This window comes from Oncorhynchus mykiss, chromosome 12 (genome assembly GCF_013265735.2).
Source record: "Oncorhynchus mykiss isolate Arlee chromosome 12, USDA_OmykA_1.1, whole genome shotgun sequence".
NCBI lineage: Eukaryota > Metazoa > Chordata > Actinopteri > Salmoniformes > Salmonidae > Oncorhynchus > Oncorhynchus mykiss.
Window position 1 is genome coordinate 4,114,692 of NC_048576.1, and position 144,179 is coordinate 4,258,870.

Consider the following 144,179-nt stretch of genomic DNA (forward strand, 5'->3'; position numbering starts at 1 on the left):
GTTTTATTCTGCTCTGTTCTACTCTGTCCTGCTCTGTTCTGTTCGGCTTTGTTCTGTTCTGTTCTGTTCTGCTCTGTTCTGCTCTGCTCTGTTCTGCTCTGTTCTGTTCTGTTCTGCTCTGCTCTGCTCAGTTCTGCTCTGTTCTGTTCTACTCTGTTTTTATCTGCTCTGTTCTGCTCTGCTCTGCTCTGCTCTGTTCTGCTCTGTTCTTTTCTGCTCTGTTCTGCTCTGTCCTGCTCTGCTCTGTCCTGCTCTGCTCTGTCCTGCTCTGTTCTGTTCTGTTCTGCTCTGCTCTGCTCTGTTCTGCTCTGTTCTGTTCTGCTCTGCTCTGCTCTGTTCTGCTCTGTTCTGTTCTGCTCTGTCCTGCTCTGTTTTATTCTGCTCTGTTCTTGTCTTTCCTGCTCTGTTCTGCTCTGTCCTGCTCTGTTTTATTCTGCTCTGTTCTGCTCTGTTCTGCTCTGTCCTGCTCTGTTCTGTTCTGCTCTGTTCTGCTCTGCTCTGTTCTGCTCTGTCCTGCTCTGTTCTGCTCTGTTCTGTTCTGTTCTGCTCTGCTCAGTTCTGCTCTGTTCTGTTCTACTCTGTTTTTATCTGCTCTGTTCTGCTCTGCTCTGCTCTGCTCTGTTCTGCTCTGTTCTTTTCTGCTCTGTTCTGCTCTGTCCTGCTCTGCTCTGTCCTGCTCTGTTCTGTTCTGTTCTGCTCTGCTCTGCTCTGTTCTGCTCTGTTCTGTTCTGCTCTCCTCTGCTCTGTTCTGCTCTGTTCTGTTCTGCTCTGTCCTGCTCTGTTTTATTCTGCTCTGTTCTTGTCTTTCCTGCTCTGTTCTGCTCTGTCCTGCTCTGTTTTATTCTGCTCTGTTCTGCTCTGTTCTGCTCTGTCCTGCTCTGTTCTGTTCTGCTCTGTTCTGCTCTGCTCTGTTCTGCTCTGTCCTGCTCTGTTTTATTCTGCTCTGTTCTACTCTGTCCTGCTCTGCTCTGTTCTGCTCTGTCCTGCTATGTTTTATTCTGCTCTGTTCTGCTCTGTCCTGCTCTGTTCTGTTCTGCTCTGTTCTGCTCTGTCCTGCTCTGCTCTGTCCTGCTCTGTTTTATTCTGCTCTGTTCTGCTCTGTTCTGCTCTGTCCTGCTCTGTTCTGTTCTGCTCTGTTCTGCTCTGTTTTATTCTGCTCTGCTCTGTTCTGTTCTGCTCTGTCCTGCACTGTTTTATTCTGCTCTGTTCTACTCTGTTCTGCTTTGTTCTGTTCTGCTCTGTTCTGTTCTGTTCTGCTCTGTTCTGCTCTGTTCTGCTCTGTTCTGCTCTGTCCTGCTCTGTTCTGCTCTGTTCTGCTTTGCTCTGTTCTGCTCTGCTCTGCTCTGTTCTGCTCTGTCCTGCTCTGTTTTATTCTGCTCTGCTCTGCTCTGTTCTGCTCTGCTCTGTTCTGCTCTACTCTGCTCTGCTCTGTTCTGTTCTGTTCTGTTCTGCTCTGCTCTGCTATGCTTTATTTAGCTCTATTCTGTACAAGCAGAAATATATATAGTTGTGGTGTGCCAAATAATAAACAGAGATCATAATCTGATGAGACATTCTCATAAAGGAGATTTGAACTGAATTTCATTTTTTATTTATATTCTGAAAAATGTAACATAATATAATCTCTATTATTCTCAATATGTCAATGCTTGAGAAAATTATGATATTAATATGATTAGATACTGGGCAAAATTATACTCTCTATACATTTGTATTGTAGTGCAGATTGATGGTTCTATGCTGTTGTATTGTAGTACAGATTTATGGTTCTATGCTGTTGTATTGTAGAACAGATTGATGGTTCTATGCTGTTGTATTGTAGTGCAGATTGATGGTTCTATACTGTTGTATTGTAGTGCAGATTGATGGTTCTGTACTGTTTGTATTGTAGTGCAGATTGATGGTTCTATACTGTTTGTATTGTAGTACAGATTGATGGTTCTATACTGTTGTATTGTAGTACAGATTGATGGTTCTATGCTGTTGTATTGTAGTGCAGATTGATGGTTCTATACTGTTGTATTGTAGTGCAGATTGGTGGTTCTGTACTGTTTGTATTGTAGTACAGATTGATGGTTCTTTAGTGTTGTATTGTAGTGCAGATTGATGGTTCTGTACTGTTTGTATTGTAGTGCAGATTGATGGTTCTATACTGTTTGTATTGTAGTGCAGATTGATGGTTCTGTACTGTTTGTATTGTAGTACAGATTGATGGTTCTATACTGTTGTATTGTAGTGCAGATTGATGGTTCTTTAGTGTTGTATTGTAGTACAGATTGATGGTTCTATACTGTTGTATTGTAGTACAGATTGATGGTTCTATACTGTTTGTATTGTAGTACAGATTGATGGTTCTATACTGTTGTATTGTAGTGCAGATTGATGGTTCTTTAGTGTTGTATTGTAGTGCAGATTGATGGTTCTGTACTGTTTGTATTGTAGTGCAGATTGATGGTTCTGTACTGTTTGTATTGTGGTACAGATTGATGGTTGGCTAAGTTACTTTTAAATGTAATCCATTACAGTAACTTGTTACATGTCCAAAATAGTAATCAGTAATGTAACTTTTGGATTACCCAAACTTAGTAATGTAATCTGATTACATTCAGTTACTTTTAGATTACTTTCCCTTTAACAGGCATTAGAAGAATACAAAACATGTATCAAATCAAATCAAATCGTAATGTATTGGTCACATACACCTGGTTAGAAGACGTTATTGCGAGTGTAACTAAATGCTTGTGCTTCTAGTTCCCAACAGTGCAGCAATATCTAAGAATTCCACAACAAATTCATAATAACACAAATTTAAGTAAAGGAATGGGATAAGAATATATAAATATAACATTTTTGGACGAGCAGAGTCAGAGAATGGCTGAGATCAAATCAAATCAAATGTATTTGTCACATATACATGGTTAGCAGATGTTAATGCGAGTGTAGCCAAATGCTTGTGCTTCTAGTTCCGACAATGCAGTAATAACCAACGAGTAATCTAACCTAACAATTCCACAACTACTACCTTATACACACAAGTGTAAAGGGATGAAGAATATGTACATAAAGATATATGAATGAGTGATGATACAGAGCGGCATATGCAAGATGCAGTAGATGGTATCGAGTACAGTATGTACATATGAGATGAGTAATGTAGGGTATGTAAACAAAGTGGCATAGTTTAAAGTGGCTAGTGATACATGTATTACATAAAGATGGAGTAGATGGTATAGAGTACAGTATATACATATACATATGAGATGAGTAATGTAGGGTATGTAAACATTATATTAAGTAGCATTGTTTAAAGTGGCTAGTGATATATTTTACATCAATTTCCATCAATTCCCATTATTAAAGTTGCAATAGATAGTATATTATAGAGTATATACATATGAGATGAGTAATGCAAGATATGTAAACATCATTATTAAAGTGGCATTTTTTAAGTTACAGTGATCCATTTATTAAAGTGGCCAATGATTTCAAGTCTGTATGTAGGCAGCAGCCTCTCTGTGTTAGTGGTGGCTGTTTAACAGTCTGATGGCCTTGAGATAGAAGCTGTTTTTCAGTCTCTCGGTCCCAGCTTTGATGCACCTGTACTGATCTCGCCTTCTGGCGAGGTTACCAATTGAACGACATCTATTGCAGGATAAATCAAAGTTTACACAGCTGGCCATATATGGATGTTAACAGAACCAGAACAAGAACCAGAACCAAGACCAGAACCAGACCCAGTACCAGACCCAGAACCAAGACCAGAACCAGAACCAAGACCAGAACCAGAACCAAGAACAGAACCAGACCCAGAACCAGAACCAGAACCAAGACCAGAACCAGACCCAGAACCAGTACCAAGACCCAGAACCCAGAACCAAGACCCAGAATCAGAACCAGAGCCAGAACCAAGACCAGAACCAAGACCAGACCCAGAACCAGACCCAGAACCAGACCCAGAACCATTAAATTGTACTTTAGGGGTTGGTTATGTAGGCCTCTTCTAACTCATCGCTTTTTACTATGTATAATAATACCATTCAATTATATCTTTACAATAAAAACCAACGTTATCAGAATTCCAGTCATTGTAATACCCCTTGATCTTCAGGAATTAGACGTGGAAATATGGAATTACAGATCAGCCGAATTGTTTTACCTGAGCATGACCCCAGAATTAAGGACTTATTAGCCAGCCCCGCTCTGTTGTTTATGATGTAGTTGTCATGGACGACTGATTGGGCTCATTGATTTCTGTTGGAATATAAATGCTGCGCTCATGGAATGGCTTTGAGCACTACTGAAAAGGGCTATTTACATGGGAAACATGAATGCCGTATGCTGCATTTACTATAGGCCTATTGTTTACCTTTTTGTTGGTGACACTCTGATATCTTCATAATATGCAGCTGTTTAAAGGGCAAATCCACAGATGAAACAATAACAGAATGGCTGCCCCACCTCTGTTTTGGTAAAAAGATGAAGGATGGCCTGGAGAAATGTAACCACTCTCAGATTAATAGACAGAGCTATGGATGCAAGAACTGACCATCCATGATATCAAAAGTATTTTATATTTGAGATTCTTCAAAATAGCCACCCTTTGCCTTGATGACAGCTTTGCACATTATTGGCATTCTCTCAACCAGTCACCTGGAATGCATTTCAAGTAACAGATGTGCCTTTATTTAACAGGTGTGGAATTTATTTCATTCTTAATGTGTTTGATCCAATCAGTTGTATTGTGTCAAGGTAGGGGTGGTAAAAGACCAAGAACAGCTCAAATAAGCAAAGAGAAACAAAAGTCCATCATTACTTTAAGACATGAAGGTCAGTCAATCCGGATAATTTCAAAAACTTTGAAAGTTTCTTCAAGTGCAGTCGCAAAAAAACCATCAAGCTCTATGATGAAACTGGCTCTCATGAGGACCACCACAGGAAAGGAAGACCCAGAGTTACCTCTGCTGCAGAGGATCAGTTCATTAGAGTTAACTGGCTCTCATGAGGACCGCCACAGGAAAGGAAGACCCAGAGTTACCTCTGCTGCAGAGGATCAGTTCATTAGAGTTAACTGGCTCTCATGAGGACCACCACAGGAAAGGAAGACCCAGAGTTACCTCTGCTGCAGAGGATCAGTTCATTAGAGTTAACTGGCTCTCATGAGGACCGCCACAGGAAAGGAAGACCCAGAGTTACCTCTGCTGCAGAGGATAAGTTCATTAGAGTTAACTGCACCTCAGATTGCGACTTAAATAAATGCTTCACAGAGTTAAAATAACAGACACATCTCATATTCAACTGTTCAGAGGAGACTGAGTGAATCAGGCTTCATGGTTGAATTGCCGCAAAGAAACCACTACTAAAGGACACCAATAAGAAGAAGAGACTTAATTGGGCCAAGAAACACGAGCAATGGACATTAGACCTTTGGAAATCTGTACTTTGGTCTCATGAGTCTAAGTTGGAGATTTTTTGTTCCAACCGCCATGTCTTTGTGAGACGCAGAGTAGGTGAACGGGATAATCTCTGCATGTGTGGTTCCCATCGTGAAGCATGGAGGAGGTGTGGGGGTGCTTTGCTGGTGACAATAATTAATTTAGAATTCAAGGCACAGTTAACCAGCATGATTACCACAGCATTCTGCAGGGATACACCTTCCCATCTGGTTCACCCTTAGTCTGACTATCATTTGTTTTTCAACAGGACAATGACCCAACACACCTCCAGGCTGTGTAAGGGCTATTTGACTAAGGACAGTGATGAGTGCTGCATCAGATGACCTGGCCTCCACAAATCACCCGACCTCAACCCAAATGAGATGGTTTGGGATGAGTTGGACCTCATAGAGAAAGGAAAAGCAGTCAACATGTGCTCAGCATATGTGGGGGTTCCTTCAAGACTGTTGGAAAAGCATTCCTCATGCAGCTGGTTGAGAAAATGCCAAGAGTTTCCAAAGCTGTCATCAAGGTAAAGGGTGGCTACTTTGAAGAATCTCAAATATAACATGTATTTTGATTTGTTTAACATTTTTTTGGTTACTACATGATTCCATGTGTGTTATTTCATAGTTTCGATGTCTTCACTACTTTTATACAATGCAGAAAATAGTAAAAATAAAGAAAAAAACCCTTGAATGTGTAGGTGTGTCCAAACTCTTGACATGTACTGTATATATGCTGTATATATGTATAACTTGTAAGTCCAAAAATGGGCATAGCAAATACAGACTGCCACTTTAAAACCTTTCAAAGGGGTGCAAGTTTGAGCATGTGTCCATTAGGCCAACATTTTTTGTTGTTGTCATCAGCATGAATTAGATTGAGCAATAAAAGCCCCACTTTAATTCCATCGGCTGGGATCCACACTATGCAGCTGTTATTCTATAGGCTGGGATCCACACTATGCAGCTGTTATTCTATAGGCTGGGATCCACACTATGCAGATGTTATTCTATAGGCTGGGATCCTCACTATGCAGCTGTTATTCTATAGGCTGGGATCCTCACTATGCAGCTGCATATTCTATAGGCTGGGATCCACACTATGCAGCTGCATATTCTATAGGCTGGGATCCACACTATGCAGCTGTTATTCTATAGGCTGGGATCCTCACTATGCAGCTGTTATTCTATAGGCTGGGATCCACACTATGTAGCTGTTATTCTATAGGCTGGGATCCACACTATGCAGCTGTTATTCTATAGGCTGGGATCCACACTATGCAGCTGTTATTCTATAGGCTGGGATCCTCACTATGCAGCTGCATATTCTATAGGCTGGGATCCACACTATGCAGCTGTTATTCTATAGGCTGGGATCCTCACTATGCAGCTGTTATTCTATAGGCTGGGATCCACACTATGCAGCTGTTATTCTATAGGCTGGGATCCACACTATGTAGCTGTTATTCTATAGGCTGGGATCCACACTATGCAGCTGTTATTCTATTGGCTGGGATCCTCACTATGCAGCTGCATATTCTATAGGCTGGGATCCACACTATGCAGCTGTTATTCTATAGGCTGGGATCCACACTATGCAGCTGCTATTCTATAGGCTGGGATCCACACTATGCAGCTGTTATTCAATAGGCTGGGATCCACACTATGTAGCTGTTATTCTATAGGCTGGGATCCACACTATGCAGCTGTTATTCTATAGGCTGGGATCCACACTATGCAGCTGTTATTCTATAGGCTGGTATCCACACTATGCAGCTGTTATTCAATAGGCTGGGATCCTCACTATGCAGCTGCATATTCTATAGGCTGGGATCCACACTATGCAGCTGCATATTCTATAGGCTGGGATCCACACTATGCAGCTGTTATTCAATAGGCTGGGATCCACACTATGTAGCTGTTATTCTATAGGCTGGGATCCGCACCGTGCAGCTTTTCACTGGCTTTCCACTGGTTTCAAAAACAATGATTGATACGCAGCTTAAAATTCTTGAATTCAACTAATATTGTGATCAAATATACATTTATATTTGTAAACAGCCATCCGCAACAACCACAATCAGTAAGATACACCACTACTGTCATCCTTACCTCCATGCGTTTATTCAAATTGGATAATCTTTGGATGCCGACAGCAGTCGCACCAATGGAAGAGAAAGCTTGGACTGTAGCCTACAAAACACTTTTTCCTTCTCTTTTCCCAATGTTGTATTGTAGTACAGATGGATGGTTCTATGCTGTTGTATTGTAGTGCAGATTGGTGGTTCTATGCTGTTGTATTGTAGTACAGATGGATGGTTCTATGCTGTTGTATTGTAGTGCAGATTGGTGGTTCTATGCTGTTGTATTGTAGTACAGATTGTAGTGGACAGTTGTTGTGCTCTCCCCTTTTGTTGATCCGATGAGCCAATCAGACATTGCATGTTAGGATGCACTGCTCCACAGAAGAAGACACAGTTTAGGCATAACTATTTTCCCCAAGAGGATATCCTCAATTCCAGGCAAAGTAATGTTCTCCCCTAGCCGCTACAGCGCCTGAGTTAGTTCACTGAAACACGTGGTTCATAAATGAGATTGTTTAGTGACAGTGCCGTGATGCGATGTACCATGATACAGTAGCCGTCGCTGGGTTTCTGATCAAACTCACTTACACAGCACACTACTATTGACCAGAGCCCTATGAAACAGGGAGTCATTTTACACTCAGACAAAGTCTCTTCTGAAATTGAAGCTGCGAAGGAGCATTTTAAATGTAATTCAACTCAGCACCTATTCTATCTCACATCAGGGATGTCTGGTTGAAAGAGTTGAAATTGTATAGTGGAAAAATCCAATACAAAATTGCATACTGAAACAGCCGAGTGAGTGAGTGGACAGGCAGGCAGACTATTGAACAAGAAGATAAATGTATCCAAGAAGTCAATATGACACGTTGTGAATGTTGTTGTGATGGAAAGAAAATAAACAAATAATGTGAGAGAGAGAGAGAGAGAGAGAGAGAGAGAGAGAGAGAGAGAGAGAGAGAGAGAGAGAGAGCGAGAGAGACAGAGAGACAGAGAGACAGAGACAGAGAGAGAGAGACAGAGAGAGAGAGACAGAGAAAGAGAGAAAGAGAGAAAGAAAGTGTGGAATACGATAGAGATAATGTCATCTGTGGTTCTGTTGGGATGGTTCTGTTGGGACGGTAAGTGGAGTGGATCCAGGATGATGGTGTCGAAAGCTGGTCATGGCTCACATCTATAGCCATGAAATGCTTTGAAAAGGCTGTTCATGGCTCACATCTATAGCCATGAAATGCTTTGAAAAGGCTGGTCATGGCTCACATCTATAGCCATGAAATGCTTTGAAAAGGCTGTTCATGGCTCACATCTATAGCCATGAAATGCTTTGAAAAGGCTGTTCATGGCTCACATCTATAGCCATGAAATGCTTTGAAAAGGCTGGTCATGGCTCACATCTATAGCCATGAAATGCTTTGAAAAGGCTGTTCATGGCTCACATCTATAGCCATGAAATGCTTTGAAAAGGCTGTTCATGGCTCACATCTATAGCCATGAAATGCTTTGAAAAGGCTGGTCATGGCTCACATCTATAGCCATGAAATGCTTTGAAAAAGCTGGTCATGGCTCACATCGACACCATCATCCTGGATCCACTCCACTTACCGTCCCAACAGAACCATCCCAACAGAACCACAGATTACATTATCTCTATCGTATTCCACACTGGCCCTTACACACCTGGATAAAAGGAATAGCTACTGGAGGTCAACCGAGTAATTAGGGCCGATTTCAAGTTTTCATAACAATCGGAAATAGGTATTTTTGGACACCAAATGTTTTATTGTTTTTTTTACACCTTTTTTTAATCTTTATTTAACTAGGCAAGTCAGTTAAGAACACATTCTTATTTTCAATGACGGCCTAGGAACAGTGGGTTAACTGCCTCGTTCATGGGCAGAACGACAGATTTTCACCTTGTCAGCTCAGGGGATCCAATCTTGCAACATTACAGTAAACTAGTCCAACGCTATAACCACCTGCCTCTCGTTGCACTCGACAAGGAGCCTGTTACGCGAATGCAGTAAGCCAAGGTAAGTTGCTAGCTATCATTTAAACTTATCTTATAAAAAACAATCAATCAATCATAATCACTAGTTAACTAAACATGGTTGATGATATTACTAGTTTATCTACCGTGTCCTGCGTTGCATATAATCTGACTGAGCATACAAGCATACAAGTATCTGACTGAGCGGTGGTAGGCAGAAACAGGCTCGTAAGCATTCATTCAAACAGCACTGTCGTGTGTTTTGCCAGCAGCTCTTCATTGTGCGTCAGGCACTGCGCTGTTTATGTCCTCAAGCCTATCAACTCCCGAGATGAGGCTGGTGTAACCGAAATGAAATGGCTAGCTAGTTAGCAGGGTGCGCACTAATAGCGTTTCAAACGTCACTCGCTCTGAGACTTGGAGTGTTTTTCCCCCTTGCTCTGCACAGGTAACGCTGCTTTGAGGGTGGCTGTTGTCGATGTGTTCCTGGTTCGAGCCCAGGGAGGAGCGAGGAGAGGGACGGAAGCTGTACTGTTACACTGGCAATACTAAAGTGCCTATAAGAACGTCCAATAGTCAAAGGCATATGAAATACAAATGGTATAGAGTGAAATAGTCCTATAATTCCTATAATAACTACAACCTAAAACTTCTTAACTGGGAATATTGAAGACTCATGTTAAAAGGAACCACCAGCTTTCATATGTTCTCATGTTCTGAGCAAGGAACTGAAACGTTGGCTTTCTTACATGGCACATATTGCACTTTTATTTTCTTCTCCAACACTTTGTTTTTGCATTATTTAAACCAAATTGAACATGTTTCATTATTTTTTTGAGGCTAAATTGATTTTATTTATGTATCATATTAAGTTCAAACAAGTGTTCATTCAGTATTGTTGTAATTGTCATAATTACAAATAAATTTAAAGAGAGGAACCAGGCTATGAGGGTTTGAAGGGTGGCCAGTCTTCTTCTGGCTGTGCCGGGTGGAGATTATAACAGAACATGGCCAATATGTTGAAATGTTCATAGATGACCAGCAGGGTCAAATAATAAGAATAATCACAGTGGTTGTAGAAGGTGCAACAGGTCAGCACCTCAGGAGTACATGACAGGTGGCATTTCTTAGCCAAGCATTAATAGTTCGAGACAGCATAGAGAGAGAGAGAGAGAGTTGAAAACAACAGGTCTGGGAAAAAGTAGCACGTCCGGTGAACAGGTCAGGGTTCCATAGCCGCAGGCAGAACAGTTGAAACTGGAGCAGCAGCACAACTGGGGAAAGCAGGGAGTCATCAAGCTAGGTAGTCCTGAGGCAAGGTCCCAGGGTTCAGGTCCTCCGAGAGGGGAGGGAGAGAGATTAGAAGGAGCATACTAAAATTCACACAGGACACCGGATAAGACAGTCGAAATACTCCGGGTATAACAGACTGACCCTAGCCCCCCTAGCCCCCCTCCCCGACATAAAATAAATATTGCAGCATAAATACTGGAGGCTGGGAAAGGAGGGGTCGGGAGACACTGTGGCCCTGTCCGACGATACCCCCGGACGGGGCCAACCAGGCAGGATATAACACCACCCACTTTGCCAAAGCACAGCCCCCACACCACTAGAGGGATATCTTCAACCACCAACCTCCTACCCTGAGACAAGGCCGAGTATAGCACATGAAGATCACCCCTACAGCACAAACCCGTGGAGGGCGCCAGCCTAGACAGGAAGATCACGACAGAGACTCAATCCACTCAACAGACGCACTCCTCCTAGGGACGACATGGAAGTGCACCAGTAATCCAGTGCCTCAGCCACCATAATAGGGTTAGAGGCAGAGAATCCCAGTGGAGAGAGGGGAACCGGCCAGGCAGAGACAGCAAGGGCGGTTCGTCGCTCCAGTGCCTTTCCGTTCACCTTCACACCCCTGGGCCAGATAACACTCAATCATTGGCCCTACTGCCCTACTGCGGCAGGGTAGCCTAGTGGTTAGAGCGTTGGACTAGTAACCGGAAGGTTGTGAGTTCAAACCCCCGAGCTGACAAGGTACAAATCTGTCGTTCTGCCCCTGAACAGGCAGTTAACCCACTGTTCCCAGGCCGTCATTGAAAATAAGAATTTGTTCTTAACTGACTTGCCTGGTTAAATAAAGGAAAAATTAAAATTAAAAATAAAGACTTAAGGTCGAGACCGAGTCTGTGTCTATCTCATTGATAGGCAGACCATTGCATAAAATAGAGCTCTATAGGAGAAAACCCTCCCTCCAGCTACTGAACATCACTGGCCATGCCATCCAGGACCTCGATACAAGTCAGTGTCAGAGGAAACACTGTCAAGGACTAAATCCACCCAAGCCATAGATGGTTCTCTCTGCTACAGCACAGAAAGTTGCACAAGTGCATCAAGTCTGGATCCAAAATGACCCTGAACAGCTTCTACCCCAAAGTCATGAGAGTGCTAAACAAGACTGTAAAAATAGCAAATCACATGTTGATTGTATCTCTCTTGCACTGAGTCTATGCACACACCCTGAACTCTACCCACACCCTGAACTCTACCCACACCCTGAACTCTACCCACACCCTGAACTCTACCCACACCCTGAACTCTACCCACACCCTGAACTCTACCTACACCCTGAACTCTACCCACACGCTAAACTCTACCCACACCCTAAACTCTACCCACACGCTGGACTCTACCCACATGCTGAACTCTACCCACACTGGACTCTACCCACACACTAGACTCTACCCAACACACTGGATTCTACCCACACACTGGACTATACCCCCACCCTTGACTCTACCCTCACACTGAACTCTACTTACACGCTGAACTCTACCAACACTGGACTCTACCCACACACTGGAGACTACCCACTCACTGGACTCTACCCACACCCTGAACTCTACCCACACGCTGGTGTCTACCCACACCCTGAACACTACCCACAGCCTGAACTCTACCCACCCCCTGAACTCTACACACACCCTGAACTCTACCCAACACCCTGAACTCTACCCACAAGCTGGACTCTACCCACACATTGGACTCTACCCACAAGTTGGACACTACCGACATGCTGAACTCTACCCACACTGGACGCTACCCACACACTGCACTCTACCCACACACTGAACTCTACACACACACACTGGACTCTACCCAACACACTGAACTCTACCCAACACAATGAACTCTACCCAACACATTGGACTCTACCCAACACACCGAACTCTATCCAACACATTGGAATCTACCCAACACACTGGTCTCAACCCCCCCCCCCCCCCCCCCCCACACACACATACTGGACTCTATCCCCCCACACACTTGACTCTACCCAACACACTGGACTCTAGCAAACACACTGGACTCTACCCCCCAACACACTGGACTCTACCAACACACTGGATTCTACCAAAATTCTGGACTCTACCCCCCCCCCCCCCACACACTGGACTCTACCCCCCCACACACTGGACTCTACCCAACAAACTGGACTCTACCCAACACACTGGACTCTACCCACACATTGGACTCTACCCCCCCCCACACACTGGACTCTATCCCCCCACGCACTGGACTCTATCCCCCCTTCAAACTGGACTCTACCCACACACTGAACTCTACCCACACACTGGACTGTACCCACACCCTGAACTCTACCCACACCCTGAACTCTACCCACACGCTGGTGTCTACCCACACCCTGAACTCTACCCACAGCCTGAACTCTACCCACACCCTGAACTCTACACACACCCTGAACTCTACCCAACACCCTGAACTCTACCCACAAGCTGGACTCTACCCACACCGTGAACTCTACCCACACCCTGAACTCTACCCACACCCTGAACTCTACCCACACACTAGACTCTACCCAACACACTGGACTGTACACAACACACTGGACTCTACCCCCCACACACTGGACTCTACCCACACACTGGACTCTACCCACACACTGGACTCTACACCCACCCTTGACTCTACCCACACCCTGAACTCGACCCACACTCTGGACTCTACCCACACTCTGGACTCTACCCACACCCTGAACTCTACCCACACCCTGAACTCTACCCACACCCTGAACTCTACCCACACCCTGAACTCTACCTACCCCCTGAACTCTACCAACACGCTAAACTCTACCAACACCCTAAACTCTACCCACACGCTGAACTCTACCCACACTGGACTCTACCCACACATTGGACTCTACCCACAAGTTGGACACTACCGACATGCTGAACTCTACCCACACTGGACGCTACCCACACACTGCACTCTACCCACACACTGAACTCTACACACACACACTGGACTCTACCCAACACACTGAACTCTACCCAACACAATGAACTCTACCCAACACATTGGACTCTACCCAACACACCGAACTCTATCCAACACATTGGAATCTACCCAACACACTGGTCTCAACCCCCCCCCCCCCCCCCCCCCCCCACACACACATACTGGACTCTATCCCCCCACACACTTGACTCTACCCAACACACTGGACTCTAGCAAACACACTGGACTCTACCCCCCAACACACTGGACTCTACCAACACACTGGATTCTACCAAAATTCTGGACTCTACCCCCCCCCCCCCCCCACACACTGGACTCTACCCAACAAACTGGACTCTACCCAACACACTGGACTCTACCCACACATTGGACTCTACCCCCCCACACACTGGACTCTATCCCCCCACGCACTGGACTCTATCCCCCCTTCAAACTGGACTCTACCCACACACTGAACTCTACCCACACACTGGACTGTACCCACACCCTGAACTCTACCCACACCCTGAACTCTACCCACACGCTGGTGTCTACCCACACCCTGAACTCTACCCACAGCCTGAACTCTACCCACACCCTGAACTCTACACACACCCTGAACTCTACCCAACACCCTGAACTCTACCCACAAGCTGGACTCTACCCACACCGTGAACTCTATCCACACCCTGAACTCTACCCACACCCTGAACTCTACCCACACACTAGACTCTACCCAACACACTGGACTGTACACAACACACTGGACTCTACCCCCCACACACTGGACTCTACCCACACACTGGACTCTACCCACACACTGGACTCTACCCACACTCTGGACTCTACCCACACCCTGAACTCTACCCACACCCTGAACTCTACCCACACCCTGAACTCTACCTACCCCCTGAACTCTACCAACACGCTAAACTCTACCAACACCCTAAACTCTACCCACACGCTGGACTCTACCCACACGCTGAACTCTACCCACACTGGACTCTACCCAACACACTGGACTATACCCACACACTGGAGACTACCCACACACTGGACTCTACCCAAACTGGACTCTGCCCACACACTGGACTCTACCAACAAACTAGACTCTACCCAACACACTGGACTCTACCCACACACTGGACTGGACCCAACACACTGGACTCTACCCCCCCACACACTGGATACTACCCAACACACTGGACTAGACCCAACACATTGGAATCTACCCAACACACTGGTCTCTACCCCCCCCCCCCCCCCCCCACCCCACCACACACTGGACTCTACCCAAAACACTGGACTCTAGCCAACACACTGGACTCTACCCCCCAACACACTGGACTCTACCAACACACGTTATTCTACCAAAACACTGGACTATACCCCCCCACACACTGGACTCTACCGCCCCCCCCCCCCACACACACACTGGACTCTACCCAACAAACTGGACTCTACCCCCCACACACAGGACTCTACCCACACATTGGACTCTATCCCCCCACACACTGGACTCTACCCACACACTGGACTCTACCCACACACTGGACTCTACACACACCCTGAACTCTACCCACACCCTGAACTCTACCCACACGCTGGTGTCTACCCACACCCTGAACTCTACCCACAGCCTGAACTCTACCCACAGCCTGAACTCTACCCAACACCCTGAACTCTACCCACAAGCTGGACTCTACCAACACACTGGACTGTACACAACACACTGGACTCTACCCACACACTGGACTCTACCCCCACCCTTGACTCTAACACACCCTGAACTCTACTTACACGCTGAACTCTACCAACACTGGACTCTACCCACAAACTGGAGACAACCCACCCACTGGACTCTACCCACACACTGGACTCTACCCAAACTGGACTCTACCCACACACTGGACTCTTAACAACACACTGCACTCTACCCACACACTGAACTCTACACACACACTGGACTCTACCCACACACTGGACTCTAAACAACACACTGGACTCTACCCACACACTGGACCTTACCCAACACACTAAACTCTACCCAACACAATGAACTCTACCCAACACATTGGACTCTACCCAACACACCGAACTCTACCCAACACATTGGAATCTACCCAACACACTGGATTCTACCAAAACACTGGACTCTACCCCCCCACACAATGGACTCTACCCCCTCCCCCACACACTGGACTCTACCCAACAAACTGGACTCTAACCAACACACTGGACTCTACCCCCAACACACTGGACCCTACCAACACACTGGATTCTACCAAAACACTGGACTCTACCCCCCCACACACTTGACTCTACCCAACACACTGGACTCTAACCAACACACTGGACTCTACCCCCAACACACTGGACCCTACCAACACACTGGATTCTACCAAAACACTGGACTCTACCCCCCCACACAATGGACTCTACCCCCTCCCCCACACACTGGACTCTACCCAACAAACTGGACTCTACCAAACACACTGGACTCTACCCCCCCCACACTGGACTCTACCCACACATTGGGCTCTACCCCCCCACACACTGGACTCTATCCCCCCACACACTGGACTCTATCCCCCCACACACTGTACTCTACACACACACTGGACTCTACCCACACACTGGACTCTACCCACACCCTGAACTCAATCCATACCCTGAACTCTACCCATGCCCTGGTGTCTACCCACACCCTGAACTCGACCCACAGCCTGAACTCTACCCACACCCTGAACTCTACACACACCCTGAACTCTACCCAACACCCTGAACTCTACCCACAAGCTGGACTCTACCCGTAACCTGAACTCTACCCACAACATGAATTCTACCCACACCCTGAACTCTACAAACACACTAGACTCTACCCCACATACTGGACTCTACCCACACACTGGACTCTACCCACACACTGGACTCTACCCCCACCCTTGACTCTACCCACACCCTGAACTCTACCCACACCCTGAACTCTACGCACACTCTGGACTCTACCCACACACTGAACTCTACCCACACCCTGAACTCTACCCACACCCTAAACTCTATCCACACCCTGAACTCTACCTACACCCTAAACTCTACCCACACACTGGAGACTACCCACTCACTGGACTCTACCCACTCACTGGACTCTACCCACACACTGGACTCTAACCAAACTGGACTCTACCCACACACTGGACTCTACCCACACTGGACTCTACCAACACACTAGACTCTACCCAACACACTGGACTCTACCCACACACTGGACTGTACCCAACACACTGGACTCTACCCCCCCCCACACACTGGACTCTACCCAACACACTGGACTAGACCCAACACATTGGAATCTACTCAACACACTGGTCTCTACCCCCACCCCCCCCCCCCCACACACACACTGAACTCTACCCAACACATTGGAATCTACCCAACACACTGGTCTCTACCCCCCCCCCCCCCCCCCCCCCCCAACACACTGGACTCTACCTACACACTGAACACTGCCCACACACAGGACACTACCCACACACTGGACACTGACCACACACTTAACTCTACCAACACACTTGACTCTACCCACACACTGGACTCTACCCACACACTGGACTCTACCCACACACTGGACTCTATCCACACACTGGATTCTACCCAACAAACTGCACTCCACCAACACACTGCACTCTATCCACACATTGGACTCTACCTAACACACTGGGCTCTACCCCCCCACACACTGGACTCTACCCAACACACTGTACTCTACCAACACACTGCACTCCACCAACACACTGGACTCTACCCAACACACTGGACTCTACCCAACACACTGGACTCTACCCAACACACTGGACTCTACCAACACACTGCACACTACCAACACACTGGACTCTACCCAACACACTGGACTCTACCCACAAACTACACTCTACCCACATGCTGAACTCTACAACCATACTGTAATCTACCCCCACAGTGTACTCTACCCACACTGGATACTACCCAAACTGGACAATACCCAGACACTGAACTGCATCCACACACTGAACTCCACCCTCACACCGGACTCTAACCAACACAGTGGTCACGTCCCACACTTTGAATTCTACCCACACACCGCACCCTAACCACACACTGGACTATACCCTCACGTTGGACTCTACCAACACACTGGGCTCTACCCACACAATGGACACTACCCAAATACAGTGCTAAGTCCACACACAGGACTCTACCCAACAAACTGGACTCTACCCAACAAACTGGACTCTACCCAACACACTGGACTCTACCCCCCCCCCCCCCCACACACACACACACACACACACACACTGGACACTGCCCACACACTTGACTCTACCCACACACTGCACTCTACCCGCACACTGGACTCTAGCACACACTGGACTCTACCCACCACACTGGACTCTTCCCACACTATGAACTTTACCCGCACACTTGACTCTACCCCACACATTGGACACTACTCACACACTGGACTCTACCGAGCACGGTGGACTTTACACACAGACTGGACTCTACCCAACACACTGAACTCTACCCACACACTGGACTCTACCCACACACTGAACTCTACCCACACACTGAACTCTATCCACACACTGGACTCTACCCACACACTGAACTCTACCCACACACTGAACTCTACCCACACACTGAACTCTACCCAACACCCTGGACTCTACCCAACACACTAGACTTTACCCAACACACTGGACACTACCCACACACTGGACTCTACCCAACACACTGAACTCTACCCAACACACTGAACTCTACCCACATGCTGAACTCTACAACCATACTGGGCTCTACCCACCACACTGGGCTCTACCCACACACTGTGTTCCACATATTCTGCTGCTACTGCTCACTGCATTCTCCTGTATATAACCAAGTTATTACCTGGTACTTTACATTGACTCAGTACTGGTACTCCCTGTGTACAGACATGTTATTACCTGGTACTCCCTGTATATAACCATGTTATTAGCTGGTACTCCCTGTATATAACCATGTTATTTCCTGGTACACCCTGTATATAGCCATGTTATTACCTGGTACTCCCTGTATATAGCCATGTTATTACCTGGTACTCCCTGTGTACAGACATGTTATTACCTGGTACTCCCTGTATATAACCATGTTATTAGCTGGTACTCCCTGTATATAACCATGTTATTACCTGGTACTCCCTGTCTATAGCCATGTTATTACCTGGTACTCCCTGTATATAGCCATGTTATTACCTGGTACTCCCTGTATATAGCCATGTTATTATTATTATTTGATTTGATCTTTACATACTCTGCATTGTTAGTCTACACCTGTTGTTTACCAAGCAAGTGGCAAATAAATTGATTTGATTCTGTCCTCACTTCTCCTCTGCTGTCCTCTCTCCTCTAATCTCCTCTAATCTCTTCTCTTCTCCCCTACTTTTGCTTTCCCCTGTCCTCTCTCCTCTCCTCTCTTCTCCTGTCCTCTCTCTTCTCTTCTTTAATCCTGTCCTCTCTCCTCTCCTCTCTTCTCATATCCTCGCTTCTCTCCTCTCCTCTCTTCTCCTCTCCTCTCTTCTCATGTCCTCTCTCCTCTCCTCTCTTCTCCTGTCCTCTCTCTTCTCTTCTTTAATCCTTTCCTCCCTCCTCTCCTGTCTTCTCCTCTCCTCTCTTCTGTTGTCCTCTCGCCTCTCCTCTCTCTCTTCACTCCTCTCCTCTCCTCTCTCTCCTCTCTTCTCCTGTCCCCTCTCCTCTCTTATCTCCTCTCCTCTCTCCCTATCCTCTCTCTCTCTCTCTCTCTCTCTCTCCTCTCCTCTCCTCTCCTCTCGACTCTCCTCTCCTCTCTCCTCTCTTCTCTTCTCTCTCTCTTCTCTCTCCTCTCTCTTTTCTCTCTCCTCTCCATTCTCCTCTCTCTCCCTATCCTCTCCTCTCTTCTCTCCTCTCAATCTTCTCTCCTCTCTTTCTCTTCTCCTGTCCGCTCTCTCCCTCTCCTCTCCTCTCCTCTCCTCTCCTCTCCTCTCCTCTCCTCTCCTCTCCTCTCCTCTCCTCTCCTCTCCTCTCCTCTCTCTCTCTCTCTCTCTCTCTCTTCTCTCCTCTCCTCTCCTCACTCCTCTCCTCTCCTCTCGCCTCTCTTCTCTCTCTCTTCTCTCTCCTCTCTCTCTTCTCTCTCCTCTTCATTCTCCTCTCTCTCCCTTTCCTCTCTCTTCTCTCCTCTTCTCTCTCTTCTCGCCTCTCTCTCCCTATCATCTCCTCTCTTCTCGCCTCTCTCTCTTCTCTCCTCTCTTTCTCTTCTCCTGTCCGCTCTCTCCCTCTCCTCTGCTCTGCTCTGCTCTCCTCTCCTCTCCTCTCCTCTCCTCTCCTCTCCTCTCCTCTCCTCTCCTCTCCTCTCCTCTCCTCTCCTCTCCTCTCCTCTCTTCTCTTATGTCATCATTTGTAATGTATCACCATCACCGTCACCACAACTCCTCGTATTCATTTTTCTCTTTGTTTAATAGATTGCCTGGCCGGTCACTATTTTACATATTTTTCTCTGCATATTACTAGTCAGCTTTTCACCTCATGGTTCTAAATGTGAGATCGATTAGAGCAATCAATCATCTGATATCTCCTTCCTTGGATTGTCCATCTGTCCTTACTGAGATGAGCATTAAAAAGTAGCCTTGTCCGGGCCAAATGGGCCCATAGGGCAGGAGCTGTTTCTGCATGAGGCAGCTTGATGTAGAAGTATACCCCTGGGCAGGATGTTAAGAGGAACATTAGGCATACCATGTATCTGAATAACCATTCAGACTAAGCAGGTTCTTCACTTACTCTACTAGACCTCTTGGCAGACCATCACAAATATCACATTACTTGACTTCAAGAGGACCAACAGATGATGTATCATAATTTGACCCAGATTTACACAGCAGAAAAATAATCCTGCAACAGCAGAAAAATAATCCTGCAGCAACATGATGTGTGAATTATTATGTGGATTAAAGTCTGAATTGTAAAAATGGAAATTACAAACTTTAGAAGCCTTTTTAAATCTCGAATACACTACAAGTTTGCATTTCCTACTGTGCACGAAAAATGCTACAACAGCAGGATGAACTAATTAAGAACTGGCATCTGTAGCTTTGCTATCATATCCACTATAATTAGCCTTAATAGTGAACTATTTCGTTTTTACAAACACCTTAAAAACTCTAGGAGAAAATAAACACACACACACACGAATGCAGAGTGTAATGTAATGTGTTAGGATCCTTGAAACATACTCATGATGAGGGAGAGTGACTGTAGTTTTTATTTTTTCAGCTGCAGTATGCCCGGAAATTACGGTTTCCATTTTTACCGTAAAGCGCATGGTCTCAGGGTTAAGAGCGCGGATATTCGGAGAGTGACGGAGGGACAGAGGAGAACGGAGAGAGACAGAGGAGAAAGGGAATACCAGATGTTTTTTTTCTCAAGATCAAATAGATGATATTGCAATACATTTTGGGAAGTATATTTATTTTACAAACGGAAGGTGAGAGAGAACAAGTCATGGATATGAATAATAACATAACTATAATCATGTGCAGTAGCTTGTGTCCATCATTCACAAATGTTTTTTTTTTGACCTACATTGGGATGGATATGTGAAACCAAACGGAATACTCGATATGTTCTATAATTCGATTTTTTATATATATAAAATGAAAAGCTTTGAACATGAAAAGCCGCATTTGTGGTGTAGATTTCTGTGTCTGTGCACGAGTTGTGTCCGCACTCGCGCCTGTTGGTGAAAAAGCGCACAACTTCGCTCTGTCCGGGATATTTATTAGAAGGGAGCGGATATCTAACTGGCGCTGCGCGGGGACATAACAGGGGGGCAGGGGAACGAGTGGAACTCAGTGTTTCGGTGTGGTTGGAAGGCTCTGGTCTGAGTAATGACGGGTCTCGGGATCTGGAGTACGTTCGGTCGGTTTGCGCGGCTTCCTTTTCTCGCACCATGCACGGTGCTGCTCTGCTTTCTTATTCCAGAATCTCTCTCCCACCCGCAGCCCTGTCAGATTCTCAAACGGATTGGACACACGGTGCGCGTCGGGGCTCTGCACCTACAGCCACGGCTCTTCAGTCACGATCCCACCTTCAGGGGCAAGAAAGAACCCCTTGTCCCCGTGGATGAATGGGACACGGACGGAGGCTCGAGGGAGGCAGCGGAGAGACAGTTGGAAAAGATTACCAAAAGTGTTAATGACCACGGTTTACGCAGCCTAAGGACTAAAGGCACGGGGAACAACCAACAAAGGGACAGGGGGTCAAAAAGTAAAAATATGTACAAACAGGTGGAGAGTGGGAGTCGTGTGTTTATGCCAAGAGATTCTATCATATTAGCCATGGAGACGTTAAACCGCATGGTCGGTTTGTTACCATATAATCTCTCACTGGAGTTGGTGATGGCTGTGGAAGCGGGGCTCGGGGAATTACCCGCTTTCTCCTTCTCATCTTCCCCTACCCCTGTGTGTGAAGACCCAATGTCGTTTCTGCAGAGTGTTTGTCATACTGTTATAGTCCAAGGAGTTTCTGCTATGATGGCTTTCCCTCAGACCAGGGACGAGCTGGTGAAGTTGGAATTCATCGCGTCAGCTCTTCAGATTCCTGTCATCAGTGTTGTCCAGAACGAATTCAAACGGCAGAGTAAGGTAAGGCGACTATCTCTGTACAAACACAATACACCTGTGCATAAACACGAGTGTCAATGTTGTCTTACCTATTGCTGGGGCATGAACGGAACAGAGCGCTTGGAAACTAGATGCTAGAACAACTAAGAGTTGAGGAAGGAATGCTGTGTGTGTTCAGCATCACGGGGACAGCGCAGCCCGCTGCTTTAGGGATTTACAATACAACCTAAATGTTGAAATGTTTCTTTCCATGTCCCTCCTGTGTAAGGTAATGAGCTAAATTCACAATCACACTCCATGAACAATCTGTCAACGAATATAACAATATCTGCCTAAACAAAAAATATCTGCATAAACAAATAAGGAAATTGTCAGTCATTCATTCAAATTAGCATAAATGGGTAGGCTATATTATTAGAAGATTAAATTATATGTTATACCCAATGTTGTAAATTCGACCTATGCATGTAGCTATCTCTCAGACGAAAAATATCCTATCGAACATCCGCATAGCTCCACGTTGCGGCAGCAGCACATAGCACCACATCATCACATCTGGCGGCTATTGATTAAAACACTAACGAACGTCAACCCTTCAACAGGTGCATTTATCTCCAAAAGTCAATATGCATTAAACAGATGGCGTCATTTCCTGTAATGTCTCATAAGTTCTAATGTTACATGTGGGTGTACATGTCAAAGTGAACAACCAATCATCTGGTAAATAATATGAATAAACCTTCCCCTCATCATCAGACACATGCACGAACGCACACGCACTCACACACACGCGCACATGCACACACAAGCACACACACAGAGAGAGACCTCACCTCGCTCCCCTTGTACCTCCCTCAGCATGAAATAACTAGAGACTAGAGAACTATAAAATATGCCAAGTAGGCCTTTTGAGAGGTTGACTGTTGTAATACAAAACCAATGCCAACTGAAATATTACTTAGGCCTAAAAATGAATGTAATTGCAAGCTTTCCATTCACAATGCATTAGAGACGGACGTCGGAGCTGGAAAACAAGGTGATTAAAAAGGGAGGAATATAGAGTGAGTAAAGGAAATTACATTTATTCAACTGTTAAAGACGAACATAGGAATTAAAAACTGCTAATTTAGCGAAATTGATGATGAAACATCAGTGGGTGAAGATCACGTCACTGAGGAAAATATTGCCGTGGCAGAACAACACGTTGCAGTGGTTGAGGACAAAACCGAGTGACAATCAGGAGCCTTTTGAGAAACGTAAAATGGCTGAAATTGTTGGAAACATTGGACAGTTTGATGGAAGTATTGAGCAGTGGCGCTCATACAGAACGGTCTGAACTGTGAATACATTTGATTTTTTATATATATATATATTTTTGCAACCTGCTACAGTCAAGACAGAACAGATGAGAATAAAACGTTTCACTTCGTAGTTTACTAATTTACTAGTTTAGCCCAAATACTAGTCTGTCTGTAAAGGTGTAATAAAGAACAGCGTTAAACTCACAGTGCTCTGGTAGTTAATACAGCAGCCAAGCATTGTCACTGATTCTCCCTCTTCCTGATTTCTTCTCTTGAACCTAAACATTTTAGCAATGACTAGTGGTGTTGGTGAACTGTGTCCTTTCAGTATTTCCACAGTGCAGTAAAGTAGAGTACAGTAGAATAGGACTCCAAGTGGCGCAGTGGTAAAGGCACTGCATCTCGGTGCTAGAGGCATCACTACAGACCCCAGGTTTGATTCCAGGCTGTATCACATCCAGCTGTGATTTGGAGTCCCATAGGAGCGCCGCACAGTTGGCCCAGCGTCGTCCAGGATTGGCCGGTGTAGGCCGTCACTGTAAGTAAGAATTTGTTATTAACTGACTTGCCTAGTTAAATAAAATAATAAAAAATGGTGTGTCCATTGAACTGGACGAGGAAGTCACACTGACCTGCTGGGGGGACAGCACGGCTACTATGTCACTTCCTTACTATAGGGTAAGCCGGTGCGTATGGAGATCGACACCAGAGTGCATTCGGAAAGTATTCAGTCCCTTTTTCCACATTTTGTTACGTTCTAACTTTATTCTATTTTTTTTCTTAACTTAAAACAAAAAAGTGTTTTTAGACATTTTTGAAAATGTATTAAAAATAAAAATCTGAAATACCTTACATAATTATTCAGACCCTTTGCTATGAGACTCGAAAATTGAGCTCCGGTGCATCCTGTTTCCATTGATCATCTGTGAGATGTTTCTACAACTTGATTGGAGTCCATCTGTGGTAAATTCAATTGATTGGACTTGCCTTGGAAAGGCACACGCCTGTCTATATAAGGTCCCACAGCTGACAGTGCATGTCAGACCAAAAACCAAGCCATGAGGTCGAAGGCACAGAACTGGGGAAGGGTACCAAAAAATGTCTGCAGCATTGAAGGTCCCCAAGAACACAGTGGCCTCCATCATTCTAAAATGGAAGACGTTTGGAACCACCAACACTCTTCCTAGAGCTGGCCGCCCCGCCAAACTGAGCAATCAGGGGAAAAGGGCCTTGGTCAAGGAGGTGACCAAGAACACAATGGTCACTCTGACAGAGCTCCACATTTCCTCCGTGGAGAAGGGAGAACCTTCCAGAAGGACACGTCGCCAGACAGAAGACACTACTCAGTAAAGCCCACATGACAGCCCGCTTGAACGCCATCGATCCCGATCAAACATCTCTGTGGAGACCAGAAAATAGCTCCCCATCCAACCTGACAGAGCTTGAGAGGATCTACAGAGAAAAATGGGAGAAACTCCCCAAATACAGGTGTGCAAAGCTTGTAGCGTCATACCCAAGAAGACTCGAGCAGAGAGGAGCTGGAGCGGAGTGAGCTTTCTTTGCCCACTCCAATTTTGCTCAAGTAACACTCCAAGTAGTGCTCACTTCACGAGCTCAGGGCATGCTCTATTTGTGTGTTCCTATATCCACTTGCTTTAGCTACTGTCATGGAGTTCACTAAATATTTTCAATAAAGAAACTGATAAAAACACACAGGTGCAAAATGAAGGTGACTTACAAAAGATGAGGACTAAGAGCTAGAGAGGGAGTGCGGTGATGTAGTGTACACAACTAAAGAATCACTGTGGATATCTGAAAAGACACGTATCCTGGAAGCATGTGATGGTGTACTTACTGTGTGCACATGCTAACAAAAAGGAACAAGGTAGGTAGCTAGCTAAGTGTGTCATTGTAGCAAAGTATTTATAGACCAAAAAAATCCTATCACTTAAAAGTTTAGTTCATTTTCGTTCTATCATTTATACAATAGGCTATCATTGATTTTGGTCCAATAGGCCTGACATATTACCTCTTTCAAGGAGCTTTCCATTTTGATTAGGTTATTATGCCTAGAAACCTGTAGGGAAACCTATATAAAGACAGTTAAACAAATCGGTATCCCTTCCTAGCCTGGCGAAAGTGGCCTAAAGGGTGTTATCCCCAATGGTGATGCAAGCACAGAGAGGGTGTTCTTCACTGCTGGTCGGCTCTCCAGGGACCATCACATGGGCCTGAAGCCACAGACTCTGCCCAAACTTCTGTTTCAAAAAATGTCAACAAACTTAACAAAACAAATATGTATTGCATTTTTTTATTAATTTGTATTTAATTCTAAGTCACAGCCTATATGCACAACTTATATATAGTATAATGATTTAATACAACAACAACACAAAATTAAATGATGAGCGCTTAATGTCCCTGCCAGCCAAGTGTATCACACTCACAAATGCTTCACAAGTTCTTTATTTGTAAGCTATAGCCTTCAAATAATCTAAATAATACAGCCTAAATAATTCATTTTCTCTCTTAGTCTCCCTGTTTGTCTCCTGACCTATTTAGAGTGTTTATATGCTGTTTAATACGACATGCAGACTATTTGAAATGATGAACGCTTCTTACAGTCAGCTCTTCATGTTGGTTATGTAAATACTTTTCATTTAAATCATATGGTTTCAATACTTCAAAACCAAGTAGTCACAAAAATAGATGGGTGTTGGTTAAATCGAGATTTTGATGTTGCATTTTTTCCCCCTGTAAGGACGTTGAGTGCCGGAGCGTACCCTGTGAGCGTACCCCGTGAGCGTACCCCGTGAGCGATGAGTTGGATTTCAGACCACATACTCTGATCGACACAGGGGCAGCTGTATCTTGTGTCAGACACAGTCTACAGAAAGACACTGAAACACCTTCCACTTCAGCCAGCATACTAGACATCGTGTTAATTAAAGACTTCCACTTCATCCAGCATACTAGACATCGTGTTAAAGACTTCCACTTCAGCCAGCATACTAGACATCGTGTTAATTAAAGACTTCCACTTCATCCATACTAGACATTGTGTTAATTAAAGACTTCCACTTCATCCATACTAGACATCGTGTTAATTAAAGACTTCCACTTCATCCATACTAGACATCGTGTTAATTAAAGACTTCCACTTCATCCATCATACTAGACATTGTGTTAATGACTTCCACTTCATCCAGCATACTAGACATCGTGTTAATTAAAGACTTCCACTTCATCCATACTAGACATCGTGTTAATTAAAGACTTCCACTTCATCCATCATACTAGACATTGTGTTAAAGACTTCCACTTCATCCAGCATACTAGACATCGTGTTAAAGACTTACACAGGTGAATCTGTCACCGTGAAATAGGCATCATTGATGTCACAGTTCAGTTAAATGTACAAACTGAAAAAGCTGACACTATACGTCGTGAAAGGAGACTATCCATCCCTACTGTGGCATTCGTGGCTGGAGACAATCACACTGGGCTGGTCATCATTGCATACAACGACACATGGAGACTAAGGCTATACCCGTCATCTTAAAGAAACATGGAGGATTATGTATTGGAGAGCATGAAAGACATTTCAGTGAAGCTTAGCATTAAGCCTGACAGCAAACTAACATTTCTGAAAGGACAACCCTGTACCTTATGCTATCAGACCAAAAGTTGAGGCTGACTTGGACGCTTTAGTCAAGAACAAAGTACTGGGAGCCAGTCAGCTTGAGTGGATGGGCTACACCCATCGTACCAATCCTTAAGAAGGATGGCGGAATCTGGATACAAGGAGACTAACACACATCGACATCCTTGTTGCGGGCTCATCTGTGGGGGGGGGGGGAGTTTAGCAAAATCGAACTCTGTCTACTTGCAGATGCACGTGGATGAAGCAAGGGGCTCTTCAGGTACTGGCATCTACTGTTAAGAATCACAAGTGCACCAGCACTGTTCCAAAGGGCAGATCTTGAGTAGAGGAATACTTGGATGACATCCTCGTTACTGGGAAAGATGAAGAGGACCATCTCCAGAACTTGCATGAAACTTTACAGCGATTGACGGACTGCGAGTTCGTAAGGACAAATTCTTCCATTCTTCCAATCATCAGTTGAATACCTTGGACACATCATCGACGACACATACCTTCACCAGGCTCCATCTAAGGTAATGGCTATCTTGGATGCCCCAGCCCCTGAGAATGTGAGTCAATTCAATTATTTCCTGGGGTTACGGAATTATACAGACACTTAATTCTGGGATTAGCAGTGAAGCTGAAGCCACTGCATCAGTTGCTTTGTCAGGACAAATCATGGAAATGGACAAAACAAACATACTTCGACCTGTCAGTGCACAACTAGCTTGACATGCTAGTCCCTACGGTGTGGGAACAGTTTTGTCCCATATCATGCCTTCTGGTGAAAAGAAGCCGATCGCTATCGCATCGGACATTGAACAAAGCAGAAATGAACTACGTACAGATAGAACGAGGAGGCCTAGGCATCGTTGTTTGGAGTGCATATGTTTCACCAGTATCTGTACAGGAGGACGTTTACCCTTACAGATCATCATCCGCTGATGAACCACATACTAGGATTCCGTCACTGCTGCCAGCAGAATGCAAAGGTGGCTTTGTTGTTGTCAGCACACAACTACAACATCAAGTACCACAAGTCAGAGTCGGCAATGCAACGCCTGTGGTCAAACCAGAGTCTTCTACTTCAGACAAATGTGGAGAAACACCAGAAAAAACCTGGTGTTGTCTGAAGTGATGGACATCAACGCAGGAGATGCTCAGAAGCTGAAACCTTTTCAAGAGAACTGAGCTGTACAGTCCAGTTGTCTTCTGTGGGGGAGGAGAGTTACTACTCTGGCCTTCGCTGAGGAAACCAGTGTTGAAACTGCTGCACTCAGGTCAAAGCTACTTCTGGTGGCCTGGATTGGATGGAAGCATTGAGGAGAAAGCAAAAATATGTTCCTCATGTCAGAAGGTTTGCAATGAAACTCAACTTGCACCTCTTCATCCGTGGGATTGACCAGAGGAGGCGTGGCAACACATCGACTTCACAGGTACATTTGAAGACATAATGTTTCTCGTGGTCATTGATCCTCATAACAAGTGGCCATCGTGAGGTCTACTACTGCAGATGTCTACCTTCCTACAGGTGAATAGCATATAACACTTCAGGTCCTCAGGTCCTATCATCAACGGGCCGGCCGGAGAGGTTTGTACAGACCATGAAACATGCTTTGAAAGCGTTTCAGGGTCAAGGGACACTGCACCAACGCTTGCACAACTTCCTGCCATCCAGCAACACGCCACACACAACCACAAAATCTTTGCCTACACATGAAAAGAGAAGCTTGTAAATATGTTTATTTATTGGAGATCTACAAAGCTGTTTATTTATTTCATGTGTCTTATTTTGTATTTTGTTAGGATCCCCATTAGCTGTTTATAAAGTAGCAACTACTCCGGAGTCCACACAAAACATAACATATTACATAATACAGAGCATTAATAAACAACAGCTCAAGGACAGAACTACATACATTACAATTTATCAATACATATCAATATATATCAATACATCAATACATACACACAAACTACCTAGGTCAAATAGGGGAGAGGCGTTGTGCCGTAAGGTGTTGCTTTATCTGTTTTTTGAAACCAGGTTTGCGGTTTACTTGAACAATATGAGCTAGAACAGAGTTCCATGCAGTAATGGCTCTATATAATACTGTACGATTTCTTGAATTTGTTCTGGATTTGGGGACTGTGAAAAGACCCCTGGTGGCTTGTCTGGTGGGGTAAGGTGTGTGTCAGAGCTGTGTGTAAGTTGACTATGCAAACCATTTGGGATTTAACACAATAATGTTTCTGATGAAAAGAAGGAGTGATGTAGTCAGTCTCTCCTCAACTCTTAGCTAAGAGAGACTGGCATGCATAGTATTTATATCAGCCCTCTGATTACAATGAAGAGCAAGACATTGTCCTGGGCCAGCTGCAGCTTAACTAGTTCTTTCCTTGCAGCACTCAACCAAATGGCTGGACAATAATGAAGACAAGACAAAACTAGAGCCTAAAGGACTTTTGAGTGGGGTGTAAAAAAAAAACAGAGCATATCTTTATTAATGACAGACAACTCCCCATCTTTACAACCATTGAATCTATATGTTTTGACCATGACAGTTTACAATCTAAGGGAACACCAAGTAATTTAGTCTCCTCAACTTGTTCAACAGCCACACCATTCATTACCAGATACAGCTGAGTTCTAGAATTTAGGGAATTATTTGTACCAAATACAATGCTCTTAGTTTTAGAGATGTTCAGGACCAGTTTATTACTGGCCACCCATTCTAAAACAGACTGCAACTATTTGTTAAGGGTTTCTGTGACATCATTAGCTGTGGCTACTGATGCGTATATTGTTGAATCATCAGCATACATGGACACACATGCTTTGTTTAATGCCAGTGGCAGGTCATTAGTAAAAATAGAAAAGAGTAGAGGGCCTAGAGAGCTGCCCTGCAGTACACCACACTGTTTGACATTAGAGAAGCTTCCATTAAATAAAACCCTTTGAGATCTATTAGCTCTGAATCCACAATATGGCAGAGGTTGAAAAAGCTATATGTTTTTTCAACAACAGGTTATGGTCAATAATATCAAAGGCTGCATTGAAATCTAACAGTACAGATCTCACAATCTTGTAATTATCAATTTCTTTCAACCAATCATTTGTGTCGTCAGTGCAGTACATGTTGAGTGTCCTTCTCTGTAAGCATGCTGAAAGTCTGTTGTTAATTTGTTTACAGAGAAGTAGCATTGTATTTGGTTAAACACATTTTATTCCAACAGTTTGGTAAGAGCTGGCAGACAGCTTATTGGTCTGCTGTTAGAACCAGTAAAGGCTGGTTTTTCTTGGGTAATTACTTTGGCATCCCTTTTTCTTGTGCCCACTTTACCAATAACCGGCAAATGGTTTTTACTTTTAATTTAAAGTCCTCCAAAGTGTTTTATCCATCATTCTTTATATCATTGATCGGTTTCTTCTTCTTTTTGTTGAGTTTAGTCACATCATTTCTCAATTTGCAGTAAGTCAAACAGACAGATGTGCAGCCAGACTTATTAGCCACTCCTTTTGCCCCCATCTCTTTCAACAATACAGTTTTTCAATTCCTCATCAATCCATGGAGCTTTAACAGTTGTAACAGTCAGTTTCTTAACAGCTGCATGTTTAGACCTCTGTTTACAGTCCTGTCTCTTCTATAAATGCTATATCCTTGTATTGCTACTGATGTATCATCAATCAATTATCTAAGTGAGTCTCAGAATGGCTAATATATGAATGTTATCTGATGTTAGCAAGTTATTGATTTCATGAACCTTATTCTAAGGCTAGATACAGTTAAAGTTGGAAGTTAACATACACCTTAGCCAAATACATTTAAAAATCAGTTTTACACAATTCCTGACATTTAATACTAGTAAAAATTCCCTGTCTTAGGTCAGTTAGGTATCACCACTTTATTTTAAGAATGTGAAGTGTCAGAATAATAGTAGAGAGAATTATTTATTTATTTATTTAATTTTTTCATCACATTTCCAGTGGGTCAGAAGTTTACATACACTCAATTAATATTTGGTAGCATTGCCTTTAAATTGTTTAACTTGGGTCAAACGTTTTGAAAAGCCTTCCACAAGCTTCCTACAATAAGTTGGGTGAATTTTGGCCCATTCCTCCAGACAGAGCTGGTGTAACTGAGTCAGGTTTGTAGGCCTCCTTGCTCGCACTCGCTTTTTCGGTTCTGCCCACAAATGTTCTATGGGATTTAAATGAGGTCAGGGCTTTGTGATGGCCACCTCAATACCTTGACTTTGATGTCCTTAAGCCATTTTGCCACAACTTTGGAAGTATGCTTGGGGTCACCATTTAGAAGACTTTTTGCAACAAAGCTTTAACTTCCTGACTGATGTCTTGAGATGTTGCTTGAATTAAAAAAAAATCTTGCTTGTTTGTAGGTGACCAAATACTTATTTTCCACCATAATTTGCAAATAAATTCATAAAAATCCCAATATGTGATTTTCTGGATTTTCTTTCCCTCATTTTGTCTGTCATAGTTGAAGTTTACTTATGATGAAAATTACAGGCCTCTCATCTTTTTAAGTGGGAGAACTTGCACAATTGGTGGCTGACTAAATACTTTTTTGCCCCACTGTATTAAAATGAGCTATTTTCAGCCCTTTCCTGCATAGCTTTTCAGAGATAGACATAATATTGAAATGAGCAGACAAAGCAAGATAAAATAAATATACATTCAGCAGTCCTTTAATCATTTGGTTTTTGCTGCGGGGTTGAAGCTACAAACCCATAGTCTTGGCTCTCTCATCCCTTCCAGTCTTCTGGGAGGGAGGGTGGACAATGAGCCTGTCGTAGCGGATGAAAGCAATGTCCTCACACGCTCTGGCAGCTTCCATGGCTGGGATTAGCTACTTCCTCTTCTGGCCACAGCTTCAGGATAGTCCTCGTTGAGGAAGATATACATTCCTCTAAAGTTCTTGGCTCTTTCCAGAACAACTACCTTGTCCTTGAACCTCAGGAACTTGACCACTTGACCACCTGGGCCTGTCACCTGGGCCGGTGGTGGGTTTTCCAGTCCTGTGGGCGCGCTCCACCTCAATCTTCCTGTGGTCCATCTTCAATTTCTCAGAGATCATTTCCCTCACTTTGTTCTAATCTCCATTCAGGTGTAATGTTGAGATTCTGCAATTCTGTTGTTCCGCTTTGATTGTCCCTCATTGTTTTCATGGATTCACACACAGAGCAATGACTTACAGATTGCTGTCACCTTGCCGTTCTCCTGTTTCAACTCATCGAGCAGACCCTGGGAGGACTGCAAACTGTTCTTCAGGACCTGGACCTCTCTGGTCCATTCGTTTATTAGTTGAATCCACCAGTATTTGGACAAAACACTTGAAGCTTTCTTGTTGTCACAACTGCTTGTAGAACTCTTTTTGTTTGCTTAAAAGATCCTTTGTCTGTGATAGAGAGACACCACTGTCCTCAACGGTAAGCCCAACGGCTTTGGTCTTTGTCATATTAGCTAGCAACGTTTACACTGTTACTCCTCGTAGTTCCAGACAGGGCAGGTCACAGGGAAGATTAAAAACAACAAACAGCAGGGATCTAGAAACCCGGGACAATCCGTGGTCTCAGCCACAATGGCTAACCGCTAACCGCGTCGCTGGCTGAGTTCAAGCCCTCAAGAAACCCAGCTAGCGTATAGCTAGCAGCTAAGCTCAGACCCGGACTTGGTCGGAAGGATCACTGAACAGAGAGTAGCAGTCTTAGCAACTGATGCCAACTGTGTCGTGGGATCCAAACTAAAAAGTTAGCTAGCTACTAAGAAACTTTCCAATATACATTTAAAACAACACACTTTCCAAAACAACAAACCGAGCTCTCCCTGTTTCCACGTTCAACAGGAAGTGACAGGGATTGGATATAAACAAGAGAGTGGAGCTGTGAAAGTGTAACAAACTGGTTCATCATAAGAGGAGATGTTATATATTGGGATTGTTCCATTTGTACTTCCAGACTTGCCGTAGTTGTGCCCCAGAGCATCATGGGTGTTGGATGATGTATATTAGCATGTTCCAGGAAAATGGATAACGATTTAAAAATAAAAAAATAAGATTAACTGTACACACCACTGGGATCGAATTATCTCTCTCTGCCTGTCTCTCTCGTTCTCTCTCTTTCTCTCTCCTTCTCTCTCCTTCTCTCTCATTCTCTCTCTTTCTCTCTGCCTCTCTGCCTCTGCCTCTCTGCCTCTGCCTCTCTGCCTCTGCCTCTCTGCCTCTCTCTCTTTCTCTCTCTGCCTGTCTCTCTTTCTCTCTCTGCCAGTCTCTCTGCCATTTTCTCTCTTTCTCTCTCTTTCTCTCTCTTTCTCTGTCTCTCTGCCTCTCTGCCTCTCTCTCTTTCTGCCTCTCTGCCCTTTTCTCTCCTTCTCTTTCTTTCTCTCTCTTTCTCTGTCTCTTTCTCTTTCTCTCTCTTTCTCTCTCTTTCTCTGTCTCTCTCTTTCTCTTTCTCTCTCTTTCTCTCTGCCTCTCTGCCTGTCTCTCTGCCTTTCTCTCTGCCTCTCTGCCTGTCTCTCTGCCTTTCTCTCTGCCTTTCTCTCCCTCTGTCTCTCTGTTCATCTCCCTATCTCTCTGCCGGTCTCTGCCCTTCTCTCTCTCTGTTTCTCCGCCTGTCTCTCTGCCCTTCTCTCTCTCTGCTTTTCTCTCTCTCTGCCCTTCTCTCTCTCTGCCTGTCTCTCTCCCCTTCTCTTTCTCTGTCTCTCCCACTCTCCATTTCAATTTGCTTCATTGGTATACCGTGTAACGTATTGATACATATTGCCAAAGCACAATGTTACAATTGAAAATAGAGTAATTAACAGTTATTTCTCTCTCATACCAAACATCAGATTAGACAGTTATCATCAGAACATTGGTATCTATGCTCTACAAGCACACTTCTCTGACCAGGCAGAGACCCAGGCAGAGACCCAGGCAGAGACCCAGGCTGAGACCCAGGCAGAGACCCAGACAGAGACTCAGGCTGAGACTCAGGCAGAGACCCAGGCAGAGACCCAGGCAGAGACCCAGGCAGAGACCCAGACTGAGACCCAGGCTGAGACCCAGGCTGAGACCCAGACAGAGACCCAGGCTGAGACCCAGGCAGAGACTCAGGCTGAGACCCAGGCAGAGACCCAGGCAGAGACCCAGGCAGAGACCCAGGCAGAGAACCAGGCAGAGACCCAGGCTGAGACCCAGGCAGAGACCCAGGCTGAGACCCAGGCTGAGACCCAGGCAGAGACCCAGGCTGAGACCCAGGCTGAGACCCAGGCAGAGACCCAGGCTGAGACCCAGGCAGAGACCCAGACAGAGACTCAGGCTGAGACTCAGGCAGAGACCCAGGCAGAGACCCAGGCAGAGACCCAGGCAGAGACCCAGACTGAGACCCAGGCTGAGACCCAGGCAGAGACCCAGACAGAGACCCAGGCTGAGACCCAGGCAGAGACCCAGGCAGAGACCCAGGCAGAGACCCAGGCTGAGACCCAGGCAGAGACCCAGGCAGAGACCCAGGCCGAGACCCAGGCCGAGACCCAGGCCGAGACCCAGGCCGAGACCCAGGCAGAGACCCAGACAGAGACCCAGGCTGAGACCCAGGCAGAGACCCAGGCAGAGACCCAGGCAGAGACCCAGGCTGAGACCCAGGCTGAGACCCAGGCTGAGACCCAGGCTGAGACCCAGGCAGAGACCCAGGCAGAGACCCAGGCTGAGACCCAGGCTGAGACTCAGGCTGAGACCCAGGCCACCTGCTCCGTTATAGCAACACAAGAAAACACTTCCTGCTCATTAGCCATTAATAACTATTTACTGTGTGTCAATACACATCCAATAACAGTTACAACAGTGGTGTGTGGTTGCGACCCAAATGGCACCCTATACCCTACTTTTGAGTAGAATCCTATGGGCCCTGGTCTAAAGTAGTGCACTATATATGGAATAGGGTGCCATTTGGGACTTGAAAGTTGTGTTTGAAGGGGATGAGAGTAGAGCCCTGAGGGCAACAAGTGTTTTTTATGTTGTTCAATAGCAGCGCTTCCTCCTGCTGATTGGGCTGATAAATAAAAATAAATCCTGTAATTAGTTACCCTGACGGGTTCTGTAATTAGTTAACCGGAATGGTTCTGCAATTAGTTAACTGTAATGGTTCTGCAATTAGTTAACCGGAATGGTTCTGTAATTAGTTACTACCCTGAAGGGTTCTGTAATTAGTTACTACCCTGAAGGGTTCTGTAGTTAAATTGACGGATTCTGGGAGCCATGCCACACGCTGGGGATAGATAGTTAGATAGATAGATAGATGATCCCCCCCCCCACACACAGAAGCTAAGTCAGGTTTATCCAAGTCAGGTTGATCAAAGTCAGGTTTATATGAGTCAGGTTCATCTGAGTCAGGTTTGATCTCAGGGTTGAAGTCCCCAGACATTTACAAGGAATCACCGTTACCATCAGGTCAATTGGGACTCATATTTTAATATGCTGCTGAAGTGGCACGACGTCTTTTGTTTTGACATCTGGAGATACATTCATGAAGGGATGAAGAGCTCTTCTTTAGTGTGTGTAGATTTGCCTGTTTTCTTTCTGTCAATTACAGGAAGTGGTCTTCACTATAGCCCCGGCCCCCTGGGGAAATGACCTCACTAAGCATCTCATTCGGCCTCTCTGGAAAGACCCCCAGCTCATCTCCAAGGACTGTGTCCCGATTGGAACCCAATTCCGTGTGTTATTTAACAAGGCAATTCAGTGTATCGTCCACTACGTTGCGTCAAGATGGTGCAGACAGACATGGCAGCTCTGCATCTAACTCCTAAGAAACTTTGTAGTATTTCTTTATTTTGTTATTTATTGTATTAGTTGCCCAGAATTTTTTTTTGTGTGTTATTACCCACAGCTGGAAATAACTTTGGGATATCAGAGTGGCGGTAACTCACCAGGATTACGACCAAGAATACGACTTTCCCAAATTGGATCCTTTGTTCGTACCCCCCAGGGCAATAGAACTTATCACAGAGGCTACTCCAAGACGCTGCTGGCGGAGAATAGGTATTCGGAGTGGACTTCTAGTCCGACTCAGGAGGCATGCACACCATCCACCACTTCCGAGTATATTACTCGCTAATGTTCAGTCCCTGGACAATAAAGTAGACAAGCTCAGGGTGAGGGTCTCCTTCCAGAGAGACATCAGGGACTGTAACATACTCACGGAATCATGGCTCTCTCTGAATATATTAACCCTGTCCATATAGCCAGCTGGATATTCAGTTCTTTGTGCCGACAGAAATAAATATCTCTCCCGGGAGAAGTGTATGTTGTGTGGTGTATGTTTCATGATGAACTACTCATGGTGTGATTGTGACAACAGACCCACTCCTATTTGCTTACTGCCCCAATTGGTCCACAGACGATGCAATCCATCTGGATAAGAGGAATACCTATGTAAAAAAAAAAATTTAATTGACTATAGCTCAGCCTTCAACACCATAGTACTGTACCCTCCAAGCTCATCATTAAGCCCGGGGCCCTGGGTCTGAACCCGGACCTGTGCAACTGGGTCCTGGACTTCCTAACAGGCCGCCCCCATGTGGTGAAGGTAGGAAACAACAGCTCCACTTCGCTGATCCTCAACACTTGGGCCCCACAAGGGTGCGTGCTTAGCCCCCTCCAGTACTCCCTGTTCACCAATGACTGCATGGCCACGCATGCCTCCAACTCAATCATCAGGTTTGCATGCGTCACAACAGTAGTAGGCCTGATTACCAACAACGACGAGACGGCCTACGGGGAGGAGGTGAGGGCCCTAATGGAGTGGTGCCAGGAAAATAGCCTCATGCTCAACATCAACAAAGGAGCTGATCATGGACTTCAGGAAACAGCAGAGGGAGTACGCCCCCTAACCACATCGACAGGACCGCAGTGGAGAAAGTGGAAAGCTTTAAGTTCCTCAGTGCCCACATCACTGACGATCAGAAATGGTCCACCCACAGAGACAACGTGGTGAAGAAGGCGCAACAGTGCCTCTTCAACCTCAGGTGGCTGAAGACATGTGGCTTTGCCCCTAAGACCCTCAGAAACTTTTACAGATTGAGAGCATCCTGTCTAGCTGTATCACCGCCTGGTACGGCAACTTCGGCAACTTCACCAACCACAATGGCAGGGCTCTGCAGAAGGTGGTGCGGTCTGCCCAACGCGTCACCGGGGGCACACTGCCTGCCCTCCAGGACACCTACTGCACCTTATGTCACAGGAAGGCCAAAAAGATCATCAAGCACATCAACCACCCGAGCCATGGCCTGTTCACCCCGGTATCGTCCAGAAGGCGAGGTCAGTATAGCTGCATTAATGCTGGGACCGAGAGACTGAAAAACAGCTTCTATCTCAAGGCCATCAGCCTGTTAAATAGCCATTACTAGCCGGCTAACACCTAGCTAGTCAACCCTGCACCTTAGAGGCTGCTGCCCTATATACATAGACATGGAATCACTGGTCACTTTAATAATGTTTACATACTGTTTTACTCATCTCATATGTAGATACTGTATTCTACTCTACTGTATTTTAGTCTATGTCACTCCAATGTTGCTTGTCCAAATGTTTTTATATTTCTTAATTCCATTATTTTACCTTTAGATTTGTGTGTATTGTTGTGAATTGTTAGATATTACTCCACTAGTGGAGCTAGGAACACAAGCATTTCACTGCACCTGAAATAACATCAGGGTTTAGTTATTGATGAGTGTTCTATTCTAGTCACCTTCCATTGACCAACCAGGGGTTGGACCTTAATACCAGAACCGCCTGGCCTTTCTGCCTGTAGGTACCAGCTAGATAACGTCTGCCGATGCATATCAACTCACAAGGTGCACAAACATGAGCACCGAAGCTTGATAAATAATGCATGCGCTATTGCAAAGGATTAATTGCTTGAAGAAATATTAGTGGAAATATATAAATCTAAAACAAAACAACAGTCATTTGTTTAGAAAGATGTCAAGGACATGTTTGGTATAATTCTACAATGTCCTAGAAAAAAACACTTTGGCCTGTTTTCATATCCTTTACAATAAAAACGTTACAGTATATAATCCATTTAATCAACTTTATTTGTTGATTCGATTAGTAACAGAGTTATAGTTTTATATATTTATATATTTACATAGTTTTAGTAATTCATAAAGTCCAGTTAAGGCTTATTTTGTAGAAACCAAAAAGATAATAATAATAATATAACTAATCAGGTCAAGGGTCAACTTGTTTGCCGTGTTCCAAAACAAAAGCACGAAAAGCATGAACAATTGTAAAGGTTGAATTGCATAAAGAAATATTCAGGAAATATGTTCATGACAAGATATAAAACAGTCGTTTGTTGATTGTATCAGACACTGTACCCGTGCCTTTACAAATGAATCAATCTCGTCTTCTTTTTATGCTTGGGTTTCAAAGTCACAACACAGTTTTGGGGCTTTGTGTGAGGATAACAGGGCTGGTGCGTTGGAGCTGAAGATAGCTTTGAGTGGAGTTAGGTCAAATTAAATAGGAAACGCAAAACACCAGTCTCAATGTCAACAGTGAAGAGGCAACTCCGGGATGCTGGCCTTCTAGGCAGAGTTCCTCTGTCCAGTGTTTGTGTTCTTTTGCCCATCTTAATCTTTTCTATTTTTTGGCCAGTCTAAGATATTGCTTTTTCTAAGCAACACTGCCTAGAAGTCCAGCATCCCAGAGTCGCCTCTTCACTGTTGATGTTGAGACTGGTGTTTTGTGGGTACTATTTAATGAAGCTGCCAGTTGAGGACTTGTGAGGTATCTGTTTCTCAAACTAGACACTCTAATGTACTTGTCCTCCCACTCCTAGTTCTATTCTGGTTAGGGCCAGTTTGCGCTGTTCTGTGAAGGGAGTAGTACACAGCGTTGTAAGAGATCTTCAGTTTCTTGGCAATTTCTCACATGGAATAGCCTTAATTTCGCAGAACAAGAATAGACTGACGAGTTTCAGAAGAAAGTTATTTGTTTCTAGACATTTTGAGTCTGTAAATCGAACCCAAAAATGCTGATGCTCCAGATACTCAACTAGTCTAAAGAAGGCCAGTTTTATTGCTTATTTAATCCGTACACAGTTTTCAGCTGTGCTAACATAATTGCGAAAGGGTTTTCTAATGATCAATTAGCCTTTTAAAATTATATACTTGGATTAGCTAACACAACGTGCCATTGGAACATAGGAGTGATAGTTGCTGATAATGGGCCTCTGTACGCCTATGTAGATATTCCATTAAAAATCTGCCATTTCCAGCTACAATAGTCATTTACAACATTAACAATGCCTACACTGAATTTCTGATTACTGTTATGTTATTTTAATGGACAAAAATTTTGCTTTTCTTTTAAAAACAAGGGCATTTCTAAGTGACCCCAAACTTTTGAACAGTAGTGTGTGTATATACTGTATATATATATATATATATATATATATATATATATATATAGTTCCAGTTAACAGGGTTTTCTTTATTCTTACTATTTTCTACATTGTAGAATAATAGTGAAAACATCAAAACTATGAAATAACACATATGGAATCATGTAGTAACCAAACAATTAAAATATATGTTATCATTTTAGATTCTTCAAAATAGCCACCCTTTGCCTTGATGACAGCTTTGTACAGTCTTGGCATTCTCTCAACCAGCTTCACCTGGAATGCTTTTCCAACAGTCTTGAAGGAGTTCCCACATATGCTGAACACAGTTTGGCTGCTTTTCTTTCACTATGCCGTCCAACTCATCCAAAAACCATCTCAATTTGGTTTAGGTCTTGTGATTGTGGAGGCCAGGTCATCTCATGCAGCACTCCATCACTCTCCTTCTTTGTCAAATAGTCCTTACACAGCCTGAAGGTGTGTTGGGTCATTGTCCTGTTGAAAAACAAATTATAGTCCCACTACACGCAAACCAGATGGGATTGCGTATTGCTGCAGAATGCTGTAGTAGCCATGCTGGTTAAGTGTGCCTTGAATTCTAAATAATCACCAAAAGTGTCACCAGCAAAACACCCCCACATCATCATACCTCCTCCTCCATGCTTCATGGCGGGAACCACACATGCAGAGATCATCCGTTCTCCTCCTCTGTGTCTCACTAAGACACGGTGGTTGGAACAAATCAAATGTGTACTCATCAGACCACAGGACAGATTTCCACTGGTCTAATGTTGATTTCTTGTGTTTCTTGGCCCAAGAAAGTGTCTTCTTCTTATTGGTGTCCTTTAGTAGTGGTTTCTTTGCAGCAATTCGACCATGAAAGCCTTATTCACGCAGTCTCATCTGAACAGTTGATGTTGAGATGTGTCTGTTACTTGAACTCTGTGAAGCATTTATTTGGGCTGCAATTTCTGAGGCTGGTAACTCTAATGAACTTATCCTCTGCAGCAGAGGTATCTCTGGGTCCTTCTTTCCTGTGGTGGTCCTCATGAGAGCCAGTTTCATCATAGCGCTTGATGGTTTTTTCGACTGCACGTGAAGAAACTTTAAATGTTATTGACATTTTCTGAATTGACTGACCTTCACGTCTTAAAGTAATTATGGACTGTCATTTCTCTTTGCTTATTTGAGTTGTTCTTGCCATAATATGGACTTGGTATTTTTACCAAATAGGGCTATCTTCTGTTTACCACCCCTTCCTTGTCACAACTAATTGGCTCAAACATTAAAACACATTAGATCAATTCCACAAATGATCTGAAATGGTTCTCCTCGTCATCAGAGGAAGAGTAGTCAAGATCGGACCAAAATGCAGCGTGGTATGTGTCCATGTTAATATTTAATAAATCAACTGAACACTGAATAATCAAAACATCACAGAGAGTGAACGAAACAGTCCTGTAAGGTGCAACAACACAAAACAGAAAACAACTACCGACAAATCAAGTGGGAAAAGCAGGGTCCCTAAAATGGTTCTCAATCAGAGACAACGATTGACAGCTGCCTCTTATTGAGAACCATACCAGGCCAAACACATAGAAAACCAAAACTAGAACAACACATAGAATGCCCACCCCAACTCACGCCCTGACCAACCTAAACAAGAAACATAACAAAGGAACTAAGGTCAGGAAATGACATGATCTGTTAACAAGCCTGTTAATGAAATTGCATTCCAGGTGACTACCTCATGAAGCTGGTTGAGTGAATATATATATATACAGTACCAGTCAAAAGTTTGGACACCCCTACTCATTCTAGAGTTTTTCTTTATTTTTACTCTTGTCTACAATGTAGATTAAGAGTGAAGAAATCAAAACTATGAAATAGCACATATGGAATCCTATAGTAACCAATAAAGTGTCAAACAAATTATTGGAAAATAGTACAAATAAAGAAAAATCCTAGAATGAGTCAAAGCCAAACTTTGACTGGTTCTGTATACTGTACAGTTCAAGTCGGAAGTTTACATACACTTAGGTTGGAGTCACTAAAACTCATTTTTCAACCACTCCATAAATGTATTGTTAACAAACTATAGATTTGGCAAGTTGGTTAGGACATCTACTTTGTATATACGTATATGACACAAGTAATTTTTCAAACAATTGTTTACAGACAGGTTATTTCACTTATAATTCACTGTATCACAATTCCAGTGGGTCAGAAGTTTACAAACACTAAGTTGACTGTGCCATTAAACAGCTTGGAAAATTCCAGGAAATTAGGTCATGGCTTTAGAAGCTTCTGATAGGCTAATTGACATCATTTGAGTCAATTGGAGGTGTACCTGTGGATGTATTTCAAGGCCTACCTTCAAACTCAGTGCCTCTTTGCTTGACATCATGGGAAAATCAGAAGAAATGAGCCAAGACCTCCAAAGATTATTGTAGACCTCCACAAAGCAACACTGATTGACAATACATTTCACATGTTGTTGTGCAAATGGAATAGACAACAGGTGGAAATTATAGGCAATTAGCAAGACACCCCCAATAAAGGAGTGGTTCTGCAGGTGGTGACCACAGACCACTTCTCAGTTCCTATGCTTCCTGGCTGATGTTTTGGTCACTTTTGAATGCTGGCGGTGCTTTCACTCTAGTGGTAGCATGAGAGGGAGTCTACAACCCACACAAGTGGCTCAGGTAGTGCAGCTCATCCAGGATGGAACATCAATGCGAGCTGTGGCAAGAAGGTTTGCTGTGTCTGTCAGCGTAGTGTCCAGAGCATGGAGGCGCTACCAGGAGACAGGCCAGTACATCAGGAGACGTGGGGGAGGCCGTAGGAGGGCAACAACCCAGCAGCAGGACCGCTACCTCCGCCTTTGTGCAAGGAGGAGCAGGAGGAGCACTGCCAGAGCCCTGCAAAATGACCTCCAGCAGGCCACAAATGTGCATGTGTCTGCTCAAACGGTCAGAAACAGACTCCATGAGGGTGGTATGAGGGCACGACCTCCACAAGTGGGGGTTGTGCTTACAGCCCAACACCGTGCAGGACGTTTGGCATTTGCCAGAGAACACCAAGATTGGCAAATTCGCCACTGGCGCCCTGTGCTCTTCACAGATGAAAGCTGTTCACACTGAGCACATGTGACAGACGTGACAGAGTCTGGAGACGCCGTGGAGAACGTTCTGCTGCCTGCAACATCTTCCAGCATGACCGGTTTGGCGGTGGGTCAGTCATGGTGTGGGGTGGCATTTCTTTGGGGGGCCGCACAGCCCTCCATGTGCTCGCCAGAGGTAGCCTGACTGCCATTAGGTACCGAGATGAGATCCTCAGACCCCTTGTGAGACCATATGCTGGTGCGGTTGGCCCTGGGTTCCTCCTAATCCAAGACAATGCTAGACCTCATGTGGCTGGAGTGTGTCAGCAGTTCCTGTAAGAGGAAGGCATTGATGCTATTGACTGGCCCGCCCATTCCCCAGACCTGAATCCAATTGAGCACATCTGGGACATCATGTCTCGCTCCATCCACCAACGCCACGTTGCACCACAGACTGTCCAGGAGTTGGCGGATGCTTTAGTCCAGGTCTGGGAGGAGATCCCTCAGGAGACCATCCGCCACCTCATCAGGAGCATGCGCAGGCGTTGTAGGGAGGTCATACAGGCACGTGGAGGCCACACACACTACTGAGCCTCATTTTGGCTTGTTTTAAGGACATTACATTACAAAGTTGTAGTGTGTTTTTCCACTTTAATTTTGAGTGCGACTCCAAGTCCAGACCTCCATGGGTTGATAAATTTGATTTCCATTGATCATTTTTGTGTGATTTTGTTGCCAGCACATTCAACTATGTAAAGAAAAAGGTATTTAATAAGAATATTTCATTCATTCAGATCTAGGATGTGTTATTTTAGTGTTCCCTTTATTGTTTTGAGCAGTGTATAACTGTTTGGCTATAATGACCATTGTTATGTTTGGAGGAAAAAGGAGAGTCTTGCAAGCCGAAGAACACCATCCCAGCCATGAAGAACGGGGGTGGCAGCATCATGTTCTGGGGGTTCTTTGCTGCAGTAGGGACTGGTGCTCTTCACAAAATAGATGGCATCATGAGGTAGGAAAATTATGTGGAACTTTATTGAAGCAACATCTCAAAACATCAGTCAGGAAGTTCAAGCTTGGTCGCAAATGGTCTTCCAAATGGACAATGACCCCAAGCATACTTCCAAAGTTCTGGCAAAATGGCTTAAGGACAACAAAGTCAAGGTATTGGAGTGGCCATCAGAAAGCCCTGACCTCAATCCTATAGAACATTTGTGGGCAGAACATCAGAACTGAAAAAGAATGTGCGAGCAAGGAGGCCGACAAACCTGACTCCGTTACACCTGCTCTGTCAGGGGGAATGGGCCAAAATTCACCCAACTTATTGTAGGAAGCTTGTGGAAGGCTACCCAAAACGTTTGACCCAAGTTAAGCTACCAATTACTAATTGAATGTATGTAAACTTCTGACCCACTGGGAATGTGATGAAAGAAATAAAAGCTGAAATAAATAATTCTGTCTGCTATTATTCTGACATTTCACATTCTTAAAATAAAGTGGTGATACCTAACTGACCTAAGACAGGGACTATTTATTAGGATTAATTGTTAGGAATTGTGAAAAACTGAGTTGAAATGTATTTGGCTAAGGTGTATGTAAACTTCTGACTTATACTGTATAAATAGTTTGAGTCCAAGCCCTGGTGCCACAGCTTCAGTGATGGCCTAGTCTCTTCGCACTGGGCAAAAACTGGTTGAATCAATGTTATTTCACCAGCAAGAATTCAGTGTGATGACGTTGAATCAACGTGGTAAACTGAAGTCATCAACGTCAGGGAGGGAATTCAGTTATTCTTTTCACCCAACTTTTATCCTAAAGCCAATGGTGAAATGTTTGGTTGATTTCATGTTGAATTCATGTAGGTTGACAACTCATCCAAATTGAAATCAAAACTGGATGTTGATCTGATGCCTGTACCCAGTGGGTGCTGAGATTAGTGATAACCTAATACGATGACAGACACATTGGTTCTAGTCAGCCAGTTATAGTTAGTCTATAAATTAAACATGGTTATTTTGCATATCACTAACAAGTCTCTCTCTCTCTCTCTCCCTCCCTCTCTCTCTCTCTCTCCCTCCCTCTCTCTCTCTCTCTCCCTCTCTCCCTCTCTCTCTCTCTCTCCCTCTCTCTCTCTCTCTCTCTCTCTCCGTCTCTCTCTCCCCCTCTCTCTCTCTCTCTCTCTCTCTCTCTCTCTCTCTCTCTCTCTCGATCTCTCTCTCTCTCTCTCCCTCCCTCCCTCCCTCCCTCCCTCCCTCCCTCCCTTCAGAACCCTCTCCATTTCCAGATGCCGATGCAGAACCCGGCCCTGCCCCAGGTGGAGTTGCTCTACTCCCTGCTGGTGATCAACAGCTGGTATGACGTCAGCCTCCTGCTCTGTCAGGAATGGAATGTCTCCAGCTTCCTGGTTCGTCTCCGTAACAACACCAAGTTCCACCTGGGTTCTGTGGTCAACATCACCAACTCCAGCACCTCGCCCAACTCTCACCCTAACAGCTCTGTCTCCAAGGCTGACTTCCAGACCTCTCTACGGGGATACCTGGAGTCCATCAAGGAGTCAACGTCTACAGTCGTAACATTCGGCTGCGACATCCGGGACATCAAGAGGATCTTTAACGTGGTGACCAAGCTGGGCCTGATGCTGCCAGAGTACCACTGGGTGTTGGGGGACACACAGGACGTGGAGGAGCTGAGGACCGAGGGGCTGCCGGCGGGACTGCTGGCCCATGGCAGGATGGGGACTCCCTCCCTGGATCACTACGTACAGGATGGGCTGGAGCTGGTGGCCCGGGTGGTGGGGTCAGCTGCGTACCGCTCCCCTGAGCTCGCCCTCATCCCCTCCATCACCAACTGCATGGATACACAGAGTAGCCAGAACAGGAACATGACCTCAGGGAAATATCTGTCCAGGTGCAGTACTGATGCTGATTCACTTCTCATATAAGCATTAATGAAGACGTTTGTGGTGATTTAGTCCAAGTGCATGATTCAGAATAGGTCTGTATGATTCAGCTCAATACGTCTATATGATTAAGTTCAATAGGTCTATATGATTCAATACAATAGGTCTAGATGATTCAGTATAACAAGTCTATATGATTCAGTACAATATGGCTGTATGATTAAGTGCAATAGGTCTATATAATTCAGTTAAATAGGTCTATATGATTCTGCATAATAGGTCTATATGATTCAATACAATATGGCTGTATGATTCAGTGCAATAGGTCTATATAATTCAGTTAAATAGGTCTATATGATTCAGCACAATAGGTCCATTGACCTATTGACCTTCTTCACCTGCATTGCTTGCTGTTTGGGGTTTTAGGCTGGGTTTCTGTACAGCACTTTGAGATATCAGCTGATGTACGAAGGGCTATATAAAATAAATTTGATTGATTGATTGGTCTATATGATTTAGTACAATACGTCTATATGATTCAGTACAATAGGTCTATGTGATTCAGTACAATAGGTCTATATAATTCAGTTAAATAGGTCTATATGATTTAGCACAATAGGTCTATATGATTTAGTACAATAAGTCTATATGATTCAGTACAATAGGTCTATGTGATTCAGTACAATAGGTCTATATAATTCAGTTAAATACATCTATATGATTCAGTACAATAGGTCTATGTGATTCAGTACAATAGGTCTATATAATTCAGTTAAATAGGTCTATATGATTTAGCACAATAGGTCTATATGATTTAGTACAATAAGTCTATATGATTCAGTACAATAGGTCTATGTGATTCAGTACAATAGGTCTATATAATTCAGTTAAATACATCTATATGATTCAGTTAAATAGGTCTATATGATTCAGTACAATAGGTCTATATGATTCAGTACAATATATGATTCATTTCAATAGGTCTATATGATTCAGTACAGTAGGTTTATATGATTCATTTCAATAGGTCTATATTATTAATTTCAATAGGTCTATATTATTCAGTACAATATGATTCAATACCTGTTAACACATGATAATCTCAGGGACATATCTGGCCTGGTGCAGTATGATAAATATACTGTTGCTGAGATATTACTCAGTCAAGTATGATGATACACGGATGCTGAGATATTACTCAGTCAAGTATGATAATACACTGATGCTGAGATATTACTCAGTCAAGTACGATAAATACACTGATACTGAGATATTACTCAGTCAAGTATGATAATACACATATGCTGAGATATTACTCAGTCAAGTATGATAATACACATATGCTGAGATATTACTCAGTCAAGTATGATAATACACGGATGCTGAGATATTACTCAGTCAAGTATGATAATACGGTGATGCTGAGATATTACTCATTCAAGTATGATAATACACTGATGCTGAGATATTACTCAGTCAAGAATGATAAATACACGGATGCTGAGATATTACTCAGTCAAGTACGATAAATAAAGTCATGATGGTATTATGATGGCATGGAGTACTATGATGGCATGGAGTACTATGGAGTATTATGATGGTATGGAGTACTATGATGGTATGGAGTATTATGATGGTATGGAGTACTATGATGGTATGGAGTATTATGGAGTATTATGATGGTATGTAGTACTATGATGGTATGGAGTACTATGATGGTATGGAGTATTATGATGGTATGGAGTACTATGATGGTATGGAGTAGTATGATGGTATGGAGTATTATGGAGCATTACGATTGCATAGAGTATTACGGTGGTATGGAGTATTGTGACGGCATTGAGTATTATGATGGTACGGAGTATTATGGAGTATTATGGAGTATTATGATGCTATGGAGTATTATGGAGTATTATGGAGTATTATGGAGTATTATGATGCTATGGAGTATTATGGAGTATTATGATGCTATGGAGTATTATGGAGTATTATGGAGTATCATGATGCTATGGAGTATTATGGAGTTTTATGATGATATGCAGTTCTACGATGGTATGGAGTATTGTGGAGTATTATGGAGTATTATGATGCTATGGAGTATTATGGAGTTGTATGATGATATGCAGTTCTACGATGGTATGGAGTATTGTGATGGTTCGGAGCCTTATGGAGCATTGCGATTGCATAGAGTATTACGGTGGTATTGAGCATTATGATGGTATGGAGTATTATGGAGTATTATGATGATATGCAGTTCTACAATGGTATGGAGTACTATGATGGTATGGAGTAGTATGGAGTAGTATGATGGTATGGAGTACTATGGAGTAGTATGATGTTATGAAGTAGTATGGAGTATTATGGAGTAGTATGATGGTATGGAGTAGTATGATGGTATGGAGTAGTATGGAGTACTATGGAGTAGTATGATGGTATGGAGTAGTATGATGGTATGGAGTAGTATGGAGTAGTATGATGGTATGGAGTAGTATGGAGTAGTATGGAGTAATATGATGGTATGGAGTAGTATGGAGTAGTATGATGGTATGGAGTAGTATGGAGTAGTATGGAGTAGTATGATGGTATGGAGTAGTATGATGGTATGGAGTAGTATGGAGTAGTATGGAGTAGTATGATGGTATGGTGTAGTATGATGGTATGGAGTAGTATGATGGTATGGAGTAGTATGGAGTAGTATGGAGTAGTATGATGGTATGGAGTAGTATGATGGTATGGAGTAGTATGGAGTACTATGGAGTAGTATGATGGTATGGAGTACTATGGAGTAGTATGATGTTATGAAGTAGTATGGAGTATTATGGAGTAGTATGATGGTATGGAGTAGTATGATGGTATGGAGTAGTATGGAGTAGTATGGAGTAGTATGATGGAATGGAGTGTTATGGAGTAGTATGATGGTATGGAGTAGTATGGAGTAGTATGATGGTATGGAGTAGTATGATGGTATGGAGTATCATGGAGTAGTATGATGTTATGAAGTAGTATGGAGTATTATGGAGTAGTATGATGGTATGGAGTAGTATGGAGTAGTATGGAGTAGTATGATGTTATGAAGTAGTATGGAGTAGTATGATGGTATGAAGTAGTATGGAGTAGTATGGAGTAGTATGATGGTATGGAGTATTATGGAGTAGTATGATGTTATGAAGTAGTATGGAGTAGTATGATGGTATGGAGTATTATGGAGTAGTATGATGTTATGAAGTAGTATGGAGTAGTATGGAGTAGTATGATGATATGGAGTAGTATGGAGTAGTATGATGTTATGAAGTAGTATGGAGTAGTATGGAGTAGTATGATGTTATGAAGTAGTATGGAGTAGTATGGAGTAGTATGATGGTATGAAGTAGTATGGAGTATTATGATGGTATGGAGTATCATGGAGTAGTATGGAGTAGTATGATGGTATGGAGTATCATGGAGTAGTATGATGTTATGAAGTAGTATGGAGTAGTATGGAGTAGTATGATGGTATGGAGTATTATGGAGTAGTATGATGGTATGGAGTAGTATGATGGAATGGAGTAGTATGATGGTATGGAGTAGTATGATGGAATGGAGTAGTATGATGGTATGGAGTAGTATGATGGAATGGAGTAGTATGATGGTATGGAGTAGTATGGAGTAGTATGATGGTATGAAGTAGTATGGAGTAGTATGGAGTAGTATGATGGAATGGAGTAGTATGGAGTAGTATGATGTTATGAAGTAGTATGGAGTAGTATGGAGTAGTATGATGGTATGGAGTAGTATGGAGTAGTATGATGTTATGAAGTAGTATGGAGTAGTATGGAGTAGTATGATGGTATAGAGTATTATGATGGGATGGAGTATTATGATGGTATGGAGTAGTATGATGGTATGGAGTATTATGATGGTATGGAGTATTATGGAGTAGTATGATGGTATGGAGTATTATGATGGTATGGAGTATTATGGAGTAGTATGGTGGTATGGAGTATTATGATGGCATGGAGTATTATGATGGTATGGAGTATTATGGAGTATGATGATGGTATGGAGTACTATGGAGTATTATGATGGTATGGAGTATTATGGAGTATTATGATGGTATGGAGTATTATGATGGTATGGAGTATTATGATGGTATGGAGTAGTATGATGGTATGGAGTATTATGATGGTATGGAGTATTATGATGGTATGGAGTATTATGATGGTATGGAGTATTATGGAGTAGTATGATGGTATGGAGTATTATGATGGTATGGAGTATTATGATGGTATGGAGTATTATGGAGTATCATGATGGTATGGAGTACTATGATGGTATGGAGTACTATGATGGTATGGAGTACTATGATGGTGTGGAGTACTATAATGGTGTGGAGTACTATGATGGTATGAAGTACTATGGAGTATTATGATGGTATGGAGAAATTCCGGAGTATCATGATGGTGCAGAGTATTTTGGAGTATTACGATGGCATGGGGTATTGTGAAGTAGTATGACGGTATGGAGTATAATGGAGTAGTATGATGGGACGGAGTATTATGGAGTATTATAGCGGGAGGGAGTATTATGGCGTATTATGGAGTATTATGATTGCATGGAGTATTATGGCGTATTATGGAGTATTATGCCGGGAGGGAGTATTATGGCGTATTATGGAGTATTATGATTGCATGGAGTATTATGACGGGAGGGCGTATTATGTTGTATTTTGGAGTATTGTGGCGTATTATGATGGGAGGGAGTATTATGGAGTATTATGATGGTGTGGATTATTATGGAGGATTACGGCTGTATGGAGTATCATGATGGCATGGAGTATTACAATTGTATGGCGTACTATGGAGTATTACGACTGTATGGAGTATTATGGAGTATCACGATTGTATGGAGTATTATGGAGTACCCCGATAGTATGGAGTATCATGGTGGCATGGAGTATTATGGAGTATCATGATGGTATTGAGAAATATAATGGTATAGAGTATTATAATACTTAACTTGGTATCAATATTGAAGTTTTAACTCTGGTATGGGGACAACACTAGATGTACTGTATTATGTTTTATGACATGTGTCTCTTTTAAAATGCCACAACAACATTAACAGCAGACCACCTGATGTGACATTGAATAGAGCTCAGTAGCATGTCATTCAGGGAAGGAAGGTGACTGAGATAAGCGAGCCCTGTCCATGACAGTTTTAGACAGTGGAAAGTGTCTTGACATTCTGCTGCCGTAGAAACACGGTTCAGTGGCTCCGCTGTCTATTCAGAGCATGTCAGTGACCTGAAGAGAGTCATGCTCTGCGGAGTAGACCTTTCTGTCTTGATGGATCCCCCTGCGCCCCAAATGACTAACTATTCCCTTCATAGAGCACTACTTTTGATCAGGTCCCGTAAGGTAGTGCACTATATTAGTAATGCACTGTAAAGATAATAGAGAGCCATTTGGGACATATGCACTCTTATGCCTGCAGACTCTTCCTCCTCATCTTCCTCCTCATCCTCCTCCTCCTTCTTACCTGCCACCTCTGTTCCCCTATCTGCAGTGTTTCTAAACATTCTGCTATCTGCAGTGTTTCTAAACATTCTGCTATCTGCAGTGTTTCTAAACATTCTGCTATCTGCAGTGTTTCTAAACATTCTGCTATCTGCAGTGTTTCTAAACATTCTCCTATCTGCAGTGTTTCTAAACATTCTCCTATCTGCAGTGTTTCTAAACATTCTGCTATCTGCAGTGCTTCTAAACATTCTGCTATCTGCAGTGTTTCTAAACATTCTGCTATCTGCAGTGTTTCTAAACATTCTGCTATCTGCAGTGTTTCTAAACATTCTGCTATCTGCAGTGTTTCTAAACATTCTCCTATCTGCAGTGTTTCTAAACATTCTGTTATCTGCAGTGTTTCTAAACATTCTGCTATCTGCAGTGTTTCTAAACATTCTGCTATCTGCAGTGTTTCTAAACATTCTGCTATCTGCAGTGTTTCTAAACATTCTGCTATCTGCAGTGTTTCTAAACATTCTGCTATCTGCAGTGTTTCTAAACATTCTGCTATCTGCAGTGTTTCTAAACATTCTGTTATCTGCAGTGTTTCTAAACATTCTGCTATCTGCAGTGTTTCTAAACATTCTGCTATCTGCAGTGTTTCTAAACATTCTGCTATCTGCAGTGTTTCTAAACATTCTGCTATCTGCAGTGTTTCTAAACATTCTGCTATCTGCAGTGTTCCTAAACATTCTGCTATCTGCAGTGTTTCTAAACATTCTGCTATCTGCAGTGTTTCTAAACATTCTCCTATCTGCAGTGTTTCTAAACATTCTGCTATCTGCAGTGCTTCTAAACATTCTGCTATCTGCAGTGTTTCTAAACATTCTGCTATCTGCAGTGTTTCTAAACATTCTGCTATCTGCAGTGTTTCTAAACATTCTGTTATCTGCAGTGTTTCTAAACATTCTGCTATCTGCAGTGTTTCTAAACATTCTGCTATCTGCAGTGTTTCTAAACATTCTGCTATCTGCAGTGTTTCTAAACATTCTCCTATCTGCAGTGTTTCTAAACATTCTGCTATCTGCAGTGTTCCTAAACATTCTGCTATCTGCAGTGTTTCTAAACATTCTGCTATCTGCAGTGTTTCTAAACATTCTGCTATCTGCAGTGTTTCTAAACATTCTCCTATCTGCAGTGTTTCTAAACATTCTGCTATCTGCAGTGTTTCTAAACATTCTGCTATCTGCAGTGTTTCTAAACATTCTGCTATCTGCAGTGTTTCTAAACATTCTGCTATCTGCAGTGCTTCTAAACATTCTGCTATCTGCAGTGTTTCTAAACATTCTGCTATCTGCAGTGTTTCTAAACATTCTCCTATCTGCAGTGTTCCTTCCTGACAGATTTTGACCTGTGTCAGACTTCTTCCCTGTGGTCTGAGGAGGTTGAAGCTGTAGCAGCCAGCACAACAAACAAAACAAACACACACATACACACACACACACGCACACACACACGCACACACGCACACACACAAACAAACAAACACAACTGTAAAGTCAGCTGTTGGTTACCCACCAACCGGTCACTCCAACAGCTCAGTTTGCCATCATAAAAATAATAAAATAAATAAATAAAAGCACAGCTTGCAAGAGAACAATGAAATAGAAACCGTTTATCTTTTAGGAAAGGTCTTCCAGCTCACACACAGCCGGCTGTAGAGTCTGCTGTTCACGGTCTTCATCATCGGTGTGCTAGATCCCCTTATTATCTCAGATCTGGAGCACGTCTGACCCCCCTGCTGGTTCTGTTTGACCAAACAGAACCCTGTCCTTGCCTGTCCTGGAATGGGCTCAGGCCTTGTCAAACGCCCAAATGGGCACCGAAGGAACCTGTCTTGTCCCGTGTAGAGCTCATCACAGTAGCTAGTAGCTGACACTAACCTGACCTGACATTACCCCAACCTGACACTATCCTGACCTGACATTGCCCTAACCTGACAATAACCTGACATTACCCCAACCTGACCCTAACCTGACATTACCCCAACCTGACCTTAACCTGACATTACCCCAACCTGACACTAACCTGACCTGACATTACCCTAACCTGACATTACCCTAACCTGACACTAACCTGACATTACCCAAACCTGACCCTAACCTGACCTGACATTACCCCAACCTGAAACTAACCTGACCTGACATTACCCTAACCTGACCCTAACCTGACATTACCCTAACCTGACCCTAACCTGACATTACCCCAACCTGACACTAACCTGACATTACCCTAACCTGACATTACCCCAACCTGACACTAACCTGACCTGACATTACCCTAACCTGACCCTAACCTGACATTACCCCAAGCTGACCCTGACATGACATTACCCCAACCTGACCCTAACCTGACATTACTCTAACCTTACATTACCCTAACTTGACATTACTCTAACCTGACATTAATCTAACCTGACATTAACCCTAACCTGACATTACCCCAACCTGAGATCAAACTGACCCTAAACTGACATTACCACAACCTGAAACTAACCTGGCCCTAACCTGACATTGCCCCAACCCGACACTAACCTTACCCGGACCTGACATTACTCTAACCTGACATTACCCAAACCTGACACTAACCTGACATTACCCCAACCTGACCCTAACCTGACATTACTCTAACCTGACATTACTCTAACCTGACACTGACCCTAACCTGACCCTAACCTGACATTAATCTAACCTGACACTAACCTGACATTAACCTGACATTACCCCAACCTGACACTAACCTGAACCTAACCTGATATTACCCCAAACTGACATTACCCTAACCTGACATTACCCTAACATGACAATACCCTAACCTGACATTACCCCAACCTGACACTAACCTGACCCAAACCTGACATTACCCCAACCTGACACTAGCCTGACCCTAACCTGACATTACCCCAACCTGACACTAACCTGACCCTAACCTGACCCCAACCTGACACTGACCCTAACCTGACCCTAACCTGACATTACACCAACCTGACATCAACCTGACTCAAACCTGACATTACCCCAACCTGACACTAACCTGACCCTTACCTGACCCTAACCTGACACTGACCCTAACCTGACATTACCCCAACCTGACATTAACCTGACCCTAACCTGACATTACTCTAACCTGACACTAACCTGACATTAACCTGACATTACCCCAACCTGACACTAACCTGACCCTAACCTGACATTACCCCAACCTGACATTACCCTAACCTGACATTACCCTAACCTGACATTACCCCAACCTGACACTAACCTGACCCTAACCTGACCTTACCCCAACCTGACACTAACCTGACCCTAACCTGACATTAATCCAACCTGACACTAACCTGACCCTAACCTGACCTTACCCCAACCTGACACTAACCTGACCCTAACCTGACATTAATCCAACCTGACATTAACCTGACCCTAACCTGACATTACTCTAACCTGACACTAACCTGATATTAACCTGAGATTACCCCAACCTAACATTAACCTGAACCTAACCCGACATTACCCCAACCTGACATTACCCCAAACTGACACTAACCTGAACCTAACCTGCCATTACCAAAACCTGACACTAACCTGACCCTAACCTGACATGACCCCAACCTGACACTAACCTGACCCTAACCTGACATTACCCCAACCTGACACTAACCTGACCCTAACCTGACACTAACCCTAACCTGCCCCCCCACCCCTCCCTGCAGGTTTCTGTCCAACACGTCGTTTGACGGTCTGAGTGGTTTCATCTCGTCCCAGGAGGAGACAGTGATCTCCTCAGAGAGCCATCACTTCATCTGGTCCCTGCAACACGACCCCATAGGGAAGCCCATGTGGGCCAGGCTGGGCCGATGGAAGCATGGCAGGGTGGTACTGGACTACACTGCCTGGACCAACAAACAGGTGACAACAATGTCTATGATGTCAAAACGTTGTATTCTGGGTACCCAGTGTTTGTGCTATCATTCCACTCTTTACTTATGCCAAACATGTTGATACTGCTGCTACTATTATATTCTCTCTCTCTCTCTCTCTCTCTCTCTCTCTCTCTCTCTCTCTCTCTCTCCCCCTCTCCCTCTCCCTTATGGACTGTGCTGCCTGGTCTAACAATTAGTCGTCCCACCAGAGAGGTGACTGGCGGCGCCCGTCGCGGCTCCACCTCCGGGTGGTGACGTTAGTGGAACACCCCTTTGTCTTCACCCGGGAGGTGGATGAGGACGGTCTCTGTCCCGCTGGTCAGCTCTGCCTGAACCCCCTCACCAACAACACAGCCCTTCTCCAGTCTCTCTTCCTCCAGATGCGGGGGCCTAACGACAGCATTCCCATGGAGTATAAGAAGTGTTGCTACGGCTACTGCGTCGATCTACTGGAGAAACTGGCGGAGGACATGGGGTTTGACTTCGACCTGTATATTGTAGGCGACGGCAAGTACGGTGGGTTTAAGAATGGACGCTGGACAGGGCTGGTGGGGGATCTCCTCAGCGGAGCGGCCCACCTGGCCGTCACATCTTTCAGTATCAACTCGGCCCGGAGCAGGGTTATAGACTTCACCTCCCCGTTCTTCTCCACCTCTCTGGGCATCCTGGTACGGACCCGGGATACGGCCGCGCCCATCGGGGCATTCATGTGGCCCCTGCACTGGTCCATGTGGCTGGGGATATTCGTCTCGCTACACGTTACTGCCGTGTTCCTGACCATCTACGAGTGGAACAGCCCGTTTGGGATGACGCCGCGAGGCAGGAACAGAGATAAGGTGTTCTCCTTCTCCTCGGCTCTGAACGTCTGCTATGCCATCCTGTTTGGCCGTACAGCTGCCATTAAACCTCCTAAGTGCTGGACGGGGCGGTTCCTCATGAATCTCTGGGCTATCTTCTGCCTGTTCTGTCTGTCCACCTACACAGCCAATCTGGCCGCCGTCATGGTGGGGGAGAAAACCTTCGAGCAACTCTCAGGAATACACGATCCAAAGGTAAGGACTACTCAGCTGTACAAACACCTATCAAATATGGGATAAATATGTATGGTATGTAGATGAGTACTACTTGTAATATGTGCATAAATAGTAGCTCATTTGTGATTTGTTGACGGACTGGTGAGTATAGAAAGATGGGTTCATAGGTTGTTGTGGGGCTGATGGGGAGACTAGTACAGCTAAACCAGGGGAGGCTAATAGAGATAATACAGGGGAGACTAGTACAGATAATACAGGGGAGACTAGTACAGATAATACAGGGGAGACTAGTACAGATAATACAGGGGAGACTAGTACAGATAATACAGGGGAGACTAGTACTGATAATACAGGGGAGACTAGTACAGATAATATAGGGGAGACTAGTACAGATAATACAGGGGAGACTAGTACAGATAATACAGGGGAGACTAGTACAAATAATACAGGGGAGACTAGTACAGATAATACAGGGGAGACTAGTACAGATAATACAGGGGAAACTAGTACAGATAATACAGGGGAGACTAGTACAGCGATGAGGGGAGACTAGTACAGATAATACAGGGGAGACTAGTACAGATAATGCAGGGGAGACTAGTACAGATAATACAGGGGAGACTAGTACAGATAATACAGGGGAGAATAGTACTGATAATACAGGGGAGACTAGTACAGATAAAACAGGGGAGACTAGTACAGATAATACAGTGGAGACTAGTACAGATAATACAGGGGAGACTAGTACAGATAATACAGGGGAGACTAGTATAGATAATACAGGTGAGACTAGTACAGATAATACAGGGGAAAATAGTGGAGATAATACAGGGGAGACTGGTACAGATAATACAGGGGAGACTAGTACTGATAATACAGGGGAGACTAGTACAGATTATACAGGGAAGACCAGTACAGATAATACAGGGGAGACTAGTACTGATAATACAGGGTAGACTAGTACAGATAATACAGGGGAGACTAGTACAGATAATACAGGGGAGACTAGTACTGATAATACAATTGAGAGTAGTACATATTATACAGGGGAGACTAGTACAGATAATACAGGGGAGACTAGTACAGATAAAACAGGGGAGACTAGTACATATAATATAGGGGAGACTAGTACAGATTATACAGGGGAGACTAGTACAGATAATACAGGGGAGACTAGTACAGATAATACAGGGGAGACTAGTACAGATAATACAGGGGAGACTAGTACAGATAATACAGGGGAGACTAGTAGAGATAATACAGGGGAGTCTAGTACTGATAATACAATTGAGAGTAGTACATATTATACAGGGGAGACTAGTACAGATAATACAGGGGAGACTAGTACAGATAAAACAGGGGAGACTAGTACATATAATATAGGGGAGACTAGTACAGATAATACAGGGGAGACTAGTACAGATAATACAGGGGAGACTAGTACAGATAATACAGGGGAGACTAGTACAGATAATACAGGGGAGACTAGTACAGATAATACAGGGGAGACTAGTACAGATAATACAGGGGAGACTAGTACAGATTATACAGGGCAGACTAGTACTGATAATACAGGGGAGACTAGTAGAGATAATACAGGGGAGTCTAGTACTGATAATACAGTTGAGAGTAGTACATATTATACAGGGGAGACTAGTACAGATAATACAGGGGAGACTAGTACAGATAAAACAGGGGAGACTAGTACATATAATATAGGGGAGACTAGTACAGATAATACAGGGGAGACTAGTACAGATTATACAGGGGAGACTAATACAGATAATACAGGGGAGACTAGTACAGATAATACAGGGGAGACTAGTACAGATAAAACAGGGGAGACTAGTACATATAATATAGGGGACTAGTACTGATAATACAGGGGAGACTAGTACAGATAATACAGGGGAGACTAGTGCAGATAATACAGGGGAGACTAGTACAGATTATACAGGGGAGACTAGTACAGATAATACAGGGGAGACTAGTAGAGATAATACAGGGGAGACTAGTACAGATAATACAGGGGAGACTAGTACAGATAATACAGGGGAGACTAGTACAGATAATACAGGGAAGACTAGTACATATAATATAGGGGAGACTAGTACATATAATACAGGGGAGACTAGTACAGATAATACAGGGGAGACTAGTACTGATAATACAGGGGAAACTAGTGGAGATAATACAGGGGAGACTGGTACAGATAATACAGGGGAGACTAGTACTGATAATACAGGGGAGACTAGTACAGATTATACAGGGAAGACCAGTACAGATTATACAGGGGAGACTAGTACTGATAATACAGGGGAGACTAGTCCTGATAATACAGGGGAGACTAGTACAGATAATACAGGGGAGACTAGTACAGATAATACAGGGGGAGACTAGTACTGATAATACAGGGGAGACTAGTACCGATATTACAGGGAAGACCAGTACAGATTGTACAGGGGAGACTAGTACTGATAATACAGGGGAGACTAGTAGAGATAATACAGGGGAGACTAGTAGAGATAATACAGGGGAGTCTAGTACTGATAATACAGTTGAGACTAGTACAGATTATACACTGGAGACTAGTACAGATGATATAGGGGAGACTAGTACAGATAATACAGTTGAGACTAGTACAGATAATACAGGGGAGACTAGTACAGATAATACAGGGGAGACTAGTACAGATAATACAGGGGAGACTAGTACTGATAATACAGGGGAGACTAGTACAGATAATATAGGGGAGACTAGTACAGATAATACAGGGGAGACTAGTACAGATAATACAGGGGAGACTAGTACAAATAATACAGGGGAGACTAGTACAGATAATACAGGGGAGACTAGTACAGATAATACAGGGGAAACTAGTACAGATAATACAGGGGAGACTAGTACAGGGCTGAGGGGAGACTAGTACAGATAATACAGGGGAGAATAGTACAGATAATGCAGGGGAGACTAGTACAGATAATACAGGGGAGACTAGTACAGATAATACAGGGGAGACTAGTACTGATAATACAGGGGAGACTAGTACAGATAATACAGGGGAGACTAGTACAGATAATACAGGGGAGACTAGTACAGATAATACAGGGGAGACTAGTACAGATAATACAGGGGAGACTAGTACAGATAATACAGGGGAGACTAGTACAGATAATACAGGGGAGACTAGTACATATAATACAGGGGAAACTAGTACTGATAATACAGGGGAGACTGGTACAGATAATACAGGGGAGACTAGTACTGATAATACAGGGGAGACTAGTACAGATTATACAGGGAAGACCAGTACAGATTATACAGGGGAGACTAGTACTGATAATACAGGGGAGACTTGTACAGATAATACAGGGGAGACTAGTACAGATAATACAGGGGAGACTAGTACTGATAATACAGGGGAGACTAGTACAGATAATACAGGGGATACTAGTAAAGATTATACAGGGGAGACTAGTACTGATAATACAGGGGAGACTAGTAGAGATAATATAGGGGAGACTAGTACAGATAATACAGGGGAGACTAGTACAGATAATACAGGGGAGACTAGTACAGATAATACAGGGGAGACTAGTACAGATTATACAGGGGAGACTAGTACAGATAATACAGGGGAGACTAGTACAGATAATACAGGGGAGACTAGTACAGATAAAACAGGGGAGACTAGTACATATAATATAGAGGAGACTAGTACAGATAATACAGGGGAGACTAGTACAGATAATACAGTGGAGACTAGTACAGATAATACAGGGGAGACTAGTACAGATAATACAGGGGAGACTAGTACAGATAATACAGGGGAGACTAGTACAGATAAAACAGGGGAGACTAGTACATATAATATAGAGGAGACTAGTACAGATAAAACAGGGGAGACTTGTACATATAATATAGAGGAGACTAGTACAGATAATACAGGGGAGACTAGTACAGATAATACAGTGGAGACTAGTACAGATAATACAGGGGAGACTAGTACAGATTATTCAGTGGAGACTAGTAGAGATAATGCAGGGAGACTAGTAGAGACAATACAGGGGAGACTAGTACAGATAATACAGGGGAGACTAGTACAGATAATACAGGGGAGACTAGTACATATAATACAGGGGAGACTAGTACAAATAATACAGGGGAGAATAGTACAGATAATACAGGGGAGACTAGTACAGATAATACAGGGGAAACTAGTACAGATAATACAGGGGAGACTAGTACAGGGCTGAGGGGAGACTAGTACAGATAATACAGGGGAGACTAGTACAGATAATGCAGGGGAGACTAGTACAGATAATACAGGGGAGACTAGTACAGATAATACAGGGGAGACTAGTACTGATAATACAGGGGAGACTAGTACAGATAATACAGGGGAGACTAGTACAGATTATACAGGGGAGACTAGTACTGATAATACAGGGGAGACTAGTAGAGATAATACAGGGGAGTCTAGTACTGATAATACAGTTGAGAGTAGTACAGATTATACAGGGGAGACTAGTAAAGATTATACAGGGGAGACTAGTACTGATAATACAGGGGAGACTAGTAGAGATAATATAGGGGAGACTAGTACAGATAATACAGGGGAGACTAGTACAGATAATACAGGGGAGACTAGTACAGATAATACAGGGGAGACTAGTACAGATTATACAGGGGAGACTAGTACAGATAATACAGGGGAGACTAGTACAGATAATACAGGGGAGACTAGTACAGATAAAACAGGGGAGACTAGTACATATAATATAGAGGAGACTAGTACAGATAATACAGGGGAGACTAGTACAGATAATACAGTGGAGACTAGTACAGATAATACAGGGGAGACTAGTACAGATAATACAGGGGAGACTAGTACAGATAATACAGGGGAGACTAGTACAGATAAAACAGGGGAGACTAGTACATATAATATAGAGGAGACTAGTACAGATAAAACAGGGGAGACTTGTACATATAATATAGAGGAGACTAGTACAGATAATACAGGGGAGACTAGTACAGATAATACAGTGGAGACTAGTACAGATAATACAGGGGAGACTAGTACAGATTATTCAGTGGAGACTAGTAGAGATAATGCAGGGAGACTAGTAGAGACAATACAGGGGAGACTAGTACAGATAATACAGGGGAGACTAGTACAGATAATACAGAGGAGACTAGTACATATAATACAGGGGAGACTAGTACAAATAATACAGGGGAGAATAGTACAGATAATACAGGGGAGACTAGTACAGATAATACAGGGGAAACTAGTACAGATAATACAGGGGAGACTAGTACAGGGCTGAGGGGAGACTAGTACAGATAATACAGGGGAGACTAGTACAGATAATGCAGGGGAGACTAGTACAGATAATACAGGGGAGACTAGTACAGATAATACAGGGGAGACTAGTACTGATAATACAGGGGAGACTAGTACAGATAATACAGGGGAGACTAGTACAGATTATACAGGGGAGACTAGTACTGATAATACAGGGGAGACTAGTAGAGATAATACAGGGGAGTCTAGTACTGATAATACAGTTGAGAGTAGTACAGATTATACAGGGGAGACTAGTACAGATAATACAGGGGAGACTAGTACAGATAACACGGTGGAGACTAGTATATAAAATAGGGGAGACTAGTACAGATAATACAGGGGAAACTAGTACAGATAATACAGGGGAGACTAGTACAGATAATACAGGGGAGACTAGTACAGATTATACAGGGGAGACTAGTACAGATAATACAGGGGAGACTAGTAGAGATAATACAGGGGAGACTAGTACAGATAATACAGGGGAGACTAGTACAGATAATACAGGGGAGACTAGTACAGATAATACAGGGGAGACTAGTACATATAATATAGGGGAGACTAGTACATATAATACAGGGGAGACTAGTACAGATTATACAGGGAAGACCAGTACAGATAATACAGGGGAGACTAGTACTGATAATAAAGGGGAGACTAGTACTGATAATACAGGGGAGACTAGTACAGATAATACAGGGGAGACTAGTACAGATAATACAGGGGAGACTAGTACTGATAATACAGGGGAGACTAGTACCGATATTACAGGGGAGAATAGTACAGATTATACAGGGGAGACTAGTACTGATAATACAGGGGAGACTAGTAGAGATAATAGAGGGGAGACTAGTAGAGATAATACAGGGGAGTCTAGTACTGATAATACAGTTGAGACTAGTACAGATTATACAGGGGAGACTAGTACAGATAATAAAGGGGAGACTAGTACAGATAATACAGGGGAGACTAGTACAGATAATACAGGGGAGACTAGTACAGATAATACAGGGGAGACTAGTAGAGGTAATACACGGGAGACTAGTACTGATAATACAGGGGAGACTAGTACATATAATACAGGGGAGACTAGTACAGATAATACAGGGGAGACTAGTACAGATAATACAGGGAGACTAGTACAGATAAAACAGAGGAGACTAGTACTGATAATACAGTGGAGACTAGTACTGATAATACAGGGGAGACTAGTAGAGATAATACAGGGGAGACTAGTACTGATAATACAGGGGAGACTAGTACAGATAATACAGGGGAGACTAGTACAGATAATACAGGGAGACTAGTACAGATAAAACAGAGGAGACTAGTACTGATAATACAGTGGAGACTAGTACTGATAATACAGGGGAGACTAGTAGAGATAATACAGGGGAGACTAGTACTGATAATACAGGGGAGACTAGTACAGATAATACAGGGGAGACCAGTACAGATAATACAGGGGAAACTAGTACAGATAATACAGGGGAGACTACTACAGATAATACAGGGGAGACTAGTACATATAATACAGGGGAGACCAGTACAGATAATACAGGGGAAACTAGTACAGATAATACAGGGGAGACTAGTACAGATAATACAGGGGAGACTAGTACAGATAATACAGGGGAGACTACTACAGATAATACAGGGGAGACTAGTACAGATAATACAGGGGAGACTAGTACCGATAATACAGAGAGGTGGGAGAGCAAAAGACCCAGGAGTTGAGAGAGCTCTGTATCAGTCCCAGGAGGTGAGAGAGCTCTGTATCAGTCCCAGGAGGTGAGAGAGCTCTGTTTCAGACCCAGGAGGTGAGAGAGCTCTGTATCAGTCCCAGGAGGTGAGAGAGCTCTGTATCAGTCCCAGGAGGTGAGAGAGCTATGTATCAGTCCCAGGAGGTGAGAGAGCTCTGTCCCAGGAGGTGAGAGAGCTCTGTATCAGTCCCAGGAGGTGAGAGAGCTATGTATCAGTCCCAGGAGGTGAGAGAGCTCTGTATCAGTCCCAGGAGGTGAGAGAGCTCTGTAACAGTCCCAGGAGGTGAGAGAGCTCTGTAACAGTCCCAGGAGGTGAGAGAGCTCTGTATCAGTCCCAGGAGGTGAGAGAGCTCTGTATCAGTCCCAGGAGGTGAGAGAGCTATGTATCAGTCCCAGGAGGTGAGAGAGCTCTGTATCAGTCCCAGGAGGTGAGAGAGCTCTGTATCAGTCCCGGGATTTGAGAGAGCTCTGTATTAGTCCCAGAAGGTGAGAGAGCTCTGTAACAGTCCCAGGAGGTGGGAGAGCACTGTAACAGTCCCAGGAGGTGAGAGAGCTCTGTAACAGTCCCAGGAGGTGATAGAGCTCTGTAACAGTCCCAGGAGGTGAGCTAGCTCTGTAACAGACCCAGGAGGTGAGAGAGCTCTGTTACAGTCCCAGGAGGTGAGAGAGCTCTGTATCAGTCCCAGGAGGTAATAGACCACAGTTCCATATGTTCTGTTCTTCCAGCTTCATCACCCATCACAAGGGTTCCGCTTCGCCACGGTCCGGGAGAGCAGTGCCGAGGATTACCTGAAGAAAAGCTTTCCAGAGATGCACGAATACATGAGACGGTACAACGTACCAGCAACCCCAGATGGAATAGAACATCTTAAGTGAGTATACTATACTATACAGTACTGACTCATCACAGCTTTAACATGGGTACCAACATGTTGTCAGTTAAGAACAAATTCTTATTTATGACAGCCTAGGAATGACAGCCTAGGAACAGTGGGTTCACTGCCTTGTTCAGGGGAACAGTTTGTTCACTGCCTTGTTCAGGGGAACAGTGGGTTCACTGCCTTGTTCATGGGAACAGTGGGTTCACTGCCTTGTTCAGGGGAACAGTGGGTTCACTGCCTTGTTCAGGGGAACAGTGGGTTCACTGCCTTGTTCAGGGGCAGGATGACTGATTATTCCCTTGTCAGCTCGGGGATTCGATCTTGCAACCTTTCGGTTACTGGCCCAACACCCTAGCCACTAGGCTACCTGCCACCCCAGTACAGGCTTAATCCCAGCAATGGGAGATTTCATAACTGTTCTGAATATGTCAGAAAATCCTGCATAAAATAATACTCTCAGATCCGTAGGTAACCACCCACAAAGATACACCTGAGACTGCAGATCCGTAAGGTAACCGCCCACAAAGATACACCTGAGACTGCAGATCCACGTGTTATTTTACACACACACATCCGCTGCACAACCTTCCCTCTCTTCTCGCTTTCCTCACCCTCTTTTTGAAACCTCAACTAATTTGATTGACATGAGGACATCACCTATGTTTCTTCCTCATGTTTCTGAACAGCAGAAGTAATAACCCTGGGGCTATTTGAACGAACATACTTGTGTTTGATGTGCTGCCTAGATAACTGCATTGTGACAGAACAATCTGCGTAACGTAGAACAATCTTCGTAACGTAGAACAACCTGCGTAATGTAGAACAATCTGCATAACGTAGAACAATCTTCGTAACGTAGAACAACCTGCGTAACGTAGAACAATCTCCGTAACGTAGAACAATCTGCATAACGTAGAACAATCTGCGTAACGTAGAACAATCTGCATAACGTAGAACAATCTCCGTAACGTAGAACAATCTGCGTAACGTAGAACAATCTGCATAACGTAGAACAATCTCCGTAACGTAGAACAATCTGCGTAACGTAGAACAATCTGCATAACGTAGAACAATCTGCATAACGTAGAACAATCTGCATAACGTAGAACAATCTCCGTAACGTAGAACAATCTGCGTAACGTAGAACAATTTGCGTAAGGTAGAACAATTTGCGTAACTGTCACGTTCGTCGTAACGAGGAGACCAAGGAGCAGTGTGATTGGAATACATTCTCCTTTTATTAAAAAGAAGAACACCTAAACAAACTAACAAAACAACAGAACGAACGTGAAGCTATAAACAACTAGTGCTGACATGCAACTACACATAGACAAAAACCCACAAAACCAAAATGGAAATGGCAACCTAAATAGGATCCCCAATCAGAGACAACGATAAACAGCTGTCTCTGATTGGGAACCAATCCCAGGCCACCATGGACCTACATTTGGCTAGACAAACCAAAACCCCATAGATATACAAAAACCCCTAGACAAGGGAGAAAAAAACACACATACCACCCTCGTCACAACCTGACCTAACCAAAATAATAAAGAAAACAAAGATAACTAAGGTCAGGGCGTGACAGTACACCCCCCCCCCCCCCCCCCCCCCCCCAAAGGTGCGGACTCCTGGCGGCAAACCTAAACCTATATGGGAGGGTCTGAGTGGACATCTAACCTCGGTGGCGGCTCTGGTTCTGGACATTGCCCCCTTCTTTACACTGAGTCCGCTCTTGTAGCACTGACCCGTGGATCATCGTCGGAGGCTCTGGACTGCGGATCCTCACTGCCGGATGTTCTGGACTGGGGACCGTCGCTGGAGACCCCGAACTGTGGCCCGTCGTTGGAGGTTCCGGACTGTGGTCCGTCGTTGGATGTTCCGGTCTGTGAACTGTTGCTGGACGCTCTGGACTGGGTACTATCGCCGGACGCTCTGGACTGCCGAGGCGCACTGTAGGCCTGGTGGGTGGTGTCAGCATTGGTGGTACCGGGCTGGGGACACGCACCTCAGGGCGAGTACGAGGAGCAGGAACAGGGCGTACTGGACCCTGGAGGCGGACTGTAGGCCTGGTGTGTGATGCCGGCACTGGCACTGGTGGTACCGGGCTGGTGACACTCACCTCGGGGCGAGTGCGGGGAGCAGGCACAGGACGTACTGGACTGTAGAGGCGCACTGGAGGTCTGGAGTGTAGACCTGACACAACCAGTCCTGGCTGGATGTTTAGTTTCACCCTGCAAATGCAGGGCGTTGGCACAGGACGCAAACGGCTGTGCAGACTCACTGGAGACACAGTACGCAGAGCCGGCACAGGATATCCTGGTCCAAGGAGGTATACTGGAGACCAGGAGCGCTGAGCCCGCACCCTCCTTCCTGGCAGGAAGCGCGGCCAATGCGAGGAGCTGGAATAGAGAGCACCGGGCTAGAATAGCGCACTGGAGACACCGTGTAACAGCTCCCCACAGTAAGCACGAGGAGTTGGCTCAGGTCTCCGACCTGACTCATGCAAACTCCTTGGGTGGCCTCCCCCCCCCCCAAAAAATGATTGGGGCTGCCTCTCGGGCTTCCGTGCTAGCCGTGTACCTTCATATCGTCGCTGTTCCTCTATTCTCCTGTATTTCTCCTCGTAGTATCGCCGTTCCGCTTTCGCTGCCTCTAATTCCTCCTTAGGACGATACTCCCCCGGCTGTGTCCAGGGTCCTGCTCCATCTAATATCTCCTCCCAGATCCATCTCCCCATTAAGCGCTGTTCCTCCTTTTCACGCTGCTTGGTTCTTGTTAGGTGGGTTATTCTGTCACGTTCGTCGTAACGAGGAGACCAAGGCGCAGCGTGAGATGAATACATTCTCCTTTTATTAAGACGAAGAACACTTCACCAAACTAACAAAATAACCCACAAATCAAAAATGGAAATGGCAACCTAAATAGGATACCCAATCAGAGACAACGATAAACAGCTGTCTCTGATTGGGAACCAATTCAGGCCACCATAGACCTACATTTACATAGACAAAGCAAAACCCCATAGATATACAAAAACAAGACAAAAAAAAAACACATACCACCCTCGTCACACCCTGACCTAACCAAAATAACAAATAAAACAAAGATAACTAAGGTCATGGCGTGACAGTAACGTAGAACAATTTGGTTAAAACCTGTCTAAGACACAGGTTCCGCTAGCGGGACCCCACCCAACATTACGCTGAAAAGGCAGCACGGGAAATTCAAAAGTATTTTATTGAAATATTTAACTTTCACACATTAACAAGTCCAATACAGCAAATGAAAGATAAACATCTTGTTAATCTACCCATCGTGTCCGATTTTTTAAATGTTTTACAGCTAAAACACAACATATATTTATGGTAGATCACCACCAAATCCAAAAAAACACACAGCCATTTTTCCCAGCCCAAGATAGAGTCATAAAAGCAGAGATAGAGAAAAATTAATCACTAACCTTTGATAATCTTCATCAGATGACACTCATAGGACATCATGTTACACAATACGTTTATGTTTTGTTCGATAATATACATATTTATATCCACAAATCTCGGTTTATGTTCAGAAATGCCTCCAAAGTATCCGGAGTAATTACAGAGAGTCATATAACAGAAATACTCATCATAAAATTTGATGGAAGATATACGTTTTACATATAATTAAAGATACACTTGTTCTTAATGCAACCGCTGTGTCAGATTTTACGAAAAAAGCATACCATGCAATAATCTGAGACGGAGCTCAGAAATACACAACATTTCTCCGCCATGTTGGAGTCAACAGAAATACGAAATTACATCATAAATATTCCCTTACCTTTGATGATCTTTCATCAGAATGCAGTGCCAGGAATCCTAGTTCCGCAATAAATCGTTGTTTTGTTCGATAATGTCCATTACTAGTGTCCAATGAGCTACTTTTGCTAGCATGTTTAGTTCACATTAGTTCAAAAGCTGGCGCCGGTCCAGGCGAACTTGGATGCAAACTTCAAAAAGTTATATTCCAGGTCGAATAAAGTGGTCAAACTACAGTGCCTTGCGAAAGTATTCGGCCCCCTTGAACTTTGCGACCTTTTGCCACATTTCAGGTTTCAAACATAAAGATATAAAACTGTATTTTTTTGTGAAGAATCAACAACAAGTGGGACACAATCATGAAGTGGAACGACATTTATTGGATATTTCAAACCTTTTTAACAAATCAAAAACGGAAAAATTGGGCGTGATTAACATAATTCAAACAGTTTTAGAAACTTCAGAGTGTTTTCTATGCAATAGTAATAATACTATGCATATATTAGTATCTGGGACAGAGTAGGAGGCAGTTCACTATCGGCACGCAATTCATCCAAAGTGAAAATGCTGCCCCCTATCCCTAAAAAGGTAACGTAGAAAAATTTGCGGAACACAGAACCCAAACTGGCTGTCCCCCTACACCAATCGTGATCACGACACGCAGGTTAAAATATCAAAACAAACTCTGAAACAAATACATTAATTTGGGGACAGGTCAAAAAGCATTAAACATTTACGGCAATTTAGTTAGCTAGCTTGCACTTGCTAGCTAATTTGTCCTATTTAGATAGCTTGCTGTTGCTAGCTAATTTGTCCTATTTAGATAGCTTGCTGTTGCTAGCTAATTTGTCTTGGGATATAAACATGGAGTTGTTATTTTACCTGAAAAGCACAAGGTCCTCTACTCTGACAATTAATCCACACATAAAACGGCCAACCGAATCGTTTCTATTCATCTCTCCTCCTTCTAGGCTTTTCCTTCTCTTGACTTTATATTGCGATTCGCAACTTTTATAAATTAGGTGCATTACTGCCACTGACCTTGATTGTCTTTCAGTCACCCACGTGGGTTTAACCAATGAGGAGATGGCAAGTGGGTACCTGCTTCTATAAATCAATGAGGAGATGGGAGAGGCAGGACTTGCAGCACTATCTGTGACAGAAATAGAACTGACTTCTATTTTAGCCCTTGGCAACGCAGACGCATGTTGGCGCGCGCGAGCGCCATAGATCTCATAGATTTCAAAATGTATTTGGCAATGCGAGCGGTGTAGTCCGCCTGTAACACTACAACTGTATCTCTCTTCTCAATGATCATGTATTGACCACATTGTTTCATCGAGAGCACATGATTGAAATTCGCCAGCCTGTCTGCCTTTAGCCTGTCTGCCTTTAGCCTGTCTGCCTTTAGCCTGTCTGCCGTTAGCCTGTCTTCCGTTAGCCTGTCTGCCGTTAGGCTGTCTGCCTTTAGCCTGTCTGCCTTTAGCCTGTCTGCCGTTAGCCTGTCTGCCTTTTGCCTGTCTGCCTTTAGCCTGTCTGCCGTTAGCCTGTCTGCCATTAGCCTGTCTGCCTTTAGCCTGTCTGCCTTTAGCCTGTCTGCCGTTAGCCTGTCTGCCGTTAGCCTGTCTGCCTTTAGCCTTTAGCCTGTCGGCCTTTAGCCTGTCTGCCTTTAGCCTGTCTGCCGTTAGCCTGTCTGCCGTTAGGCTGTCTGCCTTTAGCCTGTCTGCCTTTAGCCTGTCTGCCTTTAGCCTGTCTGCCGTTAGCCTGTCTGCCTTTAGCCTGTCTTCCGTTAGCCTGCCTGCCTTTAGCCTGTCTGCCTTTAGCCTGTCTGCCATTAGCCTGTCTGCCTTTAGCCTGTCTGCCTTTAGCCTGTCTGCCGTTAGCCTGTCTGCCGTTAGCCTGTCTGCCTTTAGCCTTTAGCCTGTCTGCCTTTAGCCTGTCTGCCTTTAGCCTGTCTGCCGTTAGCCTGTCTGCCGTTAGGCTGTCTGCCTTTAGCCTGTCTGCCTTTAGCCTGTCTGCCTTTAGCCTGTCTGCCGTTAGCCTGTCTGTCTTTAGCCTGTCTTCCGTTAGCCTGCCTGCCTTTAGCCTGTCTGCCTTTAGCCTGTCTGCCGTTAGCCTGTCTGCCGTTAGCCTGTCTGCCTTTAGCCTTTAGCCTGTCTGCCTTTAGCCTGTCTGCCTTTAGCCTGTCTGCCGTTAGCCTGTCTGCCGTTAGGCTGTCTGCCTTTAGCCTGTCTGCCTTTAGCCTGTCTGCCTTTAGTCTGTCTGCCGTTAGCCTGTCTGCCTTTAGCCTGTCTGCCTTTAGCCTGTCTGCCGTTAGCCTGTCTGCCATTAGCCTGTCTGCCTTTAGCCTGTCTGCCGTTAGCCTGTCTTCCGTTAGCCTGTCTGCCGTTAGGCTGTCTGCCGTTAGGCTGTCTGCCTTTAGCCTGTCTGCCTTTAGCCTGTCTGCCGTTAGCCTGTCTGCCTTTAGCCTGTCTGCCGTTAGCCTGTCTGCTTTTAGCCTTTAGCCTGTCTGCCGTTAGCCTGTCTGCCTTTAGCCTGTCTGCCTTTAGCCTGTCTGCCTTTAGCCTTTAGCCTGTCTGCCTTTAGCCTGTCTGCCTTTAGCCAATATTTGCAATGAAAATATATCCTTCAATCGCTATTAAGAGTGTCTGTGTCTTGCTTGTGTTTGATATGCTGTCTAAATAGCTGCATGTGGCCTATTCCCTACTGAAAAAAAAACATTACATTGCTACTTAGACTGCCTGTTTGTGTCGTGCTTATGTTTGTAATAGTCTGGTACAACAGACAAAGACGTTTTGCAAACCACACCAAGACTATGTAGAAAACCCAGCATATGCTCTTGGATCTTTAGCTGTCAGGAAGAAAGGTCTATGAAATAACACATGGAATCATGCAGTAAACAAATAACTGTTAAACAAATCACAATATATTTCATATTTTAGATTCTTCAAAGTAGCCACCCTTTTCCATTGATGACATATTTGCACACTCTTGGCATTCTCTCTACCTGCTTCATGAGGTAGTCACCTGGAATGCATTTCAATTAACAGGTGCGCCTTGTTAAATGTTAATTTATGGAATTTCTTCCCTTCTTAATATGTTTTAGCCAATCAGTTGTGGCTTGACAAGGTAGGGGTGGTATACAGAATATAGCCCTATTTGGTAAAAGACTAAGTTCATATTATGGCAAGAACAGCTCAAATAAGCAAAGAGAAACGACCATCCATCACTACTTTAAGACATGAAGGTCAGTCAATATGGAAAATTGCAAGAACTTGGATTGTTTCTTCAAGTGCAGTTGCAAAAAACCTCAAGAGCAATAATGAAACTAGCTCTCATGAGGACCGCCACAGGAAAGGAAGACCTCGTTCATTAAAGTTACCAGCCTCATAAATTCCAGCCCAAATAAATGCTTCACAGAGTTCAAGTAACAGACACATCAACTGTTCCGAGAAGACTGCGTGAATTAGGCCTTCATTGTCGAATTGCTGCCAAGAAACCACTGCTAAAGGACACCAATAACAAGAAGAGACTTGCTTGGGCCAAGAAACATGAGCAATGGACATTAGAGTGGTGGAAATCTATCCTTGGTCTGATGAGTCCAAATTTGAGATTGTTGGTTCCAACCGCCGTGTCTTTTTCAGATGCAAAGTAGGTGAACGGATGATCTCCGCATGTGTGATTCCCACCGTGAAGCAGGAAGGAGGGGGTATGATGGTTTGGGGTTCCTTTCCTGGTGACGCTGGCTGTGATTTATTTAGATTTCAAGGCACACTTAACCAGCATGGCTACCACAGCATTCTGAAGCGATAAGCCATCCCTTCTCATTTGCGCTTAGTGGGACTATCATTTGTTTTTCAGCAGGACAATTACACAACACACCTCCAGGCTGTGTAAGGGTTGACCAAGAAGGAGAGTGATGGATTACTGCATCAGATGACCTGGCCTCCACAATCATCCGACCTCAACCCAATTGAGATGGTTTGGGTTGAGTCGGACCGCAGAGTGAATGAGAAAAAGCCAACAACTGCTCAGCATATGTGGGAACTCCTTCAAGACTGTTGGAAAAGCATTCCAGGTGAAGCTGGTTGAGAGAATGCCAAGAGTTTGCAAAGCTGTCATCAAGACAAAGGGTAGCTACTTTGAAGAATATAAAATACATTTTGATAGTTTAACACCTTGTTGGTTTCTACATGTGTTATTTCTTAGTTTTGATGTCTTCACTATTATTCTACAATGTAGAAAATAGTAAACATTTAGAAAACCTTTTGATGAGTAGGTGTGTCCAAACATTTGACTGCTACTGTAAATATTTGGAGAAGCAATGTCAGAGCGGCATATACTAAGATACAGTAGAATAGAATACAGTATATACATGTGAGATTAGTAATGTAAAATATGTAAACATTATTAAAGTGACTAGTGTTCTATTATTAAAGTGGCCATTGATTTCAAGTCTATGTATATAGGAAAGCAGCATCTAATGTGCTAGATGGCTGTTTACTGTAACAGTCTGAAGGCCTTGAGATAGATGCAGTTTCTCAGTCTCTCGGCTTGAGTCTGCATTATAGTTTTGGCTTAGTCTGTCTGGAGTTTGCTTGAGCCTACATGGAGTTGGCTTGAGTATGCCTGGAGTTGGCTTGAGAATGCCTGGAGTTGGCTTGAGTATGCCTGGAGTTGGCTTGAGTATGCCTGGAATTGGTTTGAGTCTGCCTGGAGTTGGCTTGAGTCTGCCTGGAGTTGGCTTGAGTCTGACTGGAGTTGGCTAAATTAAAGCCCCCTAAGGCCGATGTCAGCACTCCAACGGACATCGAATTAGCATAATACAAAAGTCCTCTTAAAAATCTGTCAGTTTATACTAGAGAGATATATTTTTTGCATTGGATGCGTTTCAATCCACTGCATCTGCTTATGACGTACTTCCGCATGTGCGGTGAAGGGTGACAGAGCTCGACCAGTGTTTGTCAGACCATGAGACAGCCCATCTGCGTTGAAAGGTGACAGAGCCAGACCAGTGTTTGTCAGACCGTGAGACAGCCCATCTGCTTCGCGTTCCTAGGAAACTATGCAGTTTTTTGTTTTTTTACGTGTTATTTCTTACATTGGTACCCCAGGTCATCTTAGGTTTAATTACATACAGTCGAGAAGAACTTCTGAATATAAGAGCAGCGTCAACTCACCATCAGTACGACCAAGAATATGACTTTCGCGAAGCGGATCCTGTGTTCTGCCTTTCACCCAGGACAACGGAATGGATCCCAGCCGGCGACCCAAAAAAAACAACTTCGTAAAAGGGGGAAACGAAGCGGTCTTCTGGTCAGGCTCCAGAGACTGGCACATCGCGCGCCACTCCCTAGCATTCTACTCGCCAATGTCCAGTCTCTTGACAACAAGGTTGATGAAATCCGAGCAAGGGTAGCATTCCAGAGGGACATCAGAGACTGTAACGTTCTTTGCTTCACGGAAACATGGCTCACTGGAGAGACGCTATCGGAGTCAGTGCAGCCAGCTGGTTTCTCCACGCATCGCGCCGACAGAAACAAACATATTTTTGGTAAGAAGAGGGGTATGCTTCATGGTTAACGAGACGTGGTGTGGCCACAACAACATACAGGAACTCAAGTCCTTCTGTTCACCTGATTTAGAATTCCTCACAATCAAATGTCGACCGCATTATCTACCAAGGGAATTCTCTTCGATTATAATCACAGCCGTATATATTCCCCCCCAAGCAGACACATCGATGGCTCTGAACGAACTTTATTTGACTCTTTGCAAACTGGAATGCATATATCCTGTGGCTGCATTCATTGTAGCTGGGGATTTTAACAAGGCTAATCTGAAAACAAGACTCCCTAAATTGTATCAGCATATCGATTGCGCAACCAGGGCTGGAAAAACCTTGGATCATTGCTATTCTAACTTCCGCGACGCATATAAGGCCATGCCCCGCTCTCCTTTCGGAAAAGCTGACCACGACTCCATTTTGTTGATCCCTGCCTACAGACAGAAACTAAAGCAAGAAGCTCCCGCGCTGAGGTCTGTTCAACGCTGGTCCGACCAATCTGATTCCACACTCCAAGACTGCTTCCATCACGTGGACTGGGATATGTTTCGTATTGCATCAAACAATAACATTGACTTATACGCTGATTCGGTGAGCGAGTTCATTAGAACGTGCGTTGAAGATGTCGTTCCCATAGCAACGATTAAAACATTCCCAAACCAGAAACCGTGGATTGATGGCAGCATTCGCGTGAAACTGAAAGCGCGAACCACTGCTTTTAATCAGGGCAAGGTGACCGGAAACATGACCGAATACAAACAGTGTAGCTATTCCCTCCCCAAGGCAATCAAACAAGCTAAGCATCAGTATAGAGACAAAGTATAATCTCAATTCTAACGGCTCAGACACAAGAGATATGTGGCAGGGTCTACAGTCAATCACGGATTACAAAAAGAAAACCAGCCCCGTCACGGACCAGGATGTCTTGCTCCCAGGCAGACTAAATAACTTTTTTACCCGCTTTGAGGACAATACAGTGACACGGCCTGCAACCAAAACATGCGGACACTCCTTCACTACAGCCGACGTGAGGAAAACATTTAAACGTGTTAACCTTCGCAAGGCTGCAGGCCCAGTCGGCATCCCCAGCCGCGCCCTCAGAGCATGCGCAGACCAGCTGGCTGGTGTGTTTACGGACATATTCAATCAATCCCTATCCCAGTCTGTTGTTCCCACATGCTTCAAGAGGGCCACCATTGTTCCTGTTCCCAAGAAAGCTAAGGTAACTGAGCTAAACGACTACCGCCCCGTAGCACTCACTTCCGTCATCATGAAGTGCTTTGAGAGACTAGTCAAGGACCATATCACCTCCACCCTACCTGACACCCTAGACCCACTCCAATTTGCTTCCCGCCCAAATAGGTCCACAGACGATGCAATCTCAACCACACTGCACACTGCCCTAACCCATCTGGACAAGAGGAATACCTATGTGAGAATGCTGTTCATCGACTACAGCTCGGTGTTTAACACCATAGTGCCCTCCAAGCTCGTCATCAAGCTCGAGACCCTGGGTCTCGACCCCGCCCTGTGCAACTGGGTACTGGACTTCCTGACGGGCCGCCCCCAGGTGGTGAGGGTAGGCAACAACATCTCCACCCCGCTGATCCTCAACACTGGGGCCCCACAAGGGTGCGTTCTGAGCCCTCTCCTGTACTCCCTGTTCACCCACGACGGTGTGGCCACGCACGCCTCCAACTCAATCATCAAGTTTGCGGACGACACAACAGTGGTAGGCTTGATTACCAACAACGACGAGACGGCCTACAGGGAGGAGGTGAGGGCCCTCGGAGTGTGGTGTCAGGAAAATAACCTCACACTCAACGTCAACAAAACTAAGGAGATGATTGTGGACTTCAGGAAACAGCAGAGGGAACAACCCCCTATCCACATCGATGGAACAGTAGTGGAGAGGGTAGTACGTTTTAAGTTCCTCGGCGTACACATCACAGACAAACTGAATTGGTCCACCCACACAGACAGCATCGTGAAGAAGGAGGAGGCTGAAGAAATTTGGCTTGTCACCAAAAGCACTCACAAACTTCTACAGATGCACAATCGAGAGCATCCTGTCGGGCTATATCACCGCCTGGTACGGCAACTGCTCCGCCCACAACCGTAAGGCTCTCCAGAGGGTAGTGAGGTCTGCACAACGCATCACCGGGGGCAAACTACCTGCCCTCCAGGACACCTACACCACCCGATGTCACAGGAAGGCCATAAAGATCATCAATTACAACAACCACCCGAGCCACTGCCTGTTCACCCCGCTATCATCCAGAAGGCGAGGTCAGTACAGGTGAATCAAAGCTGGGACCGAGAGACTGAAAAACAACTTCTATCTCAAGGCCATCAGACTGTTAAACAGCCACCACTAACATTGAGTGGCTGCTGCCAACACACTGACTCAACTCCAGCCACATTAATAATGGGAATTGATGGGAAATGATGTAAAATATATCACTAGCCACTTTAAACAATGCTACCTAATATAATGTTTACATACCCTACATTATTCATCTCATATGTATATGTATATACTGTACTCTATATCATCTACTGCATCTTTATGTAATACATGTATCACTAGCCACTTTAACTATGCCACTTTGTTTACATACCCTACATTACTCATCTCATATGTATATACTGTACTCTATACCATCTACTGCATCTTGCCTATGCCACTCTGTACCATCACTCATTCATATATCTTTATGTACATATTCTTTATCCCCTTACACTTGTGTCATTAAGGTAGTAGTTTTGGAATTGTTAGCTAGATTACTTGTTGGTTATTACAGCATTGTCGGAACTAGAAGCACAAGCATTTCGCTACACTCGCATTAACATCTGCTAACCATGTGTATGTGACAAATAAAATTGGATTTGATTTGAGCTAGACCAGTGTTTGTCAGACCAGGAGACAGCCCATCTGCGGTGAAAGGTGACAGAGCTAGACCAGTGTTTGTCAGACCAGGAGACAGCCCATCTGAGGTGGAAGGTGACAGAGCTACAGCAGTGTTTATCAGACCAGGAGACAACCCATCTGCTGTGAAGGGTGACAGAGCTAGACCAGTGTTTGTCAGACCAGGAGACAGCCCATCTGAGGTGAAAGGTGACAGAGCTAGACCAGTGTTTGTCAGACCAGGAGACATCCTGAAAATCGGTCTTCTCATAAAATCATCTGTAGTGTCCGAATGGTTTGGCCTACATATTATGACCCCTTCATGGAAAGATGAGACTCTCGCCAACACAACAGTGTTCTCCATTTTGCTCTATGACCCCCCCCCCCCCCCCACAAGCGTCTTGGGACTCATCTGTACAGCAGATTTGCCAATTTCTGTGTATAGTGTCCGAACATTTTGGACTACACACTAATATGACCACTCTGTGGAAAGGTGAGAATCTCACAAACACGTACATGCCGGTAGTTTTTCTCTTCCCACAGGCCTCACAAGACTTGTCTGAAGGTCCCCCGGTATCATTTGAAAAAAATCATGGACGTATATATGGAGACTGTTTAATGCCAAAAATAAAGGGTTAAACACATTGCAAAAAAATAACCAATGTTTACAGATTTCTTCTTATGTCTCTCAGATATAGGACAGACACTTCAGAACAAACTTCCTTTAAAAAATGTTTTGGGAATTATTTGTTATTCCATGTAGTGAATCTGTTATTCAATGTGTTTTTCATCTAATTATTGTTTAATATAAAAATATATATACTTCAAGGGGTCTTCAAATTGTAAATCAAATAGCAAAATTGTCCCTTGTATGACCTTAAAACAATTTCATATAGCTTAGTAGACCCCCCCCCCCCCCCCCTTCTCCCACACAGCTTAGACAGAGTTAGACTCTCTTTTAGAGTTAGCTTGAGCCTGCCTGGAATTGGATTGAGTCTGTCTGGAGAGCTTGAATCTGCTTGGAGTTGGCTTGAGTCTGCATGGAGTTGGCTTGAGTCTGTCTGGAGAGCTTGAATCTGCTTGGAGTTGGCTTGAGTCTACCTTGAGAGCTTGCATCTGCCTGGAGTTGGCTTGAGTCTACCTTGAGAGCTTGCATCTGCCTGGAGTTGGCTTGAGTCTACCTTGAGAGCTTGCATCTGCCTGGAGTTGGCTTGAGTCTGTCTGGAGAACCTGAATCTGCTTGGAGTTGGCTTGAGTCTGCATGGAGTTGTCTTGAGTCTGTCTGGAGAGCTTGAATCTGGCTAGAATGGGATTTGCAGTTTTTAAAACTTTTCTATTGGTATATTTTGTTCGAACAGATAAAGTTGAAACCCAGGTCTACTGGGGTGGTATCTATCCACCCCGCCCTTTTGATCCTGTCCAACCAATCTGAAACTGTCTCCAACTCTGCTCCCCAATCTGAAACTGTCTCCAACTCTGCTACCCAATCTGAAACTGTCTCCAACTCTGCAACCCAATCTGAAACTGTCCCCAATTCTGCTCCCCAATCTGAAACTGTCTCCAACTCTGCTACCCAATCTGAAACTGTCTCCAACTCTGCTACCCAATCTGAAACTGTCTCCAACTCTGCTACCTAATCTGAAACTGTCTCCAACTCTGCTACCCAATCTGAAACTGTCTCCAACTCTGCTACCCAATCTGAAACTGTCTCCAACTCTGCTACCCAATCTGAAACTGTCTCCAACTGTGCTACCCAATCTGAAACTGTCTCCAACTCTGCTACCCAATCTGAAACTGTCTCCAACTGTGCTACCCAATCTGAAACTGTCTCCAACTGTGCTACCCAATCTGAAACTGTCTCCAACTCTGCTACCCAATCTGAAACTGTCTCCAACTCTCTTACCCAATCTGAAACTGTCTCCAGGCATCATCAATATCAAACTATACTTCCGGAAATGAGTAACAACATTAGTGGCCCTGTGCTTTGTTCACTTTTTTCTTTTTGAAATCTGAAACTGTTTCTCAAGTCATCTCACATCTTCTGTGGAGCAGAGCAGAGCCGAGTTAATGGAGCTGGGCGCTGAGATCGGGTTGACAGAATATACAATATCTTTCTCCCATTGTGCGAGAGGACAGGACTATTCTATGGGAAGACTGGCACTTGGTTTGAAATGTTAAGATCCATTCATTTTGACAAGGAATTGCAAACTGTGTCTGCTTGTCTGGGTTTCATTCAAAAACAGCATTAATATACAGTGCCTTGCGAAAGTATTCGGCCCCCTTGAACTTTGCGACCTTTTGCCACATTTCAGGCTTCAAACATAAAGATATAAAACTGTATTTTTTTTGTGAAGAATCAACAACAAGTGGGACACAATCATGAAGTGGAACGACATTTATTGGATATTTTAAACTTCGCTTGGGGTATGTCTCTATCAGTTTTGCACATCGAGAGACTGACATTTTTTCCCATTCCTCCTTGCAAAACAGCTCGAGCTCAGTGAGGTTGGATGGAGAGCATTTGTGAACAGCAGTTTTCAGTTCTTTCCACAGATTCTCGATTGGATTCAGGTCTGGACTTTGACTGGCCAATTCTAGCACCTGGATAATTTTATTTTTGAACCATTCCATTGTAGATTTTGCTTTATGTTTTGGATCATTGTCTTGTTGGAAGACAAATCTCCATCCCAGTCTCAGGTCTTTTGCAGACTCCATCAGGTTTTCTTCCAGAATGGTCCTGTATTTGGCTCCATCCATCTTCCCATCAATTTTAACCATCTTCCCTGTCCCTGCTGAAGAAAAGCAGTCCCAAACCATGATCCTGCCACCACCATGTTTGACAGTGGGGATGGTGTGTTCAGGGTGATGAGCTGTGTTGCTTTTACGCCAAACATAACATTTTGCATTGTTGCCAAAAAGTTCAATTTTGGTTTCATCTGACCAGAGCACCTTCTTCCACATGTTTGGTGTGTCTCCCAAGTGGCTTGTGGCAAACTTTAAACAACACTTTTTATGGATATCTTTAAGAAATGGCTTTCTTCTTGCCACTCTTCCATAAAGGCCAGATTTGTGCAATATACGACTGATTGTTGTCCTATGGACAGAGTCTCCCACCTCAGCTGTAGATCTCTGCAGTTCATCCAGAGTGATCATGGGCCTCTTGGCTGCATCTCTGATCAGTCTTCTCCTTGTATGAGCTGAAAGTTTAGAGGGACGGCCAGGTCTTGGTAGATTTTCAGTGGTCTGATACTCCTTCCATTTCAATATTATCGCTTGCACAGTGCTCCTTGGGATGTTTAAAGCTTGGGAAATCTTTTTGTATCCAAATCCGGCTTTAAACTTATCTCGGACCTGCCTGGTGTGTTCCTTGTTCTTCATGATGCTCTCTGCGCTTTTGACGGACCTCTGAGACTATCACAGTGCAGGTGCATTTATACGGAGACTTGATTACACACAGGTGGATTGTATTCATCATCATTAGTCATTTAGGTCAACATTGGATCATTCAGAGATCCTTACTGAACTTCTGGAGAGAGTTTTCTGCACTGAAAGTAAAGGGGCTGAATAATTTTGCACGCCCAATTTTTCAGTTTTTGATTTGTTAAAAAAGTTTGAAATATCCAATAAATGTCGTTCCACTTCATGATTGTGTCCCACTTGTTGTTGATTCTTCACAAAAAAATACAGTTTTATATCTTTATGTTTGAAGCCTGAAATGTGGCAAAAGGTCGCAAAGTTCAAGGGGGCTGAATACTTTCGCAAGGCACTGTATATATAAAATTTTAAACACTGTATTTAGTGTTAATAGTTTGTATTTGTATTTATTTGTTCCTGCCACAGCAGCTACCCTTCCTGGGGTTTATTATGGATCCCCATTAGTTCCTGCCACAGCAGCAGCTACTCTTCCTGGGGTTTATTATGGATCCCCATTAGTTCCTGCCACAGCAGCAGCTACTCTTCCTGGGGTTTATTATGGATCCCCATTAGTTCCTGCCACAGCAGCTACCCTTCCTGGGGTTTATTATGGATCCCCATTAGTTCCTGCCAAGGCAGCAGCTACTCTTCCTGGGGTTTATTATGGATCCCCATTAGTTCCTGCCACAGCAGCTACCCTTCCTGGGGTTTATTATGGATCCCCATTAGTTCCTGCCACAGCAGCAGCTACTCTTCCTGGGGTTTATTATGGATCCCCATTAGTTCCTGCCACAGCAGCAGCTACTCTTCCTGGGGTTTATTATGGATCCCCGTTAGTTCCTGCCACAGCACCAGCTACTCTTCCTGGGGTTTATTATGGATCCCCATTAGTTCCTGACAAGGCAGCAGCTACTCTTCCTGGGGTTTATTATGTATCGCCGTTAGTTCCTACCAAGACAGCAGCTACTCTTCCTGGGGTTTATTATGGATCCCCATTAGTTCCTACCAAGGCAGCAGCTACTCTTCCTGGGGTTTATTATGGATCCCCATTAGTTCCTGTCAAGGCAGCAGCTACTCTTCCTGGGGTTTATTATGGATCAACATTAGTTCCTGCTACAGCAGCAGCTACTCTTCCTGGTTGCCAAACACATTAAGACACTTACATCACACATAAAACAAAAGATAAAACAGTACATCCTATAACATCAATAGACCACTACATATCTATAATACTAAATGTTTTATATCACCATACACACTTATTACAATGTATGTGTTGGTATGCCTGTGTTTGTACCTGTGTGTGTGTCAATTAACAGTCCCTGCTGTTCCATAAGGTGTATTTGTATCTATTTTTTTTATCTGATTCTACTGCAGCATCAGATACCTGTTGTGGAATAGAGTTCCATGTAGTCATGGCTCTATGTAGTACTGTGGAATAGAGTTCCATGTAGTCATGGCTCTATGTAGTACTGTGGAATAGAGTTCCATGTAGTCATGGCTCTATGTAGTACTGTGGAATAGAGTGCCATGTAGTCATGGCTCTATGTAGTACTGTGCTCCTCCCATAGTCTGTTCTGGACTGGGGGACTGTGAAGAGACCTCTGGTGGCATGTCTTGTGGGGTATGCATGGATGTGCCAGTAGTTTAAAGTCTGTTTAAACTACTGGCACATCCATCCATACCCCACAAGACATGCCACCAGAGGTCTCTTCACAGTACATTCAGCTCAGGACATTCAGCTTTTCAACACTTCTTACCAAAAGAAGTAGTGATGAAGTCAATCTCTGCTCCACTTTGACCCATGAGAGATTGACATGCATATTATTAATGTTAGCTCTCTGTGTACATCCAAGGGCCAGTCGTACTGCCCTGTTCTGAGCCAACTGTAATTTTCCTAAATCCCTCTTTGTGGGACCTGACCACATGACTGAACAGTAGTCCAGGTGTCATATCATTCGCAATTATCCTCAGTAGCTTTCTATTCAAGTTGTCAAGTTGTCAGGCTTGCTTCACCTCTTCAACACTCACTTTACGGCATTCAAAATTACAATGCTCGTCTTTGGTCAGTTGTACTTGCTTGTCTTTGGTCAGTTGTACTTGCTTGTCTTTGGTCAGTTGTACTTGGATGTGTAGTGTTTATTGGTAGCACGTCATGCCTACGTTTGCTAATCTTGCCAAGAAAAATAAATAAATAAATAGATATACCTAATAATATTACAATATATAGATATTTTTAAATAGATATACCTAATAAAGTGGGTTTTGTGATGAATGAGCATCTGATTCAATGAACGATGGAGCTGAGTTTGCCTTTTTGCACAAAATGTTATTTAAGGTGCTCCAAAGCTTTTTACTATCATTCTTTATATAATTTATCTTAGTTTTATAGCATAGTTTCTTCTTAGTTGTATTCAGTTTAGTCACATGATTCTCAATTTGCAGTATATTTGCCAATCGGTTGTGCAGCCAGACTTATTTGCCATTCCTTTTGCCTCATCCCTTCAAACATACAATTTTTCAATTCCTCATCAATCCTGTAACGGTATTCTTCGTGAGAAGGAGAGTCGGACCAAAATGCAGCGTGTAGATTGCGATCCATGTTTTAATGAACAAACGTAAAACACGAATCAGTACAAACACTACAAAATAAAGAACGTGATGAACGTAACGAAAACCTAAACAGCCCTATCTGGTGAAAACACATAGACAGGAACAATGACACTAAGGACAATCACCCACGACAAACTCAAAGAATATGACTGCCTAAATATGGTTCCCAATCAGAGACAACGATAAACACCTGCCTCTGATTGAGAACCACTTCAGACAGCCATAGACTTAGCTAGAACACCCCACTAGCTACAATCCCCATAAATACACACCACATACAAAAACCCATGCCACACCCTGGCCTGACCAAATAAATAAAGATAAACACAAAATACTTTGACCAGGGTGTGACAGAACCCCCCCCCTAAGGTGCGGACTCCCGAACGCACCTCAAAACAATAGGGAGGGTCCGGGTGGGCGTCTGTCCATGGTGGCGGCTCCGGCGCGGGACGTGGACCCCATTCAATCAATGTCTTAGTCCCTTCTCCTCGCGTCCCTGGATAGTCCACCCTCGCCGCCGACCATGGCCTAGTAGTCCTCACCCAGAACCCCACTGGACTGAGGAGCAGATCGGGACTGAGGGGCAGCTCGGGACTGAGGCAGCTCGGGACTGAGAGGAAGCTCAGGAGTGAGAGGAAGCTCAGGAGTGAGAGGAAACTCAGGAGTGAGAGGAAGCTCAGGAGTGAGAGGAAGCTCAGGAGTGAGAGGAAGTTCAGGAGTGAGAGGAAGTTCAGGCAGGTTGAATCTACCAGATCCAGGCTGGCTGGTGGTTTCGGCAGATCCTGGCTGACTGGCAGATCCTGGCTGACTGGCAGATCTGGAAGAGTCTGGTCGACTGGCAGATCTGGAAGAGTCTGGTCGACTGGCAGATCTGGAAGAGTCTGGTCGACTGGCAGATCTGGAAGAGTCTGGTCGACTGGCAGATCTGGAAGAGTCTGGTCGACTGGCAGATCTGGAAGAGTCTGGTCGACTGGCAGATCTGGAAGAGTCTGGTCGACTGGCAGATCTGGAAGAGTCTGGTCGACTGGCAGATCTGGAAGAGTCTGGTCGACTGGCAGATCTGGAAGAGTCTGGTCGACTGGCAGATCTGGAAGAGTCTGGTCGACTGGCAGATCTGGAAGCTCCATGCTGACTGGCTGCTCCATGATGACTGGCAGCTCCATGATGACTGGCAGCTCTGGCTGCTCCATGCTGACTGGCTGCTCCATGCTGACTGGCAGCTCTGGCTGCTCCATGCTGACTGGCTGCTCCATGCTGACTGGCAGCTCTGGCTGCTCCATGCTGACTGGCTGCTCTGGCTGCTCCATGCTGACTGGCTGCTCTGGCTGCTCCATGCTGACTGGCTGCTCCATGCTGACTGGCTGCTCCATGCTGACTGGCGGCCCTGGCTGCTCCATGCTGACTGGCGGCCCTGGCTGCTCCATGCTGACTGGCGGCCCTGGCTGCTCCATGCTGACTGGCGGCCCTGGCGGCTCCTTGCAGACTGGCAGCTCTGGCGGCTCCTTGCAGACTGGCAGCTCTGGCGGCTCCTTGCAGACTGGCAGCTCTGGCGGCTCCTTGCAGACTGGCAGCTTTGGCGGCATCCTGCAGACAGGCAGCTCTGGCGGCTCCTTGCAGACTGGCAGCTCCTTGCAGACTGGCAGCTCCTTGCAGACTGGCAGCTCCTTGCTAACTGGCAGCTCTATGCTAACTGGCAGCTCTATGCTAACTGGCAGCTCTATGCTAACTGGCAGCTCTATGCTAACTGGCAGTTCTGAACAGGCGGGAGACTCCAGCAGCGCTGTAGAGAAGGAAGGCTCTAACAGCGCTAAACAGGCGGGAGACTCCGACAGCGCTGTAGAGAAGTAAGGCTCTAACAGCGCTAAACAGGCGGGAGACTCCGACAGCGCTGGAGAGGAGAAGGGCTCCGACAGCGCTGGACAGGCGAGGCGCACTGTAGGCCTGATGCGTGGTGCTGGCACTGGTGGTACTGGGCCGAGGACACGCACAGGAAGCCTGGTGCGGGGAGCTGCTACCGGAGGGCTGGGGTGTGGAGGTGGCACAGGATGGGTTAGACCGTGAAGGCGTACTGGAGATCTTGAGAGCGGTGCTGGCACAGGACGTGCAAGGCTAGGGAGGTGCACAGGAGGCCTGGTACGTGAGACTGGCACCATCTTCACCAGCCGACTAACACGCACCTCAGGACGAGTATGGAGCGCTGACCCAGGTGCCATCAAATCCCCGACACGCTCCGTCGGGCGAATTCCATGTTTAAAACACCAACACAGCAACTCCCTCATTTCTCTCTCCTCCAATTTCCCCATTAACTCCTTCACAGTCTCTGTTTCGCTCACCTCCAACACCGGCTCTGGTTCTGGTCTCCTCCTTGGCTCCTCACGATAAACAGGGAGAGTTGGCTCAGGTCTGACTCCTGACTCTGCCACACTCTCCCTGAGCCCCCCCCCAAGAAATGTTTGGGGCTGACTATGGGGCCTCCGTCCGCGCCGCCTTGCTTGCTTCGCAAACTCCATTCTCCTATATCCTTCCGCGCACTGCTCCATCGAATCCCAGGCGGGCTCCGGCACTCTCCCTGGGTCGACCGCCCACCTGTCTATCTCCTCCCAAGAAGTATAGTCCATACTGTACTCCACTTTGGGCTGTTCTTGCCTGTTGACACGCTGCTTGGTCCCTTTGTGGTGGGTGATTCTGTAACGGTATTCTTCGTGAGAAGGAGAGTCGGACCAAAATGCAGCGTGTAGATTGCGATCCATGTTTTAATGAACAAACGTAAAACACGAATCAGTACAAACACTACAAAATAAAGAACGTGATGAACGTAACGAAAACCTAAACAGCCCTATCTGGTGAAAACACATAGACAGGAACAATGACACTAAGGACAATCACCCACGACAAACTCAAAGAATATGACTGCCTAAATATGGTTCCCAATCAGAGACAACGATAAACACCTGCCTCTGATTGAGAACCACTTCAGACAGCCATAGACTTAGCTAGAACACCCCACTAGCTACAATCCCCATAAATACACACCACATACAAAAACCCATGCCACACCCTGGCCTGACCAAATAAATAAAGATAAACACAAAATACTTTGACCAGGGTGTGACAAATCCACAGGGATTTAACAGTTTTACAGTCATTTTCTTAATGGGCACATGTTTATTAGTAACTGTGCTTATTGGTAACTAAAATAAGAAATTTCATAAATATGTCAAGTGTAGCATCTGATTGTCCCTCATTACACACCAAATATCAACAAATAATCTTTACATCAACAACATAGGAATCACTACAAAACGTATTGAATGACCTCTGATACACTATATTAGGCCCAGCCTTTGGAACTTTGGTTTTCCTAGATATGGCTACTATATTGTGATCACTACATCCTATGGATTTGGATACTGTTTTAAAACAAATTAATGCAGCATTAGTAAAGATGTGATCAATACATGTTAATGATTTCATTCCTGTGCTGTTTAACTACCCTCGTAGGTTGACTGATAACCTGAACCAGGTTGCAGGCACTGGTTACAGTTTGAAGCGTTTTCTTGAGTGGGCACCTTGATGAGAGCCAGTCAATATTTAAATCACCCAGAAAATATACCTGTCTGTTGATATCACATACATTATCAAGCATTTCACATGATATCCAGATACTGACTGTTAGCACTTAGTGGTCTATAGCAGCTTCCCACCAGAATGGGCTTTAGGTGAGGCAGATGAACCTGTAGCCATATTACTTCAACAGTATTTAACATTATCCAGATACTGACTGTTAACACTTAGTGGTCTATAGCAGCTTGCCACCAGAATGTGCTTTAGGCAGATTAATCTGTAGCCATATTACTTCAACAGTATTTAACATTATCCAGATACTGACTGTTAGCACTTGGTGGTCAATAGCAGCTTCCCACCAGAATGGCTTTAGGCAGATTAATCTGTAGCCATATTACTTCAACAGTATTTAACATTATCCAGATACTGACTGTCTATAGCAGCTTCCCACCAGAATGGCTTCAGGTGAGGCAGATGAACCTGTAGCCATATTACTTCAACAGTTTTTAACATGAGATCCTCTCTAAGCTTTACAGGAATGCGGTTCTGAGTATAAACAGCCACACCTTCACCTTTGGCATTCCTGTCTTTTCGGTAGATGTTATAACCATGTATTGCTACCACTGTATCGTCAAAGGTATTAACTAAGTGAGTTTCAGAGATTGTCATAATATGAATGTCATCTGTTACTAGCAAATTATTGAATTCATGAACTTTGTTTCTTAGGCTACACATGTTAATATGGGCTATTTGTTGCTCTTTTCTGGGATGCTTGATTGTTTTCATTGCTTTGCTGGGAAGCTTAGCAGAAGTAGACATGCTCATGTTATTTATGTTAGTGCATGGTGAGCTGAACAGAGTGAACTTCCTACTAGGGTACACCACCTCAGTGCTAACAGTATAACTCTGGTTCAAAAGCACATAATTACAGCATACAATAGCTGTAGGATCAGCAGAGGCATTCAGGGCAGTTAGAGGGACATAAATTAGGTTGTATACATTGTGTCTTCAAACACCCCTGGGACAATGTACATTTACTGAAGCATTATGATGACTCAGCAACACAATGGTAGGGATTAACTGAGCTGGGCTCGGGTCATTGATTTCCAACACAATAAGCACTTTTTACTGGGTAACACACTTGGGTGCAAGGAACTTATTTTCTTGAAAAATTTGAACTTCAGTATTCTCACACTTGAACTAGAACCGCCAGGACATTAGACAGCAAATGTAGTATTTTGAACATCTACATTTAAAGGCTAAATTGACTTGAATTGACTTGAATTGACTTGAATTGACATGAATTGACTTGAATTGACATGAATTGACTTGAATTGAAAAAAGAAAAAAAAGAATCATCCCATTCATTTTAGTCAATGTTAGATAGAGGTGCAATTCAGTAGTAAATCTTCTTCTGTTGTTTCAGGCATGATCCACAGCAACTTGATGCTTTTATCATGGACAAGGCCTTACTAGACTACGAGGTGTCTATAGATGCAGAATGCAAGACACTCACTGTGGGGAAACCGTTCGCGATTGAAGGCAAGTATATTGACATGAAAAAATGGTTTTAGTGCCCGGAACGCCCTCTGTACTCTCTTCACTCTAGATATAGAACCACTGGTAGCAAGTATATAGTTAGACAGGGCTAATAACTACCCGACAGGCTTGTTCTCAATTCAAACCTGAATCTATCAAATTCCAGTTCAATTCTTAAATTTGAATTGAATTTGAAGTTAAGTTTTAAACAGGATACAGAAGTGCAATTATAATTTAAATTAAAGGAAATATAATCGAAATCACATAAAACATCAAAGATATCATTATATACATGCATATAAAATATTGATGAAGTAATTTATTTTTAGGACAAAGTGTGTAATCAAGGAAAACAAGACCTGAGAAAATTCTAATTTATACAATTACATTAATTACTTACATTTTGTTCAATATGTGGAAAATACTACATTTCCCAGAATGCATTCATTTAACCCTGAAGTTGACCCCAAAACCTTAAAAAGCCAAACAAATGAAATGGTTGGTAGAAATATACACTGAGTGGACAAAACGTTAGGAACACCTGCTCTTTCCATGACATAGACTGACTGGCCAGGTGAATCCAGGTGAAAGATATGATCCCTTATTGATGTCACCTGTTAAATCCACTGTAGATGAAGGGGAGGAGACGGGTTAAATAATTATTTTTAAGCCTTTGAGGCATGGATTGTGTATGTGTGCCATTCAGAGGGTGAACGGGCAAGACAAAGTATTTAAGTGCCTTTGAATGGGGTATGGTATAGGTCCCAGGGACACCGGGTTGAGTGTGTCAAGAACCGCAACACGGTTGGGTTTTTCACGCTCAACATTTCCCTGTGTGTATCAAAAACGGTCCACCACCCAAATGACATCCAGCTAACTTGACACAATGGTGGGAAGAATTGGAGTCAACATGGGCATCCCTGTCGCATGCTTTCGACACCTTGCAGTTCATGCCCAAACAAATTGAGGCTTTTCTGAGGGCAAAAGGGGGTACGACTCAATAGTAGGAAGGTGTTCCTAATGTTTTGTACACTCAGTGTAATTGGCTTTTCTAAGCACTAAGGTTAAACAAGGTTTGAACATTGTTTCCAGAGAAAAGTTATATATTCTTTGCTATCTGGAAGTGTGACCTGTCAGATTCAATATAACTCTCATCTTCTTCTATGGCGGAGTGGAATTTATTTATAATGGTACGGAATTAAATTATATTTGCTGTCACTCAAACCAAATTATAATGAATTATATTTCTACATCCTGTGGGGCGGATTTAGGCGACATCGGCATCTTACCAGGGGCGACATGGGGCACCCGCACAAAGATAATACAGTTGAAGTCGGAAGTTTACATACACCTTAGCCAAATACATTTAAACTCCTCCTGACAGAGCTTGTGTAACTGAGTCAGGTTTGTAGTCCTCCTTACTCGCTCACGCTTTTTCAGTATGCCTAAAATTTGCCTAAAATGTTCTATAGGATTGAGGTCAGGGCTTTGTGATGGCCACTCCTATACCTTGACTTTCTTGCCCTTAAGCCATTTTGCCACAACTTTGGAAGTATCCTTGGGGTCATTGTCCGTTTGGATTCCTGACTGATGTCTTGAGATGTTGCTTCAATATATCTACATCATTTTCCTACTTCATGCTGCCATCTAGTTTGTGAAGTGCACCAGTCCCTCCTGCAGTAAAGCACCCCCACAACATGATGCTGCCACCCCCGTGCTTCACGATTGGGATGATGTTCTTCGGCTTGCAAGCCTCCCCCTTTTTTCTTTAAACACAATTATGGTCAAACAGTTCAATTTTTGTTTCATCAGACCAGAGGACATTTCTCCAAAAAGTTATTTGTCTTTGATCTTTGATCTTTGATCTTTGTCCCCATGCGCAGTTGCAAACCGTAGTCTGTTTTTTTCTATGGCGGTTTTGGAGCAGTGGCTTCTTCCTTGCTGAGCGGCCTTTCAGGTTCTGTCGATTTAGGACTCGCTTTAGTTTGGATATAGATACTTTTGTACCTGTTTCCTCCAGAATCTTCACAAAGTCCTTTGCTGTTGTTCTGGGATTGATTTGCACTTTCACACCAAAGTACGTTCATCTCTATGAGACAGAAGGCGTCTCCTTCCTTCCCAGAACGCGTCTCATACCTTGAGCGGTATGACGGCTGCGTGGACCCATGGTGTTTATACTTGCGTGCTATTGTTTGTAAAGATGAGCGTGGTACCTTCAGGCATTTGGAAATTGCTCCCAAGGATGACTTGTGGATCTCCCCACCAAAAATTCTGAGGTCTTGGCTGATTTCTTTTGATTTTCCCATGATGTCAAGCATAGAGGCACTGAGTTTGAAGGCCCTGAAATACATCCACAGGTACACCTCCAATTGACTCAAATGATGTCAATTAGCCTATCAGAAGCTTCTATAGCCATGATGGAATTGTCTGGCATTTTCCAAGCTGGTCAACTTAGTGTATGTAAACTTCTGACCCACTGGAATTGTGTTACAGTGAATTATTCGTGAAATAATCTGTCAGTAAACAATTGTTGGAAAAATAACTTGTGTCATGCTCAAAGTAGATGTCCTAACCGACTTGCCAAAACTATAGTTTGCTAACAAGAAATTTGTGTAGTGGTTGAAAAACGAGTTTTAATGACTCCAACATAAGTGAATGTAAACTTCCGACATCAACTGTATATAATTCTAATTATAATATTCCAAATGGTGACATTTGTGCGATCGGTTTCCTATCGCTCATTTGCACATCATGTCAATGATATCATGTCACCGTGTGGGACTGCGGATCACTTAACCTTGTCTTAGTGGGCGCTCCTATTCTAGGCTACTGCCTGGGAAGGTCTCCCACTCAGAAGTACGAGATGGGGAGGGGGGCGGAGGTAGGTTGACCTCAGGTCTCCCACTCAGAAGTATGAGATGGGGAAGGGGGGCGGAGGTAGGTTGACCTCAGGTCTCCCACTCAGAAGTATGAGATGGGGAAGGGGGGCGGAGGTAGGTTGACCTCAGGTCTCCCCACTGGAATCCCGAGGTAGGGGGGGGGAAGGGGGGGGGTTCGCCCAGGGAGCCATACAACCTGGAAGCGCCCCTGCGATAGGATGTAGCCAATTCAATTCAATTAGAATCAATAGAGTCAATTCCACAATTCTGAATTAAAACTGAAACAACCGCGACACCCACACATTCTAATAATGTACTAGCAAGATTAAGCTATGACCAACCTGCACACATACAAGTACTGCATATTCAACACCACCGGTATGTGTTGTACAACATCAACATGACATCAGTTCATTTGATCAATGGGTTTTCTGTGTCAGTCTAGGTGTCTGTATCTATTTAGCCATAGTACAGAGGAAGACAGGGAGGTTGATGTCTTCATCTCCCGTACCATACCCATAGTACAGAGGAAGAAGACAGGGACGATGATGTTTTCTAAGTCATTCTGTGTGTTTATCTGTTCCCAGGTTATGGCATCGGCCTGCGCCAGAACTCTCCCCTGTCCTCTAACATCTCAGAGCTGGTGAGCCAGTACAAGTCAGATGGCTTCATGGATATGTTGCATGACAAGTGGTACAAGGTGGTGCCCTGTGGAAAACGGAGCTTCGCCGTCACTGAGGTAATGTACATCATACTACTTTAATATTAATGAAATACAGTGGCTTGCGAAAGTATTCAACACCCTTGGCACTTTTCCTATTTTGTTGCCTTATAGACTGGAATTAAAATTGATTTTTTATTTTTTTTTGTATCATTTGATTTACACAACCTGACTACCACTTTGAAGACGCAAAATATTTTTTATTGTGAAACAAACAAGAAATATGTAAGGGCTTTTTTCCGTCGAAGGAGAGGAGGACCAAAATGCAGCGTGCTTATAGTTCATGTTTTTTTAATAAGTGAAACTCAACATGAACACAATTACAAAACAACAAACGTGGCAAAACCCGAAACAGTCCTATCTGGTGCAGAGAACACAAAGACAGGAAACAACCACCCACAAACCCCCAACACAAAACAGTCCTATCTGGTGCAGAGAACACAAAGACAGGAAACAACCACCCACAAACCCCCAACACAAAACAGTCCTATCTGGTGCAGAGAACACAGAGACAGGAAACAACCACCCACAAACCCCAACACAAAACAGTCCTATCTGGTGCAGAGAACACAGAGACAGGAAACAACCACCCACAAACCTCCAACACAAAACAGTCCTATCTGGTGCAGAGAACACAGAGACAGGAAACAACCACCCACAAACCTCCAACACAAAACAGTCCTATCTGGTGCAGAGAACACAAAGACAGGAAACAACCACCCACAAACCCCCAACACAAAACAGTCCTATCTGGTGCAGAGAACACAAAGACAGGAAACAACCACCCACAAACCTCCAACACAAAACAGTCCTATCTGGTGCAGAGAACACAGAGACAGGAAACAACCACCCACAAACCACAACACAAAACAAACCTATCTGGTGCAGAGAACACAGAGACAATAAACAACCACCCACAAACCCCAACACAAAACAAGCTACCTAAATATGGTTCCCAAACAGAGACAATGACTAACACCTGCCTCTGATTGAGAACCATATCAGGCCATACATAGAAACGGACAAACTAGACACACAACATAGAATGCCCACCCAGCTCACGTCCTGACCAACACTAAAAACAAGAAAAACACAAAATAACTATGGTCAGACAACTATTATAAGACAAGAAAAACAGAACTTGAGCGTGCATAACTATTCACGCCCCCAAAGTCAATACTTTGTAGAGCCACATTTTGCAGCAAGTCCCTTGGGGTATGTCTCTGTAAGCTTGGCACATCTAGCCACTGGGATTTTTGCCCATTCTTCAAGGCAAAACTGCTCCAGCTCCTTCAAGTTGGATTGGTGGTGATGGTGTACAGCAATCTTTAAGTCATACCACATATTTTCAATTGGATTGAGGTCTGGGCCTTGACTAGGCCATTCCAAGACATTTAAATGTTTCCCCTTAAACCACCCTAGTGTTGCTTTAGCAGTATGCTTAGGGTCATTGTCCTGCTGGAAGGTGAACCTCCGTCCCAGTCTCAAATCCTTGAAAGACTGAAACAGGTTTCCCTACAGAATTTCCCTGTATTTAGCACCATCCATAATTCCTTCAATTCTGACCAGCTTCCCAGTCCCTGCCGATGAAAAACATCCCCATAGCATGATGATGCCACCACCATGCTTCACTGTAGGGCTGGTGTTCTCGGGGTGATGAGAGGTGTTGGGTTTGCGCCAGACATAGCGTTTTCTTTGATGGTCTAAAAGCTACATTTTAGTCTCATCTGACCAGAGTACCTTCTTCCATATGTTTGGGGAGTCTCCCACATGTGTTTTGGCAAAAAGCAAACGTGTTTGCAAAATTTTCTCATTAATCAGTGGCTTTTTTTCTGGCCACTCTTCCGTAAAGCCCAGCTCTGTGGAATGTATGGCTTAAAGTGGTCCTATGGACAGATTCTCCAATCTCCACAGTGGATCTTTACATCTCCTTCAGGCTTATCTTTCGTCTCTTTGTTGCCTTTCTGATTAATGCCCTCCTTGCCTGGTCTGTGAGTTTTGGTGGGCAGCCCTCTCTTGGCAGGTTTGTTGTGGTGCCATATTCATTCACTTTTTTAATGATGTATTTAATGGTTCTTCGTGGGATGCTCAAAGTTTTGGATATTTTTTACAACCCAACCGTGATCTGTACTTCTCCACAACGTTGTCCCTGACCTGTTTGGAAAGATCCTTGGTCTTCATGGTGCCGCTTTCTTGGTGGTGCCCCTTGCTTGGTGGTGATGCAGACTCAGAACAGGTGTATATATACTGAGATCATGTGACAGATCATGTGATCATGCGATCATGCACACAGGTGGACTTTATTTTATTTAACTAATCATGTGACTTCTGAAGGTAATTGGTTGCACCAGATCTTATTTAGGGGCTTCATAGTAAAGGGGTGAATAGATATGCACGCACCACTTTTCACGTTTGAAATGTTGTAATGTCTTTGAATTTATTTGTTGTTTTTTTTCGCTTCAACGATTTGGATTATTGTGTGTATGTCCATTACATAAAATCCATTTCAATTACAGGTTGTAATGCAACAAAATAGGAAAAAGGCCAAGGGGGATGAAAAGTATTGCAAGGCACTGTACATCACACTACTTCAATATTAATGAATGTCAGTACTAAATCATCTCCATCAGTCTGTGTTTATTTGTGTGTTTTGAAGTCTTAATGATGGAGTCCATTATAAATTATGGACACTTACTAATGATGGAGTCCATTATAAATTATGGAAGCTTACTAAAAATGGTCCTAAATAATAGATGTTGTAGTAATAGTGATGTGTAATAGTATATAGTGATGTGTAATAGTGATGTGTATTAGTGTACAGTGATGAGTAATAGTGTATATTGATGTGTTCAGCGATGTGTAGTAGTGTATCGTGATGTGTATAGTGATGTGTAATAGTGTATAGTGGTGTGTAATAGTGATGTGTAATAGTATATAGTGATGTGTAATAGTGATGTGTAGTAGTGTACAGTGATGTGTAATAGTGATGTGTAATAGTGATGAGTAATAGTATATAGTGATGTGTAATACTGTATAGTGATGTGCAATAGTGTAATAGTGTAAAGCGATGTGTAATAGTGTATAGTGATGTGTAATAGTGTATAGTGATGTGTAATAGTGATGGGTATAGTGATGTGTAATAGTGTATAGTGATGTGTAATAGTGTAAAGCGATGTGTAATAGTGATGTGTATAGTGATGCGAAATAGTGTATAGGGGTGTGTAATATTGATGTGTAATGGTATACAGTGATGTGTAATAGTGATGTGTAATAGTATATAGTGATGTGTGATATTGATGTGTAATAGTATATAGTGATGTAATAGTATATAGTGATGTGTAAAAGTGATGTGTAATAGTGATGTGTAATAGTATATAGTGATGTGTAATAGTATATAGTGATGTGTAATAGTGATGTGTAATAGTATATAGTGATGTGTAATAGTGATGTGTAATAGTATATAGTGATGTGTAATAGTGATGTGTAATAGTATATAGTGATGTGTAATAGTATATAGTGATGTGTAAAAGTGATGTGTAGTAGTGATGTGTAATATGGTACAGTGATGTGTAATATTGTACAGTCATGTGTAATAGTGATGTGTAATAGTGTATAGTGATGTGTAATATTGTACAGTGATGTGTAATAGTGATGTGTAATAGTGTATGGTGATGTGTAATAGTGCACAGTGATGTGTAATAGTGATGTGTAATAGTGTATAGTGATGTGTAATAGTGTGCAGTGATGTGTAATAGTGATGTGTAATAGTATATAGTGATGTGTAATAGTGATGTGTAATAGTATATAGTGATGTGTAATAGTATATAGTGATGTGTAAAAGTGATGTGTAGTAGTGATGTGTAATATGGTACAGTGATGTGTAATATTGTACAGTCATGTGTAATAGTGATGTGTAATAGTGTATAGTGATGTGTAATATTGTACAGTGATGTGTAATAGTGATGTGTAATAGTGTATGGTGATGTGTAATAGTGCACAGTGATGTGTAATAGTGATGTGTAATAGTGTATAGTGATGTGTAATAGTGTGCAGTGATGTGTAATAGTGATGTGTAATAGTATATAGTGATGTGTACTAGTGATGTGTAATAGTATATAGTGATGTGTAATAGTGTATAGTGATGTGTAATAGTGATGTGTAATAGTGTACTGTGATGTGTAATAGTGATGTGTAGTGGTATATAGTAATGTGTAATAGTGTACAGTGATGTGTAATAGTGATGTGTAATAGTGTATAGTGATGTTTAATAGTGTACAGTGATGTGTAATAGTGTATAGTGATGTGTAATAGTGTACAGTGATGTGTAATAGTGATGTGTAATAGTGTATAGTGATGTGTAATAGTGTACAGTGATGTGTGATAGTGTATAGTGATGTGTAATAGTGTATAGTGATGTGTAATAGTGTATAGTGATGTGTAATAGTGTACAGTGATGTGTAATAGTGATGTGTACAGTGATGTGTAATAGTGTATATTGATGTGTGATAGTGATGTGTACAGTGCTGTGTAATAGTGATGTGTACAGTGATGTGTGATAGTGTATAGTGATGTGTAATAGTGATGTGTAATAGTATATAGTGATGTGTAATAGTGATGTGTAATAGTATATAGTGATGTGTAATAGTGTATAGTGATGTGTAATAGTGATGTGTAATAGTGTACTGTGATGTGTAATAGTGATGTGTAGTGGTATATAGTAATGTGTAATAGTGTACAGTGATGTGTAATAGTGATGTGTAATAGTGTATAGTGATGTTTAATAGTGTACAGTGATGTGTAATAGTGTATAGTGATGTGTAATAGTGTACAGTGATGTGTAATAGTGATGTGTAATAGTGTATAGTGATGTGTAATAGTGTACAGTGATGTGTGATAGTGTATAGTGATGTGTAATAGTGTATAGTGATGTGTAATAGTGTATAGTGATGTGTAATAGTGTACAGTGATGTGTAATAGTGATGTGTACAGTGATGTGTAATAGTGTATATTGATGTGTGATAGTGATGTGTACAGTGCTGTGTAATAGTGATGTGTACAGTGATGTGTGATAGTGTATAGTGATGTGTAATAGTGATGTGTAATAGTGTACAGTGATGTGTAATAGTGTACAGTGATGTGTAATAGTGTATAGTGATGTGTGATAGTGTATAGTGATGTGTAATAGTGATGTGTAATAGTGTACAGTGATGTGTGATAGTGTATAGTGATGTGTAATAGTGTATAGTGATGTGTACTAGTGTATAGTGATGTGTAACAGTGTACAGTGATGTGTAATAGTGATGTGTACAGTGATGTGTAATAGTGATGTGTACAGTGATGTGTAATAGTGTATTGTGATGTGTAATAGTGTATTGTGATGTGTAATAGTGATGTGTAATAGTGTACAGCGATGTGTAGTAGTGTACAATGATGTGTGATAGTGTATAGTGATGCTGCTGAACCGATACATTACACTTTACTGTTAAATAAATTATCTTCAGACTGTTTTGATGGGACTTACATATACTGATCCTGTCTGTCTGTCTGTCTGTCTGTCTGTCTGTCTGTCTGTCTGTCTGTCTGTCTGTCTGTCTGTCTGTCTTGTCTTGTCTTGTCTCTTTCCAGACCTTACAAATGGGCATAAAGCATTTCTCAGGCCTGTTTTTGATGCTGTGTGTCGGGTTGGTTCTGTCTCTCCTCACCACCCTGGCTGAACACATAATCTACCGCTTTGTCATACCCAGAGTCAAGGACCCCAAGTTCAAGTATTGGCTGCATACTAGTCAGGTAATACTGGGCATACACTACACGACTTGCAAAATCATAACATTGCTGAGCCTCTCACATTAAGCAAACATCTTTCCTGTAGTTTTTTGTCTTGTTTACATAGTGATGCTCACACTAAACATTGTGGCACAGACAGGGGGATACACACTACAAGATTCTTCACTTGGTCATGAGGATTTTCAATACCACCCTGTCTCTATAAAACAATTATGTGATGATGTGATTAGATTGTTGATGTAGCAACAAGGAGCTGTGGCTCAAAGCTGTCTCAGAAACGTTTCCGGTAAGACATTGCCGTTTGCCATACAGAGCCAATACATTTTGAATTGAATGACAGTGCTTGTTAACTTCAGAGTTGAAAGGACTTTTGACACTTTGACTTTGGTTAGAAAAGTACACAATGCTCCTCTGACCTGCTCACATTAACCGAGCAACGATATGGATGTTTTGTCTCCGATATCAAAAACTTTGTGTGGTATACGCCCAGGGCTCTAAAGAACGACCAATTGGGTAGCACATGCATATATTTATTTATTGCTGTGCGAACAGTACTTTTATTTTGGGAGCACCGTAACAACAAAATAATTATCCGATTAAAACAACTCAATGAGTAACAATATTTAGACAAATCACCAAAATCGCTGCTCAAACAAGACAGGCTGATTTATTGTTTACAAATCCTAACAAATCATGATGCTACGTATGATTCGAGAGGGGTTGTTTCACAAATTCAAGAGGCCTAGGAGGGACAGAACTAGTGACAAAATGTTGTGTTAGTTCTGTGGAACGCGTGGAGTAATAGCAGCAGGGGAGACTTATTTCTGATCTGGATCCAGCAACCTAAAACACATTGGACAGGGGATCCAGCAACCTAAAACACATCGGACAGGGGATCCAGCAACCTAAAACACATCGGGCAGGGGATCCAGCAACCTAAAACACATCGGACAGGGGATCCAGCAACCTAAAACACATCGGACAGGGGATCCAGCAACCTAAAACACATCGGGCAGGGGATCCAGCAACCTAAAACACATCGGACAGGGGATCCAGCAACCTAAAACACATCGGGCAGGGGATCCAGCAACCTAAAACACATCGGACAGGGGATCCAGCAACCTAAAACACATCGGGCAGGGGATCCAGCAACCTAAAACACATCGGGCAGGGGATCCAGCAACCTAAAACACATCGGGCAGGGGATCCAGCAACCTAAAAAACATCGGACAGGGGATCCAGCAACCTAAAACACATCGGACAGGGGATCCAGCAACCTAAAACACATCGGGCAGGGGATCCAGCAACCTAATACACATCAGACAGGGGATCCAGCAACCTAAAACACATCAGGCAGGGGATCCAGCAACCTAATACACATCGGACAGGGGATCCAGCAACCTAAAACACATCGGGCAGGGGATCCAGCAACCTAAAACACATCGGGCAGGGGATCCAGCAACCTAAAACACATCGGGCAGGGGATCCAGCAACCTAAAACACATCGAACAGAGGATCCAGCAACCTAAAACACATCGGGCAGGGGATCCAGCAACCTAAAACACATCGGACAGGGGATCCAGCAACCTAAAACACATCGGACAGGGGATCCAGGAACCTAAAACACATCGGGCAGGGGATCCAGCAACCTAAAACACATCGGGCAGGGGATCCAGCAACCTAAAACACATCGGACAGGGGATCCAGCAACCTAAAACACATCGGACAGGGGATCCAGCAACTTAATACACATCAGACAGGGGATCCAGCAACCTAATACACATCGGACAGGGGATCCAGCAACCTAAAACACATCGGACAGGGGATCCAGCAACCTAAAACACATCGGGCAGGGGATCCAGCAACCTAAAACACATCGGACAGGGGATCCAGCAACCTAAAACACATCGGACAGGGGATCCAGCGACCTAATACACATCGGACAGGAGTTCCAGCAACCTAATACACATCGGGCAGGGGATCCAGCAACCTAATACACATCGGACAGGGGATCCAGCAACCTAAAACACATCGGGCAGGGGATCCAGCAACCTAATACACATCGGACAGGGGATCCAGCAACCTAAAACACATCGGGCAGGGGATCCAGCAACCTAAAACACATTGGGCAGGGGATCCAGCAACCTAAAACACACCGGGCAGGGGATCCAGCAACCTAAAACACATCGGACAGGGGATCCAGCAACCTAAAACACATCGGACAGGGGATCCAGCAACCTAAAACACATCGGACAGGGAATCCAGCAACCTAAAACACATCAGGCAGGGGATCGAGCAACCTAAAACACATCGGACAGGGGATCCAGCAACCTAAAACACATCGGACAGGGGATCCAGCAACCTAAAACACATCAGGCAGGGGATCCAGCAACCTAAAACACATCGGACAGGGAATCCAGCAACCTAAAACACATCAGGCAGGGGATCGAGCAACCTAAAACACATCGGACAGGGGATCCAGCAACCTAAAACACATCGGACAGGGGATCCAGCAACCTAAAACACATCAGGCAGGGGATCCAGCAACCTAAAACACATCGGACAGGGGATCCAGCAACCTAAAACACATCGGACAGGGGGTCCAGCAACCTAAAACACATCGGGCAGGGGATGCAGCAACACCACTAGATCTACTAACTACAGCAACACCACTAGGTCTACTGACTACAGCAACACCACTGACCAACTGACTACAGCAACACCACTAGGTCTACTGACTACTGCAACACCACTAGGTCTACTTACTACAGCAACACCACTAGACCTACTGACTATAGCAACACCACTAGACCTACTGACTACAGCAACACCACTAGGTCAACTTACTACTGCAACACCACTAGGTCTACTGACTACAGCAACACCACTAGACCTACTGACTACAGCAACAGTCACTAGTCCTACTGACTACAGCAACACCACCAGGTCTACTGACTGCAGCAACACCACTAGACCTACTGACTACAGCAACACCACTAGACCTACTGACTACAGCAACACCACTAGACCTACTGACTACAGCAACACCACTAGGTCTACTGACTACAGCAACACCACTAGGTCTACTGACTACAGGAACACCACTAGACCTACTGACTACAGCAACACCACTAGGTCTACTAACTACAGCAACACCACGAGACCTACTGACTACAGCAACACCACTAGGTCTACTGACTACAGCAACACCACTAGACCAACTGACTACAGCAACACCACAAGAGCTACTGACTACAGCAACACCACTAGGTCTACGGACTACAGCAACACCACAATACCTACCTACTACAGCAACACCACTAGGTCTACTGACTACAGCAACACCACTAGACCTACTGACTACAGCAACACCACAAGTCCTACCTACTACAGCAACACTACTAGGTCTACTGACTACAGCAACACCACTAGACCTACTGGCTACAGCAACACCACTAGGTCTACTGACTACAGCAACACCACTAGGCCTACTGACTACAGCAACACCACTAGACCTACTGACTACAGCAACACCACTAGACCTACTGACTACAGCAACACCACTAGGTCTACTGACTACAGCAACACCACTAGACCTACTGACTACAGCAACACCACTAGACCTACTGACTACAGCAACACCACTAGACCTACTGACTACAGCAACACCACTTGGTCTACTGACTACAGCAACACCACTAGTTCTACTGACTACAGCAACACCACTAGACCTACTGACTACAGCAACACCACTAGGTCTACTGACTACAGCAACACCACTAGGTCTACTGACTACAGCAACACCACTAGGTCTACTTACTACAGCAACACCACTAGACCTACTGACTACAGCAACACCACTAGACCTACTGACTACAGCAACACCACTAGGTCTACTTACTACAGCAACACCACTAGACCTACTGACTACAGCAACACCACTAGACCTACTGACTACAGCAACACCACTAGACCTACTGACTACAGCAACACCACTAGACCTACTGACTACAGCAACACCACTAGGTCTACTGACTACAGCAACACCACTAGACCTACTGACTACAGCAACACCACTAGACCTACTGACTACTGCAACACCACTATCCCTACTGACTACAGCAACACCACTAGACCTACTGACTACAGCAACACTACTAGACCTACTGACTACAGCAACACCACTAGACCTACTGTCTACAGCAACACCACTAGACCTACTGACTACAGCAACACCACGAGGTCTACTAACTACAAGGGATGCAGCAACACCACTAGGAACACCACAACTACCAGACCTATTTGACAGGCAACAGGTGGCAGCCCAAGCCCGTCAACAGGCAGAGCTATCTGAGATAGAGATGAAATCTAACAGCACTTACGGCCAAGGAGGAGAATGATTTTCTGTAATTCAAACGCAAAATAATGGATTACAAATCAACCCAACATATGGAAATGAGGTGTCCTGAACAAACAAAACTGGCATTTGGCACCATCGCGGACACAATCCGAGAGGAGGTTTAGTGCAATCATGGATCCTTGGGACGCCACTACCCTAAACCTTAAACCTTAAAAGCAAGTTGATTTATTAGCTAGATTCTAGATCAAAGAAATGCATTCGTTATTTTGAGAGGAGACAAATATTTATTTAATTATCCAAGTATCAGTAGATAATCAGCGTGTTGCCTGGTTACAATATTATTAGTATTATTATTGGTAGTATTATTAGTAGTAGTATTATTAATATTATTATTATTATTAGTAGTAATATTATTAATATTATTATTAGTAGTAGTAGTAATATTATTCATATTATTATTATTGTTAGTATTATTAATATTTTTATTAGTAGTAGTGTTATTAATAGTATTATTATTATTAGTGGTAGTATTATTAATATTAATATTATTATTAGTATTATTAATATTATTAGTAGTACTAGTATTATTGATATTAGTAGTAGTAGTAGTAGTAGTAGTAGTAGTAGTATTAATATTATTATTATTACTATTATTAATATTAGTAGTATTAGTAGTAGTGTTTTTATTACTATTAATATTTCTTAATTAAATTAGTATCAGTAGTATTATTTTTATTACTATTAATATTATTATTAGTATTTTGTATTGCTATTAATATTATTAGCTGTATTAGTATTAGTAGTGGTATTTCTATTACTATTAATATTATTAGTATTATTAGTATATGTAGTGGTATTTTTAGTACTGTTAATATTATTAGTAGTATTAGTATTCGTAGTAGTATTTGTATTACTATTAATGTTATTAGTTGTATTAATACTGTAATTACTATTATTAATATTAGTATTTGTGTTTTTATTATTAGTAGAAGTAGTATTAGTATTATTATTATTATTATTATTATTAGTATTATTATTGTTGTCTGTTAGCTGAACTCAATAATGGATACCAGTTTCCTGTTTGCAGTAACACTTTTAAATACAACAAAGGTTATGTTTAATCACCTATATACATATTTTTGCTGTGTCACTTTAAAATACAATCAATGTTGTTTTGTATTTTACATTTGTTTGTCCAAAAAAAAATAACCTATGTAAATATTTTTTCACTTTTGAATACAAAGATTAAAGTTAGTTTTATTCTAATGGTTGGCCCACTCTCTAGTGATGTGTTCTACATCATTAAGGTAACAGTTGATGACAATTAACAATGATCGGACAGTCAGTCAAAAATTGTTTTGTTTCTGGTGCTCCTTACTTTTTATAGTTAGGAGCACCAGTGCTACCTATGAAAAAAGATAATATAGAGCCATGTGTACGCCTGGCTCAACAACTAACTCAACTTTCACTATGTTTAAATGCCAGAAAGTTATACTCCTAAAGTATGATATTCTCAGATTAAGTGTACTTTAAAGAATAGATACCTTAGCTGTCTGGGTTGGGATCAAATATATTTTATTTTAGTCGATTTCTCAAAATGAAATTGATTGACCTCAACCATTGCAGTTTCTGTTACATATCTGGTGTGTTTCTAATGTCTGCTGTGTTTCTGTCTGGTGTGTTTCTGTCTGGTGTGTTTATAATGTCTGGTGTGTTTATAATGTCTGGTGTGTTTCTGTCTGGTGTGTTTATAATGTCTGGTGTGTTTCTGTCTGGTGTGTATATAATGTCTGGTGTGTTTCTGTCTGGTGTGTTTCTAATGTCTGGTGTGTTTCTGTCTGGTGTGTTTCTGTCAGGTGTGTTTATAATGTCTGGTGTGTTTATAATGTCTGGTGTGTTTCTAATGTCTGGTGTGTTTCTAATGTCTGGTGTGTTTCTGTCTGGTGTGTTTCTAATGTCTGGTGTGTTTCTAATGTCTGGTGTGTTTCTAATGTCTGGTGTGTTTCTGTCTGATGTGTTTATAATGTCTGGTGTGTTTCTGTCTGGTGTGTTTCTGTCAGGTGTGTTTCAAATGTCTGGTGTGTTTCTAATGTCTGGTGTGTTTATAATGTCTGGTGTGTATATAATGTCTGGTGTGTTTCTGTCTGGTGTGTTTCTAATGTCTGGTGTGTTTCTAATGTCTGGTGTGTTTCTGTCAGGTGTGTTTATAATGTCTGGTGTGTTTATAATGTCTGGTGTGTTTATAATGTCTGGTGTGTTTCTGTCTGGTGTGTTTCTAATGTCTGGTGTGTTTGTAATGTCTGGTGTGTTTATAATGTCTGGTGTGTTTCTGTCTGGTGTGTTTCTAATGTCTGGTGTGTTTATAATGTCTGGTGTGTTTATAATGTCTGGTGTGTTTCTGTCTGGTGTGTTTGTAATGTCTGGTGTGTTTCTGTCTGGTGTGTTTATAATGTCTGGTGTGTTTCTGTCTGGTGTGTTTCTAATGTCTGGTGTGTTTATAATGTCTGGTGTGTTTATAATGTCTGGTGTGTTTCTATCTGGTGTGTTTATAATGTCTGGTGTGTTTCTGTCTGGTGTGTTTCTAATGTCTGGTGTGTTTATAATGTCTGGTGTGTTTATAATGTCAGGTGTGTTTCTGTCTGGTGTGTTTATAATGTCTGGTGTGTTTATAATGTCTGGTGTGTTTATAATGTCAGGTGTGTTTCTGTCTGGTGTGTTTATAATGTCTGGTGTGTTTCTGTCTGGTGTGTTTATAATGTCTGGTGTGTTTATAATGTCTGGTGTGTTTATAATGTCAGATGTGTTTCTGTCTGGTGTGTTTATAATGTCTTGTGTGTTTCTGTCTGGTGTGTTTCTGTCTGGTGCGTTTATAATGTCTGGTGTGTTTATAATGTCTGGTGTGTTTCTGTCTGGTGTGTTTTTTGCTCTGTCCCTCAGAGATTACACCGAGCTATGAACACATCTTTCAACGACGATAAACTGCAGACTGTGGCCAAGAAGGAAAAAAGGTAACAATTCATTGATGTGCCGTAAGGAAGCAAATTGACAGACGGCTGATTTATTGACTCGAGAAACGTTTGATTTAATGTTCCAGTTTGACAGCGTGTGTCACTTTTTTTTATTCATCACATTTTGGCTAATTGAATTGTCAGTGATGATAGTAGTGACGGGATGATGGGTGACACCCTGCTTACAGGCTGTGGATCATGTCAGCAGCAGATCAGTGGCCGTCAGTGCCGTTTAAGATGAGGGATTACATTCATTTTTCATGAGAATGGCCTCATTCTTATTACCGCGTATTGGGATGACTGTCATCCTAGCTCAATGTAACATTAATAGGTTTAGGCTACTACATGATACTCTAATTTCCTCTGTACCCATCATGAGGTTGCTACAACCTAGCCTATGAATGAAAGTTTACAACGTAGGTGCACACAGGTCGAGAGACACATTTGAGGTGACAGACAGTATCACATGGACAGGCAGATACTCATTCAATACCACCTTGCACACTCGTGCCTGCATCTAGCTGATGTAAGGTGTCATTATTAATCCAACAGTTGCAAACCAGAGTTTCTATTGGACAAATTCAGGTATGTTTGTCCCTGTTTTTGTTCCGTTTGCTTCCGTTTAAGAAACGTTTTTTAAACAGAATCGGAGGAATGAATACATCCCTGATCACGCGTAAACACAGTTCACTTTCATAGCAGCCACGTTGTATTCATTTTGGCATCTATGCGCTCTACTCCTCTCACCTTGTCCCTTCGCTGGTGGATTTCAATGCCAAACACATCAGCTGTAAGTGACCAGGCGAAAAATCCTTTCCAAGTCAAACAGCTACACACAGCCTACATTGTTGTCACCATATTAGCTAAGGTAATGTCATAGTCAGCATAGCTTATAAAACAAACATGTTAATAAACCCACTAAAACCATGCAGTAATATTACAGTGTACAGTCAGTAAGCCACCGGTGGGCCCCGGTGGCAATAAATTAGTAAATCCAAAGCTTACCTTGACTTGGAAGAATTCCAGTGTTGTGTTGGATAGTCCTAGCCAGCTAGCTAATATAGCATCCCTCTGTTATAGCCAGCTAGCTAATATAGCATCCCTCTATTATAGCCAGCCCTCTAATATAGAATCCCTCTGTTATAGCCAGCTAGCTAATATATAATCACTCTGTTATAGCCAGCTAGCTAATAGAGCATCCCTCTGTTTTAGCCAGCTAGCTAATATAGCATCCCTCTGTTATAGCCAGCTAGCTAATATAGCATCCCTCTGTTATAGCCAGCTAGCTAATAGAGCATCCCTCTGTTATAGCCAGCTAGCTAATATAGCATCCCTCTGTTATAGCCAGCTGGCTAATATAGCATCCCTCTGTTATAGCCAGCTAGCTAATATAGCATCCCTCTGTTATAGCCAGCTAGATAATATAGCATCCCTCTGTTATAGCCAGCTAGCTAATATAGCATCCCTCTGTTATAGCCAGCTAGCTAATATCGAATCACTCTGTTATAGCCAGCTAGCTAATATAGCATCCGTCTGTTGAAGCAGGGTGTTTCAGAAGGCTAAACTAGCTAGATGCATTTACTAGCTAAGTAAGTGAAACTATTTCTATCTTGCTTCTCCTTCATTTTGGAATAAATATTTTTTTAACTGTCTTTCTCTCTCTTTGAGTCAACTATTCACCACGTTTTATGCACTGCGGTGCTAGCTAACTGTATCATGCTTTCAGTACTAGATTAATTTTCGGATCCTTTGATTGTGTAGGCAACATGTCAGTTCATGCTGCAAGAGTTCTGATAGGTTGGAGGACGTCCTCCAGAAGTTGGCATAATTACTGTGCAAGTCTATGGAATGGGGTGAGAACCATGAGCTTCCTAGGTTTTGTATCAAAGTCAATGAACCAAGAGGAGGATGGAAGCTAGCTGTCCTCCGGCTACACCATGGTGCTACCCTACAGAGTGCTGTTGAGGCTACTGTAGATTTCATTTCAAAACAATGTGTTTTAATCAATTATTTGGTGGTGATTATACTTAGTATTGTTTTATCTAAAAAGGATATTGTTTTAAATGTATTACATTTAAAAAAAAAAATGAAATTCACTGAGGATGGTCCTTCCATTCCGCCTCTGAGGAGCCTCCACTGCATCAGATAGCAGGTTCTGTAGTGCACTATAGGCCCTGGTCTAGAGTAGTACACTATAGGCCCTGGTCTAAAGTAGTACAATATAGGGAATAAAGTGCCATTTGGGATGCAAATCAACGTCCCTAAAGACGTGTATTTGTTCGACCCCAAAGGTGCAACGTGGGTAACCACCACCAACAACAACAGGAGCAGCCATGCGTACCATGGAACAGCTCAGAGTCCAACTGCAACTGCAACAGAAGGAAGCTGCCTCCTCAGGAGTCCCATCTGGAGTACCCCCACTGTGACTGCCCTCTTCTTCCTCTTCCTCGGGTAGGCCAGCTCAAGCACAGAAAAATAAGGAACACATACAGTGCCTTGCGAAAGTATTCGGCCCCCTTGAACGTTGCGACCTTTTGCCACATTTCAGGCTTCAAATATAAAGATATAAAACTGTATTTTTTTGTGAAGAATCAACAACAAGTGGGACACAATCATGAAGTGGAACGACATTTATTGGATATTTCAAACTTTTTTAACAAATCAAAAACTGAAAAATTGGGCGTGCAAAATTATTCAGCCCCCTTAAGTTAATACTTTGTAGCGCCACCTTTTGCTGCGATTACAGCTGTAAGTCTCTTGGGGGATGTCTCTATCAGTTTTGCACATCGAGAGACTGAAATTTTATCCCAATCCTCCTTGCAAAACAGCTCGAGCTCAGTGAGGTTGGATGGAGAGCATTTGTGAACAGCAGTTTTCAGTTCTTTCCACAGATTCTCGATTGGATTCAGGTCTGGACTTTGACTTGGCCATTCTAACACCTGGATATGTTTATTTTTGAACCATTCCATTGTAGATTTTGCTTTATGTTTTGGATCATTGTCTTGTTGGAAGACAAATCTCCGTCCCAATCTCAGGTCTTTTGCAGACTCCATCAGGTTTTCTTCCAGAATGGTCCTGTATTTGGCTCCATCCATCTTCCCATCAATTTTAACCATCTTCCCTGTCCCTGCTGAAGAAAAGCAGGCCCAAACCATGATGCTGCCACCACCATGTTTGACAGTGGGGATGGTGTGTTCAGGGTGATGAACTGTGTTGCTTTTACGCCAAACATAACGTTTTGCATTGTTGCCAAAAAGTTCAATTTTGGTTTCATCTGACCAGAGCACCTTCTTCCACATGTTTGGTGTGTCTCCCAGGTGGCTTGTGGCAAACTTTAAACAACACTTTTTATGGATATCTTTAAGAAATGGCTTTCTTCTTGCCACTCTTCCATAAAGGCCAGATTTGTGCAATATATGACTGATTGTTGTCCTATGGACAGAGTCTCCCACCTCAGCTGTAGATTTCTGCAGTTCATCCAGAGTGATCATGGGCCTCTTGGCTGCATCTCTGATCAGTCTTCTCCTTGTATGAGCTGAAAGTTTAGAGGGACGGCCAGGTCTTGGTAGATTTGCAGTGGTCTGATACTCCTTCCATTTCAATATTATCGCTTGCACAGTGCTCCTTGGGATGTTTAAAGCTTGGGAAACTTTTTGTATCCAAATCCGGCTTTAATCTTCTTCACAACAGTATCTCGGACCTGCCTTGTGTGTTCCTTGTTCTTCATGATGCTCTCTGCGCTTTTAACGGACCTCTGAGACTATCACAGTGCAGGTGCATTTATACGGAGACTTGATTACACACAGGTGGATTGTATTTATCATCATTAGTCATTTAGGTCAACATTGGATCATTCAGAGATCCTCACTGAACTTCTGGAGAGAGTTTGCTGCACTGAAAGTAAAGGGGCTGAATAATTTTGCATGCCCAATTTTTCAGTTTTTGATTTGTTAAAAAAGTTTGAAATATCCAATAAATGTTGTTCCACTTCATGATTGTGTCCCACTTGTTGTTGATTCTTCACAAAAAAATACAGTTTTATATCTTAAGGTTTGAAGCCTGAAATGTGGCAAAAGGTCGCAAAGTTCAAGGGGGCCGAGTACTTTCGCAAGGCACTGTAGCTTGAGTATTTACTTTTTTTAGGAGAGGAAGTCTTGTTGGGAAATGGTACATATTTTAAAGCCCTGTAGAAACCATTTCCTGTATTCTGCAGCCTATGATATACAGTTACAGGCAATACCAGTAGATAGAATTTAGTCAGATTTAATGTATCAAATCAGAGGGTCATTTCTCAAATTTCTCATATATTATTTATGTTTTGATTCGTGCCATTTGATTGGTTGGAAGTAATCTAAATGTCTCTTATTTTCTCCTATTCCTCCTCAGGTGAAGAGCCCCCTACAGGCCACCTCTAACGGGAGGACAGACCTGATCCAGGTGGGTCTAAAAACCAGGACCAACCCCATGCTGCAGGAGCTGTCCGAGCTGGAGACACACATTACCATCATCAAACAGCAGCTGCACATCGCCATGAAGAAGAAGAGGGAGCTGGAGCAGTACCAGCAGACACATAACATGACAGAGTAGAGGATTGGTACAAGCAGACACATAACATGACAGAGTAATTACGCTATAGAAAAGGTACCAAGTCAATAGCGCGAGTGAAGACATTACAAGCTGGTGAATGAGGCTGTGAAGCTAACTCTGTTACAACTGGTACCAGCAGACACAAGATATCTGAATAGAGGCTGGAGCTACCAGCAGATACACAACACCCCTAAGTAGAGGCTGGAGCTACCAGCAGATACACAACACCCCTAAGTAGAGGCTGGAGCTACCAGCAGATACACAACACCCCTAAGTAGAGGCTGGAGCTACCAGCAGATACACAATACCCCTAAATAGAGGCTGGAGCTACCAGCAGACACATAACACCCGTAAGTAGAGTCTGGAGCTACCAGCAGACACATAACACCCCTAAGTAGAGTCTGGAGCCATTCCGGAGTAGAGGACTAGACATAAGACAAACAGGAACACTGAGTAGAGGCTGGAGCCATACCGGAGTAGAGGACTGGACGTAAGACAAACAGGAACACTGAGTAGAGGCTTGAGGAGTACCCCAACAAAACGAAACCCTGATATCCCTGAGTCCGAGAACAGCACATGGGACTAGCAGGAGGACAACAGCCCGAGACCCAGATACCAGCAGGACTAACCCCAGGCCCAGAGCACCAAAGAAAACCACCATGGCTGCTCCCTGAGCCCTGGGGCCCTGGACACTGTCTGCTCTGCACCTCCAATCTCCAAGATCTCTCTGATGAGTTAACCAGAAGGAACACTATATGCACCAAAAGCCTTGGAACCTGATCCCTGTCCGGGATGGAACCTGATCCCTGTCCTGGATGGAACCGGATCCCTGTCCTGGATGGAACCTGATCCCTGTCCTGGATGGAACCGGATCCCTGTCCTGGATGGAACCTGATCCCTGTCCTGGATGGAACCTGATCCCTGTCCTGGATGGAACTGGATCCCTGTCCGGGATGGAACCTGATCCCTGTCCTGGATGGAACCTGATCCCTGTCCGGGATGGAACCTGATCCCTGCCCTGGATGGAACCTGATCCCTGTCTGGGATGGAACCTGATCCCTGCCCTGGATGGAACCCGATTCCTGTCTGGGATGGAACCTGATCCCTGTCCGGGATGGTTTGACTGAGTTACAGTTCGAATAGAGAAATTAGTCCATTTAAATCAATGCATTAGGTTCTAATCTGTAGATTCCACATGACTGGGAATACAGATATGCATCTGTTGGTCACAGATACCTTAACAAAAAGGGGGCGTGGATCAGAAAACCAGTCAGTATCTGGTGTGACCACCATTTGCCTCATGCAGTGCAACACATCTCCTTCGCACAGAATTGATTAGGCTGTTGATTGTGGTCTGTGGAATGTCGTCCCACTCCTCTTCAAAGGCTGTGCGAAGTTGCTGGATATTTGGTGGGAACTGGAACACGTTGTCGTACACGTCGATCCAGAGCATCCCAAACATGCTCAATGGGTGACATGTCTGGTGAGTATGCAGGCCATGGAAGAACTGTGACATTTTCAGCTTCCAGAAATTGTGTGCAGATCCTTGTGATGAGGTAATGAATGGCACGAAAATGGGCCTCATGATCTCGTCACGGTATTTCTCGACATTCAAATTGCCATCGATAAAATGCAATTGTGTTTGTTGTCCGTAGTTTATTCCTGCCCATACCACAACCCCCTCTGTTTACAACGTTGACAACAGCAAACCACTCTCCAGACGACCCAGAGGCCCACACAACACCATCTGCCGTAGAGGTGAAACCGGGATTCATCCATGAAGTACCCATTTTCTCCAGCGTGCCAGTGGCCCTCGTTGAACATTTGCCCACTGAAGTCGGTTACGACGCCGAACTGCAGTCAGGTCAAGACCCTGGTGAGGTCCTGGTGAGCACGTAGATGAGCTTCCCTGAGACGGTTTCTGTTTGTGCAGATATTGGTTGTGAAAACCCACAGTTTAATCAGATGTCCGTGTGGCTGGTCTCAGACGATCCCGCAGGTGAAGAAGCCAGATGTGGAGGTCCTGGGCTGGCGTTGTTACACGTGGTCTGTGGTTGTGAGGCCGGTTGGACTTACTGCCAAATTCTCTAAAACAACGGAGGCAGCTTATGGGAGAGAAATTAACATTCAATTCTCTGGCAACATCTCTGGTGGACATTCCTGCAATCAGCATGCAAATTGCACTCTCCCTCAAAACTTGAGACATCTGTGTCATTGTGTGACAAAACTGCACATTTTAGAGTGGCCTTTTATTGGCCCCCAGCACAAACTGCACCTACTGTATGTAATGATCATGCTTTTTAATCAGCTTCTTGATATGCAACACCTGTCGGGTGGTGGATTATCTTGGCAAAGGAGAAATGCTCATTAACAGGGATGTAAACACATTTGTGCACAAAATTTGAGAGAAATAAGCTTTTTGTGCACATGGACATTTTCTGGGGGATAATTTATTTCAGCTCATTAAACATGGGACCAACATTTTACATGTTGCGTTTATATTTTTGTTGTTCCTCTCGCCTCACATAATATTGGACATCTTGTTTAATACAGAATATATACTCTTATATACTCACCTGAGACCTAATGTGGAGAGAGATGGGGACCTAGGGAATGATGGTACAATATGACATTACAACAGACCTTTTCCTCATGAAGCTACGGTTTGCTTATATTTGTGAATGGGACCATGGGACCATGGGACCATGGGAGACAGAGAGTGACTGTGCCACAGAGGAGGTGTGTCTGGTGGTGATGAGCGTGCCGTAGAGGTGTCAGGTTCCTGCGTCCCAAATGGCACCCTAATTCCCTATTTAGACACACTACTTTTGACCAGAACTATGGACCCTGGTCAAAAGTAGTGCACTAAAAAGGTAATCGGGAGCCATTTGGAACGCAACCAGGGGTGGGTGAATATGTGGAGCGTGCTGTAGAGGTGTCAGAATGATCTATGATAGCTGAAGCAGAAACAGAAGTGGTCCCTCTCTCCCTCTGAATGCTGAGTACCATTGACCCTGATGGATCTCTAAACACAGGTTGTCTCCCATATGGCACCCTATTCCCTATATAGTGCACTACCTTCGACCAGATATATATAGGGAATAGGGTTCCATAGCGTTCGGTCAAAAGTAGTGCACTATAGGGAATAGTGAGCCATTTGGGATGCGTCTCTAAATACTCTGGTCTGTCTGGTTCCCCTTACAGTACAGATGTTCTGTTCTGCTCTGCTCTGTTGGGCTTTGTTATGTCCTGTTCTGGTCCGCTGTGTTCCGTTTTGCTCCGTTTTGCGCTGTTATGCTCTGTTCTGTTCTGCTCCATTCTGTTCTGTTCTGTTCTGCTCCGTTATGTTATGTTCTGCTCCGTTATGTTCTGCTCTGTTATGTTCTGCTCCGTTCTGTTATGTTCTGCTCTGTTCTTTTCTGCTCCGTTATGTTCTGCTCTGTTATGTTCTTCTCCGTTATGTTCTGCTCTGTTCTGCTCTGTTATGTTCTGCTCTGTTCTGTTCTGCTCTGTTCTGTTCTGCTTTGTTATGTTCTATTCTGCTCCGTTCTGATCTGTTCTGTTCTGCTCAATTCTGTTCTGTTCTGCTCTGTTCTGCTCTGTTCTGCTCCGTTATGTTCTGTTCTGCTCCGTTCTGATCTGTTCTGTTCTGCTCAATTCTGTTCTGTTCTGCTCTGTTCTGCTCTGTTCTGCTCCGTTATGTTCTATTCTGCTCCGTTATGTTCTGTTCTGCTTCGTTATGTTTTGCTCCATTCTGTTCTGTTCTGCTCTGTTCTCTTCTGTTCTGTTCTGCTCTGTTCTGCTCTGTTCTGCTCCGTTATGTTCTGTTCTGCTCCGTTCTGATCTGTTCTGTTCTGCTCAATTCTGTTCTGTTCTGCTCCGTTCTGCTCTGTTCTGCTCCGTTATGTTCTGTTCTGCTCCGTTCTGATCTGTTCTGTTCTGCTCAATTCTGTTCTGTTCTGAACCGTTCTGATCTGTTCTGCTCCGTTCTGTTCTGTTCTGCTCCGTTCTGATCTGTTCTGTTCTGCTCAATTCTGTTCTGTTCTGCTCCGTTCTGCTCTGTCCTGCTCCGTTATGTTCTGTTCTGCTCCGTTCTGATCTGTTCTGTTCTGCTCAATTCTGTTCTGTTCTGCTCCGTTCTGATCTGTTCTGCTCCGTTATGATCTGTTCTGCTCCGTTCTGATCTGTTCTGCTCCGTTATGATCTGTTCTGTTCTGCTCCGTTCTGATCTGTTCTGTTCCGCTCCATTCTGTTCTGATCTGTTCTGATCTGTTCTGTTCTGCTCTGCTCTGTTCTGTTCTGCTCCGTTCTGTTCTGTTCTGGTCCATTCTGTTCTGATCTGTTCTGATCTGTTCTGTTCTGCTCCGTTATGTTCTGTTCTGCTCCGTTCTGATTTGTTCTGTTCTGTTCTGCTCAATTCTGTCCTGATCTGTTCTGATCTGGTCTGTTCTGATCTGTTCTGCTCCGTTCTGTTCTGCCGAGTTCTGTTCTGCTCTGTTCTGTTCTGCTCTGTTTTGCTCCATTCTGATCTGTTCTGTTCTGCTCTGTTCTGATCTGTTCTGCTCCGTTATGTTCTGTTCTGCTCCGTTCTGATCTGTTCTGTTCTGCTCCATTCTGTTCTGATCTGTTCTGTTCTGCTCTGTTCTGTTCTGCGCTGTTCTGCTCCGTTCTGATCTGTTCTGTTTTGCTCCCTTCTGTTCTGTTTTGTTCTGTTCTGCTCTGTTCTGCTCTGTTCTGCTCTGTTCTTCTCTGTTCTGCTCTGTTCTGTTCTGCTCTGTTCTGTTCCTTTCTGTTCTGTTCTGCTCTGTTCTGCTCTGTTCTGCTACGCTGTTCTGTTCTACTCTGTTCTGTTCTGTTCTACTCTGTTCTGTTCTGCTCTGTTCTGCTACACTGTTCTGCTCTGTTCTATTCTGCTCTGTTCTGTTCGGCTCTGTTCTGCTCTGTTCTGCTTTGTTCTGTTCGGTTCTGCTCCATTATGTTCTGTTCTGCTCCGTTCTGTTATGTTCTGCTCTGCTCCGTTATGTTCTGTTCTGCTTCGTTATTTTCTGTTCTGCTCCATTATGTTCTGCTCCATTATGTTCTGCTCTGTTCTTCACCGTCTTGTTCTGCTCCGTTCTGTTCTGTTCTGCTGTGTTCTTCTCTGTTCTGTTCTGCTCCGTTATGTTCTGTTCTGCTCCATTCTGCTCTGCTCTCTTCTGTTCTTCTCTGTTCTGCTGTGTTCTGTTCTACTCTGTCCTGCTCCGTTCTGCTCTGCTCTCTTCTGTTCTTCTCTGTTCTGTTCTGCTCTGTTTTGCTCCGTTTTGTTCTTCTCTGTTCTGTTCTGTTCCGTTCTGTTCTGCTCTGATCTGTTCTGTTCTGCTCCGTTCTGTTCTGTTCTGCTCTGTTCTGCTGTGTTCTGCTCCTGAGGGCTCAGTCAGGATGATAATGAGGAGGAGTTGTTTTATGGATGATGGGTTTGGGTGTTTTCTATTTATAAAAAACAACTTTTAACTTGATCTCACAGATGGAGGCCATCATTTATTTAATGTGATCCTGTTTATCTGAACTTCATCTCATCAATTCAACGATCTCAAAAAAAAATCACATTTCTATGCAAATCAGTTCTTGTCAAACTGAGAGTTCAAAAGACAAAACGTTCTGGAAATACATATGGGTATGATATCTAAATACATATGGGTATGATATCTAAATACATATGGGTATGATATCTAAATACATATGGGTATGATATCTAACTACATATGGGTATGATATCTAAATACATATGGGTATGATATCTAAATACAAATGGGTATGATATCTAAATACATATGGGTATGATATCTAAATACATATGGGTATGATATCTAAATACATATGGGTATGATATCTAAATACACATGGGTATGATATCTAAATACATATGGGTATGATATCTAAATACATATGGGTATGATATCTAAATACATATGGGTATGATATCTAAATACATATGGGTATGATATCTAACTACATATGGGTATGATATCTAAATACATATGGGTATGATATCTAAATACATATGAGTATGATATCTAAATACATATGGGTATGATATCTAAATACATATGGGTATGATATCTAAATACATATGGGTATGATATCTCACAGTAGGGACGGATGTTGTGTTGTTAAACTCCTGACAATGATATCTCACAGTAGGGACGGATGTTGTGTTGTTAAACTCCTGACAATGATATCTCACAGTAGGGACAGATGTTGTGTTGTATTAAACTCCTGACAATGACATCTCACAGTAGGGACAGATGTTGTGTTGTTAAACTCCTGACAATGATATCTCACAGTAGGGACAGATGTTGTGTTGTTAAACTCCTGACAATGATATCTCACTGACATGCACTACTGGTCAAACGTTTTAGAACACCTACTCATTCAAGAGTTTTTCTTTATTTTTTAAAAACTATTTTCTGCATTATAGAATAATAGTGATCAAAACTACAAAATAACACATATGGAACCATGTAGTAACCAAAAAAGTGTTAAACAAATCTAAATATATTTTATATTTGAGATTCTTCAAAGTAGCCTCCCTTTACCTTGCTGCTTCTTTGCACACTCTTGGCATTCTCTCAATTTCAGTTAACAAGTGTGCCTTCTTAAAAGTTAATTTGTGGAATTTCTTTCCTTCTTAATGTTTTTGAGCCAATCAGTTGTGTTGTATCAAGGTAGGGGTGTATAGAGAAGATAGCCCTTTATGGTAAAAGACCACTGGCAAAATGTCAAAAATAGCTCAAATAAGCAAAGAAAAATGATAGTCCATCATTACTTTAAGACATGAAGGTCAGTCAACACGGAAAATTGTAATAAGTTTATAAGTGCACTCTCAAAAACCATCAAGCGCTATGATGAAACTGTCTCTCATGAGGACCGCCACAGGAATGGAAGACCCAGGGTTACCTCTACTGTAGAGGAAATGTTCATTAGAGTTACCAGCCTCAGAAATTGCAGCCCAAATTAATTCTTCACAGAGTTTAAGTAACAGACACATCTCAACATCAATTGTTCAGAGGAGACTGCGTGAATCTGGCCTTCATGGTCAAATTGCTGCAAAGAAAGCACTACTAAAGGACACTAATAAGAAGAGTCTTGCTTGGGCCAAGAAATACGAGCAATGGACATTAGACCAGTGGAAATCTGTCCTTTGGTCTGATGAGTCCAAATGGGAGATTTTTGTTTCCAACAGCCGTGTCTTTGTGAGACGCGATGTGGTTGAACGGATGTGTATTTCCCACCGTGAAGCATGGAGGAGGAGGTGTGATGGTGTGGGGTTGCTTTGCTGGTGACACTGTCTGTGATTTATTTAGAATTCAAGGCACACTTAAACAGCATGGCCACCACAGTGTTCTGTAGCGATACGCCATCCCATCTGGTTTGGGCGTCATTTGTTTTTCAACAGGACAATGAACCAGCACACCTCCAGTACTTTTGGTCGGTAGTGTGTACAGCGGGGTCGGAAATGATTGATACCCTTGATAAAGATGAGCGATACTGACTGTATAAAATAAATTATTCAAATACTGAGCTATGTTGCCTTCAGAAAGTATTCACACCCCTTGACTTTTTTCTGATTTTGTTGTGTTACAGCCTGAATTTAAAATGGATTAAATGCTTTAAATGTAGATTTTGTAATGGATCACACAAAAAAACCTGTAACTGTAATCCATTACTTTACCAGCAAAAATGTTGAAATCAGATTCCAGATTCTTTTGAAAAACTAAATGATTACTTTTAAATTCAGAAAGGATGTTTGCAAAAATAAAATCCTTGATCCTTCTCGGTTTTCTCAATGACATTCAAATCAGTGTTGAAAAAAGGCTCAAGCTTAAATTTGTTCAATGTGAACGAGTCTGACCATAATTCAGAGACAACTATGATGACACACCAAATGTGTTTGATGGATCGCGGGAAAAGAGCAGGAACAGGCTTTGATAGGCTACAGTCCAAGCCATGTCTTCCATTGGAGGTCCTGTAAGGACGACAGCAGTGGTGATATGGACACCACTTATTATTGATATCTACTTATTGCATTGATGTAAATCACACTGCTGCTCTCTCATTTTGCTATTTGCGCCTTACGGTTTGTGGTTGTTCTGGACGGCTGTTTACATATCGAAATGGGTATTTGGACCCAATAATGGTTGAATTCAAGAAGTTTAAGCTGCCTATCCTACATTGTATTTGAAACCAATGAGCTCTTGGAACAGCTGCATGGTGCAGGTCCCAGACGATGGAATAAAGCAGGGCTTTTATTGCTCAATCTAATTTATGCTGATGACAAAAATGTATCCATAATCCTAATGGACACATTTTGATAGACTTAAAGTGGCAATCTGTTGCTACATCCATTTTTTGACTTATAAATTATATATATATATATATATATATATATATATATATATATATATATATATCCATTGATTCTTGAAGAATATAATTTATAAATGCCTCATGAGTTTACTGACACATAGTCACACTCCATGAGAACCCAAAATATAAGGTTGTTTTTCTACAATGATTTAAACATTGTAAATGTAAACAAACACTGTATAGCCTCATAACATTAAAACAATACTTTTGACATCATGGATGGTCTGTCCTTGCTTCCATAGCTCTGTCTATCTAGCTTTTTAACAAAAGACTGAGGGGGGGGGGGCATTTTGTTATTGTTTCATCTGTGGATTTGCCCTTTAAACAGCTGCATATTATCAAGATCTCAGTGTCACCAAAAAAAGAAAAACAATAGGCCTATAGTAAATGCAGCATACGGCATTCATGTTTCCCAGGTAAATAGCCCTTTTCAGTAGTGCTCAAAGCCATTCCATGAGCACAGCATTTATATTCTATCAGAAATCAATGAGTCCCAATCAGTCGTCCATGACAACTACATAATAAACAACAGAGTAGGGCTGGCTAATAAGTCCATAATTTTGGGGTCATGCTCAGGTAAAACAATTTGGCTAACCTATGATTCCATTTACTTGTATTTCTTATTATTACATTTTTGTAGGTATTTAAAAATATAAATGTTTAACTGCATTGTTTGTGAGAGCTGCACCTGTTGTTTTCAGGATTTCACTGTGAAGTCTACTACACCTGTTGTATTCAGCATTTCACTGTAAGGTCTACTACACCTGCTGTATTCAGCATTTCACTGTGAGGTCTACTACACCTGTTGTATTCAGCATTTCACTGTGAGGTCTACTACACCTGTTGTATTCAGCATTTCACTGTGAGGTCTACTACACCTGTTGTATTCAGCATTTCACTGTGAGGTCTACTACACCTGTTGTATTCAGCATTTCACTGTGAGGGCTACACCTGTAGTATTCAGCATTTCACTGTGAGGGCTACACCTGTAGTATTCAGCATTTCACTGTGAGGGCTACACCTGTAGTATTCAGCATTTCACTGTGAGGGCTACACCTGTAGTATTCAGCATTTCACTGTGAGGGCTACACCTGTTGTATTCTGCGCAGGTGAGAAATACAATTTGATTTGATATTTCCAATTCTTGAACATCAACGTTTGTTGTAATGACTGGAGTTCTGATAACTTTGGTTTTTAAAGATATCATTTATAATCATTTTTAAATATATCATTTAATCATATTATAATGTAGTAGAAAGCGATGGGTTAGAAGAAGCCTACATAACCAACCCATAAAGTCAAATGTAACATCCATATATGGCCAGCTATGTAAACATTGATTTATCCTGCAACAGATGTCGTTCAATTGGTAACATACACTATTGTCTTCTTCTAACGCCTCTTAAAGGGAAAGTAATCTAAAAGTAACTGAATGTAATCAGATTACTTTACTGATTTGGGTAATCCAACAGTTAGTGATTACTATTTTGAACAGGTAATTAGTTACTGTAATGGATTACATTTCGAAAGTAACCCTCTCAACCCTGACTGGCCAACACACAATACCCCATAATGTCAAAGTGGAATTATGTTTTTACAATTTTTCACAAAGGAATTAAAAATGAAAAGCTGAAATGTCTTGAGTCAAAATGCAACCCATTGTTAAGCCTAAATAAGTTCAGGAGTAAAAATGTGCTTAACAAGTAACAGAATACATTCCATGGACTCACTCTGGGTGCAATTATAGTTTTTAACATGATTTGTGAATGACTACCTCATCTCTGTATCTCACACATACAGATTAATTGTAAGTTCTCGAGCAGTGAACAGATTCAACCACAAAGACCAGGGAGGTTTACCAATGCCACGCAAAGAAGGGCACCGATTGGTAGATGAGTAAAAAAAAGAAAAGAAAAGAAGCAGACATTGAATATCCCTTTGATGAAGTTATTAATTTCACTTTGAGTGGTGCATCAATACAGCCAGTCACTACAAAGATACAGGTGTCCTTCCTAACTCAGTTGCCGGAGAGGAAGGAAACCGCTCAGGGATTTCACCATGAGGTCAATGGTGACTTTAAAACAGTTGCAGAGTTTAATGGCTGTTAAAGGAGAAAACTGAGGATGGATCAACAACATTTTAGTTACTCCAAATGGTTCTGCTCAAACCCTCCCTACGGGAGGGCAGTTCCCGCTCAGCCCAGTCCAAGCTGTTCTCTGTCCTGGCAGCCCAATGGGTCCTATGTGGTTGTCCCACCTAGCCATCTTATGAAGAATACACTAACTGTAAGTCGCTCTGGATAAGAGCGTCTGCTAAATGACTGACTCTGGATAAGAGCGTCTGCTAAATGACTCTCTGACTGGATAAGAGCGTCTGCTAAATGACTGACTCTGGATAAGAGCGTCTGCTAAATGACTGACTCTGGATAAGAGCGTCTGCTAAATGACTGACTCTGGATAAGAGTGTCTGCTAAATGACTAAACACTCTATGGGTGGTAGGTTGCCACTCTATGGGTGGCTGGTAGCCACTCTATGGGTGGTAGGTAGCCACTCTAAGGGTGGCTGGTAGCCACTCTATGGGTGGAAGGTAGCCACTCTATGGGTGTCAGGTAGCCACTCTATGGGTGGTAGGTAGCCACTCTATGGGTGGTAGGTAGCCACTCTATGGGTGGTAGGTAGCCACTTTATGGGTGGCCGGTAGCCACTCTATGGGTGGTAGGTAGCCACTCTATGGGTGGTAGGTAGCCACTCTATGGGTGGCCGGTAGCCACTCTATGGGTGGTAGGTGGTCGGTAGCCACTCTATGGGTGGTCGGTAGCCACTCTATGGGTGGTAGGTAGCCACTCTATGGTTGGCAGGTAGCCTAGTGTTTAAAAGCTTTGGGCCAGGTCGTTGATTCGAATCACAGAGCCGTCAAGGTGGAAAAATCTGCCTTTCTGTCCTTGAGCAAGGCAGTTAACCCCCAACACCTGCTCCCCCAACACCTGCTCCCCCAACACCTGCTCCCCCAACACCTGCTCCCCCAACACCTGCTCCCCCAACACCTGCTCCCCGCGTGTCGATGACGGGTTGGGATAAATACGGAAGACACATTTCAGTTGAATGTATTCAGTATTCCCCTTCTCACAGAGCGCCAATATTCTGGTGACAACTTAACACAGGTGAAAGATTACTAATTTCGTGTCGAAGTCAAATTGTATTATCACCTACAGGATAAGCCTTGGAAATGCAGCCCACACAATTTGATTTAATTACGACTGCTAAATCTACACTCAATACAACCAAAGGCCAGCAAAGACTTTTGTTGAAATGAATAAAAAGGCCACACAATAGATACTCTGCTACTAGCTATTTATTATTTGGACAAATCAAGAAAATATATATGCAGCATTTCAAAAGAAATTCATATTTTTTTTTTAAAAGAAAGACTATACAAATTGGGAATATTTATTCAAATAGTTCAACTGTGTACTTCCATGCTGAGAGAATGGCAGTTTCTGGATGGAGAAGACAAAACACAATAATACCACACCGTGTCATAGTCCAATAGGATGTTGTTTTCCCCTAAACAACATGAATAACAAATACATTCCTGAAAAAAATCAGCAGGCAAAACATAAATACATGTATATATATAAAAGAAAACAAAAGAAATCGGTCCAAATGTTTTATACAGAGATAACAAATAATAATACAAAATAAGAATTTAGTCAATAAAAATACAGAAAAAAACTAACAGAATAGAGAGGAATTTGTACAAATACCACAGAACGACATCAATATTTCAATAACATTAGATAGACTGTATACCGTATATTATATTTCCTTTGTGATATAAAACATGACTATAGAGAGGAGGAATGAATGCGTAAGTAAGTCCTGACACGATGTAAAACATGATGAGCGAGAGAGAGAGAGAGAGAGGAGGAAGTCCTGACACAAATCAGACTAGGGGTGAAACATTCCGGTAATTTTCCCAGCATGCCCAGACTTTCCAGAAATTCCAGTAGAAGGGTTCCTGGATTTCCTGCTAATTCACACACCGATTCCGGGAATCTTCTATTGTGGAAAACCTGGATATTTTTGGAAAGTTACGTGACTTTTGCAACCCTAGTTCAGACCTACAGTATTAACATCTTCAGGGTTAGGGTAGGCTACAGCACGTACTCTCTTATACAAAATGTACAAATCATCGGCCTCTAACTAGTTACATACACCAGAATACTGTCCTTTTTTTGTTTGTTACAGTAGTAGTATGACACAGTACAAAACATAATTGTGCCTAGAAGTTGTGTTGAGGAGACGCAAAGGTGACCCGGTGTTGTCCCACCGTGGTCCCCGCTAGTCATGTGACCTCAGTCATCGATGCCGAATGGTTCTGAAAAACAGGAAAAGAGATGTGTTACATTTTTTTCTCAATTTTCTTAAAAACTAAGAATTTAGGTTAATACTGTGGTCCATCAAACATAAAGTAAACGAGTGTGGAATGCATACCCTAAACTTTACAAAAACCAGTGCTGAGTGTGGTATACGTTTCCTATACTTTACAAAAACCAGTGCTGAGTGTGGTATACGTTTCCTATACTTTACAAAACCAGTGCTGAGTGTGGTATACGTTTCCTATACTTTACAAAACCAGTGCTGAGTGTGGTATACGTTTCCTATACTTTATGAAAACCAGTTCTGAGTGTGGTATACGTTTCCTATACTTTATGAAAACCAGTGCTGAGTGTGGTATACGTTTCCTATACTTTATGAAAACCAGTGCTGAGTGTGGTATACGTTTCCTATACTTTATGAAAACCAGTTCTGAGTGTGGTATACGTTTCCTATACTTTACAAAAACCAGTGCTGAGTGTGGTATACGTTTCCTATACTTTATGAAAACCAGTGCTGAGTGTGGTATACGTTTCCTATACTTTATGAAAACCAGTGCTGAGTGTGGTATACGTTTCCTATACTTGATGAAAACCAGTTCTGAGTGTGGTATACGTTTCCTATACTTGATGAAAACCAGTGCTGAGTGTGGTATACGTTTCCTATACTTTATGAAAACCAGTGCTGAGTGTGGTATACGTTTCCTATACTTTATGAAAACCAGTGCTGAGTGTGGTATAAGTTTCCTATACTTTATGAAAACCAGTGCTGAGTGTGGTATACGTTTCCTATACTTTACAAAAACCAGTGCTGAGTGTGGTATACGTTTCCTATACTTTATGAAAACCAGTGCTGAGTGTGGTATACGTTTCCTATACTTTACAAAAACCAGTTCTGAGTGTGGTATACGTTTCCTATACTTTATGAAAACCAGTTCTGAGTGTGGTATACGTTTCCTATACTTTACAAAAAACAGTGCTGAGTGTGGTATACGTTTCCTATACTTATGAAAACCAGTGCTGAGTGTGGTATACGTTTCCTATACTTGATGAAAACCAGTGCTGAGTGTGGTATACGTTTCCTATACTTTATGAAAACCAGTGCTGAGTGTGGTATACGTTTCCTATACTTTATGAAAACCAGTGCTGAGTGTGGTATACGTTTCCTATACTTTATGAAAACCAGTTCTGAGTGTGGTATACGTTTCCTATACTTTATGAAAACCAGTGCTGAGTGTGGTATACGTTTCCTATACTTTACAAAAACCAGTGCTGAGTGTGGTATACGTTTCCTATACTTTATGAAAACCAGTGCTGAGTGTGGTATACGTTTCCTATACTTTACAAAAACCAGTGCTGAGTGTGGTATACGTTTCCTATACTTTATGAAAACCAGTGCTGAGTGTGGTATACGTTTCCTATACTTTATGAAAACCAGTTCTGAGTGTGGTATACGTTTCCTATACTTTACAAAAAACAGTGCTGAGTGTGGTATACGTTTCCTATACTTTATGAAAACCAGTGCTGAGTGTGGTATACGTTTCCTATACTTTATGAAAACCAGTGCTGAGTGTGGTATACGTTTCCTATACTTTATGAAAACCAGTGCTGAGTGTGGTATACGTTTCCTATACTTTATGAAAACCAGTGCTGAGTGTGGTATACGTTTCCTATACTTTATGAAAACCAGTGCTGAGTGTGGTATACGTTTCCTATACTTTATGAAAACCAGTTCTGAGTGTGGTATACGTTTCCTATACTTTATGAAAACCAGTGCTGAGTGTGGTATACGTTTCCTATACTTTACAAAAACCAGTGCTGAGTGTGGTATACGTTTCCTATACTTTATGAAAACCAGTTCTGAGTGTGGTATACGTTTCCTATACTTTACAAAAAACAGTGCTGAGTGTGGTATACGTTTCCTATACTTTATGAAAACCAGTGCTGAGTGTGGTATACGTTTGCTATACTTTATGAAAACCAGTGCTGAGTGTGGTATACGTTTCCTATACTTTATGAAAACCAGTGCTGAGTGTGGTATACGTTTCCTATACTTTATGAAAACCAGTGCTGAGTGTGGTATACGTTTCCTATACTTTATGAAAACCAGTGCTGAGTGTGGTATACGTTTGCTATACTTTATGAAAACCAGTGCTGAGTGTGGTATACGTTTCCTATACTTTATGAAAACCAGTGCTGAGTGTGGTATACGTTTCCTATACTTTATGAAAACCAGTGCTGAGTGTGGTATACGTTTCCTATACTTATGAAAACCAGTTCTGAGTGTGGTATACGTTTCCTATACTTTATGAAAACCAGTGCTGAGTGTGGTATACGTTTCCTATACTTTATGAAAACCAGTTCTGAGTGTGGTATACGTTTCCTATACTTTATGAAAACCAGTTCTGAGTGTGGTATACGTTTCCTATACTTTATGAAAACCAGTGCTGAGTGTGGTATACGTTTCCTATACTTTATGAAAACCAGTTCTGAGTGTGGTATACGTTTCCTATACTTTATGAAAACCAGTGCTGAGTGTGGTATACGTTTCCTATACTTTATGAAAACCAGTGCTGAGTGTGGTATACGTTTCCTATACTTTATGAAAACCAGTGCTGAGTGTGGTATACGTTTCCTATACTTTATGAAAACCAGTGCTGAGTGTGGTATACGTTTCCTATACTTTATGAAAACCAGTGCTGAGTGTGGTATACGTTTCCTATACTTAATGAAAACCAGTGCTGAGTGTGGTATACGTTTCCTATACTTTATGAAAACCAGTGCTGAGTGTGGTATACGTTTCCTATACTTTATGAAAACCAGTGCTGAGTGTGGTATACGTTTCCTATACTTTACAAAAACCAGTGCTGAGTGTGGTATACGTTTCCTATACTTTATGAAAACCAGTGCTGAGTGTGGTATACGTTTCCTATACTTTATGAAAACCAGTGCTGAGTGTGGTATACGTTTCCTATACTTTACAAATACCAGTGCTGAGTGTGGTATACGTTTCCTATACTTTACAAATACCAGTGCTGAGTGTGGTATACGTTTCCTATACTTAATGAAAACCAGTTCTGAGTGTGGTATACGTTTCCTATACTTTATGAAAACCAGTGCTGAGTGTGGTATACGTTTCCTATACTTTATGAAAACCAGTTCTGAGTGTGGTATACGTTTCCTATACTTTATGAAAACCAGTTCTGAGTGTGGTATACGTTTCCTATACTTTATGAAAACCAGTGCTGAGTGTGGTATACGTTTCCTATACTTTATGAAAACCAGTGCTGAGTGTGGTATACGTTTCCTATACTTTATGAAAACCAGTGCTGAGTGTGGTATACGTTTCCTATACTTTATGAAAACCAGTGCTGAGTGTGGTATACGTTTCCTATACTTATGAAAACCAGTGCTGAATAAAACTACTGATAGGTTTCGGGAAGACAAAGTAAAGGTGTCTTTGTGAATAATTTTACACAGGAAGGAAAGGAATACAGTACAGTACTCCTCCCAGTTATTCCTACGGCACCACATCACACAACGTCTTGATACCCTGTGGTAAACACACCCCCTACACCTCTCAAACGTCCAACAACTTCCAACAACACAGGGACAAAGTCCTAGACTACTGTTACTCTACCCACAAGCAAGCGTACGAGGCCCTCCCTCGTCCCCCATTCGGTAAATCAGATACCTATGTGAGAATACTATTCATTGACTACAGCTCAGCGTTCACCACCATTATCCCCTCCAAGCTCGTCACCAAGTTGAGGACCCTGGGACTGAAAACCTCCATCGGCAACTAGATCCTGGATTTCCCGACGGGCCGAGGGGGCTCCACAGGGGTGTGTGCTTAGTCCCCTCCTGTACTCCCTGTTCACCCACAACTGCATGGCCACGCATGACTCCAACACCATCATCAAGTTTGCTGAGGAAACGACGGTGGTAGGCCTGACTAACAGTGACGATGAGACAGCTTAAATGGAGGAGGTCAGTGCCGGGACAACAACCTCTCCCTTAATGTCAGTAAGACCAAGGAGCTGATCGTGGACTATAGGAAAATGGAGGGGGGCAACCAAGCCCCATCCACATCAACAGGGCTGCAGTGGAGCGGGTCGAGAGCTCCAAGTTCTTTGGTGTCAAAATCACAAAGGATTTAAAATGGTCCACACACACGTGCACAGTCATGAAGAAGGCTCGACAGACGCCTCTTCCCACTCAGGAGGTTGAAAAGGTTTGACATGGATCCTCAAAAACTCAAAAAGTTCTACAGTTGTACCATTGAGAGTATCTTGATAGTCTGCATCACTGCTTGGTATGGCAACAGCACTGCATGGCGAATCAGAGGGTGGTGAGGACAGCCAAGTACATCACTGGGGCCAGGCTCCCTGCCATCCAGGACCTCTATACCAGAGGGTGGTGTGGACAGCCCAGTACATCACTGGCCCAGCTCCCTGCCATCCAGGACCTCTATATCAGATGGTGGTGTGGACAGCCCAGTACATCACTGGGGCCAGGCTCCCTGCCATCCAGGACCTCTATACCAGAGGGTGGTGTGGACAGCCCAGTACATCACTGGGGCCAGGCTCCCTGCCATCCAGGACCTCTATACCAGGCGGTGGTGTGGACAGCCCAGTACATCACTGGGGCCGAGCTCCTTGCCATCCAGGACCTCTATACCAGAGGGTGGTGAGGACAGCCCAGTACATCACTGGGGCCGAGCTCCTTGCCATCCAGGACCTCTATACCAGAGGGTGGTGTGGACAGCCCAGTACATCACTGGGGCCGAGCTCCTTGCCATCCAGGACCTCTATGTCAGAGGGTGGTGAGGACAGCCCAGTACATCACTGGGGCCAGGCTCCCTGCCATCCAGGACCTCTATACCAGAGGGTGGTGTGGACAGCCCAGTACATCACTGGGGCCGAGCTCCCTGCCATCCAGGACCTCTATACCAGAGGGTGGTGAGGACAGCCCAGTACATCACTGGGGCCGAGCTCCCTGCCATCCAGGACCTTTATACCAGAGGGTGGTGAGGACAGCCCAGTACATCACTGGGGCCGAACTCCCTGCCATCCAGGACCTCTATACCAGAGGGTGGTGAGGATAGCCCAGTACATCACTGGGGCAGAGCTCCCTGCCATCCAGGACCTCTATATCAGAGGGTGGTGTGGACAGCCCAGTACATCACTGGGGCCAGGCTCCCTGCCATCCAGAACCTCTATACCAGAGGGTGGTGAGGACAGCCCAGTACATCACTGGGGCCGAGCTCCCTGCCATCCAGGACCTCTATACCAGAGGGTGGTGTGGACAGCCCAGTACATCACTGGGGCCCAGCGCCCTGCCATCCAGGACCTCTATACCAGAGGGTGGTGTGGACAGCCCAGTACATCACTGGGGCCGAGCTCCCTGCCATCCAGGACCTCTATACCAGAGGGTGGTGAGGACAGCCCAGTACATCTCTGGGGCCGAGCTCCCTGCCATCCAGGACCTCTATACCAGAGGGTGGTGAGGACAGCCCAGTACATCACTGGGGCCGAGCTCCCTGCCATCCAGGACCTCTATACCAGAGGGTGGTGAGGACAGCCCAGTACATCACTGGGGCCCAGCGCCCTGCCATCCAGGACCTCTATACCAGAGGGTGGTGTGGACAGCCCAGTACATCACTGGGGCCCAGCGCCCTGCCATCCAGGACCTCTATACCAGAGGGTGGTGAGGACAGCCCAGTACATCACTGGGGCCCAGCGCCCTGCCATCCAGGACCTCTATACCAGGCGGTGGTGTGGACAGCCCAGTACATCACTGGGGCCGAGCTCCCTGCCATCCAGGACCTCTATACCAGAGGGTGGTGAGGACAGCCCAGTACATCACTGGGGCCCAGCGCCTTGCCATCCAGGACCTCTATACCAGAGGGTGGTGTGGACAGCCCAGTACATCACTGGGGCCCAGCGCCCTGCCATCCAGGACCTCTATACCAGAGGGTGGTGAGGACAGCCCAGTACATCACTGGGGCCCAGCGCCCTGCCATCCAGGACCTCTATACCAGGCGGTGGTGTGGACAGCCCAGTACATCACTGGGGCCCAGCTCCCTGCCATCCAGGACCTCTATACCAGAGGGTGGTGAGGATAGCCCAGTACATCACTGGGGCCCAGCGCCCTGCCATCCAGGACCTCTATACCAGGCGGTGGTGTGGACAGCCCAGTACATCACTGGGGCCGAGCTCCCTGCCATCCAGGACCTCTATACCAGGTGGTGGTGAGGACAGCCCAGTACATCACTGGGGCCAGGCTCCCTGCCATCCAGGACCTCTATACCAGAGGGTGGTGTGGACAGCCCAGTACATCACTGGGGCCCAGCGCCCTGCCATCCAGGACCTCTATACCAGAGGGTGGTGTGGACAGCCCAGTACATCACTGGGGCCCAGCGCCCTGCCATCCAGGACCTCTATACCAGAGGGTGGTGTGGACAGCCCAGTACATCACTGGGGCCGAGCTCCCTGCCATCCAGGACCTCTATACCAGAGGGTGGTGAGGATAGCCCAGTACATCACTGGGGCCCAGCGCCCTGCCATCCAGGACCTCTATACCAGAGGGTGGTGTGGACAGCCCAGTACATCACTGGGGCCAGGCTCCCTGCCATCCAGGACCTCTATACCAGGCGGTATGAAAGGAAGGCCTGGGAAATCGTGAAAGACTCCATCCCCCCCATGCCATAGACTGTTCTCTCTGCTTGTTTGGAGGTTTGGAGCTGGAAAAAAAAGACATTTCACTTTACTTGAGCACGTGACATTAAAACTTGAAACTTGAACCACCTGCTACATTGATTACATGTCAGTGATCCATATGCAGGAGACTAACTGCCCAGTCAGTCAAACAGCAAAAATAATTATCTGCAACCTCATTTCCTTATGGATCCAGCTATCAGTGTGTCTCTTTCTTTGATTGACAGGTGATCCTGACAGAGAGACGCTGATGTCATTAATAAACCGGCTTCATATTGGTAGCCACTGTAGCTGGACGTCACACTGCTTCCTTCACCATCTCTCTCACACAGAGACTAGACCGTACTTCTTATTCCCTCACCATCTCAAATCAAATCAAATAGAAGACAGGTGTACACACCAGGTGTTTCACCTGACAGTGAAATGTTTCCTGACAAGCCCTTCACCAACAACGCTTTAAGAAGTAAAAAATAGATCAAATAAAAATAAACAAATCATTTAAGAGCAGCAGTAAGTAACAATAGTGAGGCTATATACATGGGGTAACGATACAGAGTTAATGTGGAGGCTATATACAGGGGGTACCGGTACAGAGTCAATGTGGAGGCTATATACAGGGGGTACCGGTACAGAGTCAATGTGGAGGCTATATACAGGGGGTAACGATACAGAGTTAATGTGGAGGCTATATACAGGGGGTACCGGTACAGAGTCAATGTGGAGGCTATATACAGGGGGTAACGATACAGAGTTAATGTGGAGGCTATATACAGGGGGTAACGATACAGAGTTAATGTGGAGGCTATATACAGGGGGTACCGGTACAGAGTCAATGTGGAGGCTATATACAGGGGGTACCGGTACAGAGTCAATGTGGAGGCTATATACATGGGGTACCGGTACAGAGTCAATGTGGAGGCTATATCCAGGGGGTACCAGTACAGAGTCAATGTGGAGGCTATATACAGGGTACCGGTACAGAATCAATGTGGAGGCTATATACATGGGGTACCGGTACAGAGTCAATGTGGAGGCTATATACAGGGGTACCGGTACAGAGTCAATGTGGAGGCTATATACATGGGGTACCGGTACTGAGTCAGTGTGGAGGCTATATACAGGGGGTACCGGTACAGAGTCAATGTGGAGGCTATATACAGGAGGTACCGGTACAGAGTCAATGTGGAGGCTATATACAGGGGATCGGGTACAGAGTCAATGTGGAGGCTATATACAGGGTGTTACGGTACAGAGTCAATGTGGAGGCTATATACAGGGGGTACCGGTACAGAGTCAATGTGGAGGCTATATACAGGGGATCGGGTACAGAGTCAATGTGGAGGCTATATACAGGGTGTTACGGTACAGAGTCAATGTGGAAGCTATATACAGGGTGTACCGGTACAGAGTCAATGTGGAGGCTATATACAGGGTGTACCGGTACAGAGTCAATGTGGAGGCTATATACAGGAGGTACCGGTACAGAGTCAATGTGGAGGCTATATACAGGGGGTACCGGTACAGAGTCAATGTGGAGGCTATATACAGGGTGTTACGGTTAGTCGAGGTCATATGTACAATGGACATTTTATTAAAAAACACGCGTGTCACAATTATTATCACCCCTGGAAATTCAAATGAACAAAATCTAATTGATGTACAGTGCCTTGCGAAAGTATTCGGTCCCCTTGAACTTCGCGGCCTTTTGCCACATTTCAGGCTTCAAACATAAAGATATAAAACTGTATTTTTTTGTGAAGAATCAACAACAAGTGGGACACAATCATGAAGTGGAACGACATTTATTGGATATTTCAAACTTTTTTAACAAATCAAAAACTGAAAAATTGGGCGTGCAAAATTATTCAGCCCCCTTAAGTTAATACTTTGTAGCGCCACCTTTTGCTGCGATTACAGCTGTAAGTCGCTTGGGGTATGTCTCTATCAGTTTTGCACATAGAGACTGAAAATTTTTCCCATTCCTCCTTGCAAAACAGCTCGAGCTCAGTGAGGTTGGATGGAGAGCATTTGTGAACAGCAGTTTTCAGTTCTTTCCACAGATTCTCGATTGGATTCAGGTCTGGACTTTGACTTGGCCATTCTAACACCTGGATATGTTTATTTTTGAACCATTCCATTGTAGATTTTGCTTTATGTTTTGGATCATTGTCTTGTTGGAAGACAAATCTCCGTCCCAGTCTCAGGTCTTTTGCAGACTCCATCAGGTTTTCTTCCAGAATGGTCCTGTATTTGGCTCCATCCATCTTCCCATCAATTTTAACCATCTTCCCTGTCCCTGCTGAAGAAAAGCAGGCCCAAACCATGATGCTGCCACCACCATGTTTGACAGTGGGGATGGTGTGTTCAGCTGTGTTGCTTTTACGCCAAACATAACGTTTTGCATTGTTGCCAAAAAGTTCAATTTTGGTTTTCATCTGACCAGAGCACCTTCTTCCACATGTTTGGTGTGTCTCCCAGGTGGCTTGTGGCAAACTTTAAACAACACTTTTTATGGATATCTTTAAGAAATGGCTTTCTTCTTGCCACTCTTCCATAAAGGCCAGATTTGTGCAATATACGACTGATTGTTGTCCTATGGACAGAGTCTCCCACCTCAGCTGTAGATCTCTGCAGTTCATCCAGAGTGATCATGGGCCTCTTGGCTGCATCTCTGATCAGTCTTCTCCTTGTATGAGCTGAAAGTTTAGAGGGACGGCCAGGTCTTGGTAGATTTGCAGTGGTCTGATACTCCTTCCATTTCAATATTATCGCTTGCACAGTGCTCCTTGGGATGTTTAAAGCTTGGGAAATAATTTTGTATCCAAATCCGGCTTTAAACTTCTTCACAACAGTATCTCGGACCTGCCTGGTTTGTTCCTTGTTCTTCATTATGCTCTCTGCGCTTTTAACGGACCTCTGAGACTATCACAGTGCAGGTGCATTTATACGGAGACTTGATTACACACAGGTGGATTGTATTTATCATCATTAGTCATTTAGGTCAACATTGGATCATTCAGAGATCCTCACTGAACTCCTGGAGAGAGTTTGCTGCACTGAAAGTAAAGGGGCTGAATAATTTTGCACGCCCAATTTTTCAGTTTTTGATTTGTTAAAAAAGTTTGAAATATCCAATAAATGTCGTTCCACTTCATGATTGTGTCCCACTTGTTGTTGATTCTTCACAAAAAAAATACAGTTTTATATCTTTATGTTTGAAGCCTGAAATGTGGCAAAAGGTCGCAAAGTTCAAGGGGGCCGAATACTTTCGCAAGGCACTGTATATTCCGATTAAGATTTTACTTTTTAAAGTTAATCTGAGTGATTGGGAACTCTTAAGTGGTTATCCATGACTTCCGGTTTCACTGGGGTATAAATATGAGGTGGCACACAGGGTAAACTCTCTTAGTCATCCATCAACATTGGAAAGACCAGAGAACACACACATAAAATAAGACAAAAGGTTGTTGAACTTCACAAATCAGGCTATAAAAAAGAGGACCCCTGAGAATACCCATCTCCACTATTAGGGCAATAATTAAGTAATAAATAAATAAATAAATAATTAAGACAACTGGAGCTGTGAGGACCTCCCGGACGCGTGGATCTGTGTAGCCTCCACATTAACTCCGGTACCCCCTGTACCGTGAGCCTGGGCTCGAACCCAGAGTCTCTGGTGGCACAGCTAGCACTGCGATGCAGTGGGGTGATGCACGATTGGCCTCGGTAGGGATATCCTTGTCTCATCGGGCACTAGCGACTCCTGTGGCGGTCCGGGGGCAGTGCACGCTGACCAGGACGCAAGGTGCACTGTGTTTCCTCCGACACATTGTTGCGGCGGGCTTCCGGGTTGGAAGCGCGCTGTGTTAAGAAGCAGTGCGGCTTGGTTGGGCTGTGTTAAGAAGCAGTGCGGCTTGGTTGGGCTGTGTTAAGAAGCAGTGCGGCTTGGTTGGGCTGTGTTAAGAAGCAGTGCGGCTTGGTTGGGCTGTGTTAAGAAGCAGTGCGGCTTGGTTGGGCTGTGTTAAGAAGCAGTGCGGCTTGGTTGGGCTGTGTTAAGAAGCAGTGCGGCTTGGTTGGGCTGTGTTAAGAAGCAGTGCGGCTTGGTTGGGCTGTGTTAAGAAGCAGTGCGGCTTGGTTGGGCTGTGTTAAGAAGCAGTGCGGCTTGGTTGGGCTGTGTTAAGAAGCAGTGCGGCTTGGTTGGGCTGTGTTAAGAAGCAGTGCGGCTTGGTTGGGCTGTGTTTCGGAGGACGCATGACTCTCGACCTTCCCGTACGGGAGTTGTAGCGATGAGACCAGATAGTAACTACAAAAAAAACTATTGGATAATACGAAAAAAAATTCAACAAAAAAATAAGAAATTAACCTAAAAAATCTTGGGGTCACCAAGTCTCCAAATCTACAATTAGACGCCAACTCCATGACAACAAGTTATCTGGAAAGGTTGCCAGAAAATAGCCTCTGCTGTCACCAGAACACAAACGTGGAGTTTGGTAAATGTCATTGGAACCAGGTGCTATGGTCTGATAAGACTAAAATAGAGCTTATTGGCAACAGACACCAGAGGTGGGTTAGGAATATGGTCTGATAAGACTAAAATAGAACTTATTGGCAACAGACACCAGAGGTGGGTTAGGAGTATGGTCTGATAAGACTAAAATAGAGCTTATTGGCAACAGACACCAGAGGTGGGTTAGGAGTATGGTCTGATAAGACTAAAATAGAGCTTATTGGCAACAGAGACCAGAGGTGGGTTAGGAGTATGGTCTGATAAGACTAAATTAGAGCTTATTGGCAACAGACACCAGAGGTGGGTTAGGAGTATGGTCTGATAAGACTAAAATAGAGCTTATTGGCAACAGACACCAGAGGTGGGTTAGGAGTATGGTCTGATAAAACTAAATTAGAGCTTATTGGCAACAGACACCAGAGGTGGGTTAGGAGTAAAAAGAACCACGATCATGCAGAAAATAACCTAATCACCACCGGGTAGTGTAGTGGATATGTGTAGTATAGTGGATCTGTTTAGTATAGTGGATCTGTCTAGTATAGTGGATCTGTTTAGTATAGTGGATCTGGGTAGTATAGTGGATCTGGGTAGTATAGTGGATCTGTCTAGTATAGTGGATCTGTTTAGTATAGTGGATCTGTCTAGTATAGTGGATCTGGGTAGTATAGTGGATCTGTCTAGTATAGTGGATCTGGGTAGTATAGTGGATCTGTCTAGTATAGTGGATCTGTTTAGTATAGTGGATCTGTCTAGTATAGTGAATCTGGGTAGTATAGTGGAACTGGGTAGTATAGTGGATCTGTCTAGTATAGTGGATCTGTTTAGTATAGTGGATCTGTGTAGTATATTGGTGGATGTGTGTTGTATAGTGGTGGATCTGTGTAGTATAGTGGATCTGTGTAGTATAGGGGATCTGTCTAGTATAGTGGATCTGGGCAGTATAGTGGATATGTGTAGTATAGTGGATGGGTGTAGTATAGTGGATGTGTGTAGTATAGTGGTGAATCTGTGTAGTATAGTGGTGGATCTGGGTAGTATAGTGGATCTGGGTAGTATAGTGGATCTGTGTAGTATAGTGGTGGATATGTGTAGTATAGTGGATCTGTGTAGTATAGTGGATTTGTGTAGTATAGTGGATCTGGGTAGAATAGTGGATATGTCTAGTATAGTGGATCTGTTTAGTATAGTGGATCTGTGTAGTATAGTGGTGGAAGTGTGTTGTATAGTGGTTGATCTGTGTAGTATAGTGGATCTATGTAGTATAGTGGATCTGTGTAGTATAGTGGAGCTGTCTAGTATAGGGGATCTGTCTAGTATAGTGGATCTGGGTAGTATAGTGGATAGTTGTAGTATAGTGGATGTGTGTAGTATAGTGGTGAATCTGTGTAGTATAGTGGTGGATCTGAGTAGTATAGTGGTGGATCTGGGTAGTATAGTGGATCTGGGTAGTATAGTGGATCTGTCTAGTATAGTGGATCTGTGTAGTATAGTGGATCTGTGTAGTAAGTGGATATGTGTAGTATAGTGGTGGATCTGTGTAGTATAGTGGATCTGTGTAGTATAGTGGATCTGTGTAGTATAGTGGATCTGTGTAGTATAGTGGTGGATCTGTGTAGTATAGTGTAGCTGTCTAATATAGGGGATCTGTCTAGTATAGGGGATCTGGGTAGTATAGTGGATCTGAGTAGTACAGTGGACCTGTATAGTATAGTATAGTGGTGGAAGTGTGTTGTATAGTGGTTGATCTGTGTAGTATAGTGGATCTATGTAGTATAGTGGATCTGTGTAGTATAGTGGAGCTGTCTAGTATAGGGGATCTGTCTAGTATAGTGGATCTGGGTAGTATAGTGGACAGTTGTAGTAAAGTGGACGTGTGTAGTATAGTGGTGAATCTGTGTAGTATAGTGGTGGATCTGAGTAGTATAGTGGTGGATCTGGGTAGTATAGTGGATCTGGGTAGTATAGTGGATCTGTCTAGTATAGTGGATCTGTGTAGTAAGTGGATATGTGTAGTATAGTGGTGGATCTGTGTAGTATAGTGGATCTGTGTAGTATAGTGGATCTGTGTAGTTTAGTGGTGGATCTGTGTAGTATAGTGGAGCTGTCTAATATAGGGGATCTGTCTAGTATAGGGGATCTGGGTAGTATAGTGGATTTGATTAGTACAGTGGATCTGTATAGTATAGTGGATCTGGGTAGTATAGTGGATCTGTGTAGTATAGTGAATCTGTGTAGTATAGTGGATCTGTGTAGTATAGTGGAGCTGTCTAGTATAGTGGATCTGTCCAGTATGGTGGATCTGTGTAGTATAGTGTATCTGTGTAGTATAGTGAATCTGTGTAGTATAGTGGATTTGTGTAGTATAGTGGTGTATCTGTTTAGTATGGTAGATCTGTGTAGTATAGTGGTGGATCTGTGTAGTATAGTGGTGGATCTGTTTAGTATGGTGGATCTGTGTAGTATAGTGGTGGATCTGTGTAGTATAGTGGATCTGTGTAGTATAGTGGTGGATCTGTTTAGTATGGTGGATCTGTGTAGTATAATGGTGGATCTGTGTAGTATAGTGATGCATCTGTTTAGTATTGTGGATCTGTGTGGTATATTGGTGGATCTGTGTAGTATAGTGGTGGATCTGTGTATTATAGTGGTGGGTCAGTTTAGTATAGTGGATATGTGTAGTATAGTGGTGGATCTGTTTGTATAGTGGATCTGTGTAGTATAGTGATGGATCTGTTTAGTATTGTGGATCTGTGTAGTATATTGGTGGATCTGTGTAGTATAGTGGTGGATCTGTGTAGTATAGTGGTGGATCAGTTTGTATAGTGGATATGTGTAGCATAGTGGTGGATCTGTGTAGTATAGTGGTGGATCAGTTTGTATAGTGGATATGTGTAGCATAGTGGTGGATCTGTGTTGTATAGTGGTGGATATGTGTAGTATAGTGGTGGATCTGTGTAGTATAGTGGATCTGTGTAGTGTAATGGATCGGTGTAGTATAGTGGCGGATCGGTGTAGTATAGTGGTTGATATGTGTAGTATATTGGTGTTTAGTATAGTGGTGGATCTGTTTAGTATAGTGGATCTCTGTAGTATAGTGGTGGATCGGAATGGTATAGTGGTGGATCTGTGTAGTATAGTGGATCTGTGTAGTATAGTGGATCTGTGTAGTATAGTGATGGATCTGTGTAGTATAGTGATGGATCTGTGCAGTGTAGTGATGGATCTGTGCAGTATAGTGATGGATCTGTGCAGTATAGTGATGGATCTGTGTAGTATAGTGATGGATCTGTGTTGTATAGCGGTGGGTCTGTTTAGTATAGTGGATCTGTGTAGTATAGTGGATCTGTGTAGTATAGTGATGGATCTGTGATGTTGTGGGGCTGTTTCACTTCCAAAGGTCCTGGGAACCGTGTTCGGATACATGGCCTTATGAACTCCATGATGTACCAGGCCAAAACTTGTCTGCCTCTATCAGGAGGCTAAAACTGGGTCTTCGTTGGATCTTCCAGCAGGACAACGATCCCAACCATAACTACAAATCCACACAAAAATGGTTCACTGACCATAAAATCAAGCTTTTGCAATGACCATCCCAGTCCCCTGACCTAAACCCCACTGAAAACCTGTGGAGTGAGCTGAAGAGGAGAGTCCACAAGTGAGGACCATGGACTCTGAAGGATCTAGAACCACACTATTTGTCATAATACCCATAAAACCTAGCGATCAAACAAGGAAATGGTACCAATTGTTTTTCCAACATTCATTTTTCCCATAGGGGTTTTTAGAAACACTTAAAATACGGGCTCTTTGTCGTGTAGGGTTACCCTGGCGTGACCTATTGATAACCATGTAAATGTCTCCCTGGCGTGACCTATTGATAACCATGTATACCTCTCCCTGGCGTGACCTATTGATAACCATGTAAATCTCTCCCTGGCGTGATGTATTGATAACCATGTAAATCTCTCCCTGGCGTGACCTATTGATAACCATGTAAATCTCTCCCTGGCGTGATGTATTGATAACCATGTAAATCTCTCCCTGGTGTGATGTATTGATAACCATGTAAATCTCTCCCTGGTGTGAAGTATTGATAACCATGTAAATCTTTCCCTGGCGTGACCTATTGATAACCATGTATACCTCTCCCTGGCGTGACCTATTGATAACCATGTAAATCTCTCCCTGGTGTGATGTATTGATAACCATGTAAATCTCTCCCTGGTGTGATGTATTGATAACCATGTAAATCTCTCTCGGACAAGGTGACTTTTATCAATATATCAGGCTCTATTTACTATACATACAGCGCGTATACAAAGCATCAGAAACACCTTCCTAATATTGAGTAGATTTAAGACGGGACATCAATAAGGGATCATAGCGTTCACCTGGATTCACCTGGTCAGAGCAGGTGTTCTTAATGTTTTGTATATGCAGTGTATATGAAAAAAAATTCTCTCTCAATTCAAGTTCAATTTAAGTGCATTACTGTCATGGGAAACATATGTTTACATTGCCAAAGCAAGTGGAATAATAAACAAAAGACAAATAAACAATACAAAAAGTTCCAAAAGAATAAAGACATTTCAAATCTCATATTATGTCTATATACAGTGTTGTAATGATGTGCAAATAGTTAAAGTACAAAAGAGAAAATAAATAAGCATAAATATGGGTTGTATTTACAATGGTGTGTGTTCTTCAGTGGTTGCCCTTTTCTCGTGGCAACAGGTCACAAATCTTGCTGCTGTGATGGCACACTGTGGTATTTCACCCAGTAGATATGGGAGTTTATCAAAAGTAGATTTTTTTTACATATTCTTTGTGTGTCTGTGTAATCTGAGGGAAATATGTGTCTCTAATATGGTCATACATTTGGCAGGAGGTTAGGAAGTGCAGCTCAGTTTCCACCTCATTTTGTGGACAGTGTGCACATAGCCTGTCTCCTCTTGAGAGCCAGGTCTGTCTACGGCGGCCTTTCTCAATAACACGGCTATGCTCTCTCAATAGCAAGGCTATTCTCTCTCTCTCTCAGTGGTGCATGGGCTAGCTGTTTGTTCACCTGCACCCAAAAGCAATTGCAAATAACCAATCCTCAACTGCCCAACTACATGTGATGAATTGAAAATCTGAGGCCTGCACCCAACCATAACCCCCAAAGAAAGAAAATGTTCCATAGGCTACAGTCAAGGACAGCAGAACGATATGTTGACAGGGGGTGCAGGATATTGTTTTGCCTGTTTCTGCTTATAATATCCAACATTTTGGTAGGCTATTTCTAAGTAAAAGTTTTTCTGTGCAAAATGTTTAAATGACAATCAGTTTGCCCGGTCGTAAGGAAAAAGCAAGCTGTGAAAACAGCCCAACATGTTTCTGATAAGATTTCAGTTCGGCTTGGATGAATACTTCATGTGGTTGAAATACGAATCAGCTTTTATGATGATGTAGACAGCACCTCCACAGATCATATCTGTTTATCATGGACATTTACTGACAGTTGTGGCTGCTTTGTGTGAAGTATTGTTGTCTCTACCCTCTCGCCCTATGTCCTGTTGTCTGTGCCCAGTAATGTTTGTACCATGTTGTGTTGCTACCATGTTGTTGTCATGTTGTGTTGCTACCATGTTGTTGTCATGTTGTGTTGCTACCATGTTGTTGTCATGTTGTGTTGCTACCATGTTGTTGTCATGTTGTGTTGCTACCATGTTGTTGTCATGTTGTGTTGCTACTATGTTGTTGTCATGTGTTGCTACCATGTTGTTGTCATGTTGTGTTGCTACCATGTTGTTGTCATGTTGTGTTGCTACCATGTTGTTGTCATGTTGTGTTGCTACCATGTTGTTGTCATGTTGTGTTGCTACCATGTTGTTGTCATGTTGTGTTGCTACTATGCTGTGTTGTCATGTGTTGCTGCCTTGCTATGCTGTTGTCTTAGGTCTCTCTTTATGTAGTGCTGTTGTCTTAGGTCTCTCTTTATGTAGTGTTGTTGTCTTAGGTCTCTCTTTATGTAGTGTTGTTGTCTTAGGTCTCTCTATGTAGTGTTGTTGTCTTAGGTCTCTCTTTATGTAGTGTTGTTGTCTTAGGTCTCTCTTTATGTAGTGTTGTTGTCTCTCTTTATGTAGTGTTGTTGTCTCTCTTTATGTAGTGTTGTTGTCTGTCTTTATGTAGTGTTGTTGTCTCTCTTTATGTAGTGTTGTTGTCTCTCTTTATGTAGTGTTGTTGTCTCTCTTTATGTAGTGTTGTTGTCTGTCTTTATGTAGTGTTGTTGTCTCTCTTTATGTAGTGTTGTTGTCTGTCTTTATGTAGTGTTGTTGTCTCTCTTTATGTAGTGTTGTTGTCTGTCTTTATGTAGTGTTGTTGTCTCTCTTTATGTAGTGTTGTTGTCTCTCTTTATGTAGTGTTGTTGTCTGTCTTTATGTAGTGTTGTTGTCTCTCTTTATGTAGTGTTGTTGTCTGTCTTTATGTAGTGTTGTTGTCTCTCTTTATGTAGTGTTGTTGTCTCTCTTTATGTAGTGTTGTTGTCTCTCTTTATGTAGTGTTGTTGTCTGTCTTTATGTAGTGTTGTTGTCTGTCTTTATGTAGTGTTGTTGTCTGTCTTTATGTAGTGTTGCCTTAGGTCTCTCTTTATGTAGTGTTGTTGTCTCTCTTTATGTAGTGTTGTTGTCTCTCTTTATGTAGTGTTGTTGTCTCTCTTTATGTAGTGTTGTTGTCTGTCTTTATGTAGTGTTGCCTTAGGTCTCTCTTTATGTAGTGTTGTTGTCTCTCTTTATGTAGTGTTGTTGTCTCTCTTTATGTAGTGTTGTTGTCTGTCTTTATGTAGTGTTGTTGTCTCTCTTTATGTAGTGTTGTTGTCTGTCTTTATGTAGTGTTGTTGTCTGTCTTTATGTAGTGTTGTTGTCTCTCTTTATGTAGTGTTGTTGTCTGTCTTTATGTAATGTTGTTGTCTGTCTTTATATAGTGTTGTTGTCTTAGGTCTCTCGTTATGTAGTGTTGTTGTCTGTCTTTATGTAATGTTGTTGTCTCTCTCGTCGTGATGTGTGTTTTGTCCTGTATTGTTATTGTATTTATTATTATAATCCCACGTCCCTGCAGGAGGTCTTTTGCCTTTTGGTAGGTCGTCATTGCAAATAAGAATTTGTTCTTAACCGACTAGTTAAATAAAGTTTAAATAAAAAATAAATGAATAGAATCTGCATGCCAAATGGCACCCTATTCAATATATAGTCCACTACTTTTGACCAAAGTAGTGCACTATGTAGAGAATAGGGTTCCATAGGGCTCTGGTCTAAAGTAGTGCACTATATAAGGAATAGGGTTCCATAGGGCTCTGGTCTAAAGTAGTGCACTGTATAGGGAATAGGGTTCCATAGGCCTCTGGTCTAAAGTAGTGGACTGTATAGGGAATAGGGTTCCATAGGGCTCTGGTCTAAAGTAGTGCACTGTATAGGAAATAGGGTTCCATAGGGCTCTGGTCTAAAGTAGTGCACTGTATAGGAAATAGGGTTCCATAAGACTCTGGTCGTCATTGCAAATAAGAATTTGTTCTTAACTGACTTGCCTCGTTAAATAAATTATCTTAATATGCAGATAGAAATACATTTCTCCACTCCTGTTCCCAAGTCAACATTTTGAGAAAGTGTGCTACTTTGCAATCTATTAACAGCAAAGATTGCATTAAATAGGTGCATTTTTTTTTTAAAGATACATTAGGCGACGTTCAATTCAATTGCACAAATGGTATAAACAAAAGCTGTAGGCACTTCCTATCAAATCAAATCAAATCAAATCAAATTGTATTTGTCACATACACATAGTTAGCAGATGTTAATGCGAGTGTAGCGAAATGCTTGTGCTTCTAGTTCCGACAATGCAATAATAACAAGTAATCTAACTAACAATTCCAAAACTACTACCTTATACACACAAGTGGGGCGGCAGGGTAGCCTAGTGGTTAGAGTGTTGGACTAGTAACCGGAAGGTTGCGAGTTCAAACCCCCGAGCTGACAAGGTACAAATCTGTCGTTCTGCCCCTGAACAGGCAGTTAACCCACTGTTCCCAGGCCGTCATTGAAAATAAGAATTTGTTCTTAACTGACTTGCCTGGTTAAATAAAGGTAAAATAAATAAAAATAAAAATAAAAAAAGGGATAAAGAACATGTACATAAAGATATATGAATGAGTGATGGTACAGAACGGTAAAGGCAATATGCAGTAGATGGTATAGAGTACAGTATATACATATGAGGTGAGTAATGTAGGGTATGTAAACATAGTGGCATAGTTTAAAGTGGCTAGTGATACATGTATTACATAAAGATGGTAAGATGATATAGAGTACAGTATATACATATGAGATGAGTAATGTAGGGTATGTAAACATTATATTAAGTAGCATTGTTTAAAGTGGCTAGTGATATATTTTACATCATTTCCCATCAATTCCCATTATTAAAGTGGCTTGAGTCAGTGTGTTGGCAGCAGCCACTCAGTGTTAGTGGTGGCTGTTTAACAGTCTGATGGCCTTGAGATAGAAGCTGTTTTTCAGTCTCTCGGTCCCAGCTTTGATGCACCTGTACTGACCTCGCCTTCTGGATGACAGCAGGGTGAACAGGCAGTGGCTCGGGTGGTTGTTGTCCTTGATGATCTTTATGGCCTTCCTGTGACATCGGGTGGTGTATGTGTCCTGGAGGGCAGGTAGTTTACCCCCGGTGATGCGTTGTGCTGACCTCACTACCCTCTGGAGAGCCTTACGGTTGTGGGCGGAGCAGTTGCCATACCAGGCAGTGATACAGCCCGACAGGATGCTCAAGATTGTGCATCTGTAGACGTTTGCGAGTGCTTTTGGTGTTGAGCCGAATTGCTTCAGCCTCCTGAGGTTGAAGAGGCGCTGCTGCGCATTCTTCACCACGCTGTCTGTGTGGGTGGACCAATTCAGTTTGTCTGTGATGTGTACGCCGAGGAACTTAAACCTTACTACCCTCTCCACTACTGTCCCATCGATGTGGATAGGGGGGTGCTCCCTCTGCTGTTTCCTGAAGTCCACAATCATCTCCTTAGTTTTGTTGACGTTGAGTGTGAGGTTATTTTCCTGACACCACACTCCGAGGGCCCTCACCTCCTCCCTGTAGGCCGTCTCGTCGTTGTTGGTAATCAAGCCTACCACTGTTGTGTCGTCCGCAAACTTGATGATTGAGTTGGAGGCGTGCGTGGCCACGCAGTCGTGGGTGAACAGGGAGTACAGGAGAGGGCTCAGAACGCACCCTTGTGGGGAAGGTGTTGAGGATCAGCGGGGTGGAGATGTTGTTACCTACCCTCCTCACCACCTGGGGGCGGCCCGTCAGGAAGTCCAGTACCCAGTTGCACAGGGCGGGGTCGAGACCCAGGGTCTCGAGAGCTTGATGATGAGTTTGGAGGGTATTATGGTGTTAAATGCTGAGCTGTAGTCGATGAACAGCATTCTCACATAGGTATTCCTCTTGTCCAGATGGGTTAGGGCAGTGTGCAGTGTGGTTGAGATTGCATCGTCTGTGGATCTATTTGGGCGGTAAGCAAATTGGAGTGGGTCTAGGGTGTCAGGTAGGGTGGAGGTGATATGGTCCTTGACTAGTCTCTCAAAGCACTTCATGATGACGGAAGTGAGTGCTACGGGGCGATAGTCGTTTAGCTCAGTTACCTTAGCTTTCTTGGGAACAAGGACAATGGTGGCCCTCTTGAAGCATGTGGGAACAGCAGACTGGGATAAGGATTGATTGAATATGTCCGTAAACACACCAGCTGGCTGCGCATGCTCTGAGGGCGCGGCTGGGGATGCCGTCTGGGCCTGCAGCCTTGTCCGTAATATGTGAGCAGGACTTCATTCAATTTAGCAAATCAGTTATTGTTTTCTTGCTCAGCGAGCAACACATGTAAAACTCAGATATTTCTCTTAAAACACAGGACAAATATTATCACAGATTTCAGTTTCCATTTAACCCATCTAAACAGTAAGCTACACAGTTCCCTTGACATGCCATAGGTCTATTTAAAGTCCCGTCTTGTGACTGTCAAATTTGTATAGTGCCTCACAATCATCACACATAGCCGGCTATCATCCTCTTTGAACACGTCACCAAATATTTCTCCCTCCCTTCGCTTTATTTTCAACTTCCTTTCAACTTCCTTTCGCCATTCATCCACCTCCATCACAGCAGGTTTCAGCATGATAATGCACGGCCCCATGTTGCAAGGATCTGTACACAATTCCTGAAAGCTGAAAATGTCCCAGTTCTTCCATGGCCTGCACTCTCACCAGACATGTCACCCATTGAGCATGTTTGGGATGCACTGGATCGACGTGTACCAAATATCCAGCAACTTCACACAGCCTTTGAAGAGGAGTGGAACAACATTCCACAGGCCACAATCAACAGCCTGATCAACTCTATGTGAAGGAGATGTGTTGTGCTGCATGAGGCAAATGGTGGTCACACCAGATACTGACTGGTTTTCTAATCCACCCCCCCCTACCTTTAAGGTATCTGTGACCAACAGATGCATATCTGAATTTCCCAGTCATGTGAAATCCATAGATTAGGACCTAATGAATTGATTTAAAATGACCGATTTCCTTATATGAACTGTAACTCAGTAAAATCTTTTAAATTGCTGCATGTTGTGTTTATATTCCTGTTCGGTATATATTGGTCTGAACAATCTAAATACCAAAAATGATTATTAAAAGATGTATTCACAGGACCTGATTCATGAAATGTGTAAACAACTGTGTCCGAAAACAAAATATCGTACAATATCAAAACTCACATGGTAGAGAAACGCTTTGGCCGATTTAAAACGTGTTTCAGATGTGTCCTTCAGTAAGATGTGAGGTTTGTAAAGGACATTAGACATTTGGACACGAACGGCTTAATGTTTAATTTCAGCACTGTGGAAGGATCAGTGAGAGGCAGAAGCTAATATAATGGATATATTCCAAATGGAACCCTATTCCCTATATAGTGCACTATTTTAGACCAGGGCCCTACAGAACCCTATTCCTTATATAGTGCACTACTTTAGACCAGAGCCCTACAGAACCCTATTCCCTATATAGTGCACTACTT

General features: G+C 43.5%; 2 protein-coding genes across 2 annotated transcripts in view; one reads left to right on the top strand and one right to left on the bottom strand.

The window, feature by feature from the left end:
- The first annotated feature begins 21,628 nt into the window (after positions 1–21,628).
- LOC110536763 (glutamate receptor ionotropic, NMDA 3A-like) lies at positions 21,629–111,549 on the top strand. Its single transcript, XM_036936735.1, has 11 exons — positions 21,629–22,499; positions 45,200–45,840; positions 55,082–55,277; positions 55,489–56,343; positions 64,168–64,313; positions 87,617–87,732; positions 91,196–91,347; positions 96,955–97,116; positions 104,411–104,481; positions 106,773–106,932; positions 108,868–111,549. Exons 1-11 carry the CDS (start codon positions 21,744–21,746, stop codon positions 109,066–109,068), a joined length of 3,456 nt encoding a protein of 1,151 aa, XP_036792630.1. The 5' UTR covers positions 21,629–21,743; the 3' UTR covers positions 109,069–111,549.
- A 9,259-nt stretch (positions 111,550–120,808) lies between these two features.
- The window catches only part of LOC110536862 (phospholipid phosphatase-related protein type 1), a 169,883-nt gene continuing 146,512 nt past the window's right edge, over positions 120,809–144,179 (bottom strand). Inside the window, exon 8 of the mRNA XM_036936736.1 lies at positions 120,809–121,852. Coding sequence (XP_036792631.1) covers positions 121,820–121,852 — 33 coding nt within the window. The 3' untranslated portion in view covers positions 120,809–121,819. The remainder of the gene's footprint in view (positions 121,853–144,179) is intronic.

Bases quoted from the DNA above. Each gene is read 5' to 3' on its own strand.
- LOC110536763 (XM_036936735.1), top strand. From the start codon at position 21,744: ATGACGGGTCTCGGGATCTGGAGTACGTTCGGTCGGTTTGCGCGGCTT. The intron at 87,733-91,195 runs GCAAGTATATTG...ATCTGTTCCCAG, and splicing joins GAAACCGTTCGCGATTGAAG to GTTATGGCATCGGCCTGCGC. The intron at 104,482-106,772 runs GTAACAATTCAT...TCGACCCCAAAG, and splicing joins GTGGCCAAGAAGGAAAAAAG to GTGCAACGTGGGTAACCACC.